The sequence below is a fragment of the Melanotaenia boesemani genome, chromosome 13, assembly GCF_017639745.1.
Source record: "Melanotaenia boesemani isolate fMelBoe1 chromosome 13, fMelBoe1.pri, whole genome shotgun sequence".
Taxonomy (NCBI): Eukaryota; Metazoa; Chordata; class Actinopteri; order Atheriniformes; family Melanotaeniidae; genus Melanotaenia; species Melanotaenia boesemani.
The window spans coordinates 25349844-25494022 of record NC_055694.1 but is presented as its reverse complement, the minus strand read 5'-3'; the positions used below and the strand labels follow the sequence as shown (position 1 = coordinate 25494022).

At 37.6% G+C, this 144179-nt stretch overlaps 1 protein-coding gene across 1 annotated transcript; it reads right to left on the bottom strand.

Annotated features, from left to right (window-relative positions):
- Positions 1-37237: 37237 nt before the first annotated feature.
- On the bottom strand, positions 37238-110656 carry LOC121651269 (vitamin D3 receptor A). Its single transcript, XM_042003309.1, has 10 exons — positions 110576-110656; positions 109465-109647; positions 66188-66335; positions 65112-65242; positions 54776-54960; positions 52933-53032; positions 52385-52562; positions 48898-49049; positions 48261-48377; positions 37238-45383 (listed from the first exon to the last, which is right to left on the bottom strand). The coding sequence occupies exons 3-10, from the start codon at positions 66331-66333 to the stop codon at positions 45130-45132; spliced, it is 1263 nt and encodes a 420-aa protein (XP_041859243.1). The 5' UTR covers positions 66334-66335; positions 109465-109647; positions 110576-110656; the 3' UTR covers positions 37238-45129.
- Positions 110657-144179: the final 33523 nt, after the last annotated feature.

Genomic DNA, 144179 nt, shown 5'->3' with positions numbered 1-144179 from the left:
TCTCTACTACCAGCTAACTGCTGTGTTGGAGAAGGTCCTGCCAAAAACAATACTTTGGGGTAAATATGTGTCACTGTGAACCATGAACCGCTAGTTTCCTTCTTGTCAGCGGAACAATAAACATACGCAGAGAAAAGCCAATCAGCTGATCTGACAGCCAGTAGGTGCGTTTCCATTACCCCTAGAATTGCACAAAAGCTAAATATTACAATAAAAAAACAGTAATAGAAACACCAACATTTCGAAAGAAAAAAACTTAAATATCGCTAAAAAGTTTTTACATTCTCATGAGGTGGTTTTTACGCTTCACCAGAAGCGACGTAGCAGGTCACATGACCTGTTCATTTCAAACAGAGATGGTGCAGTCTGAGTAGACGCAGGAGGGGACGGAAATCTTTTTAAAAATAGTTAAAGAAAAAATATATATAATTGTCATCCTTGATAGCAAACAACGGCGAAATGCAAGAGTTTAACAAAGATTTAGAAATCTCTATTCCCCTCAAAGTGGAGTCTCACGGGACGAGATTTTATGAGAATAATGGCTAATGCGCTTAACACCATTCATTGGAAACACCAGCAAATCGCAATTGCCCTTTATCAAAATTTTAGAAATATTGCTTTTATTTTGCGAAAGACTGTAATGGAAACGCAGCTAGTGTCATGATTCATGGAATAACATGAGAGGAGAGGGAGGAAGAAGCTGCTCCACAAACAGAAGACCAGAGAGCTTCTAGAGCAGACATGTTGGTGTAAAACGTAGGATAAGTTTACAAAATAAAGTATAGGAAAAGTGCAGGTGTGGAACCTTCTCACCAGGAAAAGAGTGTGTGTTAAACAAAGTTAACGATATTACTGTTTTGGGTAACAACGTAAATAGTGCATTACATTTAAAATATTGGTAATGAAATTACTTTACTGTACTACAGTGACGTGTTTTTCTGCGTTTGCCTATGTGTAAAGGTCTGATCTGTTTTAAGTGGTATGCGCATGCTGCTGCCCTTCTGTGTGTGCTTGCCTGGGCACGTTGCATAGAGATCGATTTGTGTAACGTAGCTGATTGTACGCCAACGAAGGAAAAGGAAAAATGGAGCTGGAGACAGAGACAGAGACAGGGACTTTTGGTCAGTGGCGATATTCACATTATTCTCAGTTCAGTCCAGTTTCAGTCCAAACTTGTGATGAAAGATCCTGCTTGCCGGTCAGTGGAAGGAGTCATTCAGCAGCCGACCTGCCCAAACAAGCTAAGCTTTTATCAACATTTCCTAGAGCACAGCAGCCGGTAGGACAGATATTAACAAGCCAGTTGCAGGGTTCATTGTAGGAGACATGCTCCCCTTGTTGACTATTGAATTGCCCAGGTTTAGAAAAATACTAGATAAAATGATTGAGACAATTGTGCCCATTTCTTCCCACAGACAGGGACGTTGTTCTTATGGTTTTAAAGCCATTTTGTTTATAATATACAGTAAACACTGTGCAGACAGGCAGTGATTATTCAGCTATGATGTTTGTCCATGTCGACACGGTAAATTAATAAATGGTAAAGTAAAGTAATAAGCAGTGGAGTTACTTTTTAAATGCAGTAATGAGTAAAGTAATTTAATTACAATTTACAGAAGTAATGAGTAACTAGTAACTAATTACTTTTTTAGAGTAACTACCCCAACACTGGTGTTAAAACACCCCCTATTCTCCAACGAGGCGACGTCCATGGGGTGCTCCATCAATTGTGTTTATTCTCAAATCCATCAATAGAGCCAGCCGACTCATCTTTCCCACGTATCTCTCCACGTCCCGCCATCAAAATGGAGAAATGACGGATGTATGGGGTTTGTCATGCCGCCCATGTGTTCAAAATATTAACGCAATTAATTACATAAATTAGTTACCCGTTAACTCGTTATTTTTGACAGCCCTAATAAACATATGTATCTTTTAAACCTAGACCTTGTATTTTTAGCTCCATATCCACTAGCTGGTGGGAGAGAAGTAAATGGAAACAGACTAAGAAAAGAGTCTAAAGGGCAGGATTCAAACCAGCAATCACTTCTACTTCCCTTTTAAAGAAGCACTACAGATCTTTGTCATATTTCTCTGAGGCACCCCCTAACAACAGCATCCATCTTGAATCCTGTAACTTAAGCTCTTCTTATCTCTTGTTCTGTCCCCTTCTCTCTCTTTTTTTGCTCTTTCAAATAGAGTCTTCTTGAGTTTCTGAATAAGCCACAGTGCACATTGGAAATGACCAGTGACTTGATATCTAGTTGCTAGCATGTGAAGTAGTAAAGCAAAACTTCTGTGATGCAACATCCTGGAAACGCTGCTGCTGGGCAACGACAACTCCAGGAATGTACATAATAAATGTCATTGTGTTGTCAAAACGGGTCAGAAACCCATAATTTTAAGGTCAAAAAGTTACATAGTACTTCAAAGGTGTTTTTTTGCCCTTGTTAAGGCATGATTCACAGATGAAATGCTTTAATTCTTGATAGTGGGTGGGCCTGATGCTTGGAATAGTAATTATGATACAAAATTAGTCCGGTGATTGGTTTGGTTTGCAAGTCACTGCTGCTTGAAAAACCTGAACTGTTCACAGTTTTCCACACAAAGTGAAATAGTGCATCTCTTCTGCATCACTCCATTCAAAGTTATGAGAAGTGTGCCTGAAATGCAGTTACATGAATCTGCCTTACAGCTGCAACTGTTCATCACCTGTGGAAGAATCTCCAGTAACACAGTAAAAAACAGTGGCATCACTGGACAATGTTTGAGACTTTATTGTTAACCTGAAATGTATTTTTCTGTGGACCAGTGTAGAAATTTTACAATTTGTCATCAAGTGCACTCATGAAAGGGTGTCTCCAGACAGTGTTGTGTTTCCTCCTCCCCTCCTGTGTTTTGGTTACCAGCCTCATCTGCTAAGTCTCACTAATCAGTCCTGCTGTCAGGAGAAGAAGACAAAACCAAAGCCTGAACGTTCAAAATAATTCACACACAATGGATGGGCTTGTCAGTCACAGCTGTGCCCTCGCACCATAATGTCAGTCTGCATAGACAACAGTGAGGTCAGTCTTTTAGATTTTTTCACTCGCAGGTCATGATATAGATATAGGAGAACATTAATCTTCATACATGTAAAAATATTTAAAACAAACAAACAAACTACATCCCATTGATGGCCGTTATGTAAAACTGTGGAGAAAATGGCTTTTATAAACATCCTATAAATGAAATTGTATCTGAGATACACTGACGAAAACCGGAGCTAGACTTAATTAGCCAAGTCAGAGCTTACTTTTTATTTCTAACATTTATTTCAGTAAATAAATGAGAGCATGTGAAAGTCACAAACTGATTTTGTTTAATTTGTGGCATGCTACGCAGTTGTTTCCTTTAGAAAATTATGTTTGCTGATAAAAATAGCTAATTAGGTAAAACACCAAACACTTTTAGAAAGCAGGGCACAGCTGCGAAGAGAAGCTGCACTAATTAATATTATTGTGTTTTGAGGTGTGACTCATAACCATGAACTAAAAGATTATCATGATAATTTCTAATCATATTATATGCAGACTTTCATGGTATAAAAACTGGTCATTTTGCTGTAGTTGTATAAGGTAAGATCTGGAAAAAAAAAAATGGAAAGAGAGGAATGTTGACAGGAAGCTTGTGTAATAGTATAAATTCCTGAGCTGACAGATATTCAATATCTTAGTATTCATTGCTCTTTCCATGACAGCTGTTTATTTTCAATGTGATAATTTCAAATTTAGGGCACTTAAAATGGAAATGTCAGAAAATGAAACATAATAAATTCATCCACAACTGACGCTGCATGATGAAAGACAAATAGACCACAATGTAGTTTTTGTCCAAAATATCAGTTATACTGTATTAAGTAACTATTTTCTATTAGATTCAACAGTGAAAAGTTCACTTACCTGTAAAAAGGGACTTTGTATAAACATATTTAGCTTGTATCATCAGCTGAATTCACACACAATCTATGTTCTCATGGCAACACGCTACAAAGACTTTGTACTACTCTAAGTGGACGGCTTATTTTGGTGCAATCCTACATAATACCTTGACTAGGAAATAATTGTGTGTTAAAGAGTGATGCTTTTTATGGTCCATCTCAATCAGAGATATGCATATGACCTGTCCTGGCCCAGGTTATGTATTCAGTTTAAGTTACCATGGTGGTCCAGTCAGGTTAAAAAAATCTGCGGCTCCAGGCTCAACATTCCTTGCTTACCCATTAATCCTTGTATTACACCCATCAGGAACATCTGTGGCTCTGGTTGAGGATTAAATGAAGGGACAAGAAGTTTTTCTATAAGCCACTGCTGTGAAATGTAAACATTGTGGTGCAGCTAAAAGAAAGCAGTAATAACTTTGGTCAACAAATTCTCCCACAATAACATCAAAACTCTGATTGAAGAAAATCACAAAGAGACACAAATCTGTGTAAACTTGAAGCTTAGACAAATATGTAAGGTCAGGTAGTTTAAGGTTAGAGGTATGATAATGTAACAATGGAAGAAAAGAAAAGAAAGTACAGTCAGAGAAAGAAGAAGGGGATAGAATGGGGTCCAGACCCTTGATCCTAGCAGCTGCTGCTGTTTTGCAGGTCAGGATTACATCAGTAGGTTTATGGAAATGGCTGAGAATCACTTCTCTACTTGACCTACTTAAAGAATGTTAGTGTTAGATGACATACAATACTCCCTGGCTTCCCAGCACTCACTCACTCACTTCCTGCCCAACATGAAGCAGCACACATTGTTTTGTCATTTTGTTTTATTAGCACTTGCTGAAAGACCACATAATTTAGGAAGCAGAGCCTTAAAATGTTTTGCATAACAGAGGTGCTGCCTGAAAACTGTCTGGACTTATTCTTTCAAATGTTTCATCAGTTTTAAGTTTGTGTTTATTCCACCAGTATATTTTTTTATGCATTTCTAGGAAGCACTTGCCAACTGAGGTTTTGGTTTGATATCTGCTCGGATCATTCGTATTATTTGTAAAGAATGTCCCGAATATCATGCAGCCATTCATAAAAATAACATTTCACAAGCTTACTGGTAAGTATGTGCAGAAAAGTCCATGTTATCAACAGCGTAAAAAGAGCTGTTGGAACCCCCGGAGTCAGAGTGAACAGCCCCCTCAATGTCATGGCCGATTTAACATGGCGGCTGTCCTTTTGGAAAGAGTTATGGTTTTAAGTTCTTTAAAAAAAATCTGTGTCAAACCAAAAGAAGTTAGAATAGTTTGACTTAAAAACTCAAATGTGTTGCAGAGGAATTTATTGGTCTGTTTGAATTTATAGCATCCATATGTTGGGGGATTTTACAGTGAATGGATGTGGTAAGGGCTCTCTGTGTGCGCACATATGAGTGTGTGTCATGTAGAGGTTAAGTGGTGTGGTTCTGGCCTCTCAGGCAGCAGCCTTCCAACATGGGTCATGTCTTTTCCTTTGCTGCAAACCACACTGGGCTCACACACACACACACAAACACACACACACAAACACAGAGAGAACTCATGAGATCATGAAGATTGTAAAGCCGCTGCAGTGAAAGCAAATGTTTGACTGACAGTGTGAGTTATGAATCAAAGGATGTGTTCAAATCACCATTGGGTGCTGTCACCGTGGCAACAAAGCATCCATACATTCCCCTATATACTTCTAATGAGGCGTATCCAGCATTTATTCCTTGATGACATCATGAAGAAAGAGTCGTGTCTTTGGGAACAATGTTCCTAATCTAGATTGAAAGGTGTCCCATACAGTGGAAAGGAGAACAAACTTTTCTTCAAAGCTCGACAGCATTATTGGTTTTGTACCAGTTGGCAGCACAACAATGTGATAATTTTATAGCCAATAAAAGAGAGAATAAATCATGCTTGTCATCGGCTTGCTCCAACAGTGTGTCTAACAGCTCGTCGTCATCGTCTGACATGAATGTAAATAAACCCTGGTTTCATCTAAACACCAGTGTGTACGTAATGCTGCCAGTGATGTTTACAAGCTTCACAGAGGCAGTGTAGGCCATTCATTATGTTCAGCTAGCTTAAACTGTTTTTAGTAAAAGATTTTAAAAATGAAGACAAAATTATTGAATCATATAGAACAAAAAAAATTTTTTTTCAAATTTGCTGCTCAGAAAAAACTTTGATGTAAAGCAAAGGAGAATAAAACAAAGTTCATATTTCAAAACATTGTGTATATATAGTGGATAACAGTTTCTGGTTACATTTACCAGCTGGAAGGAATCATTTTTTATTTAACTATTTTAAATGTTATGATTTTAGGAAAATTTGATGGTTCAGAGCTTGTAACACTTAAGAGATGAGAATTCATTGGCCCAAAAGTATATTCAAATCTACATAGCACTGGACTTACAGCCATTACTAATGAGCTTATAATACCAGTGTTGCAAATGGCTATAGTTCTTATCATATCCTGGAGCAATTATGTTTCCTTTTTTTGTCAACCACTGGATGTGGTTTCAATAATCTAATCCTATGCAGACTTCACTTGCATTTAACTTGCATGCAAATACGTTTAGAAAATTATATCCTCGCATACATTGCTGCATCTTTAAATGGGCTGACAGTGGTCACTGAGACCATAAACAGCATAGTGGAAACAGAGGTGTGGATGTGCTCTTATGTGCTTTAGTATGTAATAGCCACTTAACTGGAAAATAAGGTCTCATTTCTCTGATTTGCAGCTCTATTCTTCAGTCCAAGTCACGATCAAGCTAAGTTGAATGCTAAGACTGAACCGTTGAACACATCTGCTGACATACTTGAGGAATATTGGGCCAAGTTGGAATGTTGCATGCTGCTAAATGTCAGGAAAGTGTTAAAATATGCCCTTATATTGTTAGATAAAACTGTAAGAGGAAATTAAACATAAAGCAAATATAAAAATTGAACTTGTTTTATGTTTTTGTGGAATTAAGAATCCCAGCTGACACTACTGTGATGGTATCATCAGGCGTAATATTCTTAAAATTTGTAGGCTGGGATGTAGTGCACATGTAAATTGGATTTATTTCTTCATGCTAACTAAAAGGTTTGCACAAGGTCTTCATCTGTTGGGCCCTGTTGGTTTAATAAGCAGCCTATGTTTCTAAAAGTACATCTTGGTCAGAATCTGTTACTTTCTTTCATATTTCTGAGCCAGAAAACAAGTGGCGTAATAAGAAAAAATAGTGTCAATGTAACTTCAATTTGGAAACAAATCTCCTTTGTCAGGCTGTTCACTTTCAATGCTGTTGAAATGAACTCTGTCCAAACCACAGCCATTTTGGAGAGATGTAATATCCCTGTTATATATTTAGCAATTATTCGCACACTGCCAACTCTCCACTTGATGTTCATGACGGCACCAGATGCAGCTGATAGAATTGTGATATCCAAATGCAGAACCCTGAGGATGTGGAGATGGATGGACGGAGGAAGGAGGTGAAGAGGGAACACAATGGATCTGGGAGAAAGGGAAGACTGAGGGTCCCTCTGGGGGAAACTTGAGGGGAATTTTTTTCTTTAACTTCTCCATCTCCCATCCTCTCATTAACATCTCACCCTCACTCAGAATGTAGCTTGTCTTATTCCCACCTCAAACACACACACACACACACATAGCCATGCACGCACAGATGAGGTTTTGTCTGGAGGAGACAGCAGTGTGAGTAAGAGCAACAGCTGCAGGGATTAGAGGCGAGGGAGGGAAAAGCAAGAGGGCGTGTGTGTGCGTTAGTGTGTGGGTGTGTAGAGTCTGGACAGGAGAAAATGTTGTAATGAGAGGTGTGAATTTATGCGTGTGAGAAGACAATTAAGCTGAGAAGTACAAATGTAGCAAGAAGTGAAAGGAGAATAAAAAAGCCTGTCTGGTCCTTTAAACGTCTTTGCTCGCATGTTGTATGTGCAGATGATGACAACAGTTAGCAGCTGTACCACAAACTGTGAACACTTCGCAGCTCTGCAGTAAGCTTCCATATCTTGGTTGGCTGGTGGTTTACAGCCAGTGGGTGGGAGATGTGTAAGTGAGTGAGAGCGTGTACTTTGTTGTTGAAAACACCTGTACTTTCACTCAGGCAAAACTTAATAAAGTTACAACACAGAGATTTAATCAGCTCTCATCTGCAGAAGCTTATTTCTCTCCACAGGAGTTTCTGTTTTCCTTATGTCAACGAAGCATTTGAAAAATTTGAGAGGGTTTCACAGAAATATTAAGAAGCTTATCAAAATTCACTATTAAACATTTGGAACCAGAATAAAAAATAAAAAACTGTATTAAAAAAAAAAAAAAAGAATTTTGAAAGAAGTTCTTCTGGAAATCTACTATAACATGATCTTCTGTTATGAAATTTGTACAACTGTCAAATTTCAGTTTTTTCATCCAACTTTACTTAATTTTGCAGGTTAAATTATTTACATGATGCTATAAAATAAAATGCATTAAATCAAAGCGCCTCTTCTTCTCTGGTTTGTTTCTTTCACTGGTCACATGTCAGCTATTCTGCTCAGCACTGCCCCGCAGTTTCGAGTGCTCTTGCTCTGTCTTCTGTGTCAAGCGATGGAGAGCTGAGCTGCGTGAAAACAGACCAAATTAGGGGTATAAATAACTGGGCCATTTATATGCATGGGCCTGTTTGGGGGCAAACTTTTATCTGAAGATAATATGATCATCACTGGTTGAGATTCTCCATGAACCTTTTATGTAGCTGTAATAATGAGCTTGGAGGCCTCCTGTCTAAACTTCATTCTATTGGAAATGTTGCACTGATTTGTTGTTTTATTATTAAACCAAATCAGCCCAAACACACAACTACACATGGATATGCTAACCGCTTATATACACTAGCTCATGTTTGAGTTTTCCTGGTATAACCTGGATAAAATGAAATAATTAGTTTTTTGTGTTGTAGCCCTAATAAACCGACAGGTGGATATTTTAATACTTGGCTGCTTAGCTATAACAGTCTGTCCACAAATACTAGTAAGTTTGGTAAAGCTTCATTTATTGAATTGACAATACAGATTTCAGCATTTTATTTTCTGTTTTATTTGTGGCATGTATATTTATAAAGCTGAAATTCAACACTTTCTTGACCTCCTGAACTAGAGATCCAAATTTAGTTAAACTATGTATATTTTATTTTACATACAAAGCACTTTATTTTCAATATTACCAGTTGCTGTTTATTTCCTGAAATATATCACCTGTTAACCTAAGTCAAAAATATGTGTGACTGTGTGGAAATCATTTTTTTGTTTCATTGTTTAAACTTTACATGAGTTTAAGTGGCATTGACTTGTCTCATTTGATCATTAAATTGTATATTTAAAGAACTTAAAAGATGTATGGGGATGATCACAAACAAATATTCACATTACTCGTCACACGGTTATGAAATTGCTTGTTTCATATCATGAAATATCTGGTGGGTTCAGCTGAACCAAACATGGCTCTACAGGTGGGCTGAAAAGTTTGGGAACCCTTGATAAGGTTGGACAGTGTCTTATCTTTTTAAGTAGATTTTTTTCTATTAAATCATTAAAGCAGACTATATACTAGCACAGTCTCTTTAGCCACATTAGCAGCACATCAAGCTACAGTGACTGAACACGTCAGGATTTTGAGTTGTTAGGATATAGCAATAAAAAAGTGACATGCAGAATCTTGAGTAGTGCTTTTCCGATATGAGAGGGAGTATATATTGTGGCTCATGTCTCATCTTGTAGCTAACAACAGAATTTCTGGCTTGCTGAAACATTTTAGATTTAAAGTTAGCAACCACAGCCAGAGCCAGAAAAGGCAGACTGCAAGCAGCTGGTAAATGTTGGATGGTGTGTTCAGGGTGGGGCTTGCTGGAATCATGGCCAAAGGCTGTGACATCGCAAACTTATGAAAGTCCGACAACTTATTTCAAGTCCCAGTTTCAGAAAACAGGCTCTGTCCATAACTCCATTAACTACTTTTTGTATGTGTATATGTCAACCACAAAGGTCTGTGGATCATTGTGAACAGTGTTGTGCCTAGTGTGTACATATATATACATTTCCCTAAGCATCAGTCTCTTGTATTGCTTTATTGCTGCAAGTGATCCACTTGGCTACCTAGCAGGGGTCACTCGCAGTAAATTTGGATTTAAGTTGCAAACGGAAAAAACATGATGCTTCAGGGAATACTGAAAATTAAAAGGAGTATGTTCAAAATCTAAACTTAGTAAAAATAACAGTGCAGCATCATAAAACTGTCTGTCCTTTGGTACATTTCAAATGAGGCACAGTGCTGTCTTCCTGTTCTTGTGGTAACAAACCTATACAGTACGCTCACAGTGCAGAAAGACAAGTAACGATGCAACACAACAAAAAGAAAATCAATCAAGTAGACTGGCTTTGAAAATATACAATGACACATACATACCATAGCATGCATATCATAGAGGAGGGGAACCATGTAGATGTCTACAGTTTATTCGCACACAAAAACACACAGTTTCATTGTGTTTCATTATGTGGTGCTCTGGGACTATTTAGCTGAGGGAACAGCTCAGTGAGAGAGTCATCAAAACAGGAAGTGTTTTATGTAGCTGAAACATTCCATTTTTAACTTCACACAGGCAAGCTAAAATAAATAACACACTCAACAGCGACCCAGGGGATGACAGGCCACTGTGTGTATTAAAAGGTACTTTTATGTGTGGTTCATGATTAGTGTGCACGTTTTAGCAATTGTGCATTGTGTGTGAAGCCTAGTATGCGTTCATGTATGCTTGCATGGGTTTGCAGGTGTGTGTCTGTGCACATATGTGCATACCAGTCCCCTTCTCTCCACAGGCGCTGCACAGGCTGTTGAGTCTTGTGAAGTCATTTCCTCTTTGATGGGGGACCTTGACTCTGCACCTCCACTCACACAGAATTACAGACAAAGGTACACTGTGGGATATGAGTAGTTTTACAACAGTGCAGAGTGATGGAATCCAAAATCCAGTCTGGAAAGTGTCTGTTTTTCTATCTGAAATAGATTTATTACAATGTGATAAGATATTACTATGCCATATTTTTTTTTAAAAAGGCTGTGGTTCAGATCTCTAGGTTTTAAATATATTTAAGAGGTGACAAAAAATCTGATATGGAAAACTTTTAAACCTGCCCAGCAGTAGTTCCCATCAAACTATTCAACACCTTAGTTTAAAAAAATACTGTTTTAAAGCAATACTACATAAGTTTCCAACCTTTCAAACTCTGTGCTTCTGGCCCCTTTGAAATGTCTTAGCTGTCACTTCGCCTGGTCTGGTTCTTGCAGCAGTGTTTTCAGAAAGTTTAAATTCACCTGTGCACCCTCAGCACTTTATATTTGCTTTTTGCCATTTTAAATTTAACTTTTTAATGTATTCAACAACAAGAGTAAAAGCTAACAACTAAGAAAGTAATAACTAAAGTATGGTTTCAAGCTGGCCTCTCTTGGTCATACCAGTTGTTATTTTATTTGTTTAAAAGCTAAAAGAAACTGGTGCTGGAATTAAACATGATCATTAACTATAGATCTCAGTTTGTTTCCAGTCCAACCCCAGCACTTCTATATAAATATTTATTTTGAACAATAGTTTTTAGTTTCAGTCACTTTAACTCTGTGTAGGTTATCACCTTGTCTGACCATTTTTTCTGTTTCATTGTCAAAGACTCGGTGCACTTTGTTCTGGGACACTGTGTTCTGCTTGTTTCTGGTTCCTATCACTGCTGCAGCCTTCACACAACCACTTTGTATACCAAACAGAATCCAGCGTGTGTTTTGAATATGAATTTTTCCGGCAAACACTTGTAAATTAACTAAGCAGTCTCCTCTTTCGGAAGCTTTCTAGGATAAGTGCTTCTGCACATCCATAAAATAGTCTCAGTCAAGTGTGTTTATACTTGTGTATGTGCAGATGCTTCTTATTAGTCACAGAGAAAGCTGCTTGCAGAATCCTGGTCACACCCAGGTGACCAGCTGAGTGACGAAAGCTGTGGTCAGTGTTGACGTTAACAAAAAGCTGCTTACAGCAAGATTTTCTACTATCATGTAATAAATATTGGAAAAAGAAAAATGAAGTAGGATATACATGACTTAAGTATTATGGATTAAGTGTACCTTCAGTGAAAACCAGACATTTTGTCTTCCCTGGTGTGAATGGTGTTTTAGATTTTGGCATTTGAACTTAAGTTTACACAGCATGGCACTTCTTTCTTAGTTCACTGCATATTTCTGCATCATTATACACTGTCTGGCTAAAAAAAGAAATCATCACATGGATTTACTTAAGTAAATAGGTTTGAGTCTCCTATCAGATAATTACTGCATGGGCAATCATCTTTCAGCTGACAACAAGTTATTTAACCTCAACTGATCCAGTGAGTAGCTTCTTTGACAACCATGTGGAAATACACATCCTGTGGTCATGGAAAAAATGTTAGTCTGTTAAATAAGGGTCAAATCATTGGCATTAAGAAGAGATAACATCTAAGGAAATTGTAGAAACTACTAAAACTGGGTTAAGAACTGTCCAATGCATTATTAAAAACCAAATGAATCGTCAAGGAAGAAATGTGGTTGGAGAAAAATCCTGCATGATGGTGATCAGTGGGATGTTAAACTTAAATTAAATTGAAGAAAAACAACAGTAGATCTCAGCTATGTTTAATTATGAAAGTAAGAGCATTTTCAGGTGAACAATGTGAAGGGAATCCAAAAGATTGGGACTGAACAGCTGTGGAGTCAAAAGAAAACCACTAATCAGTGAGGCTAACTGGAGAAAATGACTTCAGCTTACTAGGAAGCATAAAGTTTAGTCTCTGGAGGAATGAAAGAAGGTCATGTGGTCTGATGAGGTCAGATTTACCCTGTTTCAGAGTGATGGGAGCATCAGGGTAAGAGGAGGCAGATGAAGTGATGCAGCCATCATGCCGAATGTCTACTTTTGAAGCCTGTGGGGGCAGTCTATGATCTGAAGTTGATGCAGTTGGTCAAGTTCAGGTTCAGCAACGTTAGGTGTTCAAAGAATGAGGTCAGCTGATACCTGAATATACTGAATGAGCAGGTTATTCCGTACATTGGATTTTTTTTTCTCTGATGGCATGGTCATAATCCAAGATGACAACTCCAGGATTCATGGGGCTCAGATTGTGAAAGAGTGGTTTAGGGAGCAGGAGACATCATTTTCACACATGGATTGGCCACCACGGAGTCCAGACCTGGACCCCATTGAGAAACTTTGGGATGTGTTAGAGAAGGTTTTGGGCAGTGGTCGGACTCTCCCATCATCAATACAAGATATTGGTTAAAAATTAATGTGAAACTGGATGGAAATAAATCTTGTGGCTTTGTAGAAGCTTATTGAAACAGGGCCACAGCGAATGTGTGCTGTAATCAGAGCTAAAGGCGGTCAAACTAAATATTAGTGTGTGACCTTTTATTTTGGTGGTAACTTTTTTTTGGCCAGGCAGTGTATTATTTGCAGATGCCAACAGCTGGAAACCACATACATCCCCTTTTTTTCCAGCTAAATGTCTTCACAGAATTCACATGTACACCAGGGTCATTTTAAGGAAAATGAAGAGACGGGAAATGATTTAATCAATTCATGACTACTTTATTGTGCTTTTTTTTTAAAGTTGTTTTGTGTTGATCATCAATATAAGAACAGTTCTTTATTAACACCTAGATTTGAATACTGAAACAAAAATTTAAACACAAATTAATGTAGATTTTCAAGATCAAGTCATTCCAGATACAGTTTTTCCTTTAGATGCTTTTATGGTTCATTTCAAGGAAAAGACTAAATTTCTAGTGTGAGACAGTCTTTCTGTAGATATAACCTGAACTGATTTGTTTGTAAGTTGAAACCACAGACAATATTAACTGTACATGGAAACATGTATGTGCACATGAATTAGGGAACATTTTTGAAGATGATATTTATGTATTTATATTTTTGTTCTTAAAAATCATGGGGCTCAAATTGTAAAAAGAGTGGTTCAGAGAGCATGAGACATCATTTTCGCACATGGATTGGCCACCACAGAGTCCAGACCTTAACTGAATCTTTGGGATGTGCTGGAGGAGACTTTGCTCAGTGGTCGGACTCTCCCATCATCAATACAAAATCTTGGTGAAAAATAAATGAGACATTGGATGAAAATAAATCTTGTGACTTTGTAGAAACCTATGAAATGATGCAACAGAGAATGCTGCTGTAATCAAAGCTAAAGCCGATCTGAAATATTACAGTGTGTGATTTTTCTTTTGGATGGGGCAGTGAATTTGAGAAACCTTCTTTACCTGCCTCAGGTGAAGTACTGAGAGACATTGTTCTCATGAAATATAATAATTTTTCTGCATGAAAGTCCTTCTAATTGATAACCAAACTTCTGCCATCTCAGTCATCCCATAAATCTTTTCCAAAAATCACGAGTCCAAATGCTGTAAAATGAGAGATTTAGTCCACAGTATTCTCATCTGGCTGCTGGTAGGAATCCAGCAACAAACTGACATTGTGTGTGAACAGTGTTACATTTACTTTTCTCCTTGTGTTTTGCCTTATCTGCCGATAAGACTGCAGCTGTGGCATGATGAAAGGAAAAGGGAGAATCTGCCTGACATCATCCACCAAACAAGCTAGATACTGCTTAACACTCAATAACTCAACAAATGCTGGGAAACAAAAGCATCTGGAAGTGCAATAATACTTTCAGCCCTGCCCTGAAACACAAATATGCCTGCCATATTCTTAATTTGCCCACATGATCGCAGACCTCAGCAGATTTCAACCAGAACTAAACAAACTCTTGAGTGATTTGCAAACCCCCCAACAAGACCCATGGGCTGGGTGAGCAAGAAGAGGAGTCGGAGGAGCGCCTAGCCTGTCTGATGAGAGTCATCCAAACATTATTACAACAATCTCCTCCATGTGACCCTGCAGGAGTAAAATTTGCTTGGAATGAGAGACAAAACACAGAGGCATAGTGAGAGTGCAGTGGATGGAGACAGAAGGGAAAGAGAGATCAGAAGTGGCCAACATTGTTTTAATGAAGGAGGTTTTTAAAGTTTACATTTTTCACAATTTTGTGACTCAGAATCTTTAAATTGATTTAAAGATTGATTTAAAAGGTTTTGGGCTTCCATCAGTTTAGACAGTATTTACCTTTGTTTACTCAGCTCCTCATGGTTAGATGACTGTGTTCTCAAGCTTGAAATAAACTACAGCAAAGCCACCATGAATACTTCCACTCTATTGCATTCATTGTGGTTTGCATAATAACAGTTTCTCCCATATTAAGTTCTCCTCTGACCGCCGACCAGATACTAATGGCTCACTCTGCAGACTGCTGATTGACTATTATCTCATTGGCTTTTACGGCTCATATAAAGAGAGTTGCAGTTATGGATGAGACAGAAAAGCCAGGCGTCTGAAGCATTTCTGCAGTTGCATTCCTGCATAATTACCACATGCAGCCATGTTGGAAACAACTCTGACATACAGAGACATGCAGTGGCATGAGCGCGTACACACATAAGTACATAAATACTTAAGATGTTAATAGTAACTTTGCAAGACTTCCTGAGTCACATCCTGCTCATGATGACTGTTACGATAGTCTTTACTGGAATGCTGCAGAGTGTCATAACACTGCAATGAATCAGGATTACAAAAAAAAGAAACTTTAATTCTCAGTTCTGGTGAAAATAGAAGTCAAGTTTATGGTTTTGACATAATAAATAGAAGAAAAGCACAAGACAAGAATAAAGTTACTTGTGCTGTGCTTGCAAGTTAACATAATTCTGCTTTAGAAGCAAGAAAATATTTAGGACTATTTTACATGGTGGATAAATACATATTCAGAGTTTGTGGCACCAGAACATGCACAATAATTTTAATAACCTCTATCTTTCTCTGTGCAAGATCATTGTAAATCTAAATATAGCCAAGTTAACGGCACAGATGAGTCTGTGAAGGTTTTAATTCTTCCAGGTCATGGTATCCAACGTAGGTTTGGACTAAGTTTAGTTTCTTGATACATGATCATGACTTGGCACTTAGTCTTTATAGGCTTTTTTTTCAGTCCCAATTTTGTACATGTTTAGCCATCTGACAAAAGCAATAGAAAAATATTTGAATGAGAGCAGCTTTTTTTTGGAGAGTAATCTGTAACAAATACATTTACAAATGACTGACCAAAAGGATGCAAAAAAATGGGACTTAGGAACATGAGGGGTAGGTTAACATGCTTGAGTATAGTTGAGCTATGCAGGGAGGGATTCAACCTTCAAAAGCATTACCTGGGCGTGTTAGTTTGGCTAGAAGAATATCAGTTTCTAATAGTTCAAGTTGGACTAAAGCCTCATTTAGACTTTACGTTTATTAGGAATATTCATTCAGGCACATTCTGTCCTCTTATGCCTTCCTTTAATGCATATTTTGGTCTGTTTTCAGATAGCTTGTGGATGCATACCCAAATGTAGCAAACCACCGGAAACCGTAGGGCAGTATTGTGCAGTATAGCTCATATGCGATGAGTAAAAGCCACACTATGTTTGATAGGTGCGCAGACCACCATCATCTTCCCCATTGCCTTAATTTCTCTCTTTCTGAATATGTGCATTATTATGATCTCACCCATTTTCACCATGTTTGCTATTTTCTGAAGCTGTTGAAACTTGGACATGAACTCTAAACTCTGCACTGCCCACTAGTGGATGTATTCCAGGAGAGTATCAGGGCAGTGACATTTTACAATGTTGGGAATTAACTTACCTATTTATGTATCTAAAGGGAGCATAAATGAAAGTCAATACCTCATTTCTACATACATATTTGGTTCCTAATGCGCAAACATTGTGTTGCCTAATGTGCACACAATGCTGTTGTCTCCCTAGTGTTTAACACAAGGAAATGGCTTGTTTCTGTCTTTTTTTCCTCCCTGGTTGATGAACTCCACAAACCAAGCTAATGTTAGCACTTTTCCTGTCTAGTTTAATAAAATATACACATGAAATTACTATGACAGAACAACACTTCAACACAAAAGGAGAGAAAAGTTAAAAGACCCGATTCTGCACTGTGAAACTCTTAAAAATCAGACTAAAAGGCTTTCAGAATTTTATACTCATTCAGGATGTCCTTCAGTTGAGTCTAAACAATCTTATTAACTTATTATTTTACTCAGAAAAGGTAACTTGGAGACAGGTCTGAAGACTCTAAATTAGATGAGTCTAGAACAGATTTCTTTAGCAGAGGATGAACGACGACGAAAAGCCTTTGGTACCTGGCCAGATGTCAGTTAAGTTTAGAATAAAAGGTGGGAAAGACCTACTCTGGCAAATGAGAAGGAACAATGTCACATGGAGAACCACAGAGATTCATGCTAAACACAAACCTCTCTAAACTAATGAGAGGAACTGGCTGGAATTGGTCAAGCAAGCCTGAACTGGACACTAATAAAGTTGGATCAGGGAAAGCAGACCAGTATAATAAACAACAAACAGCAAAAGCTTTTTGCAGGTATCTTACTATTATTAATGAAAGTGCTGAATATTTACAGTGTCATGACCTCTGGCAGATAATGCAACAATGTAAAAAGCGCTTGGAACAACAATAAATGCAAATGTAACGTCAATGATAGCGCCTGTATCAGGCAAAAATAAAAATGATAATGATGATTTCTGTCATAATTGTGCAGACCAGTTGCATCCATTTGGATGTCTGGATGACTCTTTACTCCCCAGAACACCTGCTGTAACCACAGCAATAAAACATCTTGAGTAGAGCTTAGCAGAGGAAAAAATAAATAAATAAATAAAAAATAAATAAATAAGGCCTCTCCTGGCCTGTCTTGCCCTGGGGGGCCTCCTGGGGAGCAGGGGTGCCTAATGCCACTAAAGGCTCATCATCCAGAGGGAAGTTTGCTTCCCTCTGGACGTACATCCCCGGACCCCTCTTACTTCCCGCTCTCTCTGTCTCACACACACACACACGTAGGGAGTTGGGAGGCGTGGGGCCAGGAGGGGTGGAACGGAGGAGACCATTCAGTGGTCTCCTTGGATGCACCCCGTGGCTGCTCGCCTCTCAGTTTTAATTGCACCAAGACACCAAAACACAAGAAACACAACACACAAACAACACCTGGGGGGCATGGCATGTGGTGCATGGCGGGCGGGGCCACTTAGGTGGCCCGGCTCGCGGCTCATTGCAGTCACTGCCCCTCAATTTTAATTGCACACAACACACACTACATAAACAGTCAGGAGCGGGGAGGGAGAGGGTATTGGGGACCTCTTACGCCCCTGCTCCTCCTGTGTGTGGCTGGGGGCGGGCGGGGGTGGGGGTTGCCCCGGGGCCGGGTCCCGGGATGGCTGCGCTGGTGGGCTGCTGGCTCTATGGGGGTTGGGGCCCGCTGTCCGCTGGTCCGCCTGGGGTGTCCCCCACGTGGGCATGGTGGGAGGGTTGTGTGTGGCGTGATTGTGTGGTGGTGAGCGATTGTGGGTGCGGCACGGGGGAGGGTGTGAGTGTGGGGTTATATGGGGTGCAGGTTGAAGTAGATGGGGAGTGGGGGGAGGGGGCCGATAGCACCCTGGTTCCCGGGGTGTGCGGCTGGAACATCAGGGTGTGTGCTGGCCTACGCCTGGTGGCTGTCTGGGGGGGCCTGGTCCTCCTAGGCATGTTGCGGGCCCTCTGCCTTTGGGGGGTGGGGCGGCCGCCTCTGGGCTCCCGGGGTCCTGGGCCCTTCGCTTGGGCTGCCCTGGGTGGGCCGGTCCCTGGCGGGGCCGGCGGCTGCTGATCTTGGCCCACTGGGGCCTGTGCCCCCTGGACCGTGGGGGGCTCTTGCTGGGGCTCTCCTCTGCTGCCCTTCGGGTGGGGCTGGAGTTATCTTTGTGGTGGGGTGGCATGGGTTGGTGCTCCAGGTCTGCTGCTGAGGGCCCGGCCCAGGCCCTGGTCTGCCTCTGGCCTCCGTGGAGGCGAGGTCGCATTTGCATGATCTCACTCACCACTCTTCATCACTGATCACTCCTTGTTTCTCATGCTCTGCATGCTGACACAGTCACTGAGTTGTCTAGTGGGTTTTTAATATTAAGCGATAATTATTAAAAAAAGGAAAAAGAGGAGAAAAAAAAAAAAAAAAAAAAAAAAAAAATTGTATTTTTCCTGTGAGTTAGTATCTGGTCGCTGTTATGTCTTTTTGATTTGATTTGGTTATTATTTAAAAACTCTTAATGACTGGCAGCCCTGTTTTTTTTTTTTTTTTTTTTTTTTTTTGTGTGTGTGTGTTTCTGCTTTTGTAAAAGTTATAGGAAATTTTCTGGTGTGTTCATGTACACGTGTAACAGTTTGTTGTCTGGTGATGGTGTGGATTGTAGGGTCGTTTTCCTTCTGTCTGTGATCTTTTTGTCTCCTTTCTTCTTTCCCTTTTGCTCTTTTTTTTGCTATTTTCCATCTTTTTCTTTCCCCTCCGGTCAGGTCCAGCAAGATTACATAGATTCCGTGATTCAAAGTAAATAAATAAATAAATTAATCACATTATCAAGAGGAGCCTTACCCATAGGCCTCCCCTTGGCAGAGCAAATTTGTTCAGCACGATACAGCAACCAGATTATCATTTTGCTTGCTATGATGCTGGACAGGACAAGTTAAAAAAAAAAATAAATAAATAAATAAATAAAATCTAAAGAAAAAAATAAATTAAATATGTATTATGTTTTATTATTTCACTATAGAATTTTTTATTTGTATTTTGTATTTTATAATAATATATTATTTGTACCGTTTCAAAAATAAGTGTCACGGCAGTTAATAACAGTAGGAAACCACTGACTTTCACCAGGTTTAACTACTTTTCTTTATTAACATTATAAATATCACATTATAAAAATATTGTTGAATATGTTAGAGAGTGTTAAGTGCTAATTTAGTTAGTGTTAGTTGTGTTAGTGTTAGTTGTCCATCTTACCGGCTTCATATTGCCTAGCAACAAGGAGACTTGCTAACCATTCCTTTTATGTGTTATAATCCTGGTGACATCGCTGTGAGGTCACAATACAGATAGAAATTGGCATGACAACATGATGTCATTCCACCCTATATAAAAGGTCAGATTTCTTGCTCACTTCTTTGTGGGATAATCTAGCGTGGAGTATAGTTGTTAGAAGCATCTGGATTGATTTTTGAATCTTTTCAAGATTTTGTGGTACACGACAACTTGTAGGAACATTATAAGATTGAATATCGCTTTGAGAAACATCTTATTTCTCAAGTTCTTAAGTTCTTAAGTAAAGCTTTCGACAGATCATTGGACTTTGTGTTGGGAAATATTTCTCAATTTTTCCAAAGAATTCAACAAATCTTTGTTCATCAACGTGTTGGGAAATATCAAATTTCTCAACTTTTATAAGGACTTTAAAGAATCTTCGGACATTTTGTTGGGAAATATCAGATTTCTCAACTTTTCCAAGGACTTCAAGGGATCTTTGGACATTCTTTTTGGAAAAATCAAATAGACTGACTCCAAGAAAACACAAATGGAGGAAAACAAGGCCCAAACAGGAAAACTCTGGAGAGATACCATTGACAAATTGCCTGAATTTCCACGTTCGCAGGTCCCTGCTGAGAAAAGAGCTATGAGATCTGGCTATGTCCAGAAGGGGCAGTTATATCAAAAGACTCCTGGTAACTCCGCGCATCCCTGTTCACAAGACTTCAGGAATAACGGGGCACAATCCCAGACATCTGCTGATTTTGCCTGCAACATCCCACAGACAGAACGCAGGTTCCCAAATCCTGCAAATAATGGTCAGAGTTCACATTCACAACACCACCAAACAGAACTGGACTATCTGAGAAATCAGGTAGAAGATCTCAGAGCTAGGCTCCTAAAAAAGAATCAGTTTCTTACTTTGGAGAAAGACAAAAGGATGAAAGCGGAACAAGAATCTCAGTCCAACCGCAACCAACTTTATTACCTGACCAATGAGGTGGAGGATCTGAAAGGCAGACTACAGAAGAAAAACCAACTTCTCACTTTGGAAAAAGAGAAGAGAATTAAAGCTGAAAAGGAATCTGAAAGTACCTGGAAAAGGTTTGTAGATGTAGACCGGGAACGGAAGAAAGAATGCTATCTCAAAAAGTATTATGAACAGGAGCTGAAAAAATACAAGAACGATGAGGAACTGGGTCAGTCATCTGAGATACCAAACCCAGAAGGTCAGAGTGAGCGCAGACAGGTAGAAGCCAAGTTTGGGAACCCTGACGAGCTGGAAACTTTAAAGAAACAGTTGGAAAAGGAGAATCGATCCAACCAAGATCTGAAATACAAACTGAAGTCTCAGGAAGAGACAATACAAAGTCTGGAGTGGAAAGTGGCAGAAATTACTGTCCAATTCAAGATGGCAACTGGCATCAATGACCCTCAGATCCCTGATCAGGTATCTAAACCAGACTTTACCTTAGTGGAAGCAGAGTTCAAACCAGAACTGCTCTCAGAACCATCTGTGGACTTAGAATCTCAAGTTCCAGAACCACAAGTAGACTCAAAACCACAGGTGTTGTCTGAGCAGGTAGACCACCAATTAAAGAAAGTCTCACAGCCTGCACCACAGCCGGACTCAGAATCCAGGTCAAATCAACAAGGTAAGTCATCATCTCAGGTCTCAGAAACACGAGTGGACGTCCAGCCACAGGAAGTCTCTAGACCAGAGGAGGCCATAACATCAGATGTGCACTTCAGATGGCCAAAACCCTCTTCTCGGTGGAGACATCTTAAATCTGAAACACAACACTTTCACCCATACAAAGGCCAAAACCAGTTAAAAAAAACTGATAAACGTCCTCCAACACTGGTCTCAGGAGAGTTCTACTCACCAAGAAAACTCAGACCAGAGGAGACCAAACCAGAGACCCAGCCACTATGGAGGTGCTGTAGAAAACCAGATTACTCTGGCACATCAACGCCAACACAAAAAAATACAAATATTCTAAATCTGGAGTAAACCTATCTTCTGTTTCAGCAGAGATTTCCAGATTTAATTTTGATCAAAATTCTGACTTCCCAGAATTTCATAGTTATAAATCTAACATCTTAATGTTAGAAACATTCATTTTCATTCATTGGTTTAGTTATGATTAATTTTCTCCTCTTCTTATCTATTCAGTTTTTAGTCAATGTCATTTCCTTCTGCTGTTTCTATCGTTGTCCATGGTAAAGCTGTTACTTTAGATTTCAGTCGAGACATGGTGTCATTTTCACCATGTTTGCTATTTTCTGAAATTGATGTTGAAACTTGGACATGAACTCTAAACTCTGCACTGCCCACTAGTGGATGTATTCCAGCAGAGTATCAGGGCAGTGACATTTTACAATGTTGGGAATTAACTTACCTATTTATGTATCTAAAGGGAGCATAAATGAAAGTCAATACCTCATTTCTACATACATATTTGGTTCCTAATGCGCAAACATTGTGTTGCCTAATGTGCACACAATGCTGTTGTCTCCCTAGTGTTTAACACAAGGAAATGGCTTGTTTCTGTCTTTTTTTCCTCTCAGGTTGATGAACTCCACAAACCAAGCTAATGTTAGCACTTTTCCTGTCTAGTTTAATAAAATATACACATGAAATTACTATGACAGAACAACACTTCAACACAAAAGGAGAGAAAAGTTAAAAGACCCGATTCTGCACTGTGAAACTCTTAAAAATCAGACTAAAAGGCTTTCAGAATTTTATACTCATTCAGGATGTCCTTCAGTTGAGTCTAAACAATCTTGGAGGTAACTTGGAGACAGGTCTGAAGACTCTAAATTAGATGAGTCTAGAACAGATTTCTTTAGCAGAGGATGAACGACGACGAAAAGCCTTTGGTACCTGGCCAGATGTCAGTTAAGTTTAGAATAAAAGGTGGGAAAGACCTACTCTGGCAAATGAGAAGGAACAATGTCACATGGAGAACCACAGAGATTCATGCTAAACACAAACCTCCCTAAACTAACGAGAGAAACTCGCTGGAATTGGTCAAGCAAGCCTGAACTGGACACTAATAAAGTTGGATCAGGGAAAGCAGACCAGTATAATAAACAACAGACAGCAAAAGCTTTTTGCAGGTATCTTACTATTATTAATGAAAGTGCTGAATATTTACTGTGTCATGACCATTGGCAGATAATGCAATAATGTAAAAAGCGCTTGGAACAACAATAAATGCAAATGTAACGTCAATGATAGTGCCAGTATCAGGCAAAAATAAAAATGATAATGAGGATTTCTGTCATAATTGTGCAGACCAGTTGCATCCATTTGGATGTCTGGATGACTCTTTACTCCCCAGAACACCTGCTGTAACCACAGCAATAAAAAATCTTGAGTAGAGCTTAGCAGAGGAAAAAATAAATAAATAAATAAAAAATAAATAAATAAATAAAAAATAAATAAACAAATAAAATTTAAAGAAAAAAATAAATTAAATATGTATTATGTTTTATTATTTCACTATAGAATTTCTTATTTTTATTTTGTATTTTATAATAATATATTATTTGTACCGTTTCAAAAATAAGTGTCACGGCAGTTAATAACAGTAGGAAACCACTGACTTTCACCAGGTTTAACTACTTTTCTTTATTAACATTATAAATATCACCGTATAAAAATATTGTTAAATATGTTAGAGAGTGTTAAGTGCTAATTTAGTTACGTTTAATGTCCAAGGACTATTTTAAAGGACATTTAAAATTCTGCAAGACTATTAATGGAAAATCAATTATTGGGAACCACAGGAAAATCTCAGAAACTAAAATGTTCAATCTCAAGGGTGAACAACTGCCAATTGCCATAGCAACAATGAGGTGACAAAATGGCTGTCAATTGCAATCAAATGTCTGCTGTTGGGTGGGAACAATAAGGTAGAAAATAGTATGTCTGTTAGAACCGATGCCAGCTTTTGTCTTGGGTGATAATTGCTGTTGCCATGGGAATACAGAGGTTGTCTTGTATTTAGACGTTAAGCAATAGACAGTTTAGCTAAGAGCTAATGTTAGTGTTGATGCTAATGCTAATGCCCAGTGTGTGTCTGTTCCCACAGTCACATGAAATGGCTTGGTCCACGAAGAGAATTAATTCAGTTGCATTATACTTAATGTTTCTATTCTTGTTTAAAAAAAAAAACCACTTATGAATAGCAGGACTGAAGTTGAGCCTTTCCATCATATAAATGGGTATTGCCTCTTTTGCTGTATGTATTGAGACTGCATCCTTGATCTCTTTACACTGGGTCCCGGGCCTTTCTCATCAAATAGGATACACTGTAAAATCATCCCCCTGATGTTGGTTGTCTCTTAGCAGGAGTTTGTGGGCTGCTGCAGTCTTTTACATTAAATTTAGAGCAGCACTTGTCATGGAGCGGACAGGTTTGGACTCAGAAAAAGGCTCAGAATCCCAGGGATGGGTTACAAACATTTATTTGTACACAAATGACAGAATGTGCAATCCGGTCGTCTCTATGGTCTGACTTCTGTGAATATAGGAGACAGGAGTTAGGAGGCAGGGAGTAGCAGGTGACAGTGCGCTATTGTACGGGCTGACGTACCAGCAGAGTGAGATCCAGCAGGTGAAGGAGGATTGTCGCAGGATCAAGGTTGAGGGAATCCAGGGAGGACTCCGCTGCGTGGTGTGGGAGAAGCTGCTGAGCAAAAGAGAGGTTAGAAGGTGGATAATAACCCACAGGTCGGACTGCTGACCAGGCTGACAGCGTGGAGTCCAGAGAATCCTCGTGGGGGCAGGGAGAGTTGAGTCCGTGATCCGATATCTTCCAGATTCCAGAGGTCCGAGAGCCAGGAGATCCAAACAATCACAAGCAGAGTACCAGACAGGGGGCAGGCAAAGGCAAAATCCAAATCCAGGCAACAGGGTCAACGACAGACAGGCAGAGAAATTAAGGCTGGATACGTACAGGGATGAACCAAGACGATCTGGCAGGTAAGAGTTGAAACAAGCAGGTATATAAAGCGCTCCGGGTAGGTGGAGCGCATAAGCAATCAAGCCTGAGTGAGGGGAAGATGCCTTCAGGGCAGCTGGGAAAACCGGGCTCCGTACCACAAAGCAAGACACTTCTCCCATTTGGCAGCACACCTTCTTAAAGTGTTGAAACAAATCAGTAGTTTTCACACCTTTGGTATAAACAGCCTTTCCAGATTTTCATTAAAAAAAGCATTCATCCATCCATCAACGATAAATTTGAATTTATTGTTAAGATCAACTTATCTCCCAACCCTAGCCAGTTGACAACAGCAATTACCAACAGACATGAGATGATTATTGATTGATGATTGAAACCAGAGTTCTGAACTAATAATCTGAAAGGAGACAATCATCAAGAGCAGAAAGCATCACCTGAGACATTCAGTACTCTGAGGGTTGAGAGGAGATTTGGAGGTCCATACTGGAAAATGCAGCAGAAAGGTTAAAGAGGAAGAAGTACAGTGTGCTTGCCTCAAAAAAACTCTGGTTGACTGAGAATTCAGATGATTTAAAAAGGGTTGGCCTCCATGCTCCCACGGCTCCATTTATCAAATGTCCTGGCACAATGTGCAGTCTTCAATGTCCAATGCAAAAGTTAAAATATTTCAGGGTACTAATACCCCAAGTGTGGAAGAAAAATGTCAGAGTTTTGCACATCCATTAAAGAATACTCCAACTTTCTTAGAAATGAATGGAATTAGCTTTCTTTTTCCTTGTGTCAATGTAATGTGCTCAAAGTGTCCATTTTCCTTTACTTGATGGAAAATGTGATTGAATGCAAAAGTCTGAATGATTAAAAGTACAAGTAAAATTTGGATTTTGATCCACAGGGACTACTGTATATCACTGAACTGCATAAAATCTGGTTCCCAACATTGTTGACGTCTAACAAGGAAAAAAGACGAAGGCACACATTGGCCCAGTTTGGTCCCATTTCTTGGTCTTATCCCAGAAGGGAGTTACCTCCAGCATTTCTTACTCGCCAAGTTTTCACATCACCAATTTCCCAGTGCTGTGCAGCTTTTCCCAGTGGAGGAGGAGTGTTTCAGTGAATAAGATTCTTGTTTCTTCAGCCAAGTGTCCGACAGCCACAGCTGTTGCAGCAGACAAATGTAGAATGGGTTGAGTCCTTAGTATGAGCTTTATATTTATGTCCCAAGCTTCTCACCGTTAATCAGGCCCATGCCTGCATCTTTAGACAGTTAATGTAACATAGTGTTGCCTAACAAACACTGGCCGCCCAGCTTCACTTGCACAGACATCCACATTCTAAATGAATTGCGAAACTCAGGAGTTTTGCTTGTTTGCTCTAATACGATTTTATTGGTGAGATTTTCAGCATGTGGCACTGAAAACCAAAACAAATTTACACTTATTGCATTTATTAAATCTAATTTTTGGATTTAATAAGTGTTCTTCCACAAAACTCTTTCAAGTGTGGTTGGGGAGCATATGTTAGCATGCTGTTGTCCACTAACATTCATACTCATGATGTTTGTGTACCTTTTTAGCTCTGTATCGATCTCCACTAACTGCTCAATATGTCTCTCACCATGTTCATTTTTCACTATGTTCACCAGATAGTAGCCTTGTTTTTATTTTTCCTGGATTGGTGAGAACGATGTTAAGTTAAAATAAATTTTTTGGGAAACATTTAAAGCATAACTACATAGGTTTCTTACCTTAAAACGCCATACCTCTGACTCATTTTAATGATATGCTGACAATCATATGTAAATTCTTTTACTGCTGCCCTGCAGGTGTCCTAGGGTTGAGAAACCACACATAGCATCACTTGACAGCTGCATCTTGCTTTACGACACTGTATCACATGCCAGCAACTGGATATCAAATCACTGACCCTTTTGAATGTGCAACATAACTGGTTCAGCACAGAAACCCCAAACGAAGTTCTTATTGGCGTAAATGAGGAAAATAAGGGAAGAAGTGATAGAGCAAGCGATAAGGCAGGAATCAACATTGGACTGATTTTTACTGGCTGGAGAGAGCTCAGAGAAGATACAGGATGCAAGACAGAGGCTGAATTAGCCTTCGTTAGGGGGCGCTAAAGTGCGAAAATCATAGTTCAGTGTTGTTGTTTTGAAAGGGTGATCTGATTTCCATTCCAAAGGTGGGATCTGCTTTCCAATCTGATAGTCTTTCAACAGTGTCTGAGCCAAATAAATAAGAAAAACAAGACAAGAGTCAAATGTATTCTGAACGCTGTAGCCAATAGTCACCTGTCCTGGCAGGACCTACATCTCACTCAGGAAGTCATCTATGGCTAGAGACCAACAAAAACACCAAAGTTGTCCAAGAAATGCTACCCTAAAAATATATTAAAAAGCTGCCTCTGTTTTTGGTGAAGTGTTACAAACAAGGAGGAGTGTTGTCAGAAAATGAGAGCAGCTTCTATGAAACTCAATTACCCCCGAGTGTTTAAGCTGCAGCTGGAGACTGTCCTGAAGAGAGAGAGATAGAGAGCAAATAAGAGAAACAATGACACTTAGCTAAACTGGTTGAACAGATGGCTCATGTAGGCTACAAAGACCGCTCCTTGATGCAGCTCGTTCTGGTTTGAATGCCTGCCTGGAGGCCATTGCTACCCTGTTATCCTCTCTGTCCCTGACCCCCTATTCCTGTCCAGCATCTGTCATAAAGGCCTCTAGACCCAAAATAAAAATATCTTGAATAAAAAGATTGTTTAAATATTATACTAGGATACATAGTAAAACACAGAATTTGGGGGGTACTTTGGGAAAGATTTGAATGGATTTCATGGGGCCTGTTTAAGTAGTGGAGCCATGTTCCACATACAACATCACATGCCTGATGAGCAGATACATAGAGATATTGATCTTCATTGTCATTGTTACAGGAACAATAAAAATTTAGGAGCTTAATTTAGCAGAGTAATTAAAATGCAAACTTAAGAAAAAATCTTTAGCTACTATAACAAGGATGCTTTAAAAATACTTTATGACAGTTTTTATACACAAATGGAATAAAACAATGAATAGTCAACTGAGAGAAAAAGCATTGACTATATCTGTTCTTTTGAAAAAAAGTTGGTCTTATTTGGTTGTTGCCGTATTTTCAAATTAATCAGAGGTGAATTTGGGATTGTCCTGGTTCCTCCTTGATAAATTAAACCTAGTTTAGTAGTCTAGTAGTATTTAAACCTTTAGTGTTTGAGTTATTTCACACAATACTGTATTTGCTCTTCTTTTAGTTATCTCTATTTTAACATATGTTGCAGTTAAAATAAATGGCGCTCTTGTCAGGTATTCCAAAATTACTTTTGCAAATATTTAAGTAACTAAATGTAACTTGTTCGGAAAGATTTCCACATGATTATTGTAGTTTGTGTATGAATGTCACAAATACAAAACAAAGCTCTGGATAATATTTTTGAATCAGCTGACTTTTATGAAAGTGAAGTGGGGGGGTGAAAAGATGAAGACAAGGGATGGAGAGAAATAGTTTAGGAAGATGACATAAACTGAGGAGAAAAACAACAGGGACTGAGGAAGAGGAGGGGGGCAGAAAGTGGGTGGGGTGTTTAAAACTAGAAGGATCATGGGGTTAAAGTGAAGGAGGGATGGAGTGGACTACAGAGGTTGTGGTAACATTGCTGACGCACATGTGAAACAGAGGGAGGGAGGGAGGGGTGGATGGAAAGGAATCTCTGGCTGGGATTGCCAAACCTCGAGACGAGGTCAGAAAGCCACTGGCGACAAGACCAAAACACACGTGCAAACACACGCAGGAGGATTGGGGTGAAACTAATAACAGTATTAATAGCAGTTTAATTGGTGATAATCGTTGAAGGGGTTGTAATTGGGAAAACCATGTGGAGCAGAGTGGTAAAATCTCACACACACACTTTTCCTTCTCTGACATCATTTCAAAATATAAAGTGTTTTTTCTCTTCATGAAACAGCCATCTTTCCCTTCCCCTTTATGTGTGTGTGTTTACATGCACATTCAGTTTGATATTCAGTAGTAATCAAGGGTTACGTTTGGGCCGTTTGTGTCACTGTGTTTGACAGCTTCACTGAACATTTCTATTGAGCTGCTTCGCCTATTGATATCCCACACACACAGTTTTATGCTGAACATAATTTCCAATAAGATTTCCACAAATGCAATACGAGCGTGTTCCAGTGTGTCTCAGTGTGAATGCTTTGATGATCCTCCAAGTGTTTTCGTTTGGTACAGGTATGCAAATTAATGAGTCTGTGTTTGTTTGTGCAGCAGAAGCGTAAGGTTCATCGGTATGTATACAGTGTATGTGCATGTGGTTGCATGCTTGTGTGTGTATGTTCTGGCCGGCAGGAGCGTGGGAATGCGGTGAGAATATTTCAGTGGTATTTTTAATGTTTGTTATTAAGTATTACCACAAGGGACCACGACCAAACCCGTGACACTCCTCTTCTGTTCTTCCTCAACCCTCTTTCTCTTTTCTCTTCAAATAACAATGAAATCAAAACAGCTCCCCACTGGGTTAAAATAAATCGGACACTTAAGGACACAAATATTAACATAACAAAGGAATCTCTTACTTTTTGCTATTTAACCAAATCATAACCAAACCAAGGGTGGAGACTGAAATATTTATATTATGGATTAGAAAGTCTAGTCCTGGTTGGCGTCCAAAATATTTTAACCAAAACTAAGTAGAAATGATTGTCTAAGATAAAAGTCTTAAAATTTTACCTTTAGGACAGTGATTGTCACATGATTTAGGATGAAAGCTACATTGCACAAAATATTAAATTTCTTCAAACCAGCGCGGGCTTGTTTGCAAAAAGATAAAGAAAGCTTAGTTCCATCTATTTTTCTTAAAATTTGCTGTGCTCAATTTGTGTAGCTACTCTTTTCTTCTTTGTAGCACTAGCTGTCTACCTGCTTGTTTCTTCTTCCGTAGCTTTCTTTATTCAAAATTAAGGGTATTTTGTAAAACGTTTTTCTATTGCACTGTTTACAAAAAGTATATATATCTCAGTCCATGTTAACATGTACAGAAAGAGCTGAGATTCTGTCAGGTCAGGAGCATGCCAAAGCTAAAGAATGTGATCTAGCCCCCACCTCTGACGCCAGGCTGAGGCCTGAACTACCTGGAGTATCTCTCAGTCACCTGGGTTGACTTACCCAGACAAAGCTGGTAATTCAACCCAGAATTTGGTGGGCTTTTTCAACAGAATTTCAAGAAATGTGGAAAAACATCTATTAGAATTAAAGATGATTGGGAAAAGAACATCTCACACTCAGCAAAGCCCAACTTGTAATTTGTCTCAATGTGTTAGGATACTTTTATATTTGATTGCCTTCCCCTGACATTTATTTACAAAGCCTGAAGGAAACTAGTAGAGCAAAGCAGGACCCCTGAAACAATTTAATAATAAAAGCCAGACAGGAGAGCAAGCAGTGGTATGTAGAAAACCAAGGAGGTAAGAGGGCGGGTTGAAAACACAAGTATGCAGGTGAATTAATTAGTAATATAGGAGAGGTGGTAAATTAACAAGAATCTCGAATTTCCATCAGTTTGTCCCTCATTTTGGTAATTTAATTGCACCTTTGATTGTTTATCTCATTTCTTTGTGTGTCTTTGTCATTTTATTTGGGTCATTCTAAGTGTATTTTGGTCATTTTGTGATACATCCCAGTTTATACATCTCATTGGGTTTTTCTTTTTTAAGGCTTATGTGATATAACAAACAATTATTATCCAGTGGCCCTTAAATTTAAAAAAAAAAACAAAAAAACTTGTGTTTATTTCTCAACAATTTCTCCCTCAAATCTCATTACATGAAGCTGGACAAGCTTCAGTCATGTGGATCAAAGTGGGAGTTGTAGCTGAGTTGAGTAACTAGACAGTCAGCGATGATGTGTTGAAGCCAAAAAAAAAAACAGCCAGGGGAGGACTGAGAAGAGTCAGAGCAGTTTTCACTGCGATAAGCAGAGTAAACAGTTTAGAGTATTTACAGCATCTGGTCCTCCTTCCTCTACACATTTGATCTGTCCAGATGATAACCAACTATGCTGTGAAATCAAACTGAGTCACTCCACCTATAGAAATGGTTAAAAAGTTAGTTTTCGGTTTAAAAATCCATTTCAGTGTTATTTTCTTCCTCTGTCAACATTTTAAAGTTGTGTATAATCCAGAAGGCTTTTTGACAAATGAGGGTCTGCAATAAACATCTTCCCAAATGCAGAATCGTTTTTTTCTCTTTTCCCCTCAGCAAAGCTCCTCCACCCCTTAACTCTGACACCATCTAAATTTACTTTGCAGAGTTTTTCTCTTTTTTTTTTTTTTTCTTTCTGTCTTTGTGTTGTCTGTATTTACGGTTTGAATCACACATTCGTCCCAGCACAAATTATCTATTGTCCTACCAGAATGGTGTTTTTCTGCCTGTCTTAACTGTGGCGTTTATTTCCTTTCAGATCAGAGGTCTCGCAAACAGGAAGTACACCACAGGAGAGTCTATTTTTAAACTTAGCCCATATGAGATGACCAGAAAAAGACGTGACACGACCTCTTTTTCCTCCTTCTGGCACAGTTGATTTTATCCTTATTTATCTGTTTTCTATCTTGTCAGCATTAAAGTATTTAAAGTGTGCTCTATGAGATGTTCAGGATGTGTCTGCAAACTTTTCCAGTGTTCAGTCCAAAAATATGACACGTGTCACAAACTTTTGACATTCCTTTTTAATGTCACCCAATTCCATCTGTTCTCAGCTTTCTGTAATCTTTCCTCTTCTCCTTCTTCTTTTTTTTTTTAAGTATGTGAGAGCGCAATCATGGAGACTCCAAGCTTTTCCACACAAGCAGTCAAATTTATCCTTGTGGTTTTCCGCATGTTTATTTTGGGTTTTCTTTAGGGACGACATATCTGCGGGAAAACCAAACGGCCCGGAGCGGGTGCTTTCCCTCTGGGGATCATCAAGGCGGGGGTAAAAATAGTAAAGTCTGTTTTGGGAAATGGAATTAAGGACTGGTGAGCGCCTCCCAAGGGTCTCCTTCTGTAAAAGACGGGAGAGATCATCACTTATTTATTTGCTTTGTTTATCTTTTCTGTTCCTCTCGTCTTATTCTGCCGAGCATGTGAAAACAACAGCTTGGGCCTTGTTGTAGACACAGTAGTGTGGCACTTCCTCCATTCGTTGTTTTAATTATCTCTGTAGTATATATATATATATGTATATGTATATATATATATATATATATATATATATATATATATATATATATATATATATATATCACATAATTATACTAACCCTTGCAGATTAAACAAATCACGGTGTCTCCTCCATCTCTTCTTGCCAATCTGCCTCCAGTATGTAAATCTATTCTGCAGGGAGGATCAATCTCTGTCATCCCTTTAACAACAACAACAAAAAAAAAACCCTCCTGCACTTTCTCTTATCCTCTATTTATTTATTTTTTTCTTTCAGTTGAACTCGATGGCTGCGTTGTAGGATGTGTGTGTGGGTTGGGAGGAATTCTGGGATAGGAAAAAGAGACTCCCTCGCTCTGACTTCTGGGCCTGACCTGTGTTTAACATGCTGTCTGCTACGGCAATCTACTACAGCGTCTGCTGCTATTACCGCCGCATTCATGGAAATTGTTCATCTGTAAAGGTGGGCGAGCCGCTCAGATTGCATCAAGGGGGATAGTGGGCGAGCAAATTGTTGTGTTCAACCAAATTTCTACTGCAGAAGCTTTTCTGATGTCTCACGCTGCTGATATTGGCCTTCATCCAACAACTGCCACTGATATGATGGAGGTTCCTCCCTGCAAAACCTTTGACCTTTGTTAGTTCGTTCTTCACTTAAAGGCAGTGATGTGAGCTTTCCAACATATGGATGTGAAAGCTTGCCTTTCCATTAAGCTATCAACTCAGCAAGAAGGGTTTTTATTATTCTGATATCCAGTGGAAGGTTTTAATGTCCTGTATTGATCTAAATCCGGTAACTTAATATTCAGCTTTCATCTTGTAACATGCGACAGACTGGTGACCTGTCCAGGGTGTACCCTGCCTCTCACCTGTTAAAATGCTGGGATAGGCTCCAGCTCACCCGCGACCCGAAATGGAATAAGCGGTCAAGATAATGGATGGATGGATCTTGTAACATACGTGTACCCTGCTTTGTTTTTACCTTCTTTAAAAAATATATTAAAAAATCTCGGTTAGTACATTTGCACAACATTCATTGGTTTCCTTAACTAGACGGTTATTTTCATAAACTGGCTTGAACTCAGCCATCTATTATAAATTGGACTGATGTGGACCATATAATGATTCTTTTTTTTAAAACTGGAGAATAATTGAATTGTATTGAATTCGACAGTGTTTTTAACATGCCTTGAAATTACATTTTTTTGTGAATTGGCTCTATACAAATAAAGCTGAGTTGAACTTTAGAAATAAGAACTCAATTTTTGTGTTAGTTTGACTAAAAAACTGTTTTGAACACATGCATACCATTTTTTTATTAAAATCTTATTACATTGAATTTTTTAAAAGTTAGATTAACAACTAGACAAGCAACTGGAAGTTGGATTTCTCCTGCATGTATACACCCAACTGGACTGTAAGATAGTTTTCATCTTGTGCCTTGACATGGACCTAACAGAAAAGCTGTGACACAGCAGGAAAACAAGCCATTAATGTCAGGGATTTTTAACAAGGGAAAGCATTCTCATGTACAAAAATAAAATCTATGAAAAATAAGCATATGGTATGTAAAAATAAACATTTGCAGGATATACAATTTATAACCAGGAGTGCTAAATTGTGAATATTTTGTTTCTTTTCTCCATTTTTGGCACATAATGTAATAGGTAAACTGTAAAAATTGCAGAACAAACAAGGTAAAAAAGATATAACATTTCATATAGTGGAGTCAGACATACTTTTTACACACAGTTAATCCACTGATACTCATGACAAATTTGAACTGTAGCCGAAACTAAACAACTTCAGAGGGAGTACTCCTTACCAGAGGTGCACACAGCATATTTCCATCCAGTTAATATTGTCTGTGGTTTCAACTTACAAACAAATCAGTTCAGGTTATATCTACAGAAAGCCTGTCTCAAAATAGAAATTTAGTCTTTTCCTTGAAATGAACCATAAAAGCATCTAAAGGAAAAACTGTATCCAGAATCACTTGATCTTGAAAATCTACATTAATTTGTGTTTATTTTCTGTTGCAGTATTTAAATCTAGGTGTTAATAAAGAACTGTTCTTATATTGATGATCAACACAAAACAACTTTAAAAAAAAGCACAATAAAGTAGTCATGAATTGATTAAATCATTTCCCGTCTCTTCATTTTCCTTAAAATGACCCTGGTGTACTTGTGAATTCTGTGAAGACATTTAGCTGGAAAAAAAGGGGATGTATGTGGTTTCCAGCTGTTGTTCTGTTGGCATCAGCAAATAATACACTGCCTGGCCAAAAAAAAGTTACCACCAAAATAAAAGGTCACACACTAATATTTCGTTGGACCGTCTTTAGCTCTGATTACAGCACACATTCGCTGTGGCCCTGTTTCAATAAGCTTCTGCAAAGTCACAAGATTTATTTCCATCCAGTTTCACATTAATTTTTAACCAATATCTTGTGTTGATGGTGGGAGAGTCCGACCACTGCCCAAAACCTTCTCTAACACAACCCAAAGTTTCTCAATGGAGTCCAGGTCTAGAATCCGTGGTGGCCAATCCATGTGTGAAAATGATGTCTCCTAATCCCTGAACCACTCTTTCACAATCTGAGCCCCATGAATCCTGGAGTTGTCATCTTGGATTATGACCATGCCATCAGGGAAAAAAAATCCAATGTACGGAATAACCTGCTCATTCAGTATATTCAGGTATCAGCTGACCTCATTCTTTGGACACCTAACGTTGCTGAACCTGAACTTGACCAACTGCATCAACTCCAGATCATAGACTGCCCCCACAGACTTAAAAAGTAGACACTCGGCACAATGGCTGCATCACTTCATCTGCCTCATCTTACCCTGATGCTCCCATCACTCTGAAACAGGGTAAATCTGACCTCATCAGACCACATGACCTTCTTTCATTCCTCCAGAGACTAAACTTTATGCTTCCTAGTAAAATGAAGTAATTTCCTCCAGTTAACCTCACTAATTAGTGACTACACAGCTATTAAGTCCCAGTCTTTTGGGTTCCCTTCACATTGTTCACCTGGAAATGCTCTTACTTTCATAATTAAACATAGCTGAGATCTACTGTTGTTTGTCTTCAATTTAATTTAACTTCTCACCGATCACCATCATTCAGGATTTTTCTCCAACCACATTTCTTTCTTGAAGATGATGGATTCCAACTATCCATTTGGTTTATAATAATGCATTGGACAGTTCTTAACCCAGATTTAGTCGCTTCTGCAATTTCCTTAGATGCTTTCTCTTCTTAATGCCTAAGATGCCTAATAATCTACTGTTGTTTTTCTTCAATTTAAGTTTAAGTTATAACCGATTCAGGATTTTTTTTTCCAACCACATTTTGTCCTTGAAGATGATGGTTTCCAACTATCCATTTAGTTTCTAATAATGTGTTGGACAGTTCTTAACCCGGTTTGAGTAGTTTCAGCATTTCCTTAATGTTTTCTTTGCTTGATGCCAATATTTTGACCTTTCTGAAACAGATAAACATCTTTTCCACAATCACATGTGTCTTCTGACGTGGAAGCCACTTACTGCATCAACGAGGGTTAAACAACTCGTTGTCAGCTGAAATATAATCATCCATGCAGTAATTGTCCAGTGCGAGGCTCTTGCCTATGTGCTTAGTTAAACCAAGTGATTTTAGTTATTCTTTCTTTAGGACTGTAAAAAAATAAAATAAAAAAATCAGAGGACTGGATTTCTTTACATATATCTAATCAAACTGAAGAAAAGTTTATTAAGAAAACAAACAAACAAACAAAAACAGTTAAATAACTATATGCCAACATTTGTTTTTCCATTTCCTGTGTCACATTGTGAGCTTGGATTGTATTACTAAGAGGAAATAGTTCATTAAGGTGATCAGTAAACAAAATTAAATTAAGTACAAATTACCACCAGGGACAGTCCCATGTTTTACAATCCAGAGTATTTGGTAAATCAAAGGTACTCTGAAACAGTGAGTCTGGTGTTAGTGCACATGTTTAGAATGTGTATGAGTAACATGTAGGCACACACACTGATCACACTACAGTAAGAAAATCATGAAATGTTCTCCTTAGAGCCAATGTCTTGATTGCCGCTTTTTAAATTTATTTTTATTTAACTTTTATTTAACCAGGTAAAAAAAAAAATGTTTGAGAACCAGTTCTCATTTGCAAACATGACCTGGCGCTTAGTGGGGAGGACATGCAAGCTAGTTATTCTAAAGTATTGAAAACACAGATTCTTCACCTCACATGAGGCTACACTTATAAAAACATAGTGCTGAATATCATATATCTCGTGACCAGAACACTGCCACCGTAAGTGTAGTTTTGTTTGCCTCGTTGTTCTTATAAGAGGTGCATCACCAAGCAGTTCACTGTCTGTTGTCAATACTGACATTTAGTTAACTTTGATTCTTAATAAATAGATCTTTAAAGCAATAAATTACAGAACGCTTTGAAATGTCCACAGAGATTTTAAAGGCCTAATCAGAGGGAAAAAGGCGCCTTTAAAAAGAAGAAGAAAAAAAAATCAGGTTTTCTTGAAGTGTCTTGTCGCCCTCTACTGACCAAATACATGTACATGCACCTTTTTTTAAACATAAAAACTTAATTTTTCATTTACTGCATTTATAGTTTTGACTAATAATACTGGAAAATTCCAAATATTTGTAATAAAACACATGTTTGATCCATATTCCTTTCAGTGTGTTTCCTTTTTATCTGAGTAAAGATAATGATTTGTGCCCCTTTTCTATCTATGCAGGTCCAAAAATATTCATAAATCATTGTATGCATTTATACTTGGCAGAGATTTAATCCAAATAACACACAGAGAGCCATCTTGGATTAAAGCTCTGCCAAATATAAATGCATTTTCTTACTGCTTCCCACATTTAGTTCAGCCAGCTTTTCCTCAGGTTCCAGCCAACTATAGCCAAAATAAAGCTTAAAACAGAACCAGAAACACAAGATATGTTATGCATCATTATGTACAGCTGTTTTATTTGTGATTTCCCCAAAACATTATGAGTATTTTACTACATACAATACAGGTAATCAAAAGAATCAGCTTCAAAATTAACAAAAAGAAAAGAGCAACACAAAAGACAGGCGGTGATTCAACCACAAAGACAGACATTGGTTAAGGTACTGTATGAATAACACTAACTCTTCTCATATAAGGCTATTGATGGTGCCATCAACAGCGATGCCATGGCAACTGTGGATTTTGAAAAGACTAATTTCAGCTAGAAGCACTACGGTTCGGTGACATTTACTGCATGGTGGTGTGCATGTGTGGAGGTAAAAATACTTATCTTGGGACACTGCTTAAAACAACTGAATTGAAGTTTTTGTTTATTGCTCTCATAAGGACGATAATAAGTCAGTTCACTGGGAATTCTTTATTTAATGTAATTTGACTTCAACAATTAAGTCAAAATACATGAAATTCAGCTTAATTGCATCTGCAGAGTCAGCACAGGACGTCTGATTTGTACTGACGGTCAATTAAAAGGGGAATAAATAACTGTGAATGAATCACAACCAGTATAAACACTGACGTAGCACCTCCTTATGAGGACATGCACCTCCCACTAGCAAGCTACTGCTGACTTAAAATCTTACAACTGAAGAAACTGACAAATGTTTGGATATGAAGAGACAAAAAAAAAAAAAAAAAAACAACAAATGAGCCACTGAAACTCAGTGAATCTGTCCGATACCGAACAACATGTGTTCTGGTTTAAAACCCCTGATATTGTCCCAAAATAAGGCTGTGGGTTCTAGGCACACCAAGGTAAAACTTAGCTGAGCAATATGTGCATTTATGTTTTCTTTTAAAAAGACATGAAACTTTCTAAAAGTACATATGAGTTAAAAATGAATTTATTTCAAATCACCTGTCTGGCCCAGGTTTTCATATTGAGATCAGAGGTTTAAAAAAAAAAAAGAAAGAAAGAAATAAAACATAACAATGATGACAAATCATTTTCAGACGTACGTTTAGCAGAGCATTTAAAAGACAAACACAAGTGCATCATTGGCAAAAAACCTGCTGGTGAGGGAACAAGAAGTGCACACTTGTGTGTCTGTGTGTGTTTGAATGAGTGTACTGTGTTCACTGTCTTTCAGTCAATGAGTTCACCTGTGAGTGCAGTCGATAAGTGCATGTGTGTGTGAGCAAGCGCATATTTAAAGAGGTAGCAGAGAAATGCAATCAGAGCAACAGATGAACCATCTGTCACGAAAGAAAACTATCCGTCTGTCACAACAGTAGAGAAGCTGACTTTTACACACTTATTCTCCGCAGGTTTAAACACGGGCCAAAACATTTCAAATCAGAAACTTCTAATGAGGCATTTGAAATAAAGAACAGCTCGAATATGTATGCTTTTACAGATCAGAGCTGATTTAAGCGTAATCTAATAATAAACTGAATCATTCTAATTAAAAAAAACCCTCCTGGCTGTCAAGCAGGACATAACTCTTTTTAAAGATAAACTCAAAATCTATCACAATTTCCTCATTTTCACTAAAAGACCATTAGATGAATAATTTGTTGATATTAAAACTGTATCATCAAATATAATTTTGAGACACTATTCAGTCCTCTTATAAACAACATCAGATGGTAACAAGTGAACCTAAAAAGAGAGTGGACTTCTAACAGCTGCGAGCTGAGAAGTGACTCCTTAATAATTAGAAGAGTGTACGCTGAAGGCTTGGTGTGTTGTTCGCAGCGTATGCTTTCCTGAAAACTGAGTGAAAGCGAAAAACAAACCAAAGTTTTTACAACTAGAATGGAAGAAGGCAGAGTGCTGAGAATGCCGGGCTGCAGTGGCTGTATGCGACATGCCTGACTGCTGAGCATACTAAACAACACACAGTTTGCATCTAGAGAAACTAAAATGGGATCCCAATGTAGCAAACCCTTATCAGACAGTTGAGGAGAGCTTCAGCAAGAGAAAGCATGCAGGAAACCTGCAGTGACGACACTTGGCTGAAGGTCACTGCATTGGGTGTTATTTCCAGTTTTTCTTTTTTTTTTTTTTGACCGATCATAACTGACAATTTCCCCTTTTTTAGTAATTAAAAGTAAACTGTTAGACCTTCATGCCTTATTTCTGAACAGCTGTGTGAGGCTGAACCCGTTGGCTCAAGCCTAACTGAGAGGTTTACGACTGTACGGCACAGGTTTAGCATTATAACTCACAAAAAGAAGGTTAGGTACTTTAAAGATTTTCTACTTTTTCTCTGAGGTTATCACAAGTCTACACCAACCTCACCTGGTGTTTAAATCTTAATTTATAAAACCAAGTTAATGAAGATTAAAGTGTTGAAAAAACAGCACAAACAAGTTTTAGGCATTTCTAATAATGTTCCGTAGTAGGAAGATTTATAGGATAAAAAGAAGACAAAATCACCCCAAAACAGCTATAGCATCAGAAATTTTCTCAAGCCGTGTCAGCTGAGTTACTATGGCAACTAATAGTTGTATTGTAAAGCTATAGCAAGACTAACTTGAGTTTCTGTAGTCAGAGCAGGAATTATCCAAATCAAATACTTTTTACTGTTAGAAAATAGTCAGAAAACTTTTGTTCTGCATGACACTGAAGAACCAACATCATTTGGTCACAGCAGCAAAGTAACTGAAAACTTGTTTCCATGCAAAGATTTTTTAACATTCACTTACACACTTCAGTGAAAAAAAATGGTGCAATAGAGGCCTCTGATCAGTAAGAATAAAGCTGGAGTGTGGGACTTTTACAAGTATGTGAATATGCATCACAAGCAAGGCCTTGCAAAAGTGAGATAGTGGAACTAAAAATGTCCTGCGTTAACCTGTGTTAGCGTACCGTAAGTAGATTTTTCTTCTACGATTCTGAATAATGTGAAGCTCAAAGGTCAGGGTAGAGAAAAGTGTGAGTATTTTTTTATGCTACTGAGTTACAGGGTGCTTTCAATTAACCCTTACGGACAAATCTCAGTTTAAATCTTGAATTTTAGGCCAGTAAGCAATGACTGGTTTAACACAGCATGTGGTGTCACCATAGCAACATAGACAGTTGCATGAAGAGGTTTGGTTTGAGGCCATGGCAAGAAGCAATGCTTAAAATCTGATGCTCTAGACTTACAAAAAAGAAGAAACTTGATGCTCAGAGGAGAGGTCTAAGAAAGATAGAGAAACAACAGTCAGGATAAAATAAACTGCAGTAAAAGTTCCACACGGCAGAGTTAAGATTTGTAGGCTTATGTAGAGATTTGAGGTATAAAAAAAATTCCAGCATTTGAAAAGAGATAAAAAGAAAGCGCAACTGTACATATACACAAAAAAACTTCTAAATTAGTGTTAGACACAATCATGCTGCAATATGTTATCTTTCTATGTGCGGGCAGGAGAGGTAGTATTTTTGGTTAAACGCAGTGCTGAAGCTTAGCAGCACAACATCTGCTTGGAGAGATAACGGCTGAAAATACAGAATGAGGCAGCGTTAAGGAGAGACCGTATAAAGCAGAGTGACGGGTAACATTTAGAAACATTGGGATCCTCTCGTATACTTAGAGACCTACTGGCAACAGGATTCTACTGGACATCCCTCATTTTACAATAACTAGCTACCAGATTTCTGTAAATTTGACATAAAAACTGCAGAGGTTTGCTGAGGACAGCGTTGTAGTGTGTCTGAGTGTGTGTGTGGTATGGGTTTATGTTTGGTTCCCTTGCAAGGCTATTGTGACGAGTATTCCTGTAAACTACTGAGGTATCTGTTAAATGTTTCCAGCTGAGTGAGGTCTCTGTAAGTAAGGCTACTGAGGTGGAGCTGCTGACCTGGGTTGAAGGGATAAAGGGTAAAGAGGGTAGATAACTCAGTATTTTTTTAGGTTCATTGAGTAATAATGACCTCTACAATCAGCCATGATGTTGACCATTAATGTAAAAACTACAAGCAAGTTATATTTTTTATTATGTTCTACATTTATAACCCCAAAATTTGACCATTATTAATGAGAAATCATCCTCATAGGAAAGTCAGCATTTGGCAGTGAGATAGCAGAGGTAAGAAATGACATGCCACTCTCCGAACCTTAAAAAGAGAAAAGTGTCTACCCTTTTTACCCTGTCCTGCATTCCTTTTGAATCGGATGATGTAGATGTTGATGATGAATGCAAATAAAAAAAAAGTCTTTCAACAACTATATAACAACGGACAATGATTGATAAAAATCTGAAAGTTAAAAGCTGAGAAGTGACACAGAGTAAAAAGCATGATAATGTCACACTTTGGATTTTAGAGGTAATGTCTCAGTCAGTCTCTGCACACTCTGCCTGTAGAGCACATCACTACATCTAACTGTGGCAATTCTCATTTGAAAAATACTATGATCTTTATACAGAATCTGCACAGTCTGGTGGAGGTCCAATCCAAAGGTTTCCTGGATCAAACATGACAGAGGGGTCGTTTTCCCACCAAGTGACATGTCCGGCTCCACAGCAGCTGTTTCCCTAAATCCCAAACTCCTACTAGGCCTTGGTGCACCACAGATTTCCAAAGCAGAGCTTGGCTGGCAGCTGACTTAAAGCTATGAAGAGAAATCCTGCTTTAACTGGCTATTGTAGATGAATAGGAGGTTAGATGGCTGGCTGATGAACGAAGAGGCACGCCAAAGCTGTTGCTGCAGTGGTCTGCCACTGGCTAAATCCTGTCAGTAAGTTGAGGCAGTGTTACTTAATGATCACTTGAGTGTCTTCGACATTAGCTCCTGCAAAAAGAAGTTGTACGTATACAGAAGCTGGGGACTGTCTTTCCATTGACAAATGAATTTGCTCTTTCCCTTGAGGATACAACTCCAGGGAAAACCTTTTTTCTTCCATTTGTAAAAGGATGTGGACTGGTACTAGTATCCATTTCTGGTCCAAATAAGAGTTAAACAGGGCTATTAGAAGTTTGCTCACTTGAAATTGAGGAGTTGGGGACAGGGAGCTTGTTCACATGCACTTGGAAACGGCTCCAGAGGTCAATGTTGCTTCATTATAACAATGTTCCAGCGCAGAAAGCCAAGCACCAGCTAGACAGCAAAACCCTGACACACATTAAAATCAACAATTTTGACAAACAGATAATCATATGTTCGCCGAAATGAAAATATAATGTATATACTATGTAACTGTTAAAAGCTTGATTGATTGAGGAGAGAAAAGACATACATCCATAAGCTTGGAATGGACAGACAGGACGCCTAAAGTGATGACTTACTGAGTTGTTGGGTGCCCTTTATAGGCTGCCAGAGAGTTAAAAGTGTTCAGACTGATTTTCTGTGTATATCCTGCATGAGCCAACTGGAATGCTCAGTCCAACTGTCACTGGGAATGTTCACTGCCTTTACAGTTATGATGCTTCAGATCTGCTAGTCCCAGCAGTGAGGGATGGTTATGAGAGACTATATTGGTCAGTTTGGTGATATCAAGGTACTTTGTAATGCTTGTCAGCCTGACTTAAATTTGCTCCAAATCGTTACTCTGCTGACAAGAAATTGGGAAAATTTGAATTTCCTTAGGGATGATGGACAAAACTGTCATACTGGTCACAAACCTAGCAGTCTTCGTCAGTGCCTCCTGAAACAACTCAGTAAGTTGATCAACATTTGACACCTCTGTCCATTCAGGTTGAGTACAACATTAGGGTTTATCTCCTAATTGCATATAGCATTGTATCTCCAGAGCATCTTCTTGTCAGCAATTTAATTCTCTTAGTATTATACCTACATTAGTTTCTATGTACAGACTTAGCAAGTGGTATTTACAAAGTTTCTCCACAAGGGGGTGATCCAGGCCTGCATGAAAGGTGAGCATGCACCATGTTAACAGAAATGTGATATGATATGTAGTGATATAGTAGTGATAAACCTTGCTTATGTGGCTGGTGTTGAAATGATATAAATGTGACAAATAAGTAGGAGGCTTAATTTTATCATCAGTATATATATATATATATATATATAAAAAATCTTTCTTATGCTTTTTTTTTTAAATCATTGCCCTGCTTTTGAGAGCATCTAAAGGATTTTATTCCAAAAACAAAGAACTGTACACCGTTTTATAACTAAACACTGCTACCATTTTAAGAGTAATCGCTTTGCCCTGAAAAAAAGCCGTAAACTTAAGGCTGATATCAATTGGCATTTTATCAGTTTATTTAAAAATGCTCTTCTGTTCTCATAAATTTATTAACATGATCATAAGTTTTTAAATAATCAGATAAGCTGAGGAATGAGAAGCTTGTGGCAATCATTTCTAAAAGTTTATCTCTTAGCTTCCTTATACTGTTTTTCAATATGATTACAAATCACAGTGATGCCTAGAGCTTTAAAAACAATCTCTGTCTCCTGATTGTAAGCTTACGCCACGCACACCATAAAAAGTACACAATATCGTCAGACAAACTATCCCTGAGGCAACAGCTGGCAGCTGGTTTCTATCCAACTATCTAGCTCTGTCGTAGCAGCAATCCAACCAGCCAAACGAATATTTCTGTATAATCACTATTTGTCAGTCTACAAACTTCACAGGTCCAAAATGAGAAAGTCCAACAGAGAAGTGCTTCTTTGCACTGTGACCCTCATACAAGCCTGTGACGTTCACCCCCTTGTGGTCCATCAATACTCTCACACACTGTACACATATAGCAAAAATAGAAGGACTCCTCACACACTTCTCAGTGTGTGCATGTACATGTCTTCTAAAAGATGACATCCACACACAGAACTGAGGAGGGGCCTTAAGATCCTCTACATTTTTCAACACTCTCAGAAGTATCTGTTTGTATATACATTACCAGTCAAGCGTGTGGACAGGTGTGTCCACACGCGTGACTGGTACTGTATATACACACATATATCAGCTTATACTTATCATTTCTTAATTATATAGAATTATACATACATTCTTGTTTTATTAAACTCCCTTTGCTAATAGGGAAATCCAACTTTTGCAGCCCCCTCCATCGTTCCTTGTTTCTCCAAATTGCACCTTTCTTCCCACCATTCCCAACATGTGTCTTCATTTCATTAGACTAAGACTTTTTCTTGCACATAGACATTCAAAGGGCAGGGGCACACACCAGATAACACACCTGTTCGATTCCCATCATAGCCAAGTATATTAAAATCCATAAACCAAGCATCTTCTATGAATTTAGTGCGAGCTTGTGCATGACCTCTGATGTTTAATATATTTGGATGCCTTTGCTGTTAAACTGTAAACCAACAATAGTTTATAGCTATCTACACTTAGTTTATTTCCCAGCTTGGGTAATTGATGTAAATCTGTGCATTTATTTCCGTCATGGTCATGTTGTGAACATGGAGAAATGCTATGATGGTGATGGTGAAAGGGAGGTGATGGTCACATCCATCAAGCTGTCATCACTTTAACAAAAAAATTGCAGGAAGTAGTTTCCAGGGGAAAACGTGGATGATTTTCTTTTTTCATTTGTAGTTGAAGGATGAGGATGTCAGTGAGTCAGGATATCTGCATATGCATTAAACTGTAATGCAGTTTTCTGTTTATGGAAGTCAGATCATAATCTGACGGGCTAACTGCTGCTGAAACCACAAGAATATCTGTATGTCTTATGATTATGAATCCAGAGGTCCAGTAATGGCCAAGGTTGAGTTCTGCTGCTCGAGGTAAAAGGCGGGGGGGTTGATAGATGAGGTGAAAATAACCGTCTACATATGTGATTATCCATCTTTCTCCCACATGTCCAAGGCTTTATGAAGGCTGCAGTTTTCTTGAGGGAAAGGCAGCACGGGTTGGTTAATTATCCTGTGTATGATGAATGTGTGCACACGTGTCTTCTCCTCCGCTATGACACCTCACTGCCAAACACTTCCAGCACCAGCGGGGTGAGCTGCATGCTGTGCTCGGGCTGGAAGGAGAGCGAGCGGTACTGCTTGGAGTGCTCCTCATTCAGGCTGCGCAGGTCAGCGAGCTTCTGGATCATCTTGGCATAGAGGAGGCGGCCGCCTGGGTGGTTGACCCGGATGTAGGCCTGCAAAGCCTCTGACAGACTGTCCTGGAGCTGCTCGATGCGGGCGTGGTCCTGAACGCCTGGACGATCTGCAATTAGAGAATCAAGAGGGTGGAGTTGAGAAGATGGGGGTTTTTAGTCAAGTATGAGAGAAGCCACACGGTAAAAGAGGAAGGCAAGTGTAGGGGAGGACGTGGGTTGAGGTGGATGAAGAAACATATCAGAGTACAATATTTGTTTTGTTCCCTACAAAAGAAGGCATTTTCTCAACAACATTTTTGCATTAAAATAGGCTCCACTAAACAAATAACTGCATAATACAATACACATTATTATCCATAATCAGTTAATTCTTCTTCATCTGATTATTGTTCTCAAAACATGTTCTTAATGTCCTTAAATCTAAATGCTACACTGACTTGACAACTTCAAGCCAAAAATATGTTTAAACAGCTTTTGGTCACTTTATTTACATGGATTTAATGATTTTGATTTTCTTTTGCTGTTGAAAAAAAAAAAGAAAAGAAAGAAACATGTTTCAGCTGTGGTATGCACACCCTTTTGCTTCTTCTGTGTGACCTTGCTGCTATCTTCACTCTACAACATCCTCCCTGCACTCAGCAGATGTCCATTTCTCAACTGGCATATATGCCCTTTGTTATAAACAGCACCTGGACAAAGACTGAAAAGGAAAAAAAACCACCTAAGTTTAATGAACCAAATATGTAAGAGACTTCTAGTGAAAATAAAATGCCGCTGTGATTCATAAGGTCCAATTGATAACAAGAGATTTAATCCTACCTGTGATAAGGAGTACCTTGCATGTTAGAAAATACATGATGTGGTTTAAAGGTGAAGGGTCAAATTATTGGTCGAAATCAAGCAAACAAATACAACTAAAGAGATTGCGAAAACTAAAATTGGGTCTAATTTCAGCAACTGTTTAAACCTAGAGGGATAGAAGTGACCATCATCTTCTACGAAGAAAACTCTTAATGACCACTTCAAGGTTTGTTGAGATTAAAGAAAATCAACACTACAAGTGACAGGGATGAATCATGACGAAATTAAGATCATTTCTTTGTGCACAATGCAAATAACTTAAAACCACTTTTCGCTGAGGTTATTTTAATCTATTCATTTTGTGGCTTAAACTGAGGTCAGCTGACTACTTGAAAATACTGAATGACCAAATGTTTCCATCAACACATTTTTTCTTTCCTAATGACTCTGGTATATTCCAAAATGACAATGCCAGGACTCACTGGGATCACATTTTGAGAAAGTGGTTCAGGGAACATTAAATATCACTTAAAATTTGGAGTGGCTACCACAAAGTCTAGACCTGAACCCCAGTGAGAATCTTTGGGATGTGCTGGAGAAGACTGTAGGCAGCGCTCTGATTATCCCAACAAGATATTGGAGAAAAATGTGTGCAATGACATAAATGTTCCATTATGCTTTACAATAATGCTGCTGCAGATATTTCAGCTACTCTATGACAATACATGCAGATGAAGTCATGAAGTCGATTTTTAAGTGATGTAAGAACAGTGGTGAGGAGATATTCTGAGTCATTTTAACTGTAAAAATATATTCTAATGCTGCTCTTTGCCTGTATTCATGAACTTTTTATAGACTCCACCATGGACAGTCATGCTGCATAACTCTCTCTTGTATTATAACTATGCTTGATTGCTTAGGGTTTCATTGTGTTATCTGAATAAGAAAAATCCCAAGCAAAACTCTCGTAATAGTCAAAGTAGAAAGTAAAAAAATACATATTTAATGAAAGTAAAATATATATTTAATACTTCTACCTGCAGCTACTTCTAGTTTCCTATCTTTAATTGTTTCTATTGCTAGCTTGAATATTACAATGTGTCTAAAGTGGGGGTGTCACGATGCTAAAATTTCAACATCCGATACTAAGGATCCATACTCCATACTATTTTTACTACTATAGAGGTGGAAAAAATATTTCTAATTAAAGTCAGAACGCTACAAAAAAATAACAAACAAAAAAAAAAAACAATTAATCCAAATAATACAACAAAAATAATTTAATAAATTTAAAACATTAACAATTAAATGAATTATTTTAAATCCCTATTAGTGCAGAGATACAGTCTTAATACAGTCTGAACAGTGTTGTCATACTGTTTGCTCACTGTGGTGCAACACAAAACGAAAAAAAAACAAAACAAAAACAAACCTTCAACCATAAGATCATGCACTTATTTAGGTAAGTATCCTTTTCTTCACAATACTTGAGAAGAGGTCAAGAAAACAGAACAAACTAGTTAAGATGATCTACTTTTCTAAACTAGATCAATTAATAATTCTAATAAAAATCATTTTAAAAGATTAACTTTTTAAATGTTTTCGCCTACATTCTACAATAAATGGTATCAATAGCTGACTTCAGCTTCTCGCAACTTCCGGCTGGTTCTGAAGCAGAACATCAGCTCCTCCTGCAGCTCTGAACTGGGCTGCTGCAGCTCAAGTAAGAGCCTCTTGTAGGCCAGTTTAAAATGGGTAGAGGCGGCTGGTCCTCTCCGTGAACCAGCAGATGCCAAAGAGGTCTTTAAGTATCAATACCCGTGTTGATTAATATCTAACTAGATACTAAATTTTACAATCGATTAGTATCTGAGAATCGATTTTTTGACACTAGTCTAAAGTCATCAAGCCCAAAAATAATTTAAAGAAAACATATCTACTCTATGATCAGTTCTCTTTTTGTCACATAGAGAGCAGAGAGAACAGAGATTCTCATCTTCCAGGAAAAGCTTTTACATGAATTACTGGCAGCATCACACACAGGGTTACTGGGGGAAATTTAGGTCAGAATGGAAACTTTCTGATAAGCTGGCATCCAGTAAACCATCTCACAACTTCTAGTCTCAGTTTTTATAGCATGCTTGAAAAAAAGTACATCATGAAGACACAAACACCAGCAGTACCTGGAGACAGCAGGCAGATGGCCATGAGCAGCACGTGTTCCTCCTCGTGCAGGTTGAGTTTCTTCAGACCAACTTGGAACTTCACCAGCGGCTCCAACAGCTCCAGGGTGTGACCCGCTGTGGAGGATGACAAAAACATACTGTTAGCGCTGCAGCCAGTTACATTTTCTTGCACTAATCCAGGAAAATATATAAAGCGGTTTTCTGATGGCTTATGAATGAAAACACAGTTATGCATTAGAAAGCTTCAAAGAAGATTCATCGCTCTCTGTGTATTTACACACTGCGGACAGACAGCATTACTTCTTGCCTTGCATGTAAGAATGAACGAGTACAGTGTGTGTTTGTGGCTGCTTTACTGAGTCCATGAAAAAACCTGAATTCCCAACCTCACAGTAAAGTGGAAGAGTGTACAGATAAGACTCTGTTACATAAAACTGGAAGAAAAAAATATATAACTTGTTTTATCAACCTAAACAATAACCATTTTTCTTATGGTAAGTCAAATTAAGGAAGCCAAACACGATTCTTTAGCTGCTTTATGTGCAGATAAAACAGAAAAACACTGTCAAGCAGCCACCAGTCCCATGGATAATTCTACTGTGATGTTTGTGTATGACAGTGATATGCAACCAACCCTTTGTAACATCAGTGATGCAGTATTTAAAGTCGGGTCCCCCACAGCTCCAGGACATGTCCTCCAGACTAAATGACTGGTTTGAGCGCAGCATGATGATCTCAATGGCACTCGACTTCAACAAAGCAATCTGGTCTTCTGCTGACAGCTCTCTGTAAAACACACAGTGGCATACCCAGAATGAATTAAAGTATAAATTTGTTCAGGGCTAAAAAACATCAGTTAGCCATTGTTGGAGCTGCTTTGTCAGTAGATCAAGGAGACCAAGCGTTCATTGAATTAATTCATTTAACTTCTCGAAAAGACCATATTCCCATATTTACTTTACTTTTATTAATCGAAAGGTAAAGTAATTGTGCATTTTTATTGCTAGACCAATAGATTTACCACTCACAGCTCATCATAAAATATTATGTAACCAGTACAATGCTTCTCCACCAGTGAGCACAGATAAGCACATTTTTTTTTAAAAATCTCTAAAATATCACGAAACACCTATACTATGACACAATCAATAGCTATTTATCTGCTTATGAGTCCCCTTTACGTTGGTTAATTTATTGAAAACGAAAGACATTTAATGTACAGTTTCTTTTTAAATAATTTTATATCTAAAACCTGGAAAATATGAAAAAAAAATTCTAGCTTCTGCATCTTAAATCTGTAGCTTCAAGACAAATATTTCATTCTAAAGTATTAAATTTATGGATAATTTTTTTTTTTAATTACAACATATCTGTCAAGAAACAAGCACAAACCAGACAAATAGAGAAAGTAAAATAAAAAGTGCACTAATAAATATAAAAATGTAATTTCTGAAACTTCCCCCCAAACAGCGGTAACATTGCTAGTAAGAACTTCAATGGATCAGATATTTCATTCTATTGGTGTTTACTGTCAAATGAGCACACCAAACAACAAGTTGCTGACCGGCAAGTAAAATTATTGATTATTGTCAGAAAATGTTTGGTTGCACACAAATATATAACTATCATGTTGTTTTAGTTGTTTTAAGATGCTTCAAAGCAGTAAATTTATACATTATACCTTCATGAAACCGCAGCTAAAGTCTAAATAGTTATTCCTTATGTTGTCTATGGCAAATAAACACAGAGTATAAAAACATGAGTACTGCACATTAAGTGGAATGAAACTGTTCTTATTGCCAGCACATGAAGCACTTTGTTCCAGCCCACAGATCCGTTTACAGTAACAGATAATAGATAAGTATTTTTCTGTCAGCGCTCTACTTATACACCTACACCCACAAATGAGTGCATGTTTGTGTGTGAGCCTCACTCACACACAAACAGAGCAGCATGTACAATAATTTTATCTCATTTAGTTTTTTTCCTTTTGGAAGAATAACTGAGACTAAAATGAGAGTTTCATTGAAACAGAATATTGTGACAAAATGTCTTTTCAGAAAATTATTCTTAAAACTGTTAAGTCAAATGGGAGCCCAGTTTTCATCTGAACAGCATGAACATCAGCTGGAACAACATGAAAGTCAGTGTCTTCGTGTTGTTAGTCAACACAGGGCAGCAAAGGCCTCCTGGTTATCCATTGGTTTTTCTAGTACCGGTACTTGAGCTTCTTTGGCCCTTGCTATGAACATCTGTAGATTTCTGAATTTATCTGACAACCAGACAATTCAATAGTAAAAATTAGGGCTGCAGGATTTTGTTAAAATGTACTGCAACATCAGCATGTATAATTTCAATACCACAAGACATTTTGATTTGAAATAGGACCAACACAAGTGAAATGAAATTTGCATCATACTGAGAAAAAGTTGTGCATTTGTGCAGGTACTACAACATGGCCAAATAGTACTACAACAACAAACCACCATGGTACATAAGTAAAACCCTGCAATTTGCATAATGTTAGAATATATATATATATATATATATATACTTAAGAAAGAAGCAGAAGAACTGACGTTTCTCTTTGTCAAAACCCATGCAGATGACAGAACATTGTGATTTTTGGATGGGAAACTGCTCCCAAAAGACAATGACAAACTTTTTATTTTTTCTTTTTTTTTTTTTTTTTTTAATAAATGTTTGCTTTCTGACTTTACAAAGGTAAAGCATAAATCAGGTCTTCTTCTGCCTCTGGTTTGGTGAATCTTGGTCATAGCGAGATGAAACTTCCAGCTGTGGAATCTGTGCGATGTGAGCGATGTGTTAATGTGGAGACATCATCTGTGTTTACATATTTTTCAGACTTTGTGTACCTGGTCTTTTAATTATTGTTGTCTTCACTGTGTTTGTTGGTGATAGAAATGGTTTTGCTGAGCTGGTAGCTGAGATTCTGGACTTTCAGTGGATACCACACATGTTTATATTTACATCCACAGACCTGACGCTACACCCGGAAATTATTTTTTCCAGGCCAACAGATTCTGTTTAAAAAAGCCATCGCCCTGGGCTGCCCGGTGCCCCTGCCCCGTCGCGCCGGGGGTTCCGGTCTGGGGACCCCTCTGCTCTGGTCCGGGTGGGCCGCTGCTCTGTCTGCTTTGGCTGTCCCGGGTTTGGTACTCTGTGGATCTGCTTGGCCTTTGGGGCCTCGGGCTCCCCCCGTCCCCCGCTGATGCTTCGGGGTGCGGCGTGATCGCGGCCCCCTTGCGGGTACACATTTCCTCCCTGTTGCATGGCCACACATGCATATTAACACGTGCATGCTCACAAACGTGCTCGTCTCTCCATCCGCTTCTCACTAGATGTAGCTGATGTTTGTGTGTTGGTACGTTCATCTGCAGGTACGTTTGATGACTATTGTAATTTTTTATATTATCATCATTCTATCTTTCTTTCGGTATCATGTAGTACTGTGGTAGTTTATGTTGTTGTTTTTTTTTGTGATATGTTCTGGGCAGCATAGACAACTGTTATTTCCACATTTTAATCCTGTCCTTTTCTCCCTTTTTTTTTTTTTCTCTCTCTTTTTCTTCCTCTATCTCCCTGTCAGGTTCGGCACTGACATATAAGACTAAAGAAAATAAGATTACAATAAAAATAATAAAAATATCAAGGGCAGCCATGTATATAACATGTCTCCCTTGGTAGAGCAAATCTGTCAAGCAAAATATGGCACACAGACCACCGTTCTGTATATTAGGATGCTGGACAGGACAGGGTTAAAAAAAAAAAAAAAAAAAAAAAAAAAGTGAGAAATGCCTGTCAGTTATCTATAGACCAACAAAGGCCACAAATCCTTGACTTTCTTCAGCCTGGAACTAGAAAATCAAATAATTAATTACTGTTTTAGGTTAATTCATCCTTCCCATTCACTAACTGCTTGACCATAAAATTTAATTTGATCAAATCTGATGAAAAAGGGGAAACACCAGTGAGGATACAAATACAGGATACAAATGTTTTATTGCTTTTGGCTAATTCCAAATAGATGGCAACACTGCAGATGTATCCAAATCCTTCTGGGCATTTCCGTGATCAAACTCAATGGTTTTTACTCATACCTGAAGCCTGGGATCATCTTCGCAAAGCCGATGACTTTCTGGATGCTGTAAGACACCAGATCAGCCAGGTGGGGCAGCATGGAGAGCTTAGTGTCCTCTTCACTGGAGTCCGGACTACTTGCGCCATCCTGGTACATCATTAGCAGGCTGCTAAAATTCATCTTGGTGTCCACTGATTCTGTTTGAGGAAAAGAATAAAGGTGTGCAAATGACTTCCCATCCTGGGATTTTAGTGCAAACTGACACAGTAAGTTCAACATATATGTTATATGTACTTAAAGAAGTGGCAAGGACACAACACAAATATTTTGTGAATGAAGACAAACAGAAACAAATTAAACTGTTATGAATTTTGTCATGAATGAAATGTTTTTGTCAGTTTAAGTGACCTTGCTAAGCTTGCTAACCTTGCTACGCTAAAGATGAGCGCTAATGCTTACTAAGACTTTTACTGACACATAGTATGAGAAGAATATTTCATTAAATCTGTCAGGTTTTGTCCTTGGTTAAGTTAACCATAAAAGAAGAGCTCTCTTTATTTAACTCACCTGGTGAGTGGTTGAATGAATCAGAAGAGGCATCAGACAGAGAATGAAGAGAAGCAGCTCTGCTGGCGCTCCGAGTTACAGGGCCTTCACGCACTGGAGGCTTCAAACACAAAAACACAAACATTAACAGCTAATTCTGCTGGGACCCATCTGAAATTAAGAATCAAATGACATACACAATGAATCCATGTTATGGTCACACACCACTAGCCTGTTTCACATAACCATGATCACTGAAACTGTTCTCCTATTTTCCTGCAAATTCAGAAATCCTGCTTCAGACTATAAAGAACTTTTGTTTTTGGAAGATTAAAAGTAAGAAAAGGTTTGCTGGAAATCCGATAATGTGTGCGAATGCTGGACTGACATATTGACGACACAAACTGCTGACAGCAGCTCCGGCAGCGATGTGTGTTCAAGCTTAAGCACATGATTGAGAGAGTGTGCTGAATGTGTTGCAGTGAGCAAAGCAGGTCATAAGAGTGTAGCACCAGCCTTTCCTGGGCTGCCTCAAGCTCATGAGCTTCACTGTGTCTCTGTAAACCTAATGTATGCCGTCTTTTGTTGTATATGTAAAGATCAATCTCTAAAATTATCCCCCAAAATGATAGAGCATATTATATAGTATATTTCAACACATCTGGTTGTCATGGGGTTTGAAGTTGCAGATATATATTTTTATTTAACTAGAATGATTTACTTTTATTTATTTTTTTCCTACTTTTTAAATTGAATTCTTGCTTGAATGGTTGAAAAAAATAAAGTAATTTCCCGTGCGACCTGTCATAAAAACAAAGCAACATTGGCTCCATGTTCAGGACAACAGATTTTGTTTTTGTTGACTAAAGCCCGTTTAAAATGAGTCTTTCTGCAGCCATCCAGTAATTGTAAGGCTTGAAAACTATCAGTCTTCATAGATAAGGTGCATAAAGTGGTTTTGATTTTGGAGGATTATGATCAGAGCACCTATATGCCCAAAATCAGCTTGTCTTGCCAAGATGATGCCAAATTTCACATTTTTAAATAGCACCAGTGATAACTTTGTTTCTGGACAACCATCGATGAAAACTTAAAATTTAGGGCATTTCTTCATAAATAAGGAGGAAAAAGTGTTTTTAGGTAAATTAAGTTCAATGCTGTGACAAAGCACCTACATGCCAACTTGGTATTACCTCTTGTCGAGATAATACCAAGTTATAAGCAGTATTTATATTTTGTATTTTAACTTTGTTTAAGCGTTACAGCTTGGTACTTATTTTAGGCTTTTTAAACACAAAACTGGTGCCAAGGAATAGCAGCGAGGAAAGGCTTTTCTGCTGTGTCTCTTAACAACTGAACACACTGCACAGATCACATCCAACTACCAGCTGAGATGTGCCATCTATGTCTGCACAGGACGTTAAAGCAATGTTTCAATAAAGTCATTATTTATCAAGATTTTAGTTTCCGACAGATTTTTGGCTACAGGGGACATGTTAGAAGGTATTTAGACTAAGAAACTCGTGTTTGAATTTAAAAGAACACAAGACATTGACTGTTTCTGGCATTAATTCTTTAATCATATATAAAAAATGAGGTTGTGAATGACAGAATCACAAATCCTGGCTTTACTGGCATTTCAAATCTGTGTTTTGTTCATAGTAATTAATGAATTAACTGCTGCTTAGAAGGAAAACATGAACAGTTTGTGCTTTTAATTACAATGAAACTGTGAAGATGCTCTGAGCTTTGAAGAGAGATGCACATTTTCCCTGTAGATATTTTCAGTCCTGTAGTTTTACCTTCACAAATGATATAATGTGAGTGTGGTTTGGTAAATGAAATAACCATGTGCAGGACTAACCCTAAAACGTGAGAAGTCGGAATAGGAGGCATCATAGGTCTTGTGGTGAGCTTCCACCAGGGAAGAGATCATCCGAGCCTGCTCCTCATTCAGTCGTGGCCTCATTGCCTCACGAGCTGCCTCCTCCTCCTTCCTCTTCATTATCATTTCCTTTTTCCTTTGAACCTCCTCATCTGTCAGTATGACTGCAACAGAAAGTGGAATGAGGGTAAATGATTAGGTATGATCATATTTATCCATTTGTTTTGTTTGATTAACATAAAAAGTAATGCAATAAACTACAAACATTTGAAAGATTAACTTTAAATTGTGTAAAGCCAGTGTATTGTAGATCCCTTTTGTACTTTGACATATCAAGGCATGGCCACATGACGAGACATGGTCTCCATAGCACCTGTAAATGACATACCAAGTTGGCATCAGCACTTAAGTCCTGTAAGCCGTGAGTTCGGTTGTCCATGGTTTGCTTTAACATCACTCTACAGCTGCTCAATCAGATCGAAAGCTTTTGAATCTAGAGGCCAAGTGAACATTGCAAAATGTCTGTAATGATCCTCAAACCATTCCTAAGCAATTTCAGCAGTCAGGCAAACTGGATCATCCTGCTGAAGAAGTTCAATCAGAAATGATACAATCTGAAATAATGTGGTACATGTCCAAGCAAGATCACATGATTAAAGTCTTTTCTGGAGATTCTGGGCAATGAGATCACGCTGCTTTTCTTCCTGTGATACATCCTATCACCTGTTGTTCAGATAAATGACATTCATGCCTGTGGCAGCCCACGTGATGTAAATGAAAATACCTAAACAGACCAGGCCAAATTCTTCCACTGACATATGGTTCAGTTGTGACCCCCACAGTCCCCATGCAGGCGCACTGAGAGGTGGACATGGGTCAGCATGAATGAACCTTGGCTGTCCATTAACCTGTTGCCAGCTTCCTGGTTGTCCTTGTTTGGACTATGTTTGGTAGGTCCTAAGAACAACATACCAGGATCTCCTGTTACTTTGAGACACTTTGACCCAGTTGCTTTGCCCTCATAGTTTTGTCCTTGTCAAAAATTAAGATCAGAAAACATTTCCTGCTTCCAAAACTGGTTGCTAACTTACAGCCAAGTATCACCACTCCTTGACAGATGCCACTAATGAGACAATCAGCAAAACATACCGGACCTCTAAATATATATATATATATTTTTTTAAGTTCTCTAGTTGTAGCTTGTTGTCCTCTAGCAAAGGTTTATACTAAACATAAAGTAATTCTTGGGTTGTGCTCTTAGTTTAACTGCAAAAAGAAAAAGAAGAAGAAAGAAAAAAGAGTTAAAGCATTTTGAAAAAAATATACCAGAGGTATTGCTAACATCCCAAAGGAGAACATCCCAACATGATAATTGACCTTAATCACAGGAATAATGACTAGCTTCAGAATGGACTGTTGCTTCAAAGTAAAAACAGTCAGCAGTAAAACCAGCTGAGGGAGACATAATGTAAGATCCAGATATTTCCAGCCCAGGTTACATGAACCATACATCTCTCAAAGTTGGCATCAGAAAAGGCCTGTCATGTCTGCTGCTTTTTACACAGCTGATGCAGCCGGTGTGAGATATTTAAGTAACTTTTTTCTTATTCATACAGCAGGAGAAGGGCTGCAGGCAAAGCAGCACAGTTGTGCAGAATGAATAAGATATCCTGTTTATAGTGACTCTTTTAGATTTGACAACATGACAGGATTTTTTGAGAATTCCTGGGAACTTGCACATGGCTAAGAGTTAGGGTTGGGCAATGTGAACCAAATCTTTTATCTCCATATTTTTTTTTACCTGAATAACGATATACAATATATATCTCGATCTTTTTTTTTTTGTCAAGTAACCAAAGAGACAGCTCTAATTTACAGCCTTCAGTGCTAAATATACTTTTATTATGGATGAGCAGCACATGTGCATTAAAACAGCTGACTGAAATTAAAGTACCTTTATATTAAATTAAATGCTCTTAAAACAAAATAAATTGAAAATACTTGCCTTAACAAAAATACAGCTGTGCAAAATGCAAAAGACAAGATGCTTTTAACTCAAAACAAGCTATCTCGATATAAACGATATTCCCTCCTTCTATATTGCATCTGATAAAGTCTCGATATATTTGAAAATCTCGATATATTGCCCAGCCTTACTAAGAGTATAACATTGTTTTATCATTTATATCATATATCTATAGAGAATCCTAATCTTTCTTTGTACCTGCCTTCTCAAATGATGAGCCACAATACAATAAAACAGATTTAAGGCTTACATGATAGAACTTTAATTAAATCACTGTCTTCCCCAGTCAAATATCTGAAGACAAGATATAAATATCTCAAATATATTTCATTGACACAGTGATCTCCACAATTTAGTGTAAATCCAAAAGGAATCATTTAATATGCTTGCTTTCAAATACTGAACACACGTTTATCATGGCTACGTCCCATTTGCATGCATTTATTTAGATGATCAGTTGAATGTGCCCTTTAGAAATTAATATCTAAAGTATTAACAATTAGAATATTGTGACAGATAATAGAGAATAAAAGGGTTAAATCTAACCCTGGTTCTTCAGCTGTCATATGAGAGAAAAAAAAAATCCATCTATTCATTGTCTATACAAATTAATTCAATGCAGAACCGTGGGGAAGCTGGAGCCTATCGCAGCAATTAGAAGACGAGAGGCAGGGTACACCCTGGACAGGTCGCCAGTCCATCGCTGAGAAAAACAAAACATTTTGCAATTTTACTGGCACAGTTCAAACTATTTATACAGAGAGGCCACTCTCAATGCTCAAGACTTGATTTAATTTAACATGTGTATCATAAATAACTCCTGAAATAATCTTTTAGAGGCTCTGCACAGAAACAAATGACCATGCAACATCTGGATATGCATGGCATTAAAATTTCTGATTGTGAGAAATTTTAATATATCAAGCTGCTCCTGAGAGGATTTTATAAAGTGACCATTTCAATATTTAGTGTGTAGATGTGTCACATGGAATGAGGCAGTTAATAATGAGAAAATACACCAATATCTTTTATTATTTTGCCTTGAACACTGTTTTGCTTCACAAAATGCACCTGCTATTACTTGCCCTCAAACTGCACACAATAAACATTCAAGAGCACTGCATATTAAATTTAACATACTGTATTTTGATATGTTTTTGTTTACGTTATGGTATAAAACATGGTGTTGCTGTTGAGCCCCAAGTAACCGGAGAGGTGTTGTGACATACTGTCACCTAACCAGCTCATGCTGGAAACTAGCCAGAATATAAGACAAACACAGAGAAAGCAATAAAATATTTACCATTGAACCAATGAAAAGATAACATATAAAAGCTCATCTTTGTTTCACTGTACTGTACTTTTTTAAATATATATTGTGACACAAAAAACAAAGTAAAAATACTGAAGTGAAAATGTGCTGGAAAAATTTCTGTTATTGCCCTCTGAAGTCTGAGGGTCATGTCGTCATTCATGTATTGACCCTTGGATGCTTTGGCCCATATCAATCCTTTGACCACATGCCACAGTAAACAATTACCCATGAGGTGCTAAACTATGCAGAAGGACAGACAGACAGACAGCATGACTGCTAAACAGACTGCGACTGCCAAGAAGAGAAAGTCTGCTATAGTCCAAATCTGGTCAGTACAAAAACATAGTAATAAATCTCCCAATCTGGCAGCAACACTGAAACACCAAAAAACAAAACAAAAAAAAAAAAAAGGCTGATTTTCACACTCAACAGCTGACATTTCAATAAGGACTTTAAAGCGTGCATATGAGAGATGCTAGGAGGGATAAAGATTTGTTTCTTGGCTCACAGTTACTTCAAGAAGAATAAATAAGAATATACAAACTTTCCATTTACACACACACCAGAAGAAAATGTGCTGGTTCAACATGGCAAGCACCTTGAGGCTCAATGTGTGGCTCTACTAACACTTATGCATGTGGATTAGCCAGTGAACAGACTATCAACTAAAAAACAACAAGTAGAGATGACTGAAAACTTGCAATCTTTACATATTTAAATTAAATGCAACAAGCTGTGATAGAGTTCATGGTTTACTGACTATTTAAAATACTTAATAAATCAAAGCAAATTAAACAGATCACAAACTTCATTATAACAAGTGGTTGTTTTCATAGAAGCTGTTTAGAAATGCATTTGGGGTGGATTTTTAGTGATTGCAATCTAAAATGCAACTTCTGAAGTTGCATTACATAACCTCATGTGGTTATGCACACAACTACTACAGCCTTCAAAAGGTAAATGGATGTATCTGACTGTTGGGACTAACCAGGGCTTTACTTGGCATTCACTTCTTTTAACCCACTGTCACTAATTAGGCTTTGGCTGCACTCCAGTGTCCATTTAGTACCAAGCCAGGAGTAGACTGTCGAGAGCCACTCCTTGTGGTGAGGACATCCAAGTGTGCAGGGGATAATCATGAATAGGCAAAGCCTGGTCAAAGTTTGGCACAAGTTGTCAGAGCAGCTATTCTGGGGCCGACTGAACAAGTTAGCTTCCAGCCAAGTTTGAGCACTAGATGGGATTATTAAGGAAGGAGTCTACAAAAAAAAAACAACAGGCCATCAAAGGAACATCTTGACCATCCTACAGCGACTGGCAGACATGCAAAAGTTTACCAAAAAAGACTGTCTGGTGTTTGGAAAGCAACTGATTGGATGTGGTGATGTGGTGGCTGGCATGGCACAGAGAAGCAAAGAAAGAAAGAAAGAAAGGAAGGCAAACTTTGTGTGGGGGAATTAATTAAACAAAATAACAAAATCAGGTTTTGGTCAACACTGCTACTGCCAAAGACACTGCAAAGTGGGAAAAAAAGAGGCTCTGTGGTAGAAGCCAGTTTGCATTGGGCTTACTCATTAACCAGCCGACTAACCACTTAAACACAATGGAGGCTGCTAACACTCAGATTTAGTGTGATATGTCAAGCTTTATTTGGTGTGTAGCCAATGTTTTCTTGCTAATGTTCCAGGCCTGTGATTTCAAGCAGGTGAATTCAGATCAGTTGAGCTTCAAGGAATCTACACATCCTGAGTGGGATGCAAAATAGCTTATCTATAGACCATGATGGTAGCATGCAGGATGGTGTGGGACAAAAATACACTGTACTGTATGTACTTGGCAAAGTCACACACATGCTTTTACATGAGCTTTGATCTAACTACTTAAGCCTGTTTCTCTATTAAACCACCGACACTCTTTGTTTGTTAGCAATTAATTTGTGAGTTGAATGACTACTATAACGGATGTGTCGCATGGAAAGTATGCACTTTTTTTTTCCCTAACCGATGTGAAAGCTTTTGTGACACCGAACTGGATGATAAACCATCTTTGAAGTGAACATTTTGCAAACCTATGCAAAAGGAAACGTAAGCTATTCAGAGCCAAGCCTCTGTATTTTGGTCATATTTTGGTCAATGAAACTACAAGTGGACCAACTTGCAATTATGGTAACATGTTGTCAAGGGGGACAGAAAAAACAACAACAAAAAACTAAGAAGACAGAGAATTAGGGAGCTGTGGCTTAAGAAAGAAGCAGGGTGGGACTTCAAACATTTAAGAGCTAAAATGTTTCAAAAACCCTCCTGTGATTTTAATCCTGTTACAAATAAACCCCTGCTCAGTCATAGAAATCTACACAAAGATCACAAGCATAAAAACACACACACACACACACACACACACACACACACACACACATTTGCACAAGCGGGGAGGTCTTTTCCTGGCATCTCTCTAACCTCTGTCAAATAAGGACACGGTGTTTACTACAAGCTCAGCTGGCACAGCTTACAGAGGGTACACAACCACACACAAACACACATCAACACACAGTTCTAATCTGAATATTAGCCTAGCTTAGAAAAAGCCGCCAATCTAATACGATATTGGCAAAAAAAAAAAAAAGCCTAAAAGCACATACCCATAACAACAGATGGCATGTGAAGTGTGTGACAGAGAATTATTCTCTCAGTACGAGTACTAATTATAATATTAATTATGAACTTAACTGTTCACATATTTTGGTTACTTGTGTACTACATACCAGAGCCCTCACACTGCAAAGATATTCCAGTTTCTTTTAGGATGTAAACAATAGAGTGACTTAGCAGTTGGCTGATGACCATTAAATAAAAGATGACGGACATCTGGTCACATTTTACTCTACACTGTCCCTACTGCTCAGCTGTATAGACCATGTTGTGAATGGGTAGCATTAATGTCTGAGGAAGCCCACAGCTGATGCTCCAAATACAAACAGAATATGTGAAGCAACCATCATATGCATGTGTAATTTAAAAGTGAATGTGTAATCTAAAAAAAGTTTATTGCTGGGTTAAAATGCAGCTCCCTGCTGCAAACAGATAAAGCAAGACTTCAAAATAATTTGTTACAGTTGGAATATGTCCACAAACATGCTAATTTTATCATATAGTCAACTGATCACAATACTTCATGTTGAGAGGTAGCAAGGATCACAGCAGTTAACATTAAAAAATATAACACAAACAAGACTTAGATCTAAAACACAGATGCAGCACCTGCTTCTCTTACTACCACAAGCAAAATCTAATTCTGCAGGAAACATAGGTCAGCTTTTATTCCAGTCTCAAGGAGCCCTACTTTAAACCACTAAATCATATCTTTTTTCTCCCCTTAATCAGAAAATAAATTTAAACAAAGGCCAGGCAGAGAACAGATGCTCAGGGCCACATGTTTACACGGGGAATGAAAGGGTACCTTTATTATTCCTTATGACAGGAGGCATAAATCACTGTGTATCTATACTGTAAGTTTCTCGTATTTTCTAGTTTTTAAAACTGTCCAAGCTAGAAGCGCATATGCATGGATTTTATATAAAGCTTTGAGTATGTTTGCTTTACATTCTTAGTTGTTTGCAGAACAGGGAGAAGTATCAAAATGTGTGAGTGAGCAAGCCAGCTTTTTAATTGTTAGGCAGACAAATTTGAAATAGTTTAAAAAATGACTGCATAGAGCCATTTTTTCAATGCAAATAAAGGTTAACGATGCACAGGCTCCAGCACATCGATCAAATGCTGATCGGCTGAAAGCAAGCTTAATCCGAGAGGAGGCAACAAGCAATTTTATGACAAAATCCAACTAAAAAAGGTGAAAAGCTCAGACGACAGCGACTGCGCTGCACGATATGTGTTATTTTACACTTGTTTCAATCCACCACAAAAAAGATCTTTGTCCACTTTGACTGTTTGGCCTTTTTCCATAGCACAGCAAATCTAAAGGACAAAAGGGAGCAACAGAAGTAAGAGCAGGCCACAGCTCAAAGATTTCTGAGACTTCCCCAAAAGGCAGCAAAATGCTATAATCATAATCAGACATACTTTGTTGATCCCAAACTGGGAAATTGCAGTGTCAAAGCAGCATTAAAATAAGAGAGGAAGTAGAATAAAATTAAATGAATTTAACTGAATGGTGCAAAATTACTATATATAAAAATACCATTTACAAAAACACACTTATCAACCAATAAATCAACAAATAAAATAATAAATACAACAAGCAGATGTGGGTTTGTGTTGTCCCAAAGCATGTACATTCACTGTCTGTGTCTGCGAACAAGTCCTTTGTGCACTGCCTCTTATATAAATGATTTTATATGTAAAGAACATATAAAGAACAGAAACACACACGTGTGTTGCTATTCTGAATTTGCATGATGATTAAATTAAATTGAGCAAAAATGACAACGTTCTGAGGATAGTAAAGATTTCCATGTGAAAATAAAATATTCTGAAAACACACTAATAGCCAAAGGAGATCTGCTGTAACAATCAGCAGTGTAGCATGGGTTTCTTTCTCCCCTTGAACCTATATACAAGCTTTGGCAAACAAAGAGACCATTTAATATAAGATTCTTTCTCTCTCTGTCTTTCACTCGCTCACTCCCCTCTCAGCCTTCCTCAATGAAACACAAACACTCCAGTGTATTATGGCTATTTGTGGTCAACAAAGTGGTTATCATCAGTCTGAGCTCTGCGCTGCATCATCTCTGTTTCACAAATCACACACGCGCACACGCAGTCTGTTGTGTGTGTGAATGAAATGGCTGCTAGACGATTGTGTGTTTCTTTGAAGAAAGAGAGCCATTGTTAAACAGGACTTTAACCCCCTCCCACTGCCCGGCTTCCTTCCTTCATCCCTTTCCCCTCTCTCGCTCATTCTCCCCTTGTCATCTTCTACTTGTTATGGTTATACTGATGCCCTGCTGTTGGTGGTATTTCCTAGTGGTAAGCTATTCTGCTATTATTCAAACACACACTGACCTAAAAAAGAAAAATACAAATTTCTCACTCTTGTGAATTTGAATAGTTTTGATTCAGTACCAATGTTGTAATAATATAACTGGATGGAGAGATAATTTGTTATATGCCAAATAAAGATAGCATCACTTTGCCATTATAAATCAGTTGTGACAAGGTGTCACTTTGGGTTAACAAGGGGTGATGTCTCAGTCTCCCCTCATGGAGCCTTCTTCCTGCATTACACCCACGTCTGGTACAGTATGAATAACAAACATTGTTAAGAGCAGAATGCAGTCAAAATGCCTTCCGACATTTCAGAAAGCATCATTTCAATGTTGATTAAGTGCACTGATGATGACACCCATCTGTTTAGATTAAAGCAGGAAGAAAAACACTTATTATGTGCTGCTAATATTTCACCTTAGACTTCGTTTGCCATATGGCACCACCAGCCTTATAAATATGCACTGTAAACGTTACTGTTGCTACAAATAAGATCAGTTTTCACTAAACCATTGATTCTACTGCCCCCTGTTACTTTTGAAAGTCGTAAGGTATTAGATTACACACCAGTGTACTGCTTGAATATCTTCAGCAACAGCACCTAAATGAACAGTTTAGGTTTAATTTTGAAGTACTTTAAACTGGGGGATATTGAATATTGCACTGAGTTATATTGATCACGGTATGTCAGAGGAATCTGCTTGTGTCTTTACTGCTTTTTCTAGAATATGAAATGAGAGAATGGAATAAAAAAAAAATAAGTAGGATAACTAAAATGGAGTTAATTGTAAATCAAGAAAATGGTTGTTGTTTTCAAGTTAAATACTGATGTGTGTGCAGCAGATCAGCTGCTCTACATTTCCTCAGGTGCATCATTAAATATTGCATCAATGGAATTTCAAGCAGAGACAAAGATGATGCGTCTTATTTTCAAATCATGGGAAATATCAGTGTGCAATGTCTTATCTAAGCAGCAGAGCGTAAATCAACAATTTAACTGTTTTGTTTTGGTATAATAATAATGTGAAGTTTGTTCCATTTATAATGAAATTGAGGTTCTAAGTCTACGACTAGTAGTTTGGATTCCACGTCTGGTCAAATCTGATAGCCAACGTTATCTTAATCCCAGTGCTCCAAAGAACATCTTGTGTCAGGAATGTCTCTCAGTTTTCAGCTGCCCCTGTAAGAGTCCACTGAGGTCACTCGGTTTCTGAGTTTCTTTCTTTTTTTTCTGAACCTTTGGGTGTGTTTGGGAACATTATCCTGCTGAAGTATGGATCCTTGTCCATGGTGACACAATACAGTGGGTGTAGCATGTCTGAAAACTGAGTGTCGCTTCTCCTTGCTCAGGGTGGAGTCCATTCATTGCAGGTGTCCAACAGGTATCCAGCTCCAGAGAAGCAACACTCCCCCAACATAAACATTTCAAACATGGTGACGTGTGATGTCATCCTCTCCTCTCTCTCTGTCTCTATCTTGCATTCATTTAAACTTTTTCCCCAGTCGGCCAGTGTGAAATGCTGGTATGTTTTCTTTCTTTTCTTGCACAACTCTCATTTGACTGGACTTAGGATTTGAGTCTCAAATTATTTATTTTAGCTTCTCCTCTATCTCTCTCAAAGCAACAAACACTGATCTTTGCTTGCTCAGTGTAATATACAATCTACATTTAAAGTAATGTATTTAGAAAATTTCTTCAAATTATGTGATGAACAATAAATAGAACTAGATTTTTTTTAATTCATTTGACTGAAGGAAAATTTTCCATCCAGTTATTTTGTCAGTCTACAATCTAACAGATTTCCCAACACCATTATTGGCAGACTATAATACAAGATGAATGGTGAGGCTAGCTCACAGGCACCCACTGAAACAAAGATGCACACAGCTGACCTTGTGTTTTCCTCTCAAGTTGTGGTCTGAATACATCGGTAACATTGTTAGAACATCAGAGATCAGAAAAGGTCAACTCACACTCTTTCATCATGCCGATATCGATGCAGCGTTTCAGACGACAGGCCTGGCAGTGACGCCTGTTGTCTTTAGTGATGGTGCAGCTTCCATTGAATGGGCAGGTGAAGGAGGCTTTACGTTTCATACTGCGCCTGCAGGAGTTCACAGATCATCAGTTAGTTATGTACAATTCACCCTCTGCGCTAATTAAAATATGAGGAATATAACCAAAGATTAAAACAGTCACTAGCATTAATTTAAAATTAATCTAACAGCCTATTTTTTAATATTATTGTTTTTAGGCAATCAAAGATATAAAATAGAAGCCATTGCTAAAATAAACTAGAAATTGAAATAAGCAATGAAGTACATATGTTACAATATATGTATATAATATATAATATGTATATACAATATGTTACAACTATACAATGAACTTTATGTACATTTCTGATATAACTTTTTATCATTTATTGAAAAGATGATGCCTTCTTCTTTGAACTTCAACAAAAGTGGTTAAAATGGAAAGCTTTACAGAATTCTGCCATTAATTTATGACAAATATACAAAAGCTTATGAGTGTGTATGTGTTGTGTATGATTAATAGACTAACTTATTGAAAAAAATTTAAGAAAAACAGAAATAAAAGGACTGTGGACACCACCTAAAATGACTATTGTTCTGAAGCAATAGACATGTTCATATAGTCAAAAAGTACACTGGCATTAGACAGTCAGACACACTCCTCACATGTAACAGCAGTACATTAAGCATGAGCATATGAAAAATGATAAAAGCTGATATTCGGCTGCACATTTACACATTTATCAAATCAGTTTAGGAAAACCAAAACAACTAGCGATTAATACAGTTATAATACGGTTATGCTCTGATCTAAATTTATGTGAATATAAACAGTGTAAACATCTAAGACATCTAGGAGAAAATGTCATATCTTGATAACTGAAATAAACATGTTAATTAAAAACAAAGTCACAAAAAACTCAAAGGAGAGAGGACATCTCCACAAAATTAGCCAACATTCAAAGCAAATAAACTACATGAAATTTGACAACTTAAATGTGTTTAACACACACCTGAAGAACCCCTTGCAGCCCTCACAGGTCATGGCGTTGAAGTGGAAGCCGGTGGCCTTGTCTCCACACACTCCACAGATCCGCGGGGCATTGCGGTCAAACTCATCTGGTCCGACCACTGACGTTGTCACCGTCATGGGCTCCATCACTGAGTAAGAAAAAAAAAGAACATATATATTAAAACCAGTGTGACACTGCTGGTCGAATCCTTGTTCAAAGCTTAAACAAACACAACAGATAGAGAAAGAGAAATGTTTACTACAAGCTTGTTTCACCAACTATGAATTAATCTTTAACAAATCAGCTTGTGCTCGGCTCCTGTGCCGTGTGGGAGTTGTTCAGTGAGTGTTTGGTGAGAAGCTGTGCATTTTTCTCTTCTTATACAAACAGGTGTTGTGTTATTAGCATATTAAGCAAAAGGCACTGACAGCAACAGTGTGCATCTTACAGCTATTGGCTGAATGAGTCAGAGACAAGTACATACACAAACATGCGCATACACACACAGACTGAAATCAGTGCATTGTTGCAGAAAGGATAAATGACAGAAACTGGGTCATTTGCTAAACACTGTGAAATGACGCATTTGATAATGCCAGTTCATATTTTTATTTATTACATTTTTTTCACACATTGGCCATCTGGTCATCTCTGAAATAAGCAGTATACCAAAAAGCAACGTTTCGCCAAACACACTTTATAATATGAAAGGGATAAGATGATTTTAATAAACCTCAGGAGACAAACAGAAATGCAATGAAAACTTTATTTAGCCAAAGTCAAATTATTCAGTTTAATGGATGACTGACTATTAACTATTTAACAAAAGGTTAATTGATACACACTGGGTGGGATGCAACTTGTCCCCACAGATCTGCTGCTGTCCTGCCCTCTCCTCAGATTATAGTTTGTTCCTTTTTATTCTTCTTGTCATTTTTCTTCTCTTAAGCTGCATCAGTACAAACGCCTCTTATTTGGTGGTTTCAAATAAGTACACATGGCGTGGTGCACTAAATAATCAATTTAAACACACAACAGTGTGTCTAAAAATAAGGTATTTATGGATTGTTCTACTAGCTCATCATATGTTACTAACTAGTATTTTATTTTTGTTTTTACAATGTTTTCTTTACATAGCCCTTCAACTGCTAGACCACAGCAATTGGTCAATTAGAAGAAATCCATCTGACAGGACAAGTTAGAAAAGGATGTGCCTTCGGAAATAGTTGTCTTTCAAAATGGGTCAACCATATAACAAGAGCTAAAAAGAGCCTTGTCTGAGCTTGTAAGTGAATCAGCAGCTCTCCTGTGTCTCATCTGCTGCCTCAACAGGACACAACTTCTCTTCCACCTCATTTAGTCTCATTCACATCTTGTAACCTTTGTTTCCTCAACACAGCAGAGTTATCAATTAATTCTCACCAGGGTGTGCACCGAAAATGGCTTGAATCAAATGCAAAGAAACTAAACACTAACTGTTTGCTATGAGGCTGTGGCTCTGTACACCCAGGCCTAAAACCTGTGCCTTTACGTTAATATCAGTCACACTGTATATATGTCACAAAAAATGCTGCAGGAGCAGCAGAAACTTGCAGCCTTGTACAAAGCAGGAAAGGAGGCTATGCCCTACATGTTCTCTAGGCCATCATGTCAGTCCAATTTGCAGAATTTCTGTGAATTCTTCCTGCACTGCTGCCTCTGATATCACAATAAATGTGTGTGGAAATTTCCCACACTGAAATTTACGCCCTGCTTAAAGATGCCATCTTTTTTTATTAAGATTATAACAAACAAAAAAACTTAACAAAACTTTAGAAAAAGAGTGCATAGTGTTTCACAGTGCAGATTAAGGAGTATATTCCCACTTACACTGGTCTATGAAAGTGTTTATTAATTTTCATTCATGTTTATATCTTACTGACTCAATTAATTAGTTCAATTTCTAATAAAAAAAAAAAACTTGTATATTTCCAGGCATCAACACAAGGGAATACACACAAAGACAGTTATTAAATAATATACAAAATGCGTTGCTTTTATCTGAAATCATTGAAGTACATAGTAAGCTGGAGGCATTATGTTACTATGGAAAGTTGTTCGCCTTTGGAGATAAATATGTTCACCCAAAAGAGCAAAAGGCCCAATGCAACAAATGCATGATTGATCAGGTATTGATATGTATTAACAGAAATCCGAGCCTGTTCCATGTAAAAGAAATTTCAAAGAGAGGTTGTGTAATTGGAAGAAAGTCAAATGAGGACAAAGCTAGGAGGGGGGCATGTATTGAATCTAGGCACAGCAGGAGTCACGTGGCTGCAGAATATAGCCCTTGTGTGGCAGACGTGCACAAAAGTAGGACCCTATGTCAAACAAGGACAAAATGATGGGAGAAAAGGATGTGAAAAACCCAAAGGAAAAAGTAGAAGCTGAGAAGATGAAGGTGAGCACAGAAGTGAGTAATGGAGACAAACAAACTAATTTAGGCCTCCCTACATTCTAGTTAGATGGCGGCTTCAACACCAGTTCCCCAGAAAAATCTAATTTTGCTTACGCATGAGCTAGGAGCTTCTGGCTGCAAAACATCTGTCTCACAGCAGTACACAACAGTGCTCTGATTGATTTAACACACCGCTCGCTTTAACACAAACTTTATTGGTGGTGGAATATTACATTAATGCATGTTTACCATTCCTAAATAGCTTGTGTGTACCTGGGTTTGAATGTCTGCAATTTCAAAGTTGGTGTGCTGTGTGTCGGGGCGAGTTAGGTATGAGTTGGCAGAAAGAAACAGAACATACACGATTAGTCATCATGTGACAAAAACAGCTTTGTTTACTGATGCAGCAGCAGGTGAATAATGAAATAAATGGTAAGGGTGGAGCAGAGAGAGCTTCGAACATCTCAACAGATCTGTGAAAACAACAGAAAAACAACCTGCACTTTTATTAACAACAATGCCATCCAGCTCCAGGTCTCTCATTGACAACTCTGCTTTTATTCCTTTTTAATCACTTCTCTGACTCTCCTTTCCTTTCGATGTGTTCTCTCTTACTGGATTTGCATTTGTAACAGCAACTGGTTATAAAACATTTATAGCAAAGAGAGGAAGAGTGTATCACAGAGAAAGAGACATTGCACTAACTGTGTGTTGATTATATTTACAAAGGAGATTTAAGCCTAGGTTATATTTTTCCTGCCTTAGTTGATTTAATTATTATATCTATTTATCCAAGCAGTTAATTTATGCCAACAGAACACTGAATTGGTAATACGTTTAGACAAAACATACCTTAAGTGTGGATAATTAATTTTTTCCTCATGCAATCTAATGTGTATGGGTTTGTGTTTGTGTGTGTGTTTGTGTGTGTAAGTAAGTGAGCACACTGAAAAACTTATCTATTAAACACATTAAAAAGCTATGGTAGTTTATGTGATAAGCAACACTAAACACTGATTATTACTATAGTGCAACTAAGAGTTTTTATGTAACCTATGGACAGAGGAGGACTGGGACAAAAATAAATAAATAAATAAACAAATAAATCAGCCCTGGCATTTTGGCCCATATGACACGCACTCCACAAATCTTTGTGCTCTCTTAAATGTAAATCTCAACCGTGAAACTCCTTCAAACCACTAAAACCCACGTGAACTACTTCTAAAATGTGCAATTTGTTCAAATAAGTTAGTTCAAATACAAATCTATGCTCCAGCACAGTGATTAATATTACAGCAGCAGTCATCCTTCTTTGAGTTTAAAAGAGAAAGAAAACAGAAAGAACAGACATGAGAAATGATGGATTGGATTGGATCAAGATTGGACGATAATCATCTATAACTCCGAAGCCAGTTATAAATTGCTGCCCAATACAGATAAAAATCCTGTCAGCTTTAGTACTGCCCGACATGATCATCATACACATTTACTGAAATCAATCCTGCAGTGCATATCAAAACTTTACGTCAAATTATTACAAAGGGACCTTAATATTAGAGTAGTTTAAAATATCTTGTGTGTTTGGGAATTTTTATTTGATAAAAACATATCTGATGGCATCAACCTGGGGAAAATTGTATTGGACACATTTTATTATACATATTTTATGCATAGCTAAATAAATTATGTATAGCCATACACAGCTCAAAGTATTTTTGAACAGAATGTTTCAGATTCCTCAAAGCAGACCTCAGGCTTTGATAGCAGCTTCTACAATGATGGGGTGTTGATGATGTACAAGTAGAACTTTGGTGTTTAACAACCCTGCTCACCTCATATTTCAAGCTGCAACCTTGTGACTCCCATCACTCACTGTACCAAAAGTCCTTGCAAATGCTGACATCAAAACAAGTTTCAATGCTAAGAGTGTTGCGAAAGAAAAAGAGAAAACACATCAGTGTCCTTTGTTCTTATGACATTATTGGCAATCTTATGGATACACATCCAAAAATCTCTATTTTCAATCTTCTTTCTTCCCCTCACCCTGTTGTATGTCCCTCCCTCCATTCTTCATTAAGGAGCCTAAATACTTGCATTTCATTACTGTATTCTACAGACACATCTGTTAACACATCTGTCCAGGTTGCCTCCAAGAGTAATGCAGCCAGCTACAACTGGCACATAATGGTAACAAATGAAATTTATACAAGTTGGAAAACGCAACTCAACTGCAGTTGAGCAGTTCTGCCTGTTGATGCAGATTTTGATGTGATTTTCCGTGCAAAGCAGTGAGCAGCTTTATCTTACCATCTTATCATGTTAATTCAACCCAGTCACAGTATGTAAAACTGGTTCCTCCCAATCAAGCTAATTAGACACCAAAAACAAGAAGAAAAAAAACAACTTTTAGGGCAAAAATACTAAATAAATTGTTCATCATTCTCTACCAAAACACAGAATAATAGTTTGCATTGCAGAAAATGCATCAAAATATGGCCAAGCATGTTAATGAGCAGCTGTAAACATAACAACAATACGTGCAGTGAGCTGCTGTAAAAGCTGCATCACACCTGTAAAGTTTTTAGAAGGCATGCTTGTTGCATATAGTGAGAACATGTTTTTAAAAAGTCAATCTTATAACTAGGATATCTTATATTAAAAGAAATAAAAATGCACAAGTATAACTAAGTGTTAATCCTCTTAACTTCTGTATCTGTAACCAATAAACACGCTTCTTGTGCTGGTACTAACACTACCAACAAAAACAAGCTCTCCACAAGTTTTCAACAGAGTGAAAATTGCCATACCTCATTAAGAGTCGCTTGTAGTTTGTCTCTCGTGACTTTCAGACTGCCTTTCTTTTCCCTTTAACTCCAGCCCCCTCTGAAACCCTTGGAGGCCACTCAAACTACTGTGTTGTATTTGTGTTCACGCTTCTCTCCCATTAAAAAAAAAAAAAAGTTGTTCCAGCTTGAAAAACCTATACACACTATGAGCTTCTACTGTAAACCACATGACTGGGAAGAAGAGATATCACATGAATAAGTATAATTAAAATTAGTATATGTTGTTTACTCTACCACTGACATGTGGACTGTCAGCCTGTGTTTCGCTGTGAGGGGCTTTTCCTAAGTAGAGCACATCAATGTATTGCTTAACTGCACCATCAATGTCATCACTCGATTGTTTTGTGCGACCAAGCACTACGTGTGTTTTTTTTATAATAGGAGAAATGCTTTTAAAGAGCCTAAAAAATGACCTGTTAAAGTGTTAATGTTTTACTGAACAACAAACGACAAATATTTTGCCGTCAATCTTTTTAAGTTTTCCAAGACAAACTTTGAAGTCTGCCTTTCAGAATCCAAGAAGGTGCTATGCTAATCATGTGGGTTTAGGAGTTTCTGCAAAGCATTTATACATGGATACCTGAGATGGATAACAAAGTTATGTTGTGCATCATAAAAGCAGTAAAAGAATGTGTGGATGTGTTCGACTGGTGCATTTCCCCTTTCATGTTAACATCCACAGACTGCCCATGTGCTGCTGATGTAGTTTGAATTTGGCAAAGGTTTTTAAACTTGGTCCATCCTTTAAGGCTAAATGAACACAAAAAAGACTGGAATATGGTGGCCTTGTTAAAGAGAGATAGACATAAAAATGAGCAAGAAGCCCTGGTCATGGAGCAACAACTTAAAAAAAAGTTAAATGTTCCTTATTTATTGTTCATAGGACCAAAAAAAGGAAAGAAAATCCATGAATATTTGCTTGAAGATGTGACATTGCCGGATTTGTATGAATTTTCATATGTATCTTTATTTTTATCTGTATTTTTAATATGAAGATTTAGAACAACTTAAGACTCCCATTCAGATTACATCTTTTTCACTAAGGGCTTTTCATATTTCTGCAAGACTATTCTAAACCATAAATTATATCTATTAAAACAGCATGGCTTTGAAGTAGAGGAGTTTGGGTTCTGGACTGACCTGCCTTTCACCTATGAAAAACATTTGGCACATCATGAAATGAAAAGGTGATAAAGACGCCTCAGGTGTGCTGAACAGCTACAATCCTATATTAAAAGTAAAGTAGGGCCACATTCTTCTCCCAAAGATCCAGCTACTGGTTTTCTTAGTTTCCAGAGGTTTATGGGTGATTGTTTAAAAAATTTCTCTAAATATGTTACTGCCATTAAATTTAAGATGATTTTTTTTTTTTATGAAATAGTAAAAAGTCTTTGTAGCATACTTCATATTCTCTATGTTTTATTGTAGATCAATGCAGTTCAAGAATCATGCACTCATCAAACTATTTTTAGGACCACAGTAAGCCTAATTCTGTAACCTAGATCTGCTTGCACAATAAAATGCTATATGCTTACTTTTCATTTAATACTGCTCCAGAGTAGCTTGGATAACAGACAGAAAGGGTAAATGCATCGATAAACACTGGTGCAAGAGACTGCAAGCATGAGCACATGATCTCTGGATCTGTCCTTTATCTCAGCGGCAAGCAATACAACCTATAGATGCAATGCTTATCTCTAGTCAAACTAAGTTTCACCAAGTTTGCCTGATTCAACGAGAGATTTAGGATATACTGCAGAAAGAAAGTAGCAAGAGTATCAAGTACTTCAGCAAAATTAACCATTATTTCATTATTTTACTGTGTAAGCTTGAGAGATGTATTAGATTGTTTTAGGGTTTTAAAAGCCCATAGTCGTGTATTGCACGACTCGTGCATATGGAACAAATGGGATGTGTTGTCAGTCTAGAAGGTTTTGGAATATATAACTGTATTTACACAGTTGCAAAGAAATCAGCCAAATTTAAATCTGACATGAACTTAAGATCTTACAAAAGATTAAGAAAAAGAAAAACACTTTTTGTTGTGCAGAGTGCAGAAACGTTTTTCGTCTCTGAGCTCATACCAGGGACTAGGAAGCAAGTGTCCCTTAACCGAATGCACTCAACGCTACCAGCTGCAGATGCTTTAATGATGTTACTGACCTCTGACCTCCCAATGGATGTGGAAGAAAAAAAGATCCATTTCCTATCAGGGATCAATAAAGCGTCACTCTGTTCTTTGAAAGATTATCTCTTTTGTTTTTAATGTATGCCTATTCAAGAAAAAAAAAAAAAAAAAGATGACTGTTGTTTTACCCACACTGACAATGGAGAGTTTTGCAAATTGCAGAGAAGATACGTAGCATGTGTGGCACTGGTTGAGATGTAGAACATAAATATACAGAACAACCATGTATTTCATTCAAATAAACAATTATCCTCATAATCAAAAATTAGGCAGAATGCCAATTAATTAGGAAATATAGGGACCCTCTGCGGTGTAAGGAAAGGGTGTAAATTACAAGTTTTATCACAATACCATAAATTGATTCAGTAGATAACTGAACACAACAAGCATTAGAGGCTTTTGGTTAAATTTTTACTTGACTGAGAAACATATGCCTTCTCTGTGCTGTCAGGAAGCTGCACAGGAAGTGTTTTGAATGCAGTAATACCTCGAGATACGAGTTTAATTTGTTCCGTGGCCTTGCTCGTATCTCAATTTGCTCGTATATCAAAGCAATTTTCCCCATTTACATTAACTGAAATCCCATTAATCTGTTCCAGCTCGCAAAATTCCACTCCAGTTGTTGATTTCCCAGTTTAATTCAATAGACATCATCTTCTTCTTCACAGCACTGTCCTTTACACTCACTTTCTTAGGACTCATGGTTTTAAATGTGATAAAGTTGTACTGTATGCAAAATAAAACCATAAAATACGAGCACAGCTTTACACAAGTGTTAACAAAGTGAGCTACACAAACACTAACTGAGCGAGACGCAGGAAGCTGAGGAAGGGGAAACAGAGCACACATTGTTGTTGTGGGTCTTAATATCTAAAAAAATGTGTAAGTCAATGCACTCGTATCTCGAGGTATCACTGTATATTTAATTTTTCCCCAACTTTAAATCTGCATCAGCTTCCACATATGAGGCTTTATAGACTTACCGTAGTCCACTTTCCAAAACAACAGGTTTCAGCAACTGTTGAAGAGCAACAGCTCTCATCATGAATTTCTTTTTGCAGAAATCATTATACCTGAACTCTAGAGCTAAACTAAAGCCCATGTGGGGGACTCGGCAAATAAAGTTAAAGTAGCCGTTCCATGTGATTTGTTGAGGTCAGTTTGTAGCCAGTACTGACTGGTATGTAGCACGCTGGGCACTCAGATGCTGGTACTGGAAAGATGCTGTTTTGTTTTTAGTTTTGGGATTTTCCCAAGTAATCTGATTGTCTTTATGAAAAGCAGATATATGATTATCCAGAGATTGGAAAAGCCTCAAAATACATTTTTACATGCATTAAATTTAAAGATATATTCGATTAGAATATATCTATCTTTGATCAGATTAGAATCTGATTAATTTGTGATGTCAGTAAAGACTCGCACCTTGAAAGCGTGCGGTATGATTCTGTCATGACTGAAACATAGCACTTTCTGCAACACTGTGAGAAATTAAAATGTTAACATGTAAAAATGTGCAGCCACAACAACAAAAGGTAGTTCCTAATGTGATGACAAACAAGCAAAAGGTTATTCTGAGTATGACTTCTGCCTATGTCATCTTAGGATGTGACATTTTTGATAACATGATATCTTAATTCTGTGAAATTAATAAATCAATGTGAGTAAATTTAAAAATAATCTCATAGTAGAGGCTTAATATGACCTGAACAAGCTAGTCTAAGTCTAAACACTAACGTGGGACATTAAAATCAAAGATATTTTTTTTCTTACCACTCTCTAAACAACATATGAGTTCATCTTGTGTATTGCTGTGTAACCCTGAAACAGAATCCTGAGTAGATATTAAATTATAAGACAAGATTACAAGTAGACTGAAATACAAATTCAAAGTATGGAATTATGCAAACTGCATTATGCAAACAAGTTATAACCCAGTATGAGAAGCAAATCACAGCATTTCTCATGCTAATAAGGGTTACCAAAAATGATCTTATCCCACTCGATGCATTAAAAAAACAATTTAGCCTGTGGCCACTAGAAGGATGTAGACCAAATATATTAGCATCATGTTCATGGTTCAGTATTTCTGTTTGTTTTTGTTTTTAAATTGGTTAAGTTCATCTTCAAAAAAAGAAATAATTCTCATGGTGTTATCCCATTTGCATAAGAGTGTAGACATTTTAACATTTTTTTCCCCTTATAATTTAACTGTCAAACTTCTGCTTTGTACAGCATACAACTAACTCAACACTGCAAAACCAGAACTGCTTTTCATCTTCCTTACAAACACCCACTCACCAGTAAAAAGACTGCTTGAAATGCTACTTACTGGATGTAAGTTGTGCCAGTTTGCAAAACTTAGTGGGAGGCTGCTTTAGAAAATCAGTGTAATAACAGGGGCTGAGGGAAGCAGTGCTGGGATACATACAATTGTCTCTCTCTAGCTTTCTGAGGTGGAACCACACAAATATAACATTACACAATTATGTGTCATAAACACTCTGGTTGTAACTTGGGATAGCCTGGAATAACCTACAGCTGTAATGCAAATGAGTAAAAACATTACATAAAACCCACATACAAACGTTCAGAAGCTCCATGTGTTGACAGTAAGTACTGAAGGGGGGTTAGGAAAATTAGCCAGTTAAATAAATTTCTCTCATTCATCAGATTTAAAACATGCACAAAAAATGCACACTTCCAAAAAAAAGCTTTTACATTTATGACACCTCAAGTGTCTTCTTTAGATATTTTAAATAAAAAAAATACTAAGTGTGTAAAGTTTAAATGACGTGTCTAACTGGGTTAAATTTCCACCTATTTAAGACTGATATTTAAACCTGTGTTGACCCAAGTCTGGCCTCCGTCTATGTTCCCTCTCCTGCCGCCAATCCACAACTGCAGCTTTGAACTTTAGACCTTGTTTTTTAGGCAGTAGATGAAAACGAATGGGCCGTCGGACTGTTGGCAAACTGACAGAGATGGAGAAGGAGGAGCGAGAGGAAGAGAGGGAGAGACTGAGAGAAGCTTGTAAAGAAAGGAATGAAGTAATGAAAAAAGATTAAGGCAGAAACTAAGTAATGAAGGGAGAAAGTAAAAGAGGAAGAGTGAGAGAGACTGAAGCAGAGAGCGAGGGTAGAGAACAACATTGAGAAGAAGGGAGGCCTTGTGAAGGAAACAAGATATAAGGAAAAAAAAAAGTAAAGACTGCTGAAGAAACAAAGGCGTCCTTACTAAAATAAGGTGGCAAGAAAGTGAGTGCTATAAAAACAAAGTTTTATGTAATAGTGTTTTACTTTTCAACAATAAATGAAGACTTTCTCTCCCTCTGAATGTATACAAATAAGCTAAGGCTCGCTCAGAGGGGATCAATATATGTTTATCAGCTGCTGCTGATCTAAAATATGTGAATGAGGGCAAAGGGACACCAACTGACTGATAAGTCGTTCAAGTAGGAAAACAGACCTGAGACACACACAAATAGACTGATAATGATGCACGCCATAAATCAAAGCTTAACTGGAGCCACTACAATAACCCAGAATGGAGAACAAAATCCTGGCTCTGGAGTGAGCCTTCTACATTTACTGTGGCCATCCTAGTAATTCATATATGTTTGAAAGGACAAGGTGAGGACAGGAGGGTTTGGTTGGTTGCAATCTGCAATTTATGATGCAAGCCATAAATAGGCTTGCAGTTTATAGCTTGCATAATTTTTATTGCATTTTTCAGCCCAATCCTTAACTTTTAAACCTTGCAGCTTTCACTCCGCTAGCACTTTGCACAACAGGGTGCGGGTCCCAAGTAACTAATACACATGGATAATTAACATAATTGTAAATTTAAAAATTACTAAGCCTAGATATGTTCTGATGAAGATTTCTCTTACATACCCAAACATATCTAAGTAATTCAAGATTCCAGATCTTCTGATACGCTTGGATTTTTAAATATTCCTTAAACGTTTTTACACCTAATGAAACAGTGCAGATGGACATTTAGGACATGTAAAACAGAAAAAAATCTGAAATAAAACAAGTATATTACCTATATTAAGCATCTAAAATGTAAATGTTGTATGCAGGACCTGAAATTCACAGCGGGATTGCGGGAATCAACCACAGTACAATCGATTCCGCAAACCCTGCTCTTCTAATGCAGGGAATTCCTGCATACAATGACAGCGGTGAGTAATAATGAGCAGTGCTGGTGTCAGTGACGTCGGTAATGAGCCAAATCCTCCAGGTACTTTTACCATCAACTAGTTGCAAGTCGATGCCATTTCTAACGGGCAAACTTGCAGCGTGAAGAGGAAATTAACAGGCTTCTTAAAACTTCATAGCTTTATAGCATAAAACGACAGAGCCCGTGTAACACCAACAGAAAAAAAGAAAAGATGTTATCCCATGGTCACAAGGTAATTCAGCACATATTTATGTGCAATTATTGTTTAATTTGATTTTATTTTAATGTTGAGATTAATAATAGAGTTGTAACCGGGCTTACTGGGTTTTTGATGCATTAGTAACCTATGCTAGCGATTTAATAATGCGTGGCCCCAAAGACTGATTTGTGAGCAGATTAAGGGCATGGAGATGAGCCCAGGGTGAGCTATCAGGGATGACAACTAAGAAAGGACAAAAAGACGTCAAATTAAAGCTGCATATTAATCTGGAGGTACGAGTAGGACACTGCAAGACCTAGTTAATGTAATTGGTAATATCCCCCCCAAAGGGTATAAATCCCCACTATGTGAAGCATGTAAGGGGCAGATCTCCCTCCCCACCCTCTGAATTTTAGGCCCTGGTATGTATGGGTTACTGGAATATGATTCCCTGTTGCTGCCTCCTTTGAGACTTTCTCCTATTAATTCAGTGATACTGTTGAGTTGCAAGTGTTTCATTCATGTGAAGAAAAAATAATGCTGCAAGTATGTTATCAATATCATAGTGAAATATATCTTTGGTAATGCACATCTGCACTGACATGCTAATTAGCCATGTGCTAATTATGTCACACAATTAACACACCTGTCATGGCTGAAACAAAGAGGAGTTGGAATATAATAATAATAATAATAATAATAATAAATCAATCAATCCATCAATCAAACAAAAATAACACCTTGATTGAGACTTTCATTCAACAGACTTCAACAGCTTTTTTCATGCTTTTCCTGTCGGTCAAATGGGCCCACCTCAGTTTTTTATGCTTCTCCAACTACGCTTTTTGCTCCCAGTTTTAGCTTCATTCAGATCTCTTCTCGTCATGGTGAATCACAGGCAACATCTGCTTATAATGGAGTCTGTTAACTGTTTCACTCTCCTGAATTTCCCTGCAAGGGAATAATAAAGTATTTCTGATCTGATGTATATGACCAGTAACGTAAAGCATTTCCCGGTTCCAGTAATTTCATGATTGACTAAAACATAAATCTGAATATTCAACACTTTACAAAGCTAATACATGCTCTCCATTCTTTATTGTTTTTCTTAGAAACTACACAACGCTTGGTAATTAAGTAGTTCAGATTATTTGATAGCAACATAGACATTATGTCATTTAAATTAGCCGTTGTTCTTGTGTAAAAATTTGCTATTGGTACAATGACTGTCTGATTTTGAAAATGCCTCTGTTCTTCCTAAAAGACAGTCCAAGTAAAACAAATGACACATTAAAACAAGCCATAATTGAGACCAGATCCCTGCTGAAGTAAACTGTGGTCTGAAAGACAGCAGACAGAGAGGGGAGTAGGCACTAAACACTCAGAGCAAAGTAGGAATTATTTCCAAAAATTTGTTTTAAAGTGCTTTATAAATGAAGTTGGTATGGTATGGTATGGTATGGTATGGTATGGTATGGTATGGTAACACACAGAATGTTCACACAAATGAAAAATGTGTCTGAGATGTCGCAAAAAGAACATTATATTAAGAGGCAGCAAAAACAATATACAACTACTTGAACGAACACAGTCAACAAACCAAATGAAAAATGTTCATTCACTACATTTTGGAGTAAAAATAAAAAACAAAAAACAAAATATGGTTAACACACACTCACCTTAAGTTAAATATCGACAATGTGGTTGTACAGCAAACCAAAATTAAAAAAAAAAATAGTTTTCCTCTCAAGGATTTGTCATGCCCCCATTTCCATGTTTTTGTTTTTTTTTTGTTTTTTTTGTTTTGTTGTAAAAGGGAGCGGCAAAATTCCTCAGTTACCATCATTCAGGTGAGAGAAGCCATCTGAGATTCAGAGAAGCTGTCGGGATATTATAAAGTATTGTCAGAAGCAGCACATCTAAATGGGTATTTTACAAAAATCTGTAATATTTTCAAAGGTTGCTTAAATTAAAAAGTTGCATTCTATTTCCTTTATCTTTCTGTCTTATAAGTGTAAAAAATGTCAAGGTTAAAACTGCAGATGATTTTGAAAAAAGTATTTCTGTTATCTACGACACCTGCAGAGTGAAAGTGTCTCTAGTAAAATGGAGACTAAAAACAAATCCAGTACAGTAATCCAATCCACAACAGCCAATACGAAGACGACCATGGAATCCCATTAGCTGGATAAGTCTAGGCTCACCGTGGCGTACGGGAGCACAGATACTGTATACAAAGACAGTCTTAAGACACATTTATCCTCTAGCAAAAGAGCATTTTGTCTGTTTTCTGTGTCATCTGCAGCATCAGAATATGCTTAGTTGAATGACTAAAGAATATCATCTTTTTTAACAATCAAGATTTTCCTCATCTGTCAGGTTTAAGTTATGTCCTTTTTTTATTTGACTTCTTTTTTCTTCTTTTACAGTTTTCCTATTTTATTTCTTAAAAATTCATGCCGACTTTAAAAAAGGCCCATAAGTGTATTCTCATAGAGACGCAAGTAAGCAAGCTGTAATTTTAAGCATAAGAAAACACATTCAGATGCTTTCCTGTCATGTACAGTACGAAGAATAATCTTTATTTTGATTTAAAAAAAACAGCGCTCAAACTGATTGCATCAGCTACTTGGTATTCTATCCATTGCTGACAAATATAAACTTTCTGAATAAAGTACAGAATCTACGATTTATCCTACAAAAATTTACACTCTTCCCAACAAAATATCCTTATGGCAAAAAGTTTAAATTCCACTTCACCCTGTATTTCTTGCTTCCTTCCTATGGGAGAACTCTCTGGCTACTTAAATGAGAATACTGACATATACTGATACTCTCTTGCACCCATAGTTTGCCTCTTGCTTAACAGCTTGACATTTTACTGCGATTAAACCAATCCCATGATCAACTTTCCTTTACTTTTCTACCACCAGCTTCCTTGCTAAATGAAGCAAAAACAAATGTAGCCTATTTTTATATAAGTAACGTCAAGAAATGAGGGCAAAGGGCACGTAAGGTACAGCCTTCAGGTTAATGCTTAACCCGATTATTGGGGTCAGGTGCATGACGGCAAAGACATTAATGCATCACCAGCCATCACAGAAAGGGAACAGAGATGATGGGGGGAAAGATGGCAATCAAAGGGCAAAAGGCAAAGAAAAAAATGAAGTCAGAGTGAGAGCAAGAGATGGGAAAGCACTAATACAACAACAACAACAAAAAAGAGGCCAATTATAAACAAGGGAGGGTAGGTAACAACTGGAAGGTTTTAAGTAAAAGAGAAGATGTGAGGAAGCTATAAAAATAGTTTAAAACATGGCAGAGAAAGAGTTTAGAAATTAAATTAGAACAGCACAAGTTTAAGAAGTTCGAAAATAAGGAAGTAAAGGAAAACAAATCTAAAATTAGAAGTCCCTTATTGCAACAAAAACCAGAGAATAAATAACCTGACCAAGGTTTCCTTCGCTTAGATCTAAACTATAATAGCAGCAAATGTAGCACAACACTCAGTGCTGTCAGTAAATCAAGAAACTGTGATGTGAGGCTGTAAAATTAAAAATAAAAGCATAAATTCATTGAGGCAGTTGGCAACCTGTTTTACAATGCCTAATTCAGTTAATTTTTCCAAGAATGTAACATTTGAAAAATGTCTCATCAAGACAAAGAATTATTTCAAATGTTTGGATGCAGATGAAGGTTTCTGAAGGTCTAAATAAGTGTACCACTGCATTCTGGCAATAGCACACCCCTTTTATAAAAAGCCTGAAGAAAATACCAGTTTATAGTGAGATGGTAATAAATGGCAGACTTTTTTGTTTTGATCTATATTGGAAATAATAATTGTGAAAACAGTCTGATACACAGATTTATCCAACATGTGGGATAATATAATCAGTCCTGTACGTGATCACGCTAAAATGAGTTCGTATTTTCCATGAATTTTGAACTGAACAAAGTTATTTTTATCTGACAGATGTGAAATGGGTGCAGCTCGTTCTCATGGCTTTGACAGACGTTTTTGTCAACAGAGAAAGTGTCATACTCCCAGCGAGTGCACGCTCCAGCAGAGGCCACCAGGCTTCAATGATTCCTGCATTATAAATACCGTTTAACTAAAGTAAAGTTAATGAAACTGAATTAGGAAAATTACATTCATGTATGCAGCAACATTTCAACAGCAAGACAAAAACTGTTGAAAAGCTTCATGGAGAGAGCTGTGAAGGAGCGAGGCCTCCCAACGGAATCTTGAAGATGCAACAGATGCTGCACAGCACAAATCTGTGGAAAATACCTGAAATGTAAACAGGATTTGTTTGGGGTTTGGTGCAGATAGCTGTACATTCACCAACTCAGTCCCAACCTATGTCCTGCACTGCCAGTAAGTATGATTTTATCTTTTGTCATGATGCCACAATAGTTTGTCACACAGTTCATGGTTTGTTTTCTAATGTCACTTTTAGATATACAACATTTTGCTGTTGTTATTTGGAAGTTGCATTTCTAGACAAAAGACCAAGAGTAAGCAGAGAACTGTCTGAGGTACTTGGCAGGGCCACCTCAGTTAACCTTTACTCATTGAAATACTTGAAAATTTAAATTTTCAACCATAGCAAACAGTGTCATTATAATAATGGAAGATATTACAAGACTAATGCTCAGATACTTTTTTTATACAGTAGTAAATGGTCAGTACTAACAGTTTTTTATGCTAAAGACTGATTTCAATGAAGTAGCTGGGATGTAGTGTGATCTCTGATGACTGGTGTGGAAAACTCAGTGTGGTTCTATGAGTTCATGGACTAGCATACTAGTTTGTATGTCCAATGAAATGTACAAATATGATGATTTGCCAAATTATGGGTTAATAAATAAAGCAAATTTGGGCAGTGTTTCCCATATATCGATTTATTTGCGGTGCAATGACCATCTGGAGATCCACGACAAGCTGGAGGGTAACTCCAACCAGAACGCATCAACTCCACCACCAACTGCAGCCCAAGATGGTGGAGTTGGATTTGATCAGTGATAGAGGTAGGTCAACATGTTTTTGTTTGTTTGTTATTCAGTTACTGGACATGGTGTACTTAGAAATTAAGACATTTATAGCTGATTTTTGTTTGTTTGTTTGTTTGTTTTTTTAGCAGAACAAGCATATTTGCTTTATTCCCAGAGTACTATCTTCCCACAATTAAACAAAATCTGATTCTGTGGGAAATTCTGGTACTGAGAGATCATGATCAATGGCTTCATCACTAGAGCCAACATTTGCTTATATTAAACACAATAACACAAAGATGAGTATTATTCATATCAAATACTGAAGTATTTTTGTTATCCTGGCAGAAAAAGCATGACAAACATCTTTCTTCTAAAAGTCATGAGAATGAGTGAGGGAACAAAGTATTATGGTTTAGCCAAACTTAAAGCCAAACTGCTTTGGAGGACCAGTGTAGAACCATAACATTATATCTGTGTGATACTGAAAATAAAATAAAAACATGTGAACAACAGTCATGTTAGTTTTCCAATATGAGATGACTTCCTATGAGTACAAATTTATGTTTCCCAAGTTACCCTTGCAGCATGTGACAAAAATAATAAAGTGGATGGTGGGTCTGATTATTCCTTTATGTCAGAGTGACCACCGCATGAACTTGTGAAGAATTGTGTAAGCCTCTCAAAGCCTAAGAAAGTTCATGCCAAAGCAAGCCATTGTTCTATTAAGAAAATTAAAAATCAGACCAGGCAAAACATCCCTCTGAATTATTTCTTAAACCCAGCAGAAGTGTGTGCTGCTATAAGTTGGTTTGCTGTTGAAGATGCTTTTCAGGGTTTCTGAAAATTGTTGCCTCTCTTTTCTGTGCTTCTTATGTATATATTTTTACACACCAACACAGATTAAGCCAAACATGGAGGGAAAAAATCCCTGAGTAATGCACCTTCAGATAATACTGCACACATGCAAACAGCTCACTCATGGGGCTAATGCTATCTCCCTATTCAACACAAAGATGCAAAAAGACATGTGCCCAGTCTGGGGAAGAAACCGTACTATGTTGCATTGCCATGTTGTCAAATGTTTAACAAAAAAAAAAAAGCAATTACCAAACAACTACCCCACCATGAATACCTGAATGGCAGAACTTTGAGATGCACCTCTAAAACTAATCTATTATTTTTTTTTATAACAATTAAATGACAGGATCACAGCCACAAAGTGTGACTGGAACATAAGGGTCATGTGCGCCACCCAGACATATTAAAGGCCCATTTAGCAACGTCCGTTTTAACATAGTCAAACGTCGTTGCTGTATGAAGTAGCCACAGAGTGAGGAAAAAATCCACAAAAAAAGGAAAAAAGATAGACTGAAAACCTGATAACAGTTTAATAATCGAATCGACGCACCCTGAATCATAATTTAATCGAATCGTGAGGTACCTAAGATGGCAAAACCCCTATCTAAAACACTGATCAATCTACTTGAAATAAAAAACTAAATATGAGCAAACTTTAAAAAGCAGACCTCCTTAAAGCAGACCTCCTTGTGCTTTCCTAAATTCTGAGTCATTCAGGTCACGATAACTCAATAAGAACAACTGGACTTCTTTATCTTGGTTCTTCAGGGATTTCACTTTATCTGAAAACATCTTCAAGAACCAACAAAAGACCAGTTACCCTTATTAAAGTTCTTGGGATCATTGTTACACCATCTGTGATTAATCAACTAAAGCTGAAAATAAAAAAAGAAAAGAAGACCAAGATGACGTCTGCTAAAATATTCATGTCCCAGTAAAAAAAAGAGGCACCAGGCCAAAACTAACATACTGGCATAGTGGAGTGCTTAATGTGGCCAGACAACACGACAGGGACTTTATCCCCATTTTACTTTCTTTGTAGCATCCAAAATAAATACAGAGGAGATGGTTTCCTTTCAATAAAAGCAAATGGTTATTAAAATATCTTCCCATTAGATGATGTGTGTGGCATACTTAAGATTTATGAAACTGCTCTGTTGCAGCTCAGAGACTAAGACTTAAAGCTTGTGCAGCCGAGTGACACATTGTATGGTGTTAAAATGACTAGTGTGTGTTTTGAAACACATTATTAATGATATCTGATCTGTTAGCACAACTTATATTATTCAACACTGGGAACTTCTTGGAACAATCTGAAGCTTCTGAGTTATTTTATTTGTAAATTATTATATCTTACTTTTTATTATTATTATTATTTACATTTCTATTGATCTCTCTCTCCCTCTTTCTCTGCCTCTCTCTCTCTTTCTTTGATGAAACAAAAACAGTCTCATTCCCACCTGCTGCTTAAGCAACTGGGAACAAGCTATCCTCTACCTCCTAGCCTATACCCACTACATTCTGTCTCAACAACACAGAAAAGTTATCCCTTAATGCCAACAATGACAAACCCAGCGCACTCTCCCTCTTTTTTGGTGTGCAAAATTTGCAGGTGCAAAGCATAGGCAGTCTATTGCCCTTCATACACTTGTTAAAAATACCACTAACACCTGCAAACATCTGGTTTTAGTGTACTGGGAAAGTGTTTAATCAGCATTCAATCCTGCACCAAAGTGCTAGTGAGTATTAATCGGTTCCACTTTCACTGAGGATGATGTGCTTGCGACAGGAACACTGAACACAGTTCATATTTTGTCTTTTTATTTCTACAAAAGCACTTGTTTACCAACCGTGACATCTCACATGCATGCTCTGAAAGGGATAGCAACAACTCACTGACATATAGAGGTGAGATGGATGAATTTTGTCTGCACCAGAGCTGGAGGCTCCCCCTCTGTACTGTATGGTGTGGTAAAAAAAAAAACTGTGAATTAACTCTGTAAATCGCACATGTCACAAACTTTGGTGAAACACATCCCGTAGGATACTGTTTAATCCCATCACTTCATGTTGTGGCAGTTGCAGGCTTATCCCTTAAAAGTGAAAGGTAGTTTTTAGGACCAATTCTGAAAACACTGTAGCTCCCAAAGCTTTGAGGGTAAACACACTACTACTAGCAATGAAAAGATTTAATCTGCTTGTTTTAGCAGGTGTACCCGCATTTAAAAAACTTGTTTCAACATGTTTCTTGTGGTATAAAAACAGGGTGCTTGCTATGGGACTGCATCTCTGGACACCTGACCTAACAATGCCTATGCCCCCTGTTTTACATCACTCAAACCTGTCTGTAAAAACATTAACCAAGAGCAGCAGGAGCTTTTGGCCTTTCACAGACGTGAAGTGTGAACAGATCGAGCATGCTCTTGTGGATGGAAGCTTCCTGTGTAAACACTCCACACTACATCCTCTCTCATTATTGTGTCACAAGCTTACCCTTTGAATATAAAATGTAATCAATTTATCACATTAGACACTTGCATAAGATATCACTCAGTTATGCTCCTTAACTGTATGGTTACTGTAAGTTCAATTCAGCTCATCCTTCAGTCAAACAATAATCCAGATTTGAAAGAAGAAATTGCTTCAACCTGTTCGAGATAATGCTTCAGCTTAAATGAGATGAGCAGACAGACAGACAACTCAAAAGCATGTCACCTTTAGCCTCAGAGGTAAATCGTTCTGAGGAGAAAAAAACCTAAGGGAAGCAACAGTTCGACCAGTGATTGTATTAATAGCAAAATGGAACTAATAATTCAGTAAAAGAATTGATAAACAATACCCTAAAGCAAAGCTGAATTTTAGTTTTATGGGAATCAAGCTGCTTTCGAAAGAGTGGTTTTCACAAGTTTAAGATTAAGTTTTAAAAAAAAAAGGCCCTTTAACTTTTTTATTTTGAACTTAAACTTTCTAGTGTAATCCAATCTTGATCCTTCCTAACTCGAGAGCCTGTGCTGGAAGGTCGTGTGTGTAGGAATCAGCCAGAAGTACAGGATAAGCCCACCTGGTACGCAAGTGTAGTTCATGACTCCCTTTATCTCTGAAGACAGAAAGGTGAATTCTTCTGGGTATTAATTCCATGTGTTAAAGGGAGCAGGGGGTACAGCGAGGAGAAAGAGATTCACAGAAATGGTCTTGATCTCTTACATCAGCATGAGAAACATTGGTAGAATTTGCTCCACTGACATGTCAAACTCAGTCAAAATCTCAACTTGTCTTACAAAAGCATGAACAGGCTGTCATCCAAGAAAGAGAATGAAAATGCAGCCATGCTGGACCAAAACAGATCTGTTTCATTGTATTTGTTGTTGTGTTTGAATTTAATACTTCAGGCACAAGTATGACTGAACAGCTGCCAGCACCTTTGTTGTGCAGTCAATGATAGTTGTAAAGGCAACATTCAGCCAAGCAGCAGCTTTGCTTACATATGAGCAGTGTGTAAGAACTCCTCCCAGATCGTCTAGACTGCCAAGTATGCAGGTGTAAATCAATACCTCGCTTCACATCACCAACCCCAAGTTCACACTGAAAGTTCACTGGAATCTTAAGTGTATTTGACAACATGCTATCAGACAGTTATTAAGCAGAAGATAAAACAAGCAGTTAACCTAGGGCTTAAAAAAACAGATACAGGAACACGGTCTACAAACAAGTAGATTATTCTGATAGTAGCATGTTTCAGGGTTAAAGTGAGGATATCATAAAGTGAAGTGAAGGATCTTCAGTCTGTGCTTGAAGACAGACCCTTTCACATTCCCGGATGTGACTTGGCAGGCGTTAAAAAGAAAGAGAAGGGCTTGGCACTTAGTTAAGAAAAGACCTCTTAGTAAAGGAGAGGAGTCAGATGTTTTCAGCATGATAGCGACTGCTCTTCCTCAAAATTTTATAATAAACTGTCAAAGCTGCTAAACAAACATTGCATCGGTTGTTTGTTGCATCTTATACATCGAAAACAATCTAAATTTAAGTCTAACTTGACAACAAATTGTTGGATCTACTTCTTTTGAATCAGGTGTGTTGGAGCAGAGAAGCTTCTCAAACCTGCAGGACAGTGGCCCTCAGGGTCCGTTTTTATATCCCTGTACTACATGAATCCTCTGTGAGAGGAAGCTTCTTCATTATACCACAGGGGGGAAAAAAAGCTATGTATCTTTTTTTTTTTTACTCTATGCACATATCAATCTTAGTCAAAAAGAAGAGGAATATGCTGCATGTTTTTGAAAGGTCATCTTCAAATGGCAGAAAAACAAAAGGTTGCTATGTAGAAAGAAAAATACCTTTAGACCATTAGACTGCATGTGTAAGACTGTAAAAGAATAATTGACAAGTCTTATAAATACACAGTTGTTGGGTAAAAGATGTGACGTAAAATCTAAAACAAATGTTCTGTGTTGAACATGAGTTGTTGAATGAATCATTAATGAAGTCTTCTGTAATAATTAATAAAACATTAATTAATAAACATTGTGACCTTAATTATTGATGTGTTCATAAAAAGTCAAATCATCCAGTAAAGTACATATATATCTGTTAAATAACAGTGAGTACAACACTGATATTAGAAACATAGGTCTATAGCAACAGAAATAATTAACTCCCCTCCCCACCCTAGTGCTTTCTGCTGTGAAGGCTGGCACATAATTGTGGCAGGAAATGCATGGTTGTAGTAGAGCGGCTGAGCAATAGATTACCCACCACGATAAAGGAGAAACTCTTACAGCAGCTTAATGGGGAGTAATAGCTCCTTGAAAGGGCTCCTTCAAATCTAAATGCAGACATAAGCGGTTTTCAAACATAAAAACCGCTTATGTCAGAAGAGAAAGTCAGAATTTTTTAAACTGAGATGCTCTTTTATTACAGGAAGTGCTCCAAAACAGAAGTTCACAAAAGCAGAACACAATGCAATGCAAGAATCTGAGGAGGACAGACGAGACTGATTACACATCTGTAAAACTGACTGGTTTTGTAAATACTGCGTGTATTTGAACATATTCAAAACTTCAACTAACAACTGGTTTTAAATGCACCAACGTTGCAAACAAAACAAGATCTTCAGACAGAAACTGGTCCACCTTATGTCAAAACACTCAATTACAAACTTGGTGTTGTTGTGTATGAAGTGAAATGCAGTGGGGAGTAAACAGACCTTCATACAGGAGAAACTAAATAACCTCTTCATAAACATATAGCACAACATAAGAGAGCCAGTTATTTAGGTCAAGACTCAGCGGTCCAACTACATCTCAAGGACAAGGGACACTTATGAGGATAGAGCTGTACAGATGGTCTGAGAGAAGAGTCAAGGATGCCATGCACAATAAACTGGAAAAACCCTTCTCTAAACAGAGGAGGTGGTCTCAGGTATCACCTACAACACAGAGCTGATGCTCTTCCCCAGGTGGTTTAACAGTGATTTGGCTCTTATGACTGACATATGTTTGGTCGGGCAGGTAAACAACTAACAGGTGACTATGACTTTGATGACCCAAAGAGTAGTCAGGTGACTCAGTCACACATTGTGACCCTAATGACCCTCCCAAGTGTGAATGGTCTTTTAATACCATACCAACCAGTTAGAACTAAAGAAACCTTTTCCTTTATTCAAGCCCAGGATTACTAATGCCTGGTGCTTATTTTCCACCCTGGCTAGGATACACTGTTAGCGGAAATGTCACATCATGTCTGTGGCCAGCTAAACAAAGACATTACTTTTGAGTTTAGTTATAAATTTGTGAGTTAGTTATAAATAATAAACAAGTTTTATACACTTTTTCAATAATGAATACTGCTTGCTATTTGTATATTTACAAATGATATTTAGTTATTGCTTTCATTTTTCCAAGTAAACCTTCAAATGAGATGCAAAGATGAATTTGATAAGTGCCCTTACACTTCCAAGATCCGTGTTGGTACCCTGGGCCATGACTGTGCATAAACTATGCTTGACTGAAATTTCCCTCACTCTGCTGTTGATTGTGCTGACTATTTGCACATTAGTGCATGCATTTTGATGTCTTGAGGGTGGCTCCACACCTGTACATCACTGTTTTGTGTTAGCTGTGTTAGGGTAACTTCATTTTAACTGATGTCACCTATGTAAACTAAAAATACACTCAATATATTCTAAACATCTAGATCAGGCATGTCAAACTGGTCCAGCAAAGGGCCGTGTGGCTGCAGGTTTTTGTTCCAGCCAGCCAAGAGCACACAGTTTGACCAATCAGCTGTCTGAAGACTGAGATCAGTTGATTGAATCAGTCAAATCTGGTGTGCTGCTGCTTGGTTGGAACAAAAACCTGCAGCCACACGGCCCTTTGCTGGACCAGTTTGACATGCCTGATCTAGATCATAAACAATATTTTACACATCTATAGACTAACAAACCTGTCTTGCTATAACCGGATGTAAACTAGAAGAGTAATCATGTCTCTGCCAGCCCTTAGTATGCAGGTCAGTATGCCATGTGTACTACTTACTAATATTTGATTATCAGCTAATTTGGCGCCAAAACTGTCACTTAATACACCACATTGCCTGCTCTCCGTTCCACCAGATCTCCCTGCCGTTCATTCAATATAAGAGGCTCAACATTTTAGAACAGATGAAGTTCATTTTCGTCTTACATAACTCTCAGCATAGTTCCACCGAACACAAGCAGATGTTGAAATAGAATACAACACTAGTGTACATTCATAGGATTTCTCAGGAATCAATTTTCTTGGCCCTTTATGAGCTGGACTTCAGCCTGTAAACTTTTAGATTTCCATTTCAAATAACACACTCAGCTTTTCTTTGTTTTTCCTGTTAATATCTCCTGTATTGTGTATGTCTATGGTTTTATTGTTTTAAGAAAATATGGGAAAGAATCTAATCAAAAGTGGGCTCATTTAAATCTAAACATTTAAAACTCTGGATATTCATCAGATGCCTTTATCCAGAGTAACCATCAATGTGATCAAGCTATAAAGAATCAAAGCATTTCACAACCTTAAGACTTTATATGTTGATAAACAGTAATTTCATAAACCCTTTATCCAGTTTTTACATTAAACTACAACAGTCTGCACTTTACAGTCGCTTTCATCACAGGACTGCAACCTCAATGTTTTAGTAAAAAGTTAAAACAACAAAAAGATTTGTGACCTAATTGTTGAGTTGCTATATGCTACAAGTTGTTTATGTATTTGAACAATTATCTTCTGACAATTATATGTAAAAGCCTTCCTGTTACTTTCAAAACAAACTAATTAGCCACTGCAGTTGTAAGAAAGAGGTATTTTCCTTTAAATGGAAGAACTTTTTGCAACTCACAGAATACATACACATGTATTCTAAAATGATGCCAAGTAATTTCACAATATGTTTTGGTCTACATAACACTAGAAGTCCCAGAGAGGGGTCAATTGACCTTTCTACCTTTACAACCCAGAGATGGGTCGATTGACCAGTAGGATTTTAGCTAAAATCCTGTCTTAAGCTGTGAACAGCTTCTTTTGTTTGTAGACGAGTCAATTACTGGCACACCCCAGGAGGGCGCATACTTAGGGGAGACACTGTAGACTCTTGAAACCTGACTGTCAACTTTTGCCCAAAGCTTGGCTTGAGACACTGCTTGGTCCCCTGAGTATGAGATTGGAGTAGACCTCAAACAGATTCAGAAAGGTTTTCCTGCATTCTGGTATATTTCAAATAATTAAAAATATATTTGATATGATATATGATATATACCTCCTCGACACATTTGTGTGCTTTTAGAAGAAAAAAAAAAGATAATCATTGTGGGCCTTCAATAAAAAAGCAAACAATTTAGAATGATATGACAAAATGATGAATTCATATTTTTTTTAAAAATCACTTTAAAAGGTCCAGCTCTCCTCTTTTCATACAAATGAAAAAATACAAATTTTTCAAAATTTTTGACCAATTTTTCAAACTTTCTAGCCCAATGTTCATGTACCTTATGTCCAAAAAGCCCAAGCAATGAACAATTTTGAATATTTAAAATGAACATTTTTTGATTGTGGTGGTACAGGCAGGGTCTGTGAGTAAAATGTCCAGAAGCATTAGTGTCTAAGTCAAGAGGGCATAAATGTCAACATGACAAAGATATAAAAGAACAACTGTGAATTTTTTCCAATGCTTTTTATTTTTGTCATAAAAAAAACAACAAAACAGTTAAAATAATGCAAGTAATGAAACAATTTCACAAATATTTACACAAGGCTACAGTGGCATGCCCTTGTGTGAATGGCTTTTCTGCTCTTTCAGCAGTCCGTCTGTGCTAAGTCCAAACATGCTTGGCACTTCCATGGTATCTCCATCCTGCATTTGCCACATGTGTATTTGTAGCAGTCAACACATCTTACAGTTGCGCAATTGTTCTTGCATCGATGGTTGACCTGACATTTTGCCCTTTTCCCAGGGCTAGGTGTGGGAGGTTGCTGCTGAAGCAGTTGCTCCTTATGTGCCTTCTTCTGACTCACATGAGAGTTGGCCAACTCTTTCGCGAGCTCAACCAGGAAGTCCACTCTTCTCTCCTGCACTCCGGTGCATTCCTTATGAAGAACATGAGCGTTCAGTGCCGCCATGTCGATCATGTTGTAGAACACGGCGACTGGCCATCTCCGTGTTCCTGCACGCACGCTGTACTCCCGCACCATCTGGTCCATCACATCCACACCACACTTTGTGGTGTTGTATTGTGTGACAGTGTTTGGCTTCCTTTTGGTGGTATTCTCAGTCTCAACCACATTGTGCATGCTGCTGAGAAGATAGACAGTCTTTTTCCGTTTCGGCGCATATACTGTGAGTGTTGCACCAGTGGTGGAAAACACTCGAGTGGTGAATTTAGTGTGGTCCTTCTGTCTAGTTGACTGAGGAATTTCCCGGTGAATCTTGTTGACTGTGCCAAGGATGGTGGTTTTCCGGCTAAGCAGTCGTTGCGCAAGGGACAGCGATGTAAAAAAATTGTCTGTTGTTACAGTTCTGCCCTTATCCATGAACGGCTCCATCAGCCTCATCACTACACTCTCAGAGAGTCTCTCTCCACTGGGACGACTGGGGTCCTTGCCAAGATATGGCAGGATATTGCAAATGTACTTTGATTTCAAGTCACAAGCCAGCCAAAACTTAATGCCAAATTTGTCCGGTTTTGTTGCAATGTACTGCAGAAAACTGCAGCGAGTCTTTGTCGGGAAAAGCTGTTGATCAATAGTGATGTGTCGACCAGGGTTATAAGATCTGATGCAGTTATTGACAAAAGATTCCCACAGATTAGAAATTGCAGCAAACTTATTTGTCTCCACTCGCTCACTGCGTGTGAACATGTTATCAAAGCGTAGGTGTTGCATGATGTTTTGGAAGCGGTTTCGGGCCATAGTAGCAATGATTCGTGGGTTTCCCAGCTCTGCTGACCAATTGTCACGTAGTGATGGAACTTTCTTCACCCCCCGCAAGATAATAATTGCAATAAATGCCATTAGTTCTGGGAGGTTCATGAACCAATCTGCCTGCTCCTTTTGCCGTGCATGCTGAATGGTCCATTCTTGAATGCTACGAAGCATTTCAAGTGTTATAAAACAGAAGAAGCTTTGAAGACGAGTCCGGATACTTCTTCTGGCCTTAGCAGTTGGCTCTCCATCTGTGCCGTATGGTTCTATTGGGGTGAAATTGAGACATGTCCCCAGCTGTTCTTCATGCCACACTGTGCCATCTTTAGCCATCTCTGTCCTCTCACTTCCCAACCGAGCCCTCTTTTCTGGCAGTGGAGCAGTCTCATCATCTGCAAGGTAAACAATTTCACAATTTCAGAGGACGAAAATAGGATGTTTTGGAAATAAGATTAAAAAAATCCTTTATTTGTACCAAAATGGAGAAATTCCAGTGTTGCAACTCACAGTACAGGACAAAGCAGAAAGAAAGAAATTTGTCATACCAAAAAGTTCAATAATAGTTTCAAATCTTACCTGAAGACTGCTCAGAGTCAGAGTCCGAATCCAGCTGAATTTGTATCTCTTCTCCATCTGAGTCACAAGGGTTTGTATCGCTGAGGATCAGGTCCAATGCCTGCTGAGTTGTAAGCCGCCTCTGCATTTTGCTTCCTTCTATTTGTTGGAGGTGAAGCTAGCTACTATTTATCCCCCTCAGCCCACCATCCCCCACTGCCACAGAATTTACCAGACGTTTCAAGGTAACAAGGAGGGGCTGGATGCAATGGGTGCATTCCTCAGGTAATGGCTGCATTTACAAATGAAGAGATGCTAATTTTTGCCAGCAGAGTCGTCAGTTTGGACGAAAGGTCTTTCGACCCTTCTCTGGGACTTTAGGGAGATATCAAAATTCCTGGGACTTCTAGTGATAATGAGTGAGAGGAGGGTTATGATGGGAACAATACACAGAAAAGTTTTAACTCAGACCACAGGCTACCCAATTATAAAATTACACAAAATGTGAAAACAAAAAGGAGACGCTTTTTCCACCCACTACCTGGCATCCACTTATGAGTGAAAATAACAGGGCTTGGTGGAAAACAACAGTGTCTAACAGGGAAAATGACTCATCTCGCTCCTATGGAGGACTGAAACTGCCAAAATGAAAAATAAATACAGAAATATAAAAATGGCTAAATAAACCAATTGATATGGCAATGAATTACACAAAATATTTATAATACCTATATTTATATTATATAATTTAGAAACATGTTACATACATTTATACATATAAATACATAATTTTCAGCTCTTTAACGTTGTATTAATACTCCTATTTTTTTTTGTTTTTACTTTTCCATCTAATTTACTTTTTTCTTTTTTTTTTTTTTTTGGTCATTTTTAGAATTTCTTATCTCCTATATTTTTTATGACTGTATGTATTTCTATATTATTTTACTTTTACATTTTCTTTTCCCCAAAATGATTTCTTTTCTGTATTTTATGTTCATCTGACTATTTTTAAAGCATATTTATTTCTGTGTTTTTTTTGCATTTCTCTATACATTTCTGCATCATTGTGTAAATGAAGAGGCGGTGCTTCCAGGCGTGTCTTGGCTGCAGATCCTCGTCTATTAGTCAAACAACACTGAGCAGGTAACAGGCTTTAAGTGCAAGGCAGTTTTGGTCCTCCATACACTCCATCCCTCTATGTCTCGCTTTCTGTTTTCCTCTGGTCTAGTTACCAGCTCCAGCACATCTCGTACATAAAAACACAGCTCCACTTGAATGAGAACATAGTCACCAATTATCTGTACAACATGCCCGCCTTCAGTTCTAAGAACAGACAGAGCAGACAAACAAGAGTTTGAACAGCATCAAAACGAGACAAAATCTGCAGCATATGAGCAAGTTTTTAAAGTTAGCTAAAGTTAAAAATTTGCTTAGGAGAAAAGGGGAAAAGCAGTAGCAAGAAAAAAAAAGAATATAATAAATATTGTTTACACATCTTTGCCATAGGATTGGAATTTCCTAAATGTTCAGTGTACTTGGGAGCGTTTGTCTCAGGTTAAGATTAACTTTATTGCTTTTTCTTCTTCTTCTTCTTTATCTGATCTAGCTATTCTCCATACATAATTATTATGAATTACAGCAGTAAAACTAAAACACACCTTTAATTCCTGGTTCATGTTTCTTTTTATCTTTTATATGAACACTTACAATAAATTTCTATAACTCCTATGAGTTAGTCAACAGCTGTTCTATTTTCATATTTTTTCTTAATTTGTATTTTAATTCCTGCTCTATATTTGTGCCATTATAAGTTTTTTTTCCCTATCTTACATTTAGTGTACATAAGCACTTTGAAAAAATAAAATGGTATGGTAAATAAAAAAATAATGAATAATGAAGATAAATATTTTAATAAACTTAGCAACAAGCTGAGCTGTATTTACTTACAACCTTTTAGATGTATGCAGTTTATCAACTAAATCTGATGCATTTTCTAAAAAGAAAACAAATGATTAGTTCAACTTATTATTGCTTGTTTTTGCTTATTGCCTAATGAGGCAATATTTGTTTAATCTGATTACTTGATTGACAGAAGAATAATGCTTGATTACCAAAAGACTTTCCCAAGATCTGCCATAAAAAGCAATGCAGACTTCCACATTTTCAAAATTCCCCTGAAATATATAATCCAAGTCCAGCTTTTTTAAACCTTTGGTTTCAGCATTTCAAAGGACACAGTCAATATTAAGTCATGATGACTTTGTCCATCTTTTATGCACAGTCCATTATTACCCTTAAAAACTGTCATGAGTGTCAGGGAATCCAACTCTTTTAACACTACAAATATCAGTACTGCTCTGCAACCTTTTCATCATTTGATGGTAACAAAAAAGCAAAAATTAAGCCACTTAGAGCCACTAAAACACCCCTACAGATGAACAAGAGTTAATAAACTTTTAGGTTTTTCTATCAGAAGCATGATTTTCAGCAGGTATTTAAAGTTTATGTCTGTCAAACATGATGACTATATTTCACAAACAGTCTGAATCACCACATGTGAAAGCAGACCGATTCTGAGTGACAGCTTTAATTCCATTACGACCAGCACAACTGTAAACAAGTGGGAATGGGGAGGGACTAGGCTGAGCAAAACATGTGTTCAAACGTTGTGCTTTCATTTGTTTCTCTTTGTCAAATTTGCATGGACAAAAGCACTTTTGAGTGTCTACTCAAACATGCATGTGTATGTGCAAATTCCAAAGAAGGCCAACTACATTTTGCCCAGCCAGACAAGAGATCGCCAGAAAAATACTAATGTGCACACAGAATTACAGAATACAAAAAAACCACAAGCAACTAACAGCATATGGAGAGCAGAGAGAAAGATGGACGACTGAAGGAGTATAAATCATTACCTTGGTTAAACTTGTTGCGGCTGCTGAGTTTCTCGCTTGTTTTATAAGGGTAATCAACTACAAATCATCAGAAAACAAAACCACTTTCCCCTGCTGTCTGCGCCTCTGCATACAGACACACATTTACACAAATATCAACACACTCACACAGAATCATGTTGTCAGAATGAAGCTGCATAATGAAGTCCAGAGTCATGTTAAAGTCAAGGAGATTGAATACATTAAAATTTTAACAAACAAGTGAATACTATACTATACTCAGTTGTTGCTCAGACACATATTATCTGCCTCTGAATGTATAAACATTCTCTCTCTCTCTCTCTCTCTCTCACTATCTATCTATCTATCTATCTATCTATCTATCTATCTATCTATCTATCTATCTATCTGCAGGGCTTGTGTCCATCTGTCTGAACAAACGCTCGGTTTCATTGCCCTCATAGTGAGTTACGGTGTTTTTGTCAACACACAAATAACATTGTGTGTGTTGACAAAAACACCTTAACTCAGTCAGTCAGTCAGTCAGTTTTAAAGAAAGTAGTGCTGGGCACTACTTTCTTTAAAACTGACATCTATCCTTTGCTCTTTTAACCACTGAACAGACGTTATCGACTAGGTGCAAATTTTCTTGTTTATGTCACTAGAGTGTGGTTAGTTTCTAATGAGATAACACCTAAAAAACTAACTTCATCCCATACTTCTCTATTTCATTTCTTCATGTCAAAACATTAAGTCTATCAAACAGAAGTGGCCAAAACTAAGGACAAAGAATCATAACATCCTGACTTAAGTACATGATCATGGTAAATATAGAGTAGTCATTTTTTTTTTCCTTTTTTTCCCCTTGAGTTACATATTAGCAGGCTTATTCATAGTATTGTGATCGCCAAGGGTTTATAAAACAACCAAGGCTGTCTACAGTTATATTTGCCTTAAATACAAGCACTACCAAAATAACAATTATTTGGCACATCTGTGTATTCTTTTTCTGTCTTCTGTCTGTCTTCTGAATTAAAATCTCTCCTCTCCCTGCTGCCCTTATCTCCCTGCCAAATAAGAGGCAGAATTAATGATGGTGGCTAATAAAAGCATCTATATAGCTGTGGCTGGGATTTTTATCATTTCTGGTGAACCAAGAAAAGCCATTTGGACATTTAAACATTAACATTGACACTTTCAATATAAAAGGGGTATATTTATGTATTTAAGTTGTAAACTGTTAGTCTCTCTCTTTTGATGATTAAAAAAAAAAAAAAAGTGTGGTTTGTGGGTACCATTTCTCTATTCAGTCAGACTGAGGTCAGACAACCTAACTTGAACAGTGAAAAACATTCCATTCTTTGGCCACAATAGGGGAAAAAACACATTGGTTGCTTGTGTAACATGTCGAACATCAGTGTCCTGCTACATGTTCATAAAACTCAGAACTATGCATAATTAAAAGGCAACCAGGTCAGGTCAACCTTTTACGGTTCACACAACACGGAAGCAAAAAGCTTCAAATGCTGTTAACCTCAAAGTCACTGTGACATTTTAGTTGAAATGTGCAAAAGAAGAAATAGTAAAACAATCAAACATGTCAGTGTCAAATTGCATGGTACTCTTTGTACATGAAATATCTCACTTCAATGACCAAAAACAAAGGGATTTACATTCTTGTAATTGTACCATTGCAGATTTGTTCTCAGGACATTTGTGCTGCTGCTTTAGACTCAACAGGACATTTCACAAAGTAATAAACAGTATTCTGGCGCATACGGGCCGATGAAGTGGCCATTCTGACATTACTGCAACAACCACAGACTCTTTGCAATTTACAGTTTTGCTTGTTTAAAGGCTGCTTCAAATTACAGATAGCTGAAAACGTACATTAGAAAACTGTAGAACAGTTTGTTACAATTTATTTTTGGCCAAACAACAACAGAGCGTGGCCAATTAAAATTAAAGACCTGCCTCTCTCAGCTGCAGGGAGCCTATCACTAAAATTTATCTTTGCTTGTCCAAAGTTTAATACCTGATCCAAACTTAACTCTATCTGGATAAATAAATAAATACACAAATGAACAATTGCGTTTTTCCGGAGAATGTGCAAAAAATTTGGTCTGCACATTTCAGTTAGTTGCAGTAAACAGATTTAATCCTTAACAGGAAATTTGCTGCTTAAGATGAGACTGACATCTGAAAATGCAAGGTGAAGGGCGTAGAGGAGGTTCTCTACGGCAAGAAGGAGTCTGATAATGAAGACGATAGTTTGATGTGGAAATGCTTTTGTTTTCTGTACAATACATTAAGATTGTGTCCATATCAAAGCTGCATATATCTGAATACATTACCAGTATGCAACGAGTTGAGAGTAAGGAGTCAGAGAATCTCCTACTAGGACACATATTCACACATTTGTTTACTTGCTGTAAATGTGTGGCAGCTAAAGAAAATTTGAAGTCTACAAACAGTCTCACCTGCTGATCCTCCAAACAGCCCATTGGGGGACTGGTTGGAAAATCTCTGAAAGAAGTCCAGATTAAATTGGTTTTCTTTGTTCCATTTCTCTGGTAAACGTCTAAAATATTTTATAACTGCAGTGCATATGGGTGGGAAAACAACATCTTTTGTTATTACTTTAGTTTGTTTGTCCATCTTTTGTTCATCCGGAGATCTGAGAACATGATCCAGCTACAAGTAACATGTCATTTTTATTACTTTCCCGGATGACTTAGGCAACAAGGAAGAATCATGACTGCAACAACAGCATTTTATTGGTTATAAAATTACAGGCAAGTTTGAGTTTTACTTCCACCGATCAGCCTTAATGTCCTATCCTATAGTTCATGTTTCACAGCATTCCCAGAGTGCTTTGCAATCTGCTGACCCCACATTTGCTTCTGCTTCTCCATCAAGCCTTGTTACAAAAAATCTCAGATCCACTTTCAGTTTTCCTGATTTTTCTTACTGGACCAGATAATAGAGCAACAAATCATTTATCCATTTGTTCATTCACTTGTACTATTTTTAACCTTAGAAAACATTTTTGATATCACAGGATTATAATTCTTAATCTATAGCTGGTGAAATATATTCACATTACTATATTAAAACATAAACCACATCTGTGATATCTCAGTGGAAAACAAATAGTGTAAACAAAGAGAACCAACAATATAGCCCACAAATAAGCACACTCTCTCTTCGAATGTAATTTCTGATCAAATACAACAAGGCTTGATCGATGTACTTAAAAAGCAAGTTTGACCCGAGCAGACTATGGATCCTGCCAAAAGCAGTTGTTATACACTAAATAATGCAAAACACTGCATGAGGAAGAACAAAGGGAACCAGATAATAACAAACGCAAGCCATAACAAGAAAAATACACAGTATGACAATAATGAGGCAGACAACAGACGTGACAACAGCAAGTCACAGACCTCTAACAAACATTGAGAAGATCACAAACATTTATAAATCATAATAATCACTGATAAATTCCAGTGTATTTTTCTAAAATTATTTGGATTCAAATCTAAATTCAATAAGCTCTTCCTTTGTTTATGTTCCTCCTCACTACCCAAATTCATGAAACTCAATTTGGAAGCTTTTGCATAAACCTGCTGACAGACTGATTGACCAACTAAAAGCAATTGAAAACATCCGTTCTGCCAAAGTGAGGCCGTAACCAGCTGTTGAAAGAGTTAGAGAGAGCATGTTAACTCAATTTAAGTTTCAATAGCTACCAGGGATCTCATTTGAAACCAATTTCGGAACTGCACATATCCTCCATTTATTTGCCTGTAGGAAAGCATTCAAACCAAAACTTTCAAAGAAAAAAAAACAGCATAGTATGATCTATTTTTTGTAGCATATGACCTTTATTAATTAAAATTAAAATTAAAATTAATTAAAGAAGTCTAACAGACAGCAGGAGACGCATGTTATAAATGGAGTGCATTACAAAATGAGAAACAATGTAAAGCACAGGAAAAAGTGTCAGATTTAAAAGGCATTATCATGACTAACAGAAATCAGTTCTCTAAAACTGAGTGCATTATGCCATCAACATGACAAATATCTGGTATCCCTAGAACTGATATCTTGGACTGTTTGTATTACTTGTTTTGTATTTACACAATAAGATCCAACACAATATGTGAGCATATTACCTTGAAACAAGGATTAGCATAAATTTAAAGCATGGATATAATGGCCAGGTATCAGGAATCCAACTGTAAGATTTTCAAACATTTTATTTATTTTACTAGATCGTGTCAATAAGAGCAATTATCAAGGCAAAATCAGCTCTAAAGTAGTCCAATAGAGTTATTAAAGACAAGCTAAAAAAAGACTGGACAACAAAAGGAGTTGTTAACAGATCTGTGGACAGCAATGTATGTGTGTGTGTTTGTGAGAGAGAGAAAGAGAGAAGTAGAGAGTGAAAGCACTAGAAATCCAAGCCAAAACTCACTGGGCCTTGGCCTGCTGGCATCAAACCACTGGCCAGAAATTACCCAGGATCCATTGTTGTGAATGGACACGTATCAACCAGAAAGAAGCAAGCGAGAGAGACAGTCAGGCATGAAATATTTACGTCAATAGTAATAAAGGATATTGACTTAAATTGCATTTGGAGCATGCATGCAGCAGGGCATCCGGTCATGAACCGTTATCCCTCAAGCTGGATAAAGTAGGTGGAGCCTCCTGTGGAGGCCTGTTGGGTTCCAACCAATCTCCCTCTGTGGGCTTGCCTCTCCCTCTCTGTGCTACTGTAGCACCAGGAAAAGTGAAAATAAGGAATGGAGGCTTGGGGGTGGTTGAGGGGGACGGTAAGCGGTTCACTCACAGCCCCTTGTAGTGGGCCTCTGAAGACAGACAGAAAGAGTGAGCTAGAAGGCAGACAGAAGCCGTGGCTCACTGAAGTGTTCTGAGAGTCCCTCTCAAACCAGGGCAAGTCCATGCAACGGCCAAAAATGTTAACACCCTCTCTGTGAGTAGTGAAAAATCACATCATACCTTCACTGCATTCCCATTTTTAAGTGGATGAGATTTGGAGAATATAAAACTTGTCTAATCTGTTCACATGCAAAATGTACTAAATGTACCAAAAATTAAATTAATGTGTTCTCACAATTATAGTGTATTTCAGACAAAAATGTTACAGATACATACATAATGTAATTAAAATAATAAAATACCACCAGAATGTTCAAGGTTACTTTATTAATACCTGTGGGTAGATTTGTTTTGTAGAAACAATGATAGTATTTGGCATTTCATAACAAAACATTGAACCTGACAGACTGGTACTTGATCAGGTGACAAGACAAAAATAAAAACAAAACTTAAAAGGTGCTCAGTGTTCTGCCATTCACAAATATAGCAGCAGCAAGGACAAGTAAAAAGATTAAATTAAATAAGATCTGGATAAAAAATAAATAAATAAAAAACAATCTCAGGGACGAAAACCAGGATAAAAACATAGAATTTAGAGATCACATTGATATATAGAACTAAAAAATAAAATAGAATAGAATAAATTTTACATATTTACAAAGACATTTGTAATATAGCTGCAGAAGAAAATTTTCTAGACAGATTATCTAAAGATAAGACAGAAACTGGTCAACTAGTGCTATCTCAATTTTTATTCTTCTTTTGGAAAGACTCATTCTGCTCTTAATAATAAATATTTAAGTGGAATAGATACACAAAGTCTTCCATCTCTTGTCCTTAGATGCAAGACAAAACACCAGAGAGCATCTTTTCCCTCTGGACAAAAAGATCACTGAAATAATAAACTGTGTAGATGTTAAAAAATAAAAAAACAAAACACTATATAATTTGCTATCAATTCAAATCTTTTTTTTTCTTTATGGAAAACTCATGTTCAAACCTTTTGACTGAAAAGATTTTACAAGAAAAAAAAAAAAGTCTGGAGTGTTAAAAGAGAAGATGGAGGTTGGAAATGTAGATGAATTCTGACTATACAAAAAGTTAAAACATCCATACTAATACACACAAACATACACGCACATACACGCATGCTGGCTTAATTAGTAACCTCAGTAATGAGCCAGGCATGCTTTTAGCGTGGTCGTAAAACACGTCCGTGTGAGCCCTCACATTAGTCTAATTAAAAGACCTCTGTTTAAATCAATGGAAAGTGAGTCTAATCGTCAACACAGAAAGCAGGGTTTGTTACGAAAGGCTTCCGACTGCACAAAGAATTCTCTTTATTACAGAGTTCTGTGTTTTCCACTGTATTTGATATTGTGAGGGAGCAGTCACTAAATGAGTCAAGTTACAGTCTTCCTGTTGATCATGACGCCTCTTTGATCCAGCACTCAGTGGAGGAAATTATAGATAATCCAGGGTCAGTAGTTTAGATAAAGTGAGAGAAGCATCACCGGCTCCTAAATTCAATGAAAATGTACAAACTTTAATTTGTAGAAAATTAAGCATATAAATGAGTAACTTAATACTCTGAGCAGGATATAAATACACACAGCTAGCCCACCCATGTGTAGTCTATGTGTGGGAAACAGAGTTTCCCAGTCTGATTCTAATTAAGCTAAATTAAAGTCATTGAATGAGCTGTGTATTTCAGGACACACTGGGAAACTTCCTTTCTTGTTTGGGGCTTGCATTTTCTGTGACGTGGAAAAAACTGGGAGCTTTACTATTTTCTACTCATTCTATTACTATTCAATCATATCATACTTTAATAAAACTGACCACAGTAATCACTGCAAATGTCTCATTGGGAGACAAAAATAAAACAAAAAAATAAGAAGTTTGTAAATAATATAGGCTTGTAAATACAGGTTTGTAAATAAACTGATTTGCAGTAGGGTTGATCTGGCCCAATGGACTGCTTTTCAGCTTATCCAAAGAACAAATACACATTATTTAGCCTAATTAGCATTCAAAGCATAAAATGCGATGTGATAATTAACTTTTAAAAGAATAATTTGTGAGGCATTGGGGGTGGCCGGGGAATCTCCAATGTAGGAGACGATTCTCCAACAGCCTTTGGCAGCAAAATGTTAGACACTGCACATAAAAAAAACAAACCTTGCTTTCAATAATTCAGTTTATTGCATGACTTCTCTGATCTTTGCTTACTTCCAACATGTTATCTAAGCTTACAATGCTGTTGCTTTTTCCATATTTACACAGGCAGAGTATTATCTGTTACTTCAAAGTGAATATTGAAGGCCTTCACAACTCTGTAAAATATACACCTTTGCAGATCTCCTGTCTGCAAAACAGACTGATGTTAACCGCAGTTTCCACTTCCACTTAAGAAGTTGAGCTGTTCTACAGCCATGTTACAGTCCGTCTGGGCCTCCCAGAGGAAAAGAAAAAGAGGCCTGCATTTTATTTTGAGGTAAACAGAAACATAATAATGTTTGGCTGGCCTATTTCAAACATTCAATATTTCAAATATTCCGTAGATTTACAGTAATCACCATTTTTATTGACATGTTACGGAAAAAACATTGACACTTTTTTCTTTTAACCTTGTCATGTCCAGCATCATAGGGAGCAAACTGATGGTCTGGCTTCCGTTTTGTGCCAAACAAATCTGCTTTGCCAAGAGGAGCTTTATAGCGAAATGGCTACTACTTAAGTATTTTTCTTAATTTGTTGCTGAATTTATACATTAATGCTGGACCTGCCAGGGTGGGGGGATAAAGAAGAGAGTGAACAGAAGAAATAAGGAGAGTGAAGAGAGGGGGAAAAGAAGACTAAGATATAAAATATAGAAACCATCTACCAAAAAAAATCCTCTGTTGCATTCTTGACAACAAAGTAAAACAAATTATTAAAATAAAAAAAAACTACCCAGATTTCACCACAAAGTGAAATAATTGTGTGTGTCTGACCTCTGTGTTTAAAGTTATTTCCAGTGTCGAATGCATTTTTGTCTGGTGGAAATTGAGCTCTAACCTCTACACTGTTAAGCTAAGCTACCCCAAACCATAACATAGTGCATGAACCCTTTGATCTTACACCACCATGTGAAAAATAAAACTCTGTGAACCTGTAATTTTGTGACAAATACTTGTATGTTAACCTGTGACCTTAAACTGTGAGGTGAGTCATTATTGACGCTTATCTTTCCAAGCCCCTTCGGGCCTTTAAACAAGACATAATCACATCAGCCACAACACTAAAGCTACTACATTTATGTTGTAGCTTCACAATTACCTTACATAAGGAATTCATTAGCTCCTGTTTAGCACGTTCGTATTAAGGAGGGAGAAGACTTTGGATTACGGGAATACAGGATTTTTATATATATAAACAATCTCCTAAAGTTGAATGCCACAAAGAAAGACAAAGAAAGTAATTTTTCTAACTCTTTTCCCAGTTCATCACACTAATGATTCAATCTCCAATCAGTTCTTCAAAGTTTCTACTTTTTGTTGCAAACATCTGCTGTCTTTCCGGTCTTTCCCTTCGGGGGAGGGAAACCTTTATCTTACAAGGAGTGATGTGTTTGAAATGGGCAGAAGAGAAACCTATTAGTACGACCACCATAATGGCCATGTTTACATGAGTTTTAATCCCCCTTTATTCAGAATAAAATTTAAATCTTGTTTAAATAGATTAAAAATGACACTGTAAGCACCTAAATCCGAATGAAAATGACGATTCCGAATTAAATTTAAATTCAAAGTAAGTTGCTGGTTTATTCTGATTTTAAATCATTTCCATGTAAATGCGAAGGAGAATACTTTATTCCAAATTATTAAATTCTGAATAAATAATTCTAAATTAAAAAACATCATGTGACTGTGGCCAATGTGACAGGCATAGTGAAAGCTCAGGAAATAAAAACTATTGCAATAACAAGAGAACAGAAAAGTGCCGAGCCTAATTACTGAATAATCAGCATTGATGAACAAAAAGCAAAAACGAGAGTTTACTGGCACTGTCATTATTCTTTAGACTTTTCTCTGCATGTATTTGTATCTATACGGCATGGGACAGACAATAAATACATTTACAACTAAAACAAATCTGACCAGAAATTCCAGCTGACATGTTTACTATAAGTAGGAATCTTCAGGCACATCCTGATTCAATTATGATTCACATCAGCTCTATGCGGTTATAAAAAGGTGATTAATGCATTAATGCATTGTTTGACAACTTCACTACTTTCCGAGTGGAAACGTACAACATGGTTTCTCAAATTTGTCAAGAACAAACAACAAAGAAAACTCGTCTATTGGCTAATCCAGGACAACTTCTTCCACCACATAAGCACAAAACTTCAGAATCAGAAAACTTTATTAAAACATAACATTAAAACATGGCGCTGCATCAGGTCCTAGCAGTCTTGAGTCAACCAAATTTCTAACAACTTTTACAGAGTTCTTCCACATCTGACCGCGAGACATTTCTTCCGGCCAGATGAGCCTACGTATTGGTTGCGTTTACTCACAACGCCCTTTGCATTGTAGTCAGCTTCCTTTATTTGGTTCACTTGAAGCTAATCAAGAACTACATTTATGGGTGAACCAGAGTTCACTTTTTTGATCCGCATCAGAGAAACCAAAGTTCTTTGGAATACGCACTTGCTTTTAATGTGGAAGCTACTGGTCAGATTTCACATCATGTCTGTTCTGTGCACACCACAGACGGTCTGGGTGATTCACGTGGTTCAAGCATGCGCAGAAAGAACACACACCATAGAAACCACGCCTCTCAATTCCGATCGAGGCAGACCGGATCAACTGAGGTGTTTATATGACACATTTTTCTTCAGACTGGACGTTCAATCGGATCAAAAGCGCTCTATGTAAAGGCAGCAAATGCCTGCTATAAAATCCTTAAAGGCAACAATATAGTTTACTGTTGATAAGAGCTCTGTGATATCTACCATCAGAGTTGTTGCAACAATTAAAACTGGCATCAGATCTTACTTGATCAGGTCAAACAGGATTGCTCTCTGCTGAAATAAAAGTTATCAAACTGCAGTTTTTTTTTTTTTCCTCAACTTTTATCCCCTTAGTTTCATAGTGTCACCGGGAACCTTTTTTCTTTTGAGAGCTAGTCTCTAAAGTACAAACACTTTAATCCTATAGCCCTAATATAGTTCAACCATCCTTGATAAGTACTTTGATAAGCAAGAAGAATTTAAGGTATGAACTTTTTTTTTTTTTTTTTTTTTTTTCCAGCCTGTTTCAGCCTTTTCAGACAGCAGCCCCCACAGCGAGAGGCAGACGGTGGCATCAAGGGGCCCAAACAACGGCAGACTTGGCTCGCGCGACACAAAACATGGCAGAGCCTGGCGGGGTGCCAGTGTTAAAAGAGGGGGTGAAATTGCATCGCTGTGCAGGGAAGAGGGGGCTCTGGATTTATGACACAAAGCTAAATTAAAATATTGTGAAATATAAGACTGCAAAACTGTCTTCTTTCCATTATCTTGCTTTTTCTCTCTTAATGTTAAAACTGAATTAATTGCACTGTTAATTTCGAACTGGAATTACTTAACAAAACCTCAAATTTGTATTCTGCACATGACAGCACCTTGAGAGACTGTGATCAAGATCAATTTAAAGTCATGCGATAGTAAAAGTGTGTGTTGCAGTGACACATGACTGCACAGTCTGAAGGTAGCCTCAAACCCTGTGAACTGCACAAAGCCACTGAAAAATCTAACGCATAACAAAGAAGCATGTATATCCCTATAGGCATTTACATGTGTGGGTGTACATGCACATATGCACAAATGCATTCCTTACTGCTTGGAGCTCGCCTACATTTCAAAATAGTACACTACACCTTGAAGACCGTGTACATCTGTTATCATTTTACAACCTGCCTGTAACTCAGCAGAGTAAAAACCTCTCAAGCACAATGTGTTCCACTAAGCACCTCATTACAGAAAAAGCCCCTCCATATCCCACTGAGGTAATAGGTGGGAGGGAGGACTTTATATTATAAAATCAATAAAGCAAAATGACAGATTGTCCCTTATATGGCAATGCATCTCAACCCCTAGCTTTACTGAGAACTTTGACAAACTTAACGCTGACTCAGAGGATGTATAAAGCAGTCGGCATGAGCAATGGGAGGTCCGTGAATTCTGTTGTGGGTAGCACGGCGTGTTTTCTCACAGCTTAGTACAACACCAACCTGGTAAGATCATAGGGTGCAAAAACACAAGCAAATGATGCAACAAAAGCGTAATCTGGGAGAAAAAGCCACATGTTCTTCAAAGAATAAAACTCAAATTTCGCAATGCTGTGGCAGCCCTGGCAGCAAAAGGTACACAAACTGTAACAACCCATTTGAGTCCAATTAAACAATAAAAACATAGCAAAGCTGCAGTTTTACACACACTGCTAAAAATAAATAAGAGTCCATTTAGAAAAGCATGGAAATTGTAGGTAAAATTTACATAATCTCATCACATGAAATTATAAATTAATGATAACTGATAAGCAAAACTACTGATCATTAAATGTATATTTATTTATTACAAGAACAATAAAATATACAAAAAAACTTTACTGAATCTGATGGCAGATCTCCTCTGAAACATCTGAAAAGACTAAACAGTACTGAATGTCTGACAGAACAACACTGGGACTCGTGTTAATCAGAGAACAACAAATGATCACAATCTAGTGGAGGAAAGTGATGTTCTCATCTGCACATGGAAGTGTCATCCAGATCGGTACCTTCCATTTAAAATCACTACTATCACTGCTACTATGAGTACTGCGTCTGTAGCCAGTAACGCTTTCTACCTTAAGCCTCAGGTGCACCACCTCACCTGTTCTCTCATCATCCCGTTCATAGCTGACATTTTGTAAATGCAGTCATGTTCTGTGCACATAAAGCCCAGACTGTCCTTTATATTCAAACCACAGTCAGTCAGTAGTACATCACCTGGAAAGGTTTCTGCAGAAGTCCACTGATCTCTGGGATGTTTATCCAACATATTCACTGCACAGCATCAGACCACAGGTACTCCAAAAATGGTGAAATGCTTCCACAACTGTGTGCATTGATGACATCAGTGTGCATTCTCTATACTGTACTTTCTATTTAAATGTACTATGTCTAAATATAGACATAGGATATGACACCAACCAGAATAAAAGAATAATTTTTCATTGTACTACAGCCACAGACTTGCACACATTCCCCTAAACTCAGCTCTACTGTTACTCTGTCCATTTGTAATCCCTGCAGTCTCCACCACAACAGACAGTCGGCCTCCAGGAAAGAAGGCATGCAACACCTCCGTGTAATTTTAAACCACATATCTTCCTTCTTGTCTATTTAAATTCAATGTAATTAAAAAGTTAACTTAAAGAAATACTGCAATTTTAGTTGCATCTACTTGTTTAAATTTATAGTGATTTGCACGCTAGTCCTGATGCAGGCAAGCAGACACACATGTGAAATGTGAAAGGATGCACTTGCCTATGACAATAGCATCACATATAAATTAATAAGGTTAGTGCAGAACCTGAAATGTAGAATACCACGTGGTCTCAATGTAAACACTATATGTTAGGTAAACAAAAAAGAGCGACAAGATTTTTTAATTCTTTTTCCAATATAATACAATATTGAGGAGACAGTACATCACACCGAATGCTAAAGAAAGATTTGTTTTTTCTTACCTGAGTTGTCATATCAACCTTCACTTTGTGGAGTAGATAAGGGGAGAGCAAATATTACAGCCAGGTCCTCACAATTTCACGAACCAGATGGTGGCTTTAACACAAATTTCCCACGTTGAAAAAAAGAATATATATATATATATATATATATACATATATATATTTCCAGAGTATAAAGCAAAACTGTCAAGAGAGACGAGAAGAGAGGTGAGTTAGGATGAGCCACGCAACGGTCAGCGTAGGTGGGGGTGGGTGCCGTCCCGTTATTTTTTGCCTGGACACACTGTTCCGTCAAGCCAAACGTCATTCAGTAAATCTGGCAATTCGCCGGTCGCTCAGTTTAAGCACCATCGGGAAAGAGACTTTGGACCTTTCGCGAATCGTTTAGGGTCATGTGGGAGATTCGGCACACACGCACCAGTCACACATGATGTAACACTTCATTCAACCAAAACTTTCAAGTTTTTATATTTTTCCACTGCTTGCTACCCTCACAAAACCGCGATGTCAGAGAGAGAGAGTATTAGAAGGAAAAGCCCTTAGCAAACTAGATGAGATTCAGAGCTGACCATTTGTGACACGAATTAAGTCAGGTTACAAGGTTTGTATACGTGCCAATACACACAACCGTGTTAAATTGTCACATTTTTAAAGGAGCGTTGCCGTCTCTTTTTTCTACACATGAGCAGACCGGACTGGGCTCGGGGAAAAAAGGGGCTAGCAAAAAGATGAGCGGTGGGCTATCAGCGATATGTGGAAAATGCCCTGCAGTTTTCACATATTGTGCATTTTATTGCGAATATTATTGTGTTACAGTTTCGGGACGGTCGTGAATTGTTTCTACACAATGACATTACGCCCAGGCTGACTGAATACATTGTTAATGTCATCGGTATGTCAAAATATTGCAGCCCGCTGGAGAGCAATCACAACAGCTAGCGCTACGTTAACAGCAGCACACTTAACTGGCCTCAGAAGCGCGTGTGCTACACGGCACTTCCCAGCTAAACGAAACGAGAAAGAGCGTTAAGTACATAGCTACAACAGTGTTATAACACCTCTGACTAAACGGGACGACACCGCAGGCACGGGGAAGTGTAAAATAACTTACATTAGTCCACACGAAGAGCAACGTAGGCAGACACTCCGTTAGTCCAATTTTTTTTAGATCTGTATCAACACAGATGGACAGCACTTCTACATTGCCCCGCCCCCACAGCTCGCCAGTCAGGCATATCTATACGTATATACGATCCCAACAGCGTCCAATCACAGCTCTCCACTCTGGAATGGTGTGTGTTTCAATTGGCTGAGCAGCTTATCAGTCTCGAGTTCCGTTTTCAGCTGTCTCCCTACCATATAGGGGTGTGTCGTGACGTAGCAAACAGCCTGATAGATAGTAAACATTTCCCATAAAAGAAATTAAAATACCACAGTGTTTGAAATAATTACAAGTATTTTATTCACCTTCTATTTTCAGGCAACATGTTTACATACACACATGAGGTAAGTTTCACAAGAGTTATTGTCATTTTAGGTGCATTCACAAGGTGAAATTTTCCATTTTGCTGTTGTGTTTTAAACTTAAATATACTCACATTTCTCATCATTAACCATTTATGATTTACCTATACATAATATATGAAAGTTCCAGCACCCTGTCTCTCTGTCTGGTCTCTGTCTTGGATGCTTGTGGTAACTGATAGTACAGTATAGCCTATACATATACCACGAGCAACAGAGATAAGTGGCAAAACATTTTTACAAACCCATTAGTCTTTTCACGATGTATATATGGAGGCACAGCAGACCTAATTTGTCTTCATGGTAGAAGAATTCAGAGATCCGACCCTGTGGTGATATACTGTGTCACCCCTGGGAGATATTATTAAAACACTTCAATCATCACATTAACCACGATGTAATTAGTAGTGATTCTCCTTTAATATCATCTCTTCCCTGATGGACCAGTGCTCAGCAGTAGCCTGTAGCAGCTGGTATATGTTTTGTTCTTTATGAAGAACATATCAAGTGGATTTTGGGCCTTTAGTTGTTTATAGAAACCAACCCACAACCTTTTAGTAACCAGAAGAGGTCCAAGTTGACACCATGACAAAAATCAATATATGAGTCTCTACATTTTATTCTAAAACCAGTGAGATTTTAATTTAAAACATATTGTGAATTGATTTAAACATAGTACCGTTAAAGCACATGTCAAATAATACAAGTTTTGTTGAATGTTGAGGCTGCTGTAAGAGGAAAAACGTATTAAAGAATTCACTGTTTTATTCAGTTGCACCAATTTTATGACCACAGTGAGTTTCATGGAAAATCATTAATCACATTACCACTCTGGTTTGCTGGACTAGCTTTCAAGCTTTCACAAATGAAACAACATAAATCTGTTCCTTACTAATTCATTTAAACCTTTATGCAACAGATATAAGTGCAAATAAATTATTTTTAGAGTCTACACTGACCAACTCTGTCTTATAAGGAAGTTTTAAGTAATCTGTACTTTCATCCTAGTAGTACACTCCTTATATAGAAAGTAACTAGTAACTATTATTAATTAATTATTTAAAGTAACAGATTTAATGAATTCCTATTCTATTATTAGTCGTAATATTTTATTCTTCAGTGAAAATATGCCTCACAAAGAGGGAAGCATTCAGCAAAATAATAAATAAATAAAAAATTAAACTTAAATCAAATGAAAAATAGAACGTGCTGCATGAGCTGCAAATAGGTGAAATATCTTTTATAGGTACCAAAAACACATACACACACACACACACACACACACACAAACAAACAAGGGGGTGAATCCTAATGTAGTGTGGTTTACGATAGTAAGGCACTTCCTAGAAGAGTTAGCAGACTTTGCTTCTTTCCATGGTGGCAGGTAACACTAAGGTAATATCTCTCCCCTCTTCTTTTTAATGTCTAGTTTCACGTTAGAATTTGCTGATACTGTGGTGTTCTGGATGAGCCAGGAATATCTTCACTCTGTACTCTGCAAGTTTAGTTGAGCAAACTAGAGGATACAGGCCTAATTAAAGGACACTAAAAACATTAAAATACTGGGCTGCTCTGTACAGATTCTTTTTATTTACTGATTTTTCTTTCACTCTTCCCTGCCACGATGTCCCCATACTTTCCCCTTCTTTACTTTGCATCTGGGTTGTAATTGTGATGTCCATGTTAAAATAACATCTATCTGTATTGCAGTATATAATAGTACATTGTGTTAATACATGAAGTTCATTGCAACCGTTGCAGCTGTGTCATTACCGAATTCCTGCCTCACATGCAGTCTTTTATAATCAGGTTTGATGTGCCTCTTTTTTGACTTTGAGCACTTGCCCTTTTGGAGGTCTCTGCAAGGCCTGCTGTTAATTAAAAGGTGTAAATTAATTAACAAATTATCTATTTAAGTTTTTGCAGCATTTTAGAAAACTTCACAACTTTCCTTGACATGTTTTTCTGGAACTTTTCTATATCAGTCTATGCATTTTAGTGTTATACAGAGATATTTAGTTGTTATATCACACTCAGCTTAAATTAAACCACTCATTTTTAAAATTTTCTTACAAATTTAATTTCTATAGTTTATACTGCTTTGACAAAAATCTAAAAGGCAGGTAAGTCAGGGCATTTAAAGCTAAAATGACCTGTGTGACAACATGCGACTAAAGTGAAGTGACAACTGTGGAACAGACTTCTTTTGTGTGTGAAACCAGCTTTTCTTCAGTTTGTTTGTCCCTCTTGCTCTTTCAGAAGAATGTTGTTGGGGCTCTGGTTTAGCTTTCTTCTGGCTCCACCAACTGTTATAGTCATCATTGTGATAATCATTTTTGACTCCACAAGAATGAACGTCAGACATGGATGATTATGGAGAAAATATGGTCTTTATATAACGCTGAATACGTTTGACCAAGAGCATATTTGCAGCTCCTATGAACAATGAAACAAAAATACATGAAAAACATTGCAAGTGTGCAAACATAAGTTGTGACTCCTGGAGATGTTATAGTCCGAACCTTCAAACTAAAGCTGTTCCTTTGTTTTCTCATACTTAGTCAGTATAGTTTGGATTTATATGTGTGCGTATGTGTGGCTGCCTGTGTGTGCATGTGCTGGAATCTAGGCCATCCCTTGTGGCTTTGTGTCTGAGAGGCGGATCAGTGTATGTGAGGGGCAGCGATGCATATGGGCGTGTTTCTTTTGGGGGCATGCGCACATGGGGCTCCATCTTCATCTGTGGTTGTGTGTGTGTGTGTGTTTGTGAGAGACAGACAGAGAGCATATACTGTGTGAGGTGCTTTAGTTGTCTAGGAGTGTTTCCACTGTGCAAACACACTATAGTGCAACAAGAACAGGAGGCACTCTGACTTAACTTGCACACACACAAGCACACACACTTTCTCTGTAGCCCTCTCTTCCTCACTAGCTTCCTTCCTAGAACTCTCCATCTCGCTTTTACGCCCCCACCTCCACACCAACACACACATGCACAACTACACCACTTTCTCTCCCACTTACCGGGTGAGTCTAGGAAACAGCTGGAAAAGCAAATAGTCGCAGGCAGGCCGAGCCATGGCCCACTGGCTCTCATACATGACTGGATTTAACTTGGATGAATGCAGTCCTCACACTGATTTTTCAGCTGCAAACAACAGCACAAGGAGCAGTGCAATTGCACAAACCCAAAGGAATGCTACAGCACTTGGCAAACACAGACTTTGATCAGCTTCTCAGTGTGCGGCCTGAAGATCGGCTGCAGTGTCGTTTGCATGTGCCCCAAGTTTCCAGGGGATGTTACAGCTGCTTTGGCCATGCACAGTATCACACAGAGCAGAGAAAGAACTGTTGTAATAACAATCAGGCTTCTATGTGTCTTCATTTTAGGTTTTTATGCTCCTTTGCTACTGCACTACAATGCAATCCTCAACCTTGTCTGTGGAGGAGCAGCAGTTGTCCACCAGTCAGAATAACAGGTGGTTCTTTCTCTGGTTATTTCTATACATGTAAGGGAGATACTGGCTTCTGCATTGCCTCTGATGTGTTCAGTGGAGTGTGTGTTAGAGAATAGCACACTGTGTACTAAATATGAAGATGTGAGTGGATGTGGCGCAGTGTTTTTAACGGTAATAAAGGCTTTAAAAAGACTATAAAATGGAAGGCCATTTACCATTCAAACAATAAATGTGACTGATGTTCAAAAAAAAAAAAAAGTGTCTGCATTCTTTCCACTCAGGCATGAGGAATTTTGAAAGCTGAGCAGAGCTTGTACTGTACACAGTTCCTTCCACATGGTCTCTTTAAAAATTGTAATCACTTTCCATTCCAATTCATTAAACCTTTTCATATTAAAAGCAGTGTTACAGTATGGATGTGCATTACATAAGTAATATATTTTCCCACAGGGATATTTCATTTCTAATTGCATAGGATTTTCCTCCTGCCAGAAGACACCAAACACTCTGAGCACTTCTCTTTTCTAAGTTTAGGAGAAAGGCCTTGAATGGTCGACATGCCTTCTTGCCCTGTTTAGACATGCAACACAACCAAGTCCCAAAACCTTGGGAAACTGTAAAGTATAATAAAAAAATATAATGAGATGCTTTAATTTTTTTTTTTTTTTTTTTTTTTTCTGAATCATACAGTTTTTTTTGGCACACTGTGAACAAGAAATTGTGAAAAGAATTAGAGGAACTGTGGATGCAAGAGACAGCTGAAAACCAAAGACTGGATGCAGCACAGAATTAGAGACACAATTATGTAGCAGAAAGCAAAGGCTTTAAAAAACTATTGCTAGTAAACACAGTTTTTTCTGTTTCTTCAGTTAAGTTCAGGCTACATCTCTGACACCATGCACCAGCCAAAATCACCTGATTGTTTTCCTGTGTGTCAGACACATGTCAAACAGAGCGTCCAGCTTGAGCTGCTTTCATCTGCTTACTGCCACAAACTACTTTTAACTTATTCAGGGTCAAGTCTTCTATCACTTTATTCTGTATTTTACAGAGTCTTTGCTGATTTAAGTGCCTCAAACATTTTATTTAAATTCTGAACAGCCAGCTGTATTTGACATGTCTTAAAATACGAAAAAAAAAAAAAAAAATGGCAACATGTGTGGCTTGTTTTTACGTCACTATTCAAAGTCCTGCATGAAGACACACTGAAACTGAATAGTGTGTCTGTGTGTTCTTCAAGCTGATAAAGCTTCAGTAAATATTTTGTATAATAAGACAGAGGTTTCCTCGGTCATCCTTGATCACATCACTTTCATCACATATCACATTTATCTGAAGCTTTGTGGACTGCACAGGCACAAAATATTTGTAACTTGATTTTATTTACCAAAGTTTATTGTATTGTTAAAAAATGTAAAACATTCAAATTCCCCTCAAAATCACTAATGTCAGCCTCATAGTGGCTTTAATGGAGAAGTCAGGCGTCACTAGTTTAGGTAGTTTGAAAACATTTACTCATTCAAAATGAATGGGATGTGTCCATACTTTTGACTGGTACTTTATAGAAATACCAGCTAAATGTATCATATTATTCATTTAATGGAGCATGTTTTTTTTTTTTTTTTTTTGCTAAGCAGACACTAGCTGTTGGGCAGCAAACCATTTTCTCCAGTAGTTCTCAGTTAAATTCCTTTTAAACCACATAAAGGAAAATCCTGAGACTAAACCATAAAAACAAACACCTGACCACCAGGATCCCACTGACGCTGCAGTACACTTAATGTAACATTTAAACCAAAACGTTGTGTAAGAGAAAATATGAAACTTGACCAATTTTTATGTGATGGATCCGTTTCATGTCGTAAAAAAAAGTTCTGAATAGTCTAGTTTTTGAGGATGATGCACGTCTGTTTTCTCCTCTGCTTTTTAAATGTCATAGCAGCTGTGCTCATGAAATATTTAGTGGTTCAACAAACTCTTAAACCAAAAAGTTATGCTATAAAAACGTGTTACCTGCGCAGATAAACTTTATTTTTCCATATGTCTAGAGGTCCCTTTATTTCTTCACCCTTTGCGCAGTGTAAAAGTTCTGCCTTTGCAATAAAGTGACTTCAATTCTTCCTTCGCTGTTGATCCAAAGCATGATACAAGGTAAACACCAGTTCATCTTGGCTGAGGATGAAATATATTTGATGGATTACTTCCACTTGTTTCAGCTCTTCAGGAAGCGTTTATTGTGAAGTGGCTGCGCTGGAGACCGGATACACTCCCAGCAAAGACACTTCCAGCCACAATGAATGCAGTTCAGTTTTGCATAGCAAAACACCTGCTTGCAGCAAGTGTAAGAAAGAGTTTCCATCAGTTTCCTGAGTGCGGAACAGAAAAAGTTTATTTTTAACCAAATAACTGAAATATTGTGGTCCTTCGCTTTTAAAACGCTGCTCTGCTGTAACATAAGCACACTGCACAGCTGTTTACAGCTTTGAATAAACAGATACTGATTTAGTTAAACATAGTTACGCCAGTTAAATTAATCTGCTGCACTAATAACAAAGATTTGTGAAAAATAAACAAACAAAAATCACAACTGGAGATGCACAAACTGAATGACATAACTCTTAGAGTATTCACATTTTTAAAATTTTTTATTTAAAAAAGAGGGAATTTATAACAGTGGTTTAAATAAATTATATTTCTTCCAAAATGTTGTTTATTTTGAGTCTGAAATGGCTTGAAAGGAAATGATCAAATAACTCAAAACTGTACATAAAAACAGTGATTAATCTCATTATATATCGGTTTCCTTCAAGGCTTTAATGAAACTGTTAAAGCATTTTATATGTTTAGTCAGTCTATATTTGAAGCTAAATAATTCCATTCTCAAATATGTGGTAGTTTATGATGTAAATAAAACTTTAAGAAATTTTTATGATAAATGAAAAGCAAAGGCCCAGATTTATAGAAAGAGAGACATCTGAACAATTATAGCATATTTTATATTTTCTTCAAATTACACTAGTTTTAATTCCAAAACCTCCAAATGTTTATGATTTTTCTACATTACCATAATAATTGAAGTCCTTTTGTTAATTTATATCAACACGTTAATGTCAAAATCATCCTAAGATATCACTAACCATTAGTCATAAACACTCAGTCATGTTTCTCTGTATCTAATGACTTGTATATGTTAATGTCACATACATTTTCCATCCAGCTGTAATAAATACTTTACATTCACCGTAATAAGAACTATTGATTGCAGGGTTTTTCTATTATGTTATATCAAATGTAATTAAATGAGGTGGATGCAAACTTAGATGTAAATTAAACACTGCATTCAAAAGGCTCCTTTACATTTAATGTATGGATAAAAAAATCTGTTTGTAAAACATATTTGTAAGTTAATCTTTACAGCATGATTATTTTTTGTTTATTTATTAACAGTAGCATGACTTTAAGCTAAGAAATTATGTACAAGATTATCACAAGGATTATCCTCACAACACTGATGTGATATGTGCGAACAAACATGAATGTGAGGATAACTGACAGAGAAAGAGAAGACAGAAATAGTCAAGCAGAGGGTGCAGACACTGCAGACGGATGAGACAATGGACTGCCGCGTCATCATTAGACAACCCTGGTCAATGTCAGTCTGTTGCACAACACCAAACCCCCACTTCTTTGTGCTCTGGTCTTTGTTTATTGCAGCGATGCATGCTCTTAGCCTGTGTTGTCTCTCCTCAGTTCCCAAAGCAAATATAATGTTTAAGTCACTCTTTATGGTGCAACAATCACAGTTTTAATAAAAATTGACAATCTTTGGGGGAAAAGGGAAACTGGGGATGAAATGGGAATGATATTCAACTCTGCTTATGTGTGATCCTGCGACATTCTTTAAAAAGAATGACAATGCTGGGTCTCTCCTCTTTTTCAGCCTTCATTCCTACCACCCCTCCCTTTTCCTCTGGTCCCTCATGACCTCTGCCCCAGTGGGAAGTGGCAAAGAGGAAGCCTAAATTACAGCTTCAAATAAATCTATCTGGGTTTGAAAACACTGAAGATCACCTCCTACAAAAAAAAAAAAAAAAGGAAAAGATGGCGCTTTTGTGCAGAAAATGTAATTAAACATCTGCTCTTACTGCTGTATTCTTCTTCACCAAGATGCATCCTCTTCCTTTGTATTTTACCAGATATCCTCTGCAAATGGCTTTCATTACTTACTCCTTGTTTCATGTAACGGTGTAATGCAATGCTGCTGCAGCACTGCGTCAGAACCCAAAATGGACTGTCACATGACAGGAGTGCCAGTGTTAAAGCCCACCTTCAGACCTCACTTTTTGATGAGGATCCCCTGCCACAACAGCTGCTGCTGTGATATAAACTTGATGCATAAAAGATGAGGATTGCCTTTTAATAACTCGGATCCGGCAGAGCTGCCTGGCAGGGTGAGATCTCTTTTTAGAGCACATTTCAAGTCCTCGTTTTGAGACTTTAAGTGGCATTTTTGCCTCATGTTGAACTGATTGCAGTTTACTATGAAATCATATGCTTTCGCTCATATTGGCAATTTCCCAGGATCCCTGTATTTATGTAGTACACCACACACCACACACTTGTTTTCCACAGCTGGAAACTGGCAGTAAAGAAGAGGATGGTGCCATTTTTCCTCCAACCCGTTCGTCTTCAACCTATCATTGCTGGTCATTTTATTTTTTATTGACTGGTGGCTCACAGTACGTTGAACAGCCTTTTTGGCAGTGTGATGCACACTTTTTCACTGTTTGTTTTCTTTGCTTTTTTTGCTTTTTTTCTCTGGAAATCCTCCTAAAAATGTCAGCAGTGTCATTTTGGTCCAGCTGACACACCCATGCTTTAATATCTCACATGCGACAGCATGTAAGGCAACAGCAGGTATTTTTCTCCTTCACATTTTGTTTTATTGCTAACTCTGCCACCCATTGCAAAACTTTGATTCTGTCAGGAGACCTTAAAATCCACATTTTTATGGATTATTTCCCATACGCACTGCTACTTCTGGGGAGCTTTTACGACATACAAATATGCAACATTTCTATTACTACACAGTTCCTCTGGTTGATATGCATAATTCTATTTTCTTGCATGAACTAGTCCATTTATGAGCCCACCCATGTGACACGGATCTTACCATCCTGAAGCACATGTTAAGCCCCATGGGTTTAAAAGAACACATGGCATGTGACTGCAGGAATATACATTAGGATAAGACATCAACACTTATTTAATATACAGTGTGTATTTCTGTAATCTGTAGTTTGGTGGTCTCTGTGTTGCTTTTTCCTTTACATTTTTGTGTTTAATTTATATGCATAATTAATGAATTAGCTAAAAAAACACAGATTAACAAGTGTTTTACAGATTCACTCTGCAGCCGCAGCAGTAATGCCTAACGAGTTTTATTTTACATGATTATCTTCTGTTTTTATTGTCTGCATGTGTGCAAACAGATGGCTGCTGCACTCGTTAAGACTACAAGAACATTTGAAGGGTGTAAGACAGCATGTCTGGGTGTGTTTGATGATATATACAAAGGTGATTTTTTTGTGTCTCTATGTGTTTGGCTATACCCCAGTGGACTCCAGGTTGTCTTGAATGTTTTGTTCCTCCTCTAAGACAACAGGTGCAAATCTGTATAAGCTCCAGATTTTCACCTTTCTCCATTATCCTGCCTAATTTCCCCAGAGAGAAAAAAAGAGACAAGAGGAGGAAAGGTTCAAAGAGGTAGGGGGTAGACTCATATGAGTGGAGCTCTTCTCCAGCTGTATAGGCAAATGGAAAACTACATAAATGTATGCACTCACTGAGTCACGTGTGCAGATGCACGTTTTAAAGCTTGCATGTATCTGCGTATTTCTACTTTGTGTGTGGTGCATGTTTATGCATGTTTTCACTTAAAAAAAACACCAAAGACGAAAAACATAAACAACTACTCTGACTGTAATGCCTCAGAGACAAAGTTATACATAGAAAATTACACACTGGAGTGCCAACAGCTTCTAAACCTAGAAATAAATCACACAGATGCGTACACTGAATAAAATTCAGCACATTAAAAAACACAAATACGTGGCGTGTAGCTTACATACCAAAACAGGATAAAATGTCAGTGACTTTCTTTGAAAAATAATGACCTTCGCTCTATAAAAACTGTTTTTTAAAAATTTGCATCAATGATGAAGTTCTACTACATAACTAACCGTCTGGTATGCAGTTAAGTTAGACTTCATCTGAATTTTTTAAACCTAGAGTTTTCAAAAGTGGTGGTATAAGAAGGAGACATGGTATTGTTAAGACTCTCCAGGCAAAGCAATAAGCTCCCTGGCCTGCTCAAGTTAAATCTTTCATGTGAGAGGGGAGAAGGGATTATTTTATGTGTGTGTGTGGGTGTGCGTGTGTTTGACAGTGAAGAAAAAAATAAAACAAAACAATACAAGCTTGGCCAGTCTGTCAATGAACATCTAAAACAGTCTCTAAAATTTCAGTTTCAGGTAAAATTTGTTTAGAATTTAAAAGGAACAAAACAATATGCAAATGTTTGATTCACTTTCATTCAAAATACACTGAAAAGGAGACAGCAAGGCTGGCGAGAGCTTCCTTCACAGCGCTGTTAGCTTGCTGACATAACTCGGGTAAATGTTTGATCATAAATGTCCGTGATTGTCACCACTGTGCAGCAGAGACCGTTCACGGGGGAAGAAGTGGGGTAAGCACTCAAAGGATGAACCCAAATTAAACTGTCATCATTTGTAATGACAGCATCTGCAGCTGTTCATGCTGTGTGCACATACACTTCTGCTTATTTATTACACACAGCCCACTTAAAGGAACTGTGTGTAACAATTACTGACATCTAGGGGTCAGGATTAAGATGCCAGCCATCTCATATGATGTCATCTACAATCCATCTAGCAGCATATTGCATTATTGTAGTGCTCATTCTTGTCTTTTGGCTTCATTTCTTTATGTTTAATCTATTTTGATAAGGCCGGTTCACACCCTCAACTTTTGTCTGTTTATATGTTACATAAAAAGTATGACACTGTATTACTCAAATATGTATCTCCACTTCTCACAAAACTGCATTTTTTGTCACTGATTTCACCAAATTCCTCTCTTTTACTACCTTTCACAATAATTATTTTTCAATGCGTCTTTCATGTTGGTAAGATGACCATTCTCTTGTCACTGGATTTTTACAGTAGATAGACTTTATAACAATACATACATAATATATATATATATACATATTTAACTACTGGGTTGGTATACTTAAAACTATGATTCATCAGAAGTGAAAACCAAATGTAAAGAACCTATTCAGGAAGGTTTTCAAGATTAATTGCAGGACTTAGCCTTGGTTTGAGATGTTAGATGGCAGGCAGAAGCCAAGGACCAAAGGGGTGGGGCGAGTGGACACTGGTTTAGGCGGGTGTGGCTGTCGAGAAAAGGAATTAAATGGGAAGAATTTTTGGTTAGGCTGAGCATACAGGCTGGTGGGATGAATCTGATGCGCATGAGGAAAACTGTTTAAAAAAAAAAGGGTAAAAAGATGCCCACAAGAAATAAACAGTAAACTATAATCAGTGGCACAGGAAAATCAGCTCCAGCTGTTGCTGACGTAATGATCTGACAAAGACTGGGTGGAAAGCCGGGGTGCAGATCAACTGCTGAAGCTGACGATGGGAAGAGAAGCAGGTACGCCAGCGGATGAACTGTCTCCCGGGGCTTAAGGGTCCTCAGGAGATAGAATGGAAGAGGAAAACAAAAACACAAGGAAAAACAAGGCAGTAAAACCTTCCTATTGCATGTTTTCATGCTGATGCTGTGCTGTGACTAAACATACATTGTAAACATTTGCTTTATGGAGTTTATAGACTACATGCTTATTTTCCCACTTGGCTCATTTATATATAATTACCAAAAATCATCACAGTTACAGTTAGTAATCTCAAAGGCACACATGGAGATTTATTAATTTGTTAGTGATAGATATGGTTTACAGGGCAGCAATTTCACTAAATAATCCACACAAGTATAATTTGCTGTTTTTTTTTTTTTGTTTTGTTTTTTTTAGCTTTACAATGTGTTCATCACTCACCAAGTCAACAGTTCACACTCATACACCACCTCCATGTTATAGCCAGGGTTTAAATTAATACCTGCCAACCTGCCAAATGTAGGCTGAAATTAATTTTGGCTGGTATAAATGAAAACTTACTGGCCAGTTTAGCTTGTGATGAATGAAGCAAATCATCTGTTATTTGTCCTGGCAGTGCAAGCAACACATTTCCCGTGACCACTGAAATGTACATCACTTTGTGGGGGCTTACTTTAGAGTGGTGTCATTTACAAACTACTACCCTAACAAAGTGCAGCTAAATGAGGAGCAACATTTAATAAGTGACGTGTAAAAAGAAAAACAAGATTGAGACTGAAAGTCGACAACGAAAGAGGAGGGATGAAGTAAAAGAGGATGCAAAGTGCTGATTTACTTTTAGGTTAAGAGTGGCTGGTGCTATGTATTGTGAGGACTGCTATATCTTGTTAACCCAATTCTTTCATTGGAAACCCGAGAACAGAAAACAGAAGAGAATCTGTTTAACCTCAATAGAAATAGAGACAAAGGATCCGCAGGATCTCAGTCAATCTGAGTTCCCATCTTTGGTTGTTGGTTACATTTAATCTTTATGGGCCGGCTCCACCCAGTATAAAAGATTGGTTGAACTGACACACAACCGACTGTAACTGACTAGTTATCAGTGACACAAACAGGCCAACCACGGCTCACGTCATAGATTTCAGATGTATTGTTCAACCTGTTCTGTGTAGGCATGTATCTGTTGTGATAGACCTATCATGTCGTTATGTCTAGTTGCTGTTGATCAGTTATGCTCTGTACTGGAAGATTTTGACCAAAAACACACTGACATATGAGTTCAAGAAAAGCACAGGTTTAAGGTATTCATAGATGAAATAAAGTAGAAAATTATATTAAACATTATTGTAAAAAAACAATCCTTTTTGAAAAACATATAACATGCAACCACTGTCAAAGGCTCAAAAACAAAACAAAAGCTTTCTGAGTGTGTTTCAGCTGGCAGCTATAATTACTGAAGCAGTGTGAAACAAGACTAAAAGTTAAGTTAGCAGTTAGACAGTAATCTAATTTCCCAGAATAGTTGCAAGGGTCACCTTCCCTGTGTTAAGAGGGCTAAAAGAGACATCATTAGTCAGAACCTCAGTGGAAAGTTAATGTGTTATAAAGCCCTACATGCTATGCAGAGGTCTTTCCATCTCAGCAGGAAACATTGGCTTCTTGTAACCCAAGTGCATAAAACAGAAAATCTTTAATCTTGGTAAAAAAAAAATTCTAACATTCATAGTGGCTTTAAGTCACCACAAACTCATGCATGGACTATTTACAAATGAAGAGCATAGAGACCAGTATGTGGTCACATACTCTTTCAAGACCTAAAAATTACAACTTGATCTCACAGAAAACTCAAGAAAGCTTCTTTGAAATATATTCATTCAAATAAATTCAGACAAATGTTGTATTCATTTATTTTTTAAGTAATTATAAACTTCAATATTAGACAAAATGCTGCATCATATTTTTACACTGAATAAACATGTTTATTCATTGTTCTTAAGGTGTATTTACCCTGCCAGCTTGAAGGGATCTGTGCTCCAACACTCTGAAGAAAGTTTGCCTGGACATGGTTGGTGCTGCTATCTTTAAAACATCATTAAAACATCAACGTTTGGCAGCTGGTGCTATCTGGCTAGTACCGATATACAAGCAGGTCTTTCACCTCAGGAGTCCACGCCACAGAACAGGAAGGACAAGTGAAGCAGTGAAAGTAAAAATAAAAACATTTCATATATAAAACATTTATTGATTCTACTGCATTCATGAAAACAGATTTTCTGTTCTGTTTCAGATGTTTTTAATCTGGAACTGCTTACACAAAGAATGGATTTCAGCATACCATTGATGGTGACTAATAAAACATGCCTTCCTGGAGTTGCTTTAGGTTCATGGGAGCATTCGCAAATTGACTTTGGTGTTGGTACAGGTAGCTGACATACTGTAATAGAGAAAGATTAAATGTTGAAAATATTTACATCGCATTTGTGTATTGATTTTCTTTCTACTTTCTATTCAGTTCTTGAAACTGAAATCAGTGCCTGAAACTACTCAATTGCTGACAAAAAGGATTCACAATGGAAATCATTTAGAATTGCAGAAAATACATCTAATATTTACATTTTAAAATAAACTACATGTCTTTTTATAAATATTTTAAAAAGATGTAATGTTTTATCTGACACTGGCAGATACACATACTTCGTACGCAGAGTTGTGGCTGACATTTTTCATCTATCATTACAGTAGCTCTTGGGGGAATGAGCTCAAGGTAACCATGGATCAGAGCCTCTCTGTCATGGAAAATGCTCCTCTTTGGACTTTCACATCACAAGATTCACATAGGAATTCCATGTCCTGTGCTGCACAATCCAGGCACCTAATTACAGCTGTTGATGTTTTGCATAAATGGCACTTGGGGGTAATTATTCTCTCTGATGAAAGTAAAGCATCCTACAGCATCAGTCTGGTGGTTTTCATTCTTTCCTCTGTGGCAAGCTGTCTTCTTGTGCGCATGAAGAAGCTGTTGGTTTTGATGCCTGTGGTCCACTGAAGATGTGAATCTTTAAAATGAACAGCCAATCATTAAAATGAAAGGCATGAATAAGCTCTTACCAATTATATAAATTCATTATACATTTACTTTACTTTAAAAATGAATGATCCTGATAACGATTGTAACCAATTGTTTGGTTGTTTGGTTTCACTGTAGTGAAACTGATGAAATATACTAAATAAATCTAATTAAATAGATTTGTAATTAAAACAGGAAAAATGGATAAAGTTGAAACTCATCAAAGCATGCCAAGTCTACATCTTTTCTTTCAAGGCTGTCTACTGGCAAAGATTCATGTGCTGATTTAAGGTTGAGAGCCTGCAGAGTCATTTTTACTAAACCCCTTAATCAAACAACACTGTGTTATCAAAATATAAGTTGTACTTTACTGTGAAATCTTATGCAGAAACTCGAGTAAAATAAACTGGCTATAAAGTAATTTTTTATGTGTAGTTATACAAACCAGTTCTGATAAATGTAAAGCCATCTTGGAGGAAGTTATTGGTACATTAACTGGATAATGCCCTTTTGGGTGTCCATACTCAGCAGTGAAAAGTGCAGTTGTCATGAAGGTAAACTCTGCTCTGTTTTGGAGCCAGCCCCTAGTGGATGAGGTGTGAACTACAAATTTTTTGCACTTCGCATAGGCTTCACATTTTACCGCCAGAGGTTGCTGCTTGGTCTGTACACAATGACTTGCGTGGCTGTAGCTCGATGTTGGGGTCTGTCCTTCCTCTTTACAAAAACATTGGAAATACCTCAGTGTTCTTCACTTTTATATCATACTATACAAAATGAAACTGGTAACAGGCTATATTTCTCTACCAGCCTAGCTAGCCTTCTGTTTTTAAGAAAGACAATAGAGAGAGAAAGAGAGCTTAGCACGGGCAGAAAAAGCTTTTCTTCATGCTATGTTTAAAAAACATAGGCTACAGTAGGACTTCCACATCTACAATTTAAGAGTTTTGGCAAGATTTTTTCTGATGTTGGTCAATTTAAAAGATGCCAGACTTTTATCAAAAAGCATAATTATGAATCCATGTACCCTAGCCATTTACCAAGAAGGCTCACTCCAAAAAGAGCTATATTTAAACAACATACAACACAAACACTGCTCATTCATTCCTGTGGAGCAGAAAGAACTCTAAATCTGTCTGAAGCTGTTTTTACTCCCAGGCTCCATCCAGGTGGGACACCTCTGATAAAACCCACAGACTGCGCTCAGGAAAACTCCCAGACAGACTCATACTGTGAACAGTCTCTAAGTGTGAGGCAGAGAACTGGCAGGACGGGGAGAAATAGGAATGGAAAATACCCATATCTGTATTCAAATTTGTCAGTCTAATATCCTCAGAAAAAGTTATATGCTGGAACTATAGATGGTTGTATTTGCTGGATTTTGATTCAAATGGATAAAATAAAAATACAGGCAGACAGAGAAAATGGAAATATTGTGGAAGTGAAAGAGTATGTTTTTCAAACCTGAGAGTATTGTGAATAGTGAATGCAGTTTGCAGCGAAAGTGAGATTAGTGACAGATATCGGATGAGCTTATGGACTGTGAGCATCCATGACCTCCCAGTTTTGAAGGGCAAAGGAAGCTAATCTAGCAGCACTATTATCACCATCTCATCTTGTTATCTGCAGCGACTGTGATGAGTTCAGGGATATAGACCTTATACATTCACTTATTTATGTTGACATTTTGGCTAAACTAATAAAGACACCTGATTTTCTTTGTGTGTCTTTAAGGTAGGCTAAGCAGTTTCAGACTTTAAGACTGTCCTTCCCAAACCACATCCATATGCAGTGTTGGGAGTAATGCATTACAGTAACGTGTTAAAGTAACAATATTACTTTTTGAGTAAAGGAAGTAAAGTAATGTATTACACCAGGGGTGTTTAAAGTTGGCCCTCGAGTGCCGCTGTCCTGCAGGTCTTCAATGTTTCCTGCTTCAACACACTTAACTCAAATGAAATGGATCCAACAGCAAATTAAGTTTTGCACAATTACTCATTAATTTGAATCAGGTGGTTTTGGAGCAGGGAACAATTGAAAACCTACAGGATTGTGGCCCACGAAGACCGGAGCTGGACACCCCTGTCTAACACTTACTCCTGTTACTGTGGAGTTATCAACTATGTTAAATTCCACCAAGGATTAAGGAACCTAGACGATCTTTGGGCCAGAGGTTCGGCTACTTAGAGGAGGAGTGAAAAGAATGAGACTCTTACACAAGGATAAATTTAAATTCCCGGGTTGTATTATTTTAATAGAAAAATAGAAAATTTGCAATAAGAAAACAAAGGGGGAAAGGTACCAATAGTCAATAATCAACTCTTTCACAGTCAAGGAGTGACTATAAAATTCTACCAGGGCTCACCCATCTAGTTGTACAGATCCAGCTTAATCCAAAAGAACAGTTTCAACTGTAATGATATTCTTCACAGAACATAAATCATAGAATTTCAGTGCAACAAAACCCTTGTTTGAAATATGTCTTTCACTATCCTGCACCGAATCCACTTCCTTTGGGTGAAAGTGGGTATAGTCCGCAAAAGTCTTTAAGGCCTTCAAATAAATGTCCAAAAGTCTCAGTGGAAGGTGTGTATGTGCTAGAAGGGGGGGAAGAAGGTGCATTACGGTGGGGAAGGGGTCTTTCCCTTTTTTTGTTGCAATTGTCCTACCACACTGCGCCATGCGGAAGAGGAAGATGTCATCTGGTTCATCCAAGGAGTTGGTTCGCCATCAACATCGATCCACCCAATAAGGGACGGAAGAGGTGAAAAAATTTTTTAAAAACCTGACCGATCGCACAGGAAGACAACGCAGAAGCACAAAATGGCGCTGCCTGGAACCTTTGAATTCCTTTTGTTTCTGTGAATCTCCGTCTCCGTGTTTAACCAGCTTAGAGTTCATGGTGGAAAGAAGGAGCGGAAGGCCAAAACCCCGAGACGGAAGTGGTAGGCGGGACAATGCATGAATTTTTTACAGCATCTCATTGGTCAAGAGTTTACATGTGGTTCCAAAAGAATTAACCCTTCAATTGCTGACAATTTATTTACCAGAAAAAAACATAACTGCCCAAATGAACATTTTAACACACTTGTAGAAAATTTTATACCGTTTATCACAGCCATATTTACATGGGGGTTACACCTGCATTACGCTTAAAATATCTGTAACGAAATTACTTTACTGGGCTACAGTAACTCGTTTTTCTGCTTTACTCGAGCTGTGTTTGCCTATGTGTACAGTCCTGATCTGTTTTAAGTGGTACACGCATGCTGCTGTCTGTGTGTGTGCTTGCTTGGGCACATTGCCATAGAGATTGATTTGCGTGACATAGCTGGTTGGGCGCCAACCAAGGAAAAAGAAAAATGGAGCTGGAGACGGAGACAGGGGCTTTTGGTCAGTGACGATAATCACATTATTTTCAGTTTATTGCTCGAAAGGACAAACTATTAGCGTGAAATGCACTCTGTGAGCAGGCGCAAGTGTCTTTCAACCAGTGTCAAGTTGATGAGCAACCTGTCGAAGCATTTATCAGCACAGCATCCGAATACCAAACTTGTGGCAAAAGATTCTGCTCGCCAGTCAGTGGAAGGAGTAATTTAACAGCCGACCCGCCTAAACAAGCTAAGCTTTTTTTCAACATTTCCTGGAGTGCAGCAGCCGGTAACAGACAGAAATTAACAAGCTAGTTGCAGGGTTCATTGTAGGAGACATGCTCCCCCTGTCGACTATTGAATTGCCCAGATTTTCTGTATATTTGTAATTAGTTGCATGTTCAGTTTCTGTTTTAATTCTATAGGATTAATTCACCAAACCTTTATTTTTATATTTTTATTGACCATTTAACTTTTTGTTTGACATACATTTAAAGTAAAGTTGGGTTTGTTAGTCATAGAAGTTTTTTCCTTGTGTTTCCAAAAGCCTGTGTTATGAATGTTATGAGAAACGTGTGCCCATTTCTTCCCACAGAGAGGGATGTTGTTCTTATGGTTTTAAAGCCATTTTGTTTACAATATACAGTAAACACTATGCAGACAGGCAGTGATGATTCAGCTATCATGTTTGTCCATGTCTACACAGTGAATTAAGAAATAGTAATCAGTAGTAAAGTTACTTTACAAATGCAGTAACTAGTAAAGTAATTTCATTACAATTTACAGAAGTAATGAGTAACTAGTAACTAATTATTTTTTTAGAGTAACTACCCCAACACTGTCCATATGGCATATGTGCTCGCTGTCCTATAATCACGTTTAAGGCATCCTCTGGCGGTCATGAGAGCAGCCCCATGTAAATAGTTAAAAATGTAGCATTCATGATGGTGAAAGTTGAATTTTTAAAATATTATGTTTTAACCCTAACAGGGATCTTTTTCCAACCCTAACCAAGCATGCATCCTGTCTCTTCCCTTAGCTCTCTCTGGTGAGTAAAAGTCAGTCCCATTTTGACTCTGCTTCTTTTGTTTACTAATTCTCTCATAATGTCCTCGGGTGTTTCATTACTAAATCAGCCATGGTACTCATCCAGAATGACCAGTATGTTTCCATCCAGTTGCTGGTGTGTCATGTGGTACCATAAAAGAAAACGCAGCTATCACGTGACGCTCCGTTGCAGTTTCTCAGCCTAGGAACTCGGTGGATGAAGCAACATGTTTTCAAACATGCGTTCTCTGCCTGCTGCACTCACACATGTCTGTGTGTATGTGGCATCAATGTGGAACTCAGCGTGTGCAGAATGAGATGCTGTGGTGTAAATAAGATAAATAACATCAGATTATTTATTTTTTACAAGGACAAAGTATAAAGCTGTTGTAGAGGAAATGTAACCTTCAGGCTTCGTCTTGCAGTTGGTAAACAAAGTCACCCGTTTCTTAATTTTGCGCCCTGGTGTGAGAATATAGAGCTGTTCATATTTTGATGTCATCTCGCGGTAATTTTCCATCTCTTTTAAAAATATATATTTCTGTATGAACACTGAACAGAAGCTGCAATATAAAAGATTAAATTGCAAACCAAGTCGTGTTGCTTTCTTTTTTATCTATACCGAACCAGGAAGTAAGAAAAGCGTGACAGTATATTAACAATCATCCTTGACAGAAAGCATAGCATTAAGTTGCTCCATCAACCACCCCTAACCCTATGAAATCAAATGGAGGACTAATTGGACTGCCAGCTATTAAAGAGCCATTTACAATCCTTTTTTCTGTGCAAATCATAATCTGAACTCTGTCACAATTAATCACAAATGAAAAGAGAAATTACACTATATATAAGTGAACTCATCTCTTTCCATTTCCAGTTATGTCCAAAGTCCAAAGAAGATAGATGGTGTGAAATCATCACAGACAATGACACATCTTAATTTAAGTGTACTTAAACTCAACTTGTGGCACAAAAGTACTACTTTATTTTTTAAATAACCTCAGTAAGTAAAGCTAAACGTCATAGAGAGTCAAAGTAGTTTGAGATAAAACTGCTGCAGGCTTTTGACTTAACAGAAATAGATTATGTGAAATGAATTTGGCTACCAATGTATTTAAAGTGTTTCAAAATGCCAGTATAGAAACAATTAACCATCTGAAACATACTCTTATATGTATAATGCTGTGATGTGACAGTGTTGCCTGCCAGGTGTGCTAAATCACTGGATGGCAGCTTTTTAAAAGCTTTATAAATTTGGATGCAACTTCATGGGCAAAGCTAGAGGGGTGGCCAGGATGGCACCTCTAAAATCTGCTTGCACACCCCAGGTGTCACCTCAGGTGATTGACAGGTCACTGGAGGAGGACAGAAATGTCCTTCCCGACATGCCTTGATCTTGAGTGTCACTACATCAGTTTGAAGTTTTAAAGTGGTTTCCTAATTAATCATCTCTTAAAAATATTGACATTTCTGTAAGAAATTTTATGCCTGTGCAAGTACAACTAGTAATATTGTGTAAAGCTATTAGCCAGATGTTAGCTTGAAGCTATTAAACAATGCTAACCTAGTAATACATAAACATAGTTTATTTTTAAGATGATTTTGGGAAACCGAGTAATATTTAGTTTTCAGTGAATATATTTAGAGACTACACATCAACTCAATCAAGATTTTCACACTGGAAATAAAAATAAATCAATCTTAAAGAGTACATCAGTATCCAAAACTTAGCACTGAATAAGCTGATTCAGTTTTAGTAACTTGGGTTTTCAACACCTCACGTCAGTGTACTGAAGAAGCGATGGCTATATGGATGTGTCCAAATAACAACACTATAAACTAGAGTTCCTAGTTTATGCACTCTCTGGACAGATGAAGCAGCCATGTTCAGCAGCTGTCTGTGTCGTGTTTCATTTTAAAATATAGCTAGGGACCAAAAATAGGTCCCAGGTCTTTTCCTGGACCTGGAATGTGACTCATTTTTAAATTAGTCGGGTCAAATAAGACTGAAACATGACATGACAAATTTAAAACAGATAAATACAAACTTAAGCCATGTAACATGGGTAATTTCATCCCCTTTAAAAATACATATGTTCATAATCTAATGTTAATTTCCTGTATATGTACAATACTTCTATAATGATTCCATGATATCACACACTAACCATGTTGAAGCTTTTAAAGCACAACATATGGCTCAGATAATTTGCCTTTGCCTAATTTTGTGCAATTATACGTGGTAAAATGACCCTCCATTACTTCCAAATACATATGAGACTAAAAATAGAAGTGATTTTTTTGGAAAACTATTTTTCTTTGAAGATAAAATAGCAATGAAAGGATTGTAAAACTAAACTGGTCAATTGTTTCATGCTGTTTTCAGTTAGTAAACACTGAAAAACTAGAAATGAGAAATGTTTCACTCAGACATATACATTGCATGTGTATATACATTTCATATTTGCTCTGGTTTAATGGTAATTCAGTGCTAAATGCCTAAATTTGGCTGAAACAGGCTGAATGTTGGCAAAAAATGAATGCTCCTGCAGACAGAGCTACATCGAGAGCATGAATTCAACAAATGCTGATATGATAACATTGATTACTGTGGGAAATGTTTGTCAAGGACTACAATGTGGATCATCAGTTTCAAGCGTAGTATATATTTCTATGTGATGGTAATATACTACTGTGATGTTCCAACTTTTTCTGATTGCTGGAAAAGCTGTTGGAAGTATGAATGATAACACATTGATAACACATAAGACATCTGTCCTTATTAACCTGGTCAAACAATTTCCATCAAACATTTTGAATCCAGGCTTAAACTGTGCAAATGTGGTTTCTCAGGTGTGGCTGTAAATGCCCTTTCCTTTTGGGGGAACCACCTTGTGGGTCCCCAGGTTGAAAACCACTGAGTTAAAAGATTTATTTTAGAGACGTATGCAATTTTAGGCACTAGGCACAGAGGACTCAAATATAGAAGATTCATGGTCTAGTGTACAGCCTATGAGCAGTACAGATGTCATGCTTTTGACAAATGAGGATCCAAACAAAATACAATAATGTCCTTGTGATAATCCTTGTGATTTTGAAATCTTTATGAAACATTGCCATGTGATTGATAGATGAGAGGCAAGAAATGAACACTTGAGGCAGAGCTTAATAGAAATAATCATCTTTTATCAGCTCATATTCAGCTACAGGAATATAATTAAGCAGTAGTCTTGAAAGCAAATTGTTCAATGCTGCTTTATGTGTACAAAAAATCTACAAATGGGCTGAAATAGCCTTTACATACAGTACTGGGTCTGAATAATTTCCTGTGGGTCTCTGGGCAAAAATGTGTTGTTTAACCCCATGATGCTACCAAATGGATGTGCGAATTTCATTATATCTGAAGTAGAATTTGACATAATTATTTAATTATTTCCAGTTTTCCTGATTTTAATTACAGTTTAAACATAAATTTTTAAACTGTAAGTCTGACTAAATAAACACATTTGATTGCTTGATCCAACTTTTAGGAAAAAATAAAAGCTAGTATATAATGATCTTTAACATATCCACACACACAAATTAACAAAAAGTATTACATAATCGTCAGATGACTAAAAAGAAAAGAGTGAAAAAGAATTGAAAAACAAAGTTTATAAACCGTGCATTATAATGTGATGATGAACTCTTCTGATTATTGTAGACGCTTCATTACACATTTGTACACTTGCCAGACAGAATGCAGCTTTGCAGGCCATCAAACAGCTTTTTTGTTTTATCTTGGTGTGCCAATGTAAAAAAAAAAAAACATCAAATCCCATTATTGCATTTGTAAATAAATGCTAAGTAAGGTTATTAATGTCAGCTTCAATTTCTGAATTCTCTAAACTCACAGTTGGAGAACAGAAAAGGAAGTTGTAGGGAAGTTATATGACAACAGTCAGGAAGGAAGTGAGGATTTTTCATTAGAAAAACTAAGAAGTGATGAAAGGTATATAAACAGTAAATTCCTGATCAGAATATTAAAAAAAATACAACAAGAAGAAATCCAAAAGGTTTAACAACAATAAAAGGTAAAAAGTATTGAGTCACACAACACAAAGCATGACTGTAAAACTGTACACTACAAAAGGAGGAAAGCAGCAGCACAGTCTTAATTTCTCCTTATGTTTGAATGGCATTAGTAAGAAATTACATTTTTATGGGCACATAAAAGGTGTAGTGCACTGTTTGATGTTTCAGAGGCTTTCACCACAAGTCAGCTTACTGGTGCTGAGGATGTAAGAACAGCTTTTTGTTTGCTCTCCATTGCTGCTGTCTCTTTTGTCGAAGTTGGACCAGGTGACTCTCACCATGACTACACAAGCGTGAAGCAGGGGACCCTTAGTGACCAGATCACATGTGACACAACTGCAGTGAAAGAGTCATGTTTGTCAGCCAATGAAGGAGGAAAAGCAGGAGACCGACATAGAGAAAAATGCCAGTCGCAGCCTCAGGCAGACTAAAAAACACAGGAGGGCGTTAGAACTTGTTTTTTCATGATGTATGAAGACAGAGATACAGGATTTATGCCACTAAGAAAGCAAGGAAGTGAGAAAGAAATCTGAAGAGTAACCAGGCAAACTGTAAAAGAAAAAAAGAAAAACATCTGTAGATATACGCTACGAGACCACATGCTGCCTGCATAATTAGAATGGAAGGAAGGTGTCAAGATGAGATCCAAAGAGATTATAAGAGCATGGTGAGAGGGGAGCAGGTGTCAAAAGGTGTTAATCTGAAGCTTTGCACGTTACATAAATGATGTGGTCAGGTCGGGTGGCAGGGTCCAATTAAAGCATGTGGGGTCATAATCTGAGCCAAGCCATGTACAGCCACAACCAAACAAACAGGCAAAGCACATACAGGAAATCCTCTATTGCTGCTTCCCCTGGTGGCTAAATCTCTTTTCTTTTTTTTCTTTTTTTTCGAGAACTCCAGATGTTGTGCAGATTGTAGACTACGTGGTAAAAATATTTTAAAATGCAGGAAATGACTCATTAGTTGACTATGTTAACACATTAATTGTTATCATCTTTGTTAATTAATTTAGCTAGAGCACCTTGCACTGATTATTTAGTCACATTCTAGCTACTGATAGCAACAAAGCTAACATATTACCATTCTGTGTTAGCATATTACAGTCCAGTCCAGTCCTACAGTTTTAGGAGAAGAAAGAAAAATTCAGCTATACAGGACTGAGAGTGCTTTGACCAAAGTGAAACATATGTTTCAGTGCAGATGATGGAAAAATGTCAGTTTTATTTTTGATGCAGTTTACCACAATATATTGCTCAAACAACTGGAGAACTGAGTGGGCTATCTGGCACTGCACTACACCAGGTCAAAACATATTTAGAGAACAGGAAGTATTTTATGTCAATAGGTAATTTTACATCTGAGCAGACAAGAATTACATGTGGAGTTCCCCAAGGTTCCGTCCTGGGGCCTCTTTTGTTTAACATCTACATGCTCCCATTGGAACAGGTCAAAAAGAAAAACAAAATTAGTTACCATGGCTATGTAGATGACACACAGATATATATATTACAATGTCACCAGGAGAAAGAGGCCCTGTACAGGCTTTTGGTAAATGCACTGAGAAGGTCGATGACTGAATGTGTCTGAACTTTCTTTAGTTAAACAAAACAAAACTGAGTTGATTGTCTTTGTAGCCAAACAGAAACCAACCAGACCAAAAATCTGGGTGTTTTGATGGACTCAGACCTAAACTTTAAAAAACACATTAAGTAAATTATAAATTCATGACCTTAAGAATATATTAAGGGTAAAAGATCTGGTGTCTCAGCAGGACCTGGAAAAACTAGTCAATGCTTTCATCTTTAGTCGACTTTAATATTATAACAGTGTTTTTGCAGGTTTACCTAAAAAAATCAATAAGACAGCTGGAGCTCATTCAGAACTCATGCTGCTTGAATCCTCACTAAGACCAATAAAATGGACCACTACCATCCAACTCTGAGGTCTTTACAGTGGCTGCTGGTCCATCAGAGAATAAACTTTAAAGTTCTGCTGCTGGTCTATAAAGCTTTGAATGATTTAGGACCAAAACATACTCTTGACCTAGTATGAACCTACCAGAACCCTCAGGTCATCTGGATCCTTTTGTTATCAGATCCCAGAGTCAGATCCAGACATGGAGAAGCTGCATTCAGCTTCTATGCTCCACATGTCTGGAACAAACTCCCAGGAAGCCTCATATCAGCTGAAACAGTTTATTTAAATCCAGGTTAAAGACCCACCTGTTCTCTGCTGTATTTCACTAGTTTTAATTTAGAAGTCCAGATCTGAATCTGTTTCTTTTAAGCTTGAATTTTTAAACTTGATCGTGTTTTAATACTGTCTTTTATCTAATGCTCATTCTTTTTCCTTTCTTTTGTGTTTTTAATGTTACATTGTGCTTCTTATTTTCTGTTAAGCACCTGTGAATCACCATGTCAATGAATTGTGCTGTACAAAAAAACTTTCCTTGCCTTGCCTATACCAGAGGTAGGCAACTCCAGTCCTCTGGTATTTACTATATTGTCATCATTGTTTTGTCCTTGGTGTTTAGTTCCCTTTGTCAAGTCAGCTGCCATGCTCTGCTCAGTGGTTTTTTGGTTTATGAACTCCCTGTCTTTGCAGCACTTTTTGTGTTGCTTTCTGCATTGCTTTAAAAATTTCTTTCACATCTCTGCTTCCTGCAGCCTGTTTCAAACTGTGACAATAGTGTATTTATTTATTCATTTAGCCTGGTTAAGCAAGAGAATGGCCTGAAATATCCAGGAAAACAGATTAAGAAGCTTTAGACATATGTAAGTGCACTTTGTTAATTGTTCATATAAAGAAAAAATTATATTTAGTTTATATAAAAAGTTATTTTAAATTTTAAAAAAAGTACCAAAGATCATTCCTATAAGTAGCAATCAAACTACAAAACAAGACAATATCTTCTAATTATTAAAAAAAAAAAAAAAAAAAAAACTACTACAACATAGCTACTCCCTTTTTTTTCATTTAATTTAATTTAACATAAATTAATCTTTCCCTACAAATGTGAAGTACAGTACTTCAGTAATTGCAGTTTGCAAGTTGTTTAGGCAGATTCATTATTGGCTTGCACCCCGGTGAAAACTCTGGTTTGGCATTAGAAAATGACTGTCCACATCTACTAATGATGCCACTTGAAAGGCTCGGACACAGTGATCTTTAAGACTGACCATGGTGCAGATGTATTTATTTCACTTTCGCTTTCACAGAGCATAATTCTAAGACGGGGATATTTAAATGAATCCTACAGACTTATTTACAAAACTTTGCATTCGACATTCACTGCCAGCTGCCCCATTATTTACTGACCAAAAAAGTCTTTTACACAAGGATATGTACAAAATATAATGCACTTTGTTACACCTGTGTAAGGAAGTGGCACACATATTACACAACACAAGTGGGAGGCATATTTTCCATTCATGTGCATTTCTGGAATACCAAAAGTTGCCAAGAGTTGTTACTATCTGGCTGGAGGAATTCTAGGATGACCTGGAGTTTTGCAATTTGAGATACACAAAGAACAATTTTCTTTTATGTTTGTTTCAACAGAAACACAATAGCTCGTGCATCTGAAAAATCCTTGTCTACATTTTCAATATCGTCTCAGAGATAAACATATAACATTACCAAATGGCAAGGAGACAGTGACACACTGCCAGTTTATATTCACATTTCTTTATTTAACATCTGATTAAAACAGAAAAAATAGTGGGTTTTTTTTATAAATTTGAGACAAAGAGTAAATCTGAAATAGTTTAATGTATGTATTTAGGTTCATACTTATTTTATGGCCTGTGTGTTACAAGTTTAATGATGCTTTCAGTGCTATTCATGATTTATGACTACATGCTATTTTTTCCTACTTAAGTAAATTTAGGCCCTGATTTCAGTCAAAATCTTTGACTGTAAAATAGTTAGGAATTATTTAGATATGTTTAAATGTGGTTATTCAGCTTAACTTTCTTTGAATTGATAGTTAAAGCAAATCACCATTTCAAAAATGTAACTTTCGTGCTGAAGGTTGTTCATATTTAGGCAGGCATTGGTTAGTAAAGAACAAACTTGTCAAATCAACATACATTTTCACAAGTTGTGTAATAGCATTAGAGAATGCATTTTTCATCATACAACTCTTGCAGTAGATAATAATTGATGTTAAAACAGTTTTATGTCTTCAGTAATAGCAAAGAGAGCTGATTGACAGATAAAACATTTCATACAAAGCTGTTTATGTGTGACGCTGCCTGCATATCCTCTTTCCTGTAGCACCTGCACTACCAGCACACCAACCGCTGTTAGAGCTCAGCTCAGGTAGGGGAGCAGAAAGCCTGGAAGGCTGATATTTCGACAAGCATCATTTAAAATTCCAAAGAATGAAAGCATGTGCTCCTTTCTGGAGAAAAGCTACATAAAATAGCTAAATAAAAAATCTCAAAACATACTATAAAGCACACCTGGGCACAAAAAATGAAGTTTTATGAGGTAAGGGCTGCATTTTTGAGTGTGGCTCAAAAAGTGAGGCTCAGTGTCTTTATTAATTGCTTATGTTGAATGTGTTTTTGCATTCTGTTTCTTTTTTTTGTTGTTGTTTTTGTTTATACTTTTTAAGGCTCAAAGGTAGCTAAAATTACTGTAGGTGCCACCCCGCTGTGAAACAAACCTGTGCGAAAACATTATCTAAAAAAAAAAAACTATTTGACGAGTCTGTAAACTAAGAAAAGACTGGAGGTAAAACTGAAATGAAGCAAACTTGTCAGTAAACTTAGTGTCCAGTTTCAGCTCCAACATTCAGGAAATCCTTCAACCCACAACAAACACTATCAGGCGCAAACTCTGAAACCACCCCCTGTAATTCTCATTCCAGGGAAACCAAACCTGACAAACAGGATTTGCAAAGTTTAAACCAAGAAGGATTCTGAACAGAGATAGTCATGACGTCCTATTCTTCCTGCAAACATTTCTTAAGGTGTGCAGCAATATAAAGTTGTCGTTTCATTTTTCACTCCAAAATTCTCTACAAATTCTTAATGGGAATAGGTGCTGACTGCAGAGTGGCCCCTCTACCTCTTCTGCCATGCCGTTGTAACAAGGTGTGCAAAATTAGCCTTGTTGAAAAATGTATGGGAGTCCATGAAAAACAGTGGGATACTGAAATGTAGTACTTCACAGGGGTTTGAAATAGTGGTGGACAGATCGATCCAAATGTTGATCATATCGATACCGTCATTGGTATCTATTTCAGTCAGTATTAGTGTACTAATATCGATACTTTAGCTTCAGTTTCTCTCCTCCTTGCAGTATGTGGTACTGCATTTCACCACACCTGGCGCCCTGGCTCTGTGTCCGTCACAGTGCAGAGCACAAGCAAACAAAGCCAGAATTTCTGATGAGTGTGTAATCTAGATAACTTGAACTCTGGTTCAGAATTACACAAAATCTGTTTAAGTTTTAATATACCTGGAGGAATCTCTTAAAAACATCACTGCATTTTACTTTAAGTTAAATCCCATCCTTCCTCATATCTTGTTCTTGTTCCCTATTAATTCCTTAAGCTGCCTTACCCCTCCCCTTTTATACAGCTTTCCTGTAGGAGAGGTGGGAGACATCATCATTTAATCATTTTGTTATCTCCTGTCCACCCTACTTTTTGTGTGAAATTTTATTTCTATCATCAGATGTGTTTCTATCAGATGATCGCACGGTGGATATTCAACGTCCCTAGCTTAAATTTTCATTTGTATAGGAATGGGAGTGGGCAGACTTACATGCTGGTTTTCATTTTTCTTTACTGTTATCAGAACAGCCCTAGTTTTACGCATTAATCACTTAGTTAAATCAGATATTAAAACACCGAAGCAGATGCACACTTTATGCACTGAAACCTCTCCCAATTAATTGATAGTTATATAATTCAGTGTAGGGGAAAAATGCATTTTAAAAACTCATACAAGAAGTTTCCAATTTTCTCTGTGGGAGATCATCATACACACGTATTCCTTGTAGAGAGTTACCTCAATAATGATTTTGTCATTGCCATTATAAAATCTGGATTTTTATTAAAAAAGAGCGAGACTGAAAATACTTTATGTGAGGATAAGTTGATATAGTCTTAATGAAGTGATTTCAGTCACTATTTCTGATGATGTTAACATCTGACAAAAGAAATGGAAAAACACGTGAGACACGTGAGACTTATATTTGAAGGACTTTACAAAAAGATGCAAAAATATGTGATTTGGATCCTGTATGATTTTCTAAAACACATATGTGCAAGAGTTATTCAAGTCTTAAAGTCAGCTCGGTTAAATGCTTTCATTACATTTGATGTTGGTCGGATAAACACAATTTTTATTTTTGCTCGTGTCATTTAGACACAGTGACCGAGAACAGCATTTGTATTTCTTATGTGAATGCAGTCTTCCTAAGCTATCAATAAAAACTATTCAGCCAAAAAATCTATAATTGATGATAATAACAAGTGTAATTATACCATAAGGATATTATTTTATCAAAGCAAAACACATTTATGTTTTTTTCTTTCACTTTCATTACATGCATGTAGACTTACGTAAATCAGCTACAAATTCAGACAGCTATGTAGCTGATAAAAATCATGGCACCGCTCCTTTCATACAAATGTCAAAAGTAATGACTCACCTAATGCATTTACAAGCTTTTTAAAACGTGTTATTCTTTTCCATTTTTCTATGAATGACAGTGTGAAAAGCGATGGTAGTTAGGTTTGAGCTATTACCTCATGCATGACTTAAACAGTGAAAAAATGACTGCCCTTTCCTTTTCAAACACATTCTGCTTTTCAATTTCTTCCACAAATTATCACACCTATTCTTAAAATCTCTGGCTCTGTAATTTTATTTTAACAATGAAAAGTTCAGATTTAATGCATTGCATGTATTGTGACGGCAGACTGGCCTGTATAGGTTTAATTCTGTAAACCTACAGATTATACGCAATTTATAAAAAAAACTCTAAACTAACACATCCTAGATCTGAATGAATGAAATATTCTTTTTAAACACTTTGTTGTGCTGACAACAAAATCACACAAAAATTATCAATGGAAATCAAATTTATTAACCAATGGAGGTGTGGATTTGGAGTCAAAATTAAAGTGGAAAAACACACTACATGCTGATGCAACTTTGATGTAATGTCCTTAAAATAAGTCAAAATGCAGCTTAGTAGTGTGTTTGGCCTCCACATGCCTGTATGACCTTCCTGCAAAGCTCCTGATGAGGTGGCGGATGGTCTCCTGAGGGATCTCCTCCCAGACCTGGACTAAAGCATCTGCCAACTCCTGGACAGTCTGTGGTGCAACGTGGCATTGGTGGATGGAGCGAGACATGATGTCCCAGATGTGCTCAACAGGATTCAGGTCTGGGGAACGGGCGGGCCAGTCCATAGCATCAATGCCTTCATCTTGCAGGAACTGCTGACACACTCCAGCGTCATGAGGTCTAGCATTGTCTTGCATTAGGAGGAACCCAGGGCTAACCGTACCAGCATATGGTCTCACAAGGGGTCGGATGATCTCATCTTGGTACCTAATGGCAGTCAGGCTACCTCTGGTGAGCACATGGAGGGCTGTGCAGCCCCCTGGAGAAATACCACCCCACACCATTACTGACCCACTGCCAAACCGGTCATGCTGGAGGATGTTGCTGGCAGCAGAACGTTCTCCACGGCATCTCCAGACTGTCACATTTGTCACATGTGCTCAATGTGAACCTGCTTTCATCTGTGAAGAGCACAGGGTGCCAGTGGCAAAGTTGCCAATCTTGGTGTTCTCTGGCAAATGCCAAACATCCTGCACAGTGTTGGTCTGTAAGCACAACCCCCACCTGTGGACGTTGGGCCCTCATGCCACCCTCATGGAGTCTGTTTTTGACCGTTGGGGCAGACACATGCACATTTGTGGCCTGCTGGAGGTCATTTTGCAGGCAGTGCTCCTCCTGTTCCTCCTTGCACAAAGGCAGTGGTAGCGGTCCTGTTGCTGGATGGGTGTCATCCCAGACAGCACTCTGTCTTTCACATCACATATCAATAACATAACCCGGTCAGCATATTTTCACCTTCTCAATATCAACCGCCTCCGCCCCTCCCTCACCCCTCACACCACTGCCATACTTGTCCACAGTCTTGTCACCTCCCGTCTTGATTACTGTAACTCCCTTCTGTTCGGTCTTCCCCAAAAAACACTTCATAAACTTCAACTGGTTCAGAATGCAGCAGCCCGGGTCATCACAAGAACCGCCTCCACCCATCACATCACCCCTGTTCTGCAGCAGCTCCACTGGCTCCCCGTCACCTACCGCATTCACTACAAAATCCCGCTGTTCACCTACAAGGCCATCCGTAACCTCGCTCCTCCTTACCTTTCTGATCTCCTCCATGTCTCCATACCAGTCCGTTCCCTCAGATCCTCCTCCTCCATCCACCTCACCGTCCCCCCAGCCCACCTTGTTAGCATGGGGACTGTAATATTTCACACTGCTTTTATTATTGTTTTATGCATCCTTTAATTTATGAGTGTATTTATTGATTTGTTTTATTCTTGTGTTTTATCCTGTATTATTATTATTATTATTATTATTCAATCAGTGTTACTTCCTACGTAGACAGTTTGATTTCACAGAAGTGTGATTGACTTGGAGTTACATTGTGTTGTTTAAGTGATCCCTTTCATTTTTTAGCAGTGTATTTCCTTTGTGTTCATTTGTATATTTACTATTATAGAAATGTGTCATCCCAGTTAATCTACTATTTCTGATTATCGGATGTACGGACATCAATAGAGAAATTTTTAGAAAGCTTAAAGTAAATTAAATCCTTCATTTCTAATTTGTTTGAGACAACTTAGACTCAGAGGACATGCCTTTTTTAATCATACGCCCGTCCTGTTATCTGATTTAAAGTTTTAAGTAAACAGAATCTAAAACTGGGCCAAAGGTAAATCCACTGACTCCTAGTGACCCACTGAATTTGTTACAACTGTTTATAGGTTAGGCCCTTAGGACACCTTGGAGGACTGACCCTAATCCAGTATGGATGTCATCTGACCTAGGTTAATATTAGCTGTATTGAGCCACAGAAAAGAGTCAAGAATAAGAGTCACTGCAATGTATTTGTACAGCATAAACAAATTACTTTCAAAAGGTAAAATATATACTTTAAATTTTAAACTTTTGCTGAATAAAATGTGATAAGAAATTATAAATAATGAAAGATAAAATGAAGAAGAATGGTACTGAAAAGGAATAAAGTGTGACACAAACCAAAACAGACTTAATGAATATAAAATGGAATTAGGGGTCAAGTATTAAGGTTTTCAGCACTCTTATGGTAACCTACACAACAGGTGGTGCTGCAGGCCAAAAGGTCGATCCCATCTATTTGGGTCTAGTTGTTTACAAACTCTAAACAAGAACTGAGATTTTTGCTAAAATAAGATTTAGCCCAAATTAGACAGTCTGGGATTACAGGGAGAATGTGAATGCATAAATAAATAACTTTTTGTGTTATGATGTTCTTAAAAGCATTGATTGTTTCACCACCTGTTTCCTGGCTTTGAAGCTAACAACACAACATTATACAATATTAATTTCTTCTGAAGCAGATGATCTGTTTCCAGTCTACCGTTTACAGGTTTAGGTTTATGCTATTTTTTATTATGACATGCGAAGTCCAGCACCACACCGATTCCCTTCTTAGCTGGTTAAATGTGAGTGTATCCATGTGTTCACTGTGTGTCAGTTCATGTGTATGCATACTGATCTGTAATGGGGCTAAAGGGGAGGGAGGTCAAGTGGGAGTGGTCTCCTCACGTGTTAGGGATTGTGATGACAGGACTGAGTGTGTGTGCTGTAAGCTGTTAGCACAGAGTAAGCTGTGGGACATTAGGTTAATGTATCCTCACAGCACCTCTCTGTTAAGCAATGGGTGAATGGAGCTGTATGGGGCAGGATTGCAGGCCAGAGAGAGACTGATCACTGCACTCTATAATTATCTAGGACAACACAGCAGGGGCAAAACCAATCTGAGTCTCGTGTCTAAGCTAAGTGACCTTGGAAAGTTGTATTTGTTTCTGATTAGATATGTGCAAACAATATTTTTGAGGGTAGGGACACAGATTAAGAATAAATTAAAAATTCTTCATATTCATCACATTTGCCAACATGTGACATTGTACAATTAAAAAACCAACATATTAAATAGAAAGACAGACATGTAGATTGATTAACATTAATATAATTTCTCCTCATTTCTTTTTTTTTTTTTACTTCCAAGTGGTGTTGATGAATAGATCTCCATTCTTTCTGAGGGTCTGTCAAAGGCTTTCACATTGGATGTCTTACTTAAACAGATCACTTTCATGGAAATGCATTGTTTCGCTTTCTACGTCACTTAACACTGAATCATTCAAGTATATAAAAGAC

Coding starts and splice junctions, on each gene's coding strand:
- LOC121651269 (XM_042003309.1), bottom strand. CDS start 66,333: ATGGAGCCCATGACGGTGACAACGTCAGTGGTCGGACCAGATGAGTTT. Junction 53,033..54,775: donor CCGACTTCTCACGTTTTAGG/GTTAGTCCTGCA, acceptor TTGTGTTTGAAG/CCTCCAGTGCGTGAAGGCCC. Junction 49,050..52,384: donor AAGATGATCCCAGGCTTCAG/GTATGAGTAAAA, acceptor TGTGTTTTACAG/AGAGCTGTCAGCAGAAGACC.